The sequence below is a fragment of the Podarcis pityusensis genome (genome assembly GCF_964106645.2).
Source record: "Podarcis pityusensis genome assembly, chromosome: 1".
In the NCBI taxonomy this organism is placed as follows: Eukaryota; Metazoa; Chordata; class Lepidosauria; order Squamata; family Lacertidae; genus Podarcis; species Podarcis pityusensis.
The window spans coordinates 3,183,826-3,325,818 of record NC_138028.1 but is presented as its reverse complement, the minus strand read 5'-3'; the positions used below and the strand labels follow the sequence as shown (position 1 = coordinate 3,325,818).

The 141,993-nt window shown below is 44.8% G+C and overlaps 5 protein-coding genes across 12 annotated transcripts; 2 read left to right on the top strand and 3 right to left on the bottom strand.

Annotated features, from left to right (window-relative positions):
• Positions 1–14,787: 14,787 nt before the first annotated feature.
• On the bottom strand, positions 14,788–19,453 carry ARF6 (ARF GTPase 6). 2 transcript variants are annotated; one of them, XM_081003155.1, is made up of 2 exons: positions 19,434–19,453; positions 14,788–18,718 (listed from the first exon to the last, which is right to left on the bottom strand). In XM_081003155.1, the coding sequence occupies exon 2, from the start codon at positions 18,286–18,288 to the stop codon at positions 17,761–17,763; it is 528 nt and encodes a 175-aa protein (XP_080859281.1). In that variant the 5' UTR covers positions 18,289–18,718; positions 19,434–19,453; the 3' UTR covers positions 14,788–17,760. The 2 variants fall into 2 exon arrangements, with proteins under 2 accessions (XP_080859281.1, XP_080859280.1); XM_081003154.1 differs by lacking the exon at positions 19,434–19,453 and adding an exon at positions 18,838–19,047.
• A 4,851-nt stretch (positions 19,454–24,304) lies between these two features.
• Positions 24,305–62,704, top strand: NEMF (nuclear export mediator factor). 2 transcript variants are annotated; one of them, XM_081015750.1, is made up of 33 exons: positions 24,305–24,471; positions 26,979–27,047; positions 27,874–27,976; positions 29,220–29,345; positions 29,910–30,058; positions 32,384–32,451; positions 33,026–33,109; positions 34,604–34,677; positions 35,216–35,286; positions 36,194–36,269; positions 36,715–36,777; positions 37,241–37,318; positions 37,436–37,644; positions 39,711–39,884; positions 40,307–40,370; positions 41,632–41,720; positions 42,006–42,109; positions 42,683–42,745; positions 43,144–43,256; positions 44,632–44,689; positions 44,926–44,984; positions 46,639–46,759; positions 47,951–48,212; positions 49,455–49,497; positions 49,597–49,646; positions 51,288–51,438; positions 52,242–52,319; positions 54,658–54,837; positions 59,942–59,974; positions 61,092–61,198; positions 61,295–61,338; positions 62,017–62,096; positions 62,268–62,704. In XM_081015750.1, exons 1-33 carry the CDS (start codon positions 24,413–24,415, stop codon positions 62,343–62,345), a joined length of 3,180 nt encoding a protein of 1,059 aa, XP_080871876.1. In that variant the 5' UTR covers positions 24,305–24,412; the 3' UTR covers positions 62,346–62,704. The 2 variants fall into 2 exon arrangements, with proteins under 2 accessions (XP_080871876.1, XP_080871877.1); XM_081015751.1 differs by lacking the exon at positions 59,942–59,974.
• Positions 62,705–63,771: 1,067 nt separating this feature from the next.
• Positions 63,772–83,511, bottom strand: KLHDC2 (kelch domain containing 2). 4 transcript variants are annotated; one of them, XM_080990289.1, is made up of 14 exons: positions 83,429–83,511; positions 80,175–80,386; positions 77,061–77,140; positions 75,624–75,741; positions 74,887–75,002; positions 73,734–73,815; positions 72,561–72,644; positions 71,732–71,812; positions 71,583–71,641; positions 70,463–70,572; positions 69,138–69,210; positions 66,940–67,027; positions 65,531–65,583; positions 63,772–64,156 (listed from the first exon to the last, which is right to left on the bottom strand). In XM_080990289.1, exons 2-14 carry the CDS (start codon positions 80,364–80,366, stop codon positions 64,033–64,035), a joined length of 1,260 nt encoding a protein of 419 aa, XP_080846415.1. In that variant the 5' UTR covers positions 80,367–80,386; positions 83,429–83,511; the 3' UTR covers positions 63,772–64,032. The 4 variants fall into 4 exon arrangements, with proteins under 4 accessions (XP_080846415.1, XP_080846417.1, XP_080846416.1 ...); XM_080990291.1 differs by having other exon boundaries at positions 80,175–80,368; positions 83,429–83,490; XM_080990290.1 differs by having other exon boundaries at positions 83,309–83,440.
• A 3,016-nt stretch (positions 83,512–86,527) lies between these two features.
• On the bottom strand, positions 86,528–106,865 carry KLHDC1 (kelch domain containing 1). 3 transcript variants are annotated; one of them, XM_080991072.1, is made up of 13 exons: positions 106,716–106,865; positions 103,755–103,825; positions 102,054–102,171; positions 101,049–101,167; positions 100,354–100,432; positions 100,149–100,232; positions 99,351–99,434; positions 98,175–98,233; positions 96,810–96,922; positions 95,549–95,621; positions 90,891–90,975; positions 90,313–90,365; positions 86,528–89,102 (listed from the first exon to the last, which is right to left on the bottom strand). In XM_080991072.1, the coding sequence occupies exons 3-13, from the start codon at positions 102,165–102,167 to the stop codon at positions 88,928–88,930; spliced, it is 1,038 nt and encodes a 345-aa protein (XP_080847198.1). In that variant the 5' UTR covers positions 102,168–102,171; positions 103,755–103,825; positions 106,716–106,865; the 3' UTR covers positions 86,528–88,927. The 3 variants fall into 3 exon arrangements, with proteins under 3 accessions (XP_080847198.1, XP_080847197.1, XP_080847199.1); XM_080991071.1 differs by lacking the exon at positions 106,716–106,865 and adding an exon at positions 106,284–106,680; XM_080991073.1 differs by lacking the exons at positions 90,313–90,365; positions 106,716–106,865 and adding an exon at positions 106,284–106,682 and having other exon boundaries at positions 88,959–89,102.
• A 4,908-nt stretch (positions 106,866–111,773) lies between these two features.
• Positions 111,774–135,887, top strand: POLE2 (DNA polymerase epsilon 2, accessory subunit). The gene is made up of 19 exons (XM_080980152.1): positions 111,774–112,010; positions 116,226–116,326; positions 118,415–118,490; positions 120,738–120,815; positions 122,158–122,251; positions 123,361–123,435; positions 124,100–124,183; positions 124,401–124,457; positions 125,318–125,366; positions 126,711–126,783; positions 127,525–127,697; positions 127,827–127,916; positions 129,239–129,293; positions 130,179–130,238; positions 130,337–130,414; positions 130,623–130,731; positions 132,294–132,470; positions 133,365–133,432; positions 135,735–135,887. The coding sequence occupies exons 1-19, from the start codon at positions 111,796–111,798 to the stop codon at positions 135,751–135,753; spliced, it is 1,731 nt and encodes a 576-aa protein (XP_080836278.1). The 5' UTR covers positions 111,774–111,795; the 3' UTR covers positions 135,754–135,887.
• The last annotated feature ends 6,106 nt before the right edge of the window (positions 135,888–141,993 follow it).

Genomic DNA, 141,993 nt, shown 5'->3' with positions numbered 1-141,993 from the left:
TTGGACCACAGAGCACGGTCTGCTTTGACAGCCTGGTCCCTGCAGGGAGACACACTGGCTGGCAAAGAAGGGCTGAGCAAAGAATAAAGTATTTGATGGACTTTTCAGAGCTAGCTGACCTGACTGGAAGAATCCGCAACCAGAAAGAGGAGGAGTTTCAAGAGGACTGGAGGAAATTCAAGGACTATTTGAATAAATATTGTAATATAAAAAATTAGAAATTACTTGAAAGAAACAAATAGGCCTAGGATTAAATTAAGTCATAATTAAATAAATGGGATTTAAAATGTTAAGAAAAGTGAATAAGATGGACTATAATTGGAAATTGTTTTAGTTTAATGATGATATTGGTAAGCTGTTACTTTTAATTACAAGGAAACTCAGAAGGGAGGGATTTGAGGCAGTTAACCAAGATGTTTAAAAGGTTGGATTTGTGAAGAATTAAATTTGTTGTTATTGTTTATCTGTTTATTGTTCCCCCTTTCCCCCCTCTCTTTCTTCTTTTTCCTTTTTCTATTTTTGTGTATCATCTTGCTTTGTGGTTTGTGTTATCACGGTGGAAAATCTAACAATTTTTTTAAAAAAAGAATAAAGTCTTTGCTCACCAGTTGATGAGCAGAGACTTCCGTCCTGCGCTTCCTCAAGATCCTGCTGGTGCCCACTAGCGAAAAAAGGTTGGCAATCCTGACACCAGCCCATCTTTGCTGCTACTCCCTGCCCACCCCTAAGTCTGCACTAGAGGGAGCAGAAATTCAGTGCTGTTCACACTGAAAGCCAAACAGGTGGGAAGTACTTTTATTTTTACCTATTTTATTATTTGTAAAGGCAATCTTTGTATGACCCAGTACCTTATTGTGCCTTTTGAACTGCCCCGTGTCTTTGTACCGCTGTCCTTCCAAGCTGTGATGCTTTATGGTTCTACCACAATTAAGAATAAAGGTTCCATAAAATATTAGTGGTGCCTGGCATTTGCAGAGATTGGTGACGCTAAGTGACCATGTGCCTCAATATTCGTGTATGAAATAAAATCATGCCATATTGGGGAAGGGAGTCATTTGAGCTCTGCCCTTTAGATACGTTGGGAACTAAATTATCTTCTCAATAAGGGCAGTCTGCCAGGACCACCAGTCCAAATTATTAAGAATTAGACTTCCAGGTTTGGCAATACTGTATAAGCCCTGGACTGCTGTTAAGAGATGAGCAATAAGAGCAAATATTACTAGTCCCTAGTTACCATGTTCCACTATGGGCAAAATGAAGGCTCTGCTTTTCTTTGGGGGGTGGGACAGGGCAACATCCATTTCCACTTGGTGTTTTAAAATTTTAATACACAAGTCTCGTGCAAGGCTGAAAAGGGTTCTTGCAATGCTGTTTGACATAAGGCCCAATGACCCAATAGTACTACAGATGCCAGTCTGTATTAATGATGAGAGTGTGAGTTATGCGCAATCATGTATGGGGTGTGTGTGTCAGAGAGAAGCAAAATGGATAAAAAGAAGTCTGTCCTCGCAACTCCAAGAGCTTAGGAGAAAAGCCGTAATGACTGGTTCATGGGAATTTAACATGCAACATGGAACAGGATCCCAGCCCTTGGGAAGAAAGACCCTTTGTCTTGGGCAGGAAATTCAGCCTCATTACTCCATCTTCCAGCTCATTAAACGGAGAGGAAAAGCGATTGTTGAAGAGTGGATGCACCAAGAGCACATAACCATCTATTCTTGCCATGCTTGGCTCCAAAAGTTGGTTGATTTTCTGTTTCTAGAGGGGTGGCTGGATCAGCCTGTTGTCACAAAAACAGCAAAGTGGTAGCCAATTTTTTAATTTGCATTTCCAAAGAAGCTCAATATTTAAAAAACTTATCTAAAGATTGTAAGAAGAGCCTGCTGGATCAGACCAACGGCCCACCTAGTCCAGCATCGTCTTCTGTGGTGCACAGAAGCATTGCTGCCTTCGACTGTGGAGGCACAGCATAGCCATATTGACAGCCCTGTCCTCCATAAGGGACGCGGGTGGCGCTGTGGTCTAAACCACTGAGCCTCTTGGGCTTGCCGATCGGAAGGTCGGCGGTTCGAATCCCCATTGCTTTGTCCCAGCTCCTGCCAACCTAGCAGTTTGAAAGCACACCAGTGCAAGTAGATCAATAGGTACCACTGTGGCAGGAAGGTAAACGGCGTTTCCATGCACTCTGGTTTCCGTCACGATGTCCTGTTGCGCTAGTAGCGGTTTAGTCCTGCTGGCCACATGTCACGGAAAGCTGTCTGTGGACAAACACCGGCTCCCTCGGCCTGAAAGCAAGATGAGCGCCGCAACCCCATAGTCGCCTTTGACTGGACTTAACCGTCCAGGGGTCCTTTACCTTACCTGTCCTCCATGAATTTATCTAATCCTCTCATAAAGACATCCAAGTTGATGTTGAATGATCTTCTGCCAACTGCATTTGATAAGGGTAATGTTAAAAATTGGGGGGTAGAATAATTGTCTCTACAGTGGTACCTCGGGTTAAGAACTTAATTCGTTTCGGAGGTCTGTTCTTAACCTGAAACTGTTCTTAATCTCAGGTACCACTTTAGCTAAAGGGGCCTCCCGCTGCCGCCGCACGATTTCTGTCCTCATCCTTAAGCAAAGTTCTTAACTCGAAGTACTATTTCTCGGTTAGCGGAGTCTGTAACCTGAAGCGCCTGTAACCCGAGGTACCACTGTACATTTGGATATGTGACACTCATACCACCAATAAGGAGCTTGCACTCCAAATCAGCTTTAACTGCAGAACCTGAATTTGCTGGTATGTGACTGAATCTCTTTGACAAGTGATTGTCCAACAGTGCCTGCAGTTTGCTAATGAGAAGGATCCCGCGAGCTCACTCACAGGAGGCAGCTGCCTACTGCTTCTCTGCATGATCCAGTGTTCTGGCCTTGCTTTCTCCCAATCAGCCTTCCCTGCATGGAAACAATTCTGCCACATTTTTTAGCAACCAGTTCTGGTGCAGCAGTATCAGCTCCACTCAGGAGGAGTTTCCCCATTGCAACCCTGGATGAGATTCAGAACACAAGAACAGACTCCTTCAAGGGCAGATGAATAAGACCATTACTGACTATAGAAGCCTTTTTTTTTGGGGGGGGGGGGGATAAAATGGTGCCCTGCAACTTTAATCCAGAAAATGAGAGTGCCTCTGCTATCAGAAGTCGGAAATGCAGATTGCTCAGGGAAACGTTTGAGAGATGTCCAGAACCCTATTTGTTAACTCAGGTGTAATAGTAAGCAAGAACAAATTGCTCAGTCTAGGAAAGGGCGATCCACAGCCAAGACCAGCAGGAAAGGGGAAACCACTACCAAGAGGCGACAGACTATTCCAAACTAATCCAACCCCTTGTTGAGGAAAGGGCATCATGGCAGATGTTTAGCTAATACAGTAATTAGATTAACATGTTTTGCCAGCAAAGAGAAGTGGTAATTGAAAAGCTGGAAGTACTTGTTTTGCATTAGCAACATGGCAATAACACTGCCTGCTTTCATAGCGAATGTTTGCTTAAGGCAGGGCTGAACAGCTTAACGCCTAGTACTACAATGGAGTGGAACAGTCTTTGGTCACAGGAGGGCTATATCTAGCACCCAGTGTCTGGAAACCCTGAATGTGAATTGCATCGTTAAATTAAATTCACAGATGAACAAGGCTTTGAAGTTTGTTTCATGTCCAACAGTGACTCTTGCACACCAAGTAGCACCACAAGGATAAACAGGATCGTAGGAGTGGATCATTGTATAGTTGGAAGGGACCCAAAGGGTCATTTAGTCCAACCCACTGCAATTTCAGAAACACACCAGAAACCAGAAAGCTGTCCCTGCTAATGTTGGTGTACAGAGGTGGGATCACATCTCAGATCAAGTTTCAAAGCCATACGTAGTCCTAAGGCTCACTGGGTAACCTTGGGCTTGTCAGATTTCACAGCTTATCCTACCGCTAAGGGTTGCTGTTAGAATAATATGGAATAACTGGAATACTGGAAGCAGTATACATGAGAAAGATGGGATACAAAGAGGAATTCAACACTTCTGTCAACTCTTGCCTAGGCTGGTTGCTCCGATTTTGAGAACCAGCTTCTCCTCACTAGCGCACTTGGAATGTAAGTCCAGCAGTTTAAATGACAAGGAGCATTTTGAGATCTATTATTCCACATATAGCCTGTCTTTCTTATAAAGTCAACAGAGGATTCCTGGGTGGTTTCGCCATCCTGACTGATCAGACCCAAATCCATTTCGTTTCACTGAGTTTACTGTTTGTACCGCCAGATCATAAAATAGGACTTTTTGAGAGGCACAAGACACAGATGGGCTGAGAGTGTTGGAGCAGAACCTTGGAGACCAGGGTACAAGCCCACACTTAGCCATGAAGGTCACTGGGGGACCCTGGGCTGGGCACCATCACTCAGCTTACCCTACCTCACAGGGCTGTGATAAAATGGAGAAGGGAGGAAAGATGGGAGCAGTGTTACAAACTGGGATAGAAAAGCTAGGAGGCAAATAGCTTCTGGGACCTGGGTTGTGGGCACCAAAATAAATAATAATAATAATAATAATAATAAATTTTATTTATATCCCACCCTCCCCAGCCAAAGCCAGGCTCAGGGCGGCTAACAACAAACAAATAATCAAACAATCAAATAAACCAACATTCTAAAACATTTCATTATAAAAATTAATTAAAATCAATTTAATGGCAACCGTTAAGCAAAGTTCTGTGCAGGTTGCCAGAGGAGGGAGTCAGGCTGGGCCCTGACCAAAGGCCTGGTGGAACAACTCTGTCTTGCAGGCCTTGCGGAAAGATGTCAGGTCCCGCAGGGCCCTAGTCTCTTGTGACAGAGCGTTCCACCAGATTGGAGCCGCAGCCGAGAAAGCCCTGGCTCTAGTTGAGGCCAGCCTAACCTCTCTGTGGCCTGGGACCTTCAGGATGTTTTTATTTGCAGACCGTAGGTTCCTCTGTGGGGCATACCAGGAGAGGCGGTCCCGTAGGTACGAGGGTCCTAGGCCGTATAGGGCTTTAAAGGTTAAAACCAGCACCTTAAACCTGATCCTGTACTCCACCGGGAGCCAGTGCAGCTGGTATAGTACCAGATGAATGTGATCTCGCAGCGAAGACCCCATAAGGAGTCTCGCCGCGGCATTCTGCACCCGCTGGAGTTTCTGGGTCAGTCTCAAGGGCAGCCCCACGTAGAGCGAGTTACAATAATCCAGTCTGGAGGTGACCGTCGCGTGGATCACAGTGGCTAGGTCAGGGCAAGAGAGATAAGGGGCCAACTGCTTAGCTTGGCGGAGATGAAAAAATGCCGCCTTTGTTATAGCTGTAATCTGCGCCTCCATAGAGAGGGAGGTATCGAAGATTACACCCAAACTCTTAACGGACGGTGCTGGCACTAATTGCACCCCCGCAAGAGATGGGAGTTGCCCCCCCAATCCCATATCGTCCCGTCCCAGCCAGAGGACCTCTGTCTTCGAAGGATTTAACTTCAACCGGCTTCCACGTAACCATCCAGCCACAGCTTCCAAACATCTGGTCAGTGTGTCTGGGGCCGAGTCAGGATGGCCATCCATCAACAGATAGAGTTGGGTGTCATCGGCATACTGATGGCAACCCAGCCCAAAACTCCGGACAAGCTGGGCGAGGGGGCGCATAAAGATGTTAAAAAGCATCGGGGAGAGTATCGCACCCTGAGGCACTCCACACACCAAGGAGTGGCGGGATGACAATTCCCCCCCAAGCGCCACCCTCTGTCCCCGACCGGAGAGAAACGAGCGCAGCCATTGAAGGACTGTGCCCTGGATCCCCACGTCGGCAAGGCGGTGGTCCAGGAGTTCGTGATCAACCATGTCGAAGGCTGCTGACAGGTCTAGAAGAATCAGCAGCCCCGACCCGCCTCGATCCAGCTGCCTGCGGAGATCATCTGTTAGGGCGACCAGAGCCGTCTCGGTCCCATGACCAGCGCGGAAGCCAGACTGGAATGGATCCAGAGCTGATGTTTCATCCAGAAACCTACCAAGCTGTTCAGCAACCGCTCTCTCAATCACCTTACCCAGGAATGGAAGATTCGAAACCGGGCGGTAATTGGATAGATCTAAGGGATCTAATGATGTTTTCTTTAAGAGCGGGCGCACCACTGCCTCCTTCAATTCCCCTGGAAATATCCCGGTGCCAAGGGACAAATTGATGATATCCCCCAGGGGGGCCCGCACCTCGTCTGGACACGCTCTAATCAGCCAAGACGGGCACGGGTCAAGAGGACAGGTGGTGGGCTTTCCAGCTCGGAGGAGTCTGTCCACATCGGCTGGGGATATCCAATCAAAGTGGTCCAATACTGGACCCGAGGACAGTCGAGGGGCCTCCAGTTCCTTTACTGTATCCAAATTGGCAGGGAGGTCATGGCGGAGCAACAGGACCTTCTCCGCAAAAAAGCTCGCAAATGCCTCACAGCTGTGTGTCAGATTGTTATTTAAATTTGGCTGTCCTTCAAGGGACGTTAAAGACCTAATTATACTAAATAATTGCGCCGGGCGAGAGCTAGCGGATGCAATGGAGGCCGAGAAGTAAGACTTCTTAGCGGCCTTCACCGCCATCTCATAGGTTTTCATAAAAACCCTATAAGATGTTCTTGAGGCTCTGTCACGGGCACCCCGCCATACTCGCTCTAGCCGTCTGAGGTCCCGCTTCATTTTCCGAAGCTCCTCAGTAAACCAGGGAGCCCGGTTTCTGCGGAGTCGCAGAGGGCGCTTAGGTGCGATCTCATCTATGGCTGCCAGGAGCTGGGTATTCCAGCCCTCAACAAGCTCAGTCAATGAGTCGCCAGGGGGAGCAAGGTCCCGCAAGGCTTGACGGAATCTATCAGGGTCCATCAGCCTCTGCGGGCGAGCCCAAATCGGCTCGCCACCTAAGCAGGGTGGGGGTGGAAAGTCAATCCTGGCTTTCAGAGCGTAGTGATCAGACCATGGCACCTTAATTGAAGGAGACATGATCACATCTATACCTACGCCAAAGATCAAATCCAGTGTGTGGCCTGCTTGATGTGTGGGGCCTGAAACAAACTGGGAGAGCCCTAGTGTTGCCATGGAAGACACCAGGTCCAGAGCCTGTGAGGAGGGAGTGGCATCAGCATGGATGTTGAAGTCCCCCAATACCAATAGGTTAGGGAACTCCAAGGCCCAGCCGGCCACCGCCTCCAGCAGGCCTGACAGGGTGGCTGCTGGTGCGCTAGGTGGCCGGTACACCAGCCAGACAGCCAAGCTCACCTCAGAGCCCCACACTAGGCCAACACATTCAATGCCGGGGATCGATGGCGATGGTAGAGCCCTGAAAGGACAATCTTCCCGGATTAATAATGCCACCCCTCCCCCCCGGCCCACAGTCCGTGACTGGTGGAGGACGGAGAAACCCGGGGGCGCCATCTCTCGTAAGGTAACTGTTGCCCCTTCGCGTACCCAGGTCTCCGTCACACAAGCCAGGTCGACCCCCTGCGAGGTAAAGAAATCTCGCAGAGTGGCGGTTTTGTTGCCTATAGACCTGGCATTGCACAACACCAGTGACGGAGGTGAGTAATCCTTGCTCACCCTACCCTCGTCCCTCGGGATGGGGCGCAGATTGGAAGGGGTACGAGCATATCCGTATCTCGATCCCCTTCGCCTATAACATCTGCCCCCACCACCATACCTCCCTCGCCCCTCCACGGTAGCAATGTCTAGTTGCCACTGGGGGAGGCAGGTTGGCAACACTTTTATTTATTATTTTGATAAGCATGAATTAATTCACATAAGTGGCACATTGTTAATATCATTTGTTCATAATTGTATTAACAACTGTTAATACAAGGAGGTTCAATTTCCACTCTTAGTGAGTGTCTGTTCCAAGATTCACAAAGGAGTTAATCTAGAATTACTTCATTCTGACCGCATCATCACATCTACTTCATTGGCATGCGAGTCTCAGCCCTGGTCTGCGCCACCCCACCCCTCCAAGTCATAAACAACACTGTCAACAATTCACTTTAGTCATTGCTGGCCCACAAATTATGGCTCCACATAATCTCTCAATGGGACAAACAGGATGACGTAATGCAAATTTTGCTAGGGTGATCTCTGCTTTCACAGTACAAAAGTGGATACCCCTACCCTGTAAGGCAAGAGGGGGAGAGGAAATGGTGTGGTTTCATGTAAAATGTTTCAATAAAATATGCTTAGGGAAAGCAGAGAATTGAGAATGTGTGCTAGCTGTTTTGAGCTTAACCTGTGGGACTGGGCAAGCAACATCATTTTCTTTTTAAGTCTGTTTTGACACATTTTATTACCACTCTTTTATACATAGGGACGCGGGTGGCGCTGTGGGTTAAACCACAGAGCCTAGGGCTTGCCAATCAGAAGGTCGGTGGTTCGAATCCCCACGACGGGGTGAGCTCCCGTTGCTCGGTCCCTGCTCCTGCCAACCTAGCAGTTCGAAAGCACGTCAAAGTGCAAGTAGATAAATAGGTACTGCTCCGGCAGGAAGGTAAACGGAGTTTCCGTGCGCTGCTCTGGTTCGCCAGAAGCGGCTTCGTCATACTGGCCACATGACCCGGAAGCTGTACCCCGGCTCCCTCGGCCAATAAAGCGAGATGAGCGCCGCAACCCCAGAGTCGGTCACAACTAGACCTAATGGCCAGGGGTCCCTTTACCTTTTATACAAGCTGTGCATCAAGGTTCAGTTTTATCCTCTTAAACACAATTTTTAATATATGCTGTAAGAAACCCAAGGTGGCTGGGGAATAAATAGTTGTTGTTGTTGTTGTTGTTGTTGTTGTTGTTGTTAAGTGCTCTGGGCAAATCTTGCTTCTGTGTCATTCCATCCAGCTAACATGAGGGCAAAGAACAGCTCACACTTTACATTTCTAATTCGTATAAAAGAATCCACGGAGGCATTAGTATGGAAAGGAACAGGGATACAGTGGAATAAAGATTTCAATCAATATTACAGGAGGAATGTATGGTGCAGTCCAGGTGCTGGTCTTACAAGAAACCCACTACAGCTGCAATCCTACACACACTTACCTGTGAGTTAATCCCATTTTAATTCAATGGGATTTACTTCTGAGTAGGTATTTGTACTTTAAGAGGGAGCATGCCTGTAGGAATGGCAAAATACACGTTTTATGGAAGACTGAGGAACCTGGCATTAGTTGTGGAAGCAGCTAGCCTTACAACTCATTTGGACTCTCTCTCATCGTCAACATAGATTCCATAGTCACCCAGTTCAAAGGGTGAGTTTTTGGTTAAGTAAACCATGATTTATTAGACCAAAAACACAAGTCAGGCTCCCAGGTTCCAGCATCCCCTTTCCCTTTGTGCACAATAATACAAGGTGACTTCTAGGAGCTGTTAAACCACTGCTTCCCTATAACATTCATATCAGAAAACTGCTTTAATACCCAAATACAGAGCAGGATATCTCTGTTGATAAGAGATTAAAACAAGAGTTTCCCAGTTCAATTGTAGCAGGAAACAGTGGTGTAGCAATCCTGGACTTATTGGAGCCATACAGTATTGTGTGCTTTTAGGACACAGGACAACAGCTATTCTTATAAGCGACCAGAACAAGGCCACAGACTCCCTTGAGACGACCAGCCATTATTTGAACTGTTTGAATGACAAGCAACAGAACAAGAAAATTCTTCTTCATATGTACCATATAAGCCTGTTTTATAGACACAGAATTGACTTCAACTAAGTAACACTCAGAGCAGACCTGTTGAAATCAATGGAGCTGTTTAATTTCAGTCCATTGATTTCAGTCAGTCTATTCTGAGCATGACTTAGTTGGATACAGCCCAAAGTGGCCCAATATATATTTGCAGGGCCGAGGGGTAAATCCCATGCCATTTGTTAAATTATTTCTGGTGGGACTTACCCTACACTTGCTGGCACACAGTTTGCATTTCTGTCTTTCTAAAGGCTGACACACACACACACACACACACACACACACACACACACAAAATTGGAATCAACAAATGCATTGTGGCACCTCAAAGGCTAACCATCTTATGGTGTCAAGCACATTTGTGGGAGTCTGATGGCTGTGAAAGCTCATGTGAGAATTGATCTGCTAAGCTTTGGGGTACCACAAGACACATGTGTTTCCCACAAGGGCTTTCAGCAGCAGCTCGGAATTCTAGCACCCATTTGTGCCCTAACACAGCCACTGTTCTAAAATTTATACACAAGTCAGTATTTCTGAACAATATGAAATCATGCAGATAGGGGAAGAAAATATAACCATCTCGGGGGGGGGGGGTGTTTAAGAGAGGATTTGGTGTCCTGCAGAACAGAGGTTTTTGATTTGCAGTACGGAGCGCGTCCCCTGAGGATGATAAACATGGCTTGAAGGCAGAATGTAGCCAGTTCCTTCCAGCCTTTGCCTGTATGCTTAGCACAGAAAGAAGGCTAAGTGCGGCGGAGATTTACATGGCAGAAACCCATAGATTATGCAATGAAAGACGTTAAAGGGATAAAAGGAAAAGTTAGGCTGCATTCAGACAGCAGATGACAGGACAACTGCAAATCCAAGTCAAACATTAGAAAAAAGGGGGAAAAACTTGGCAAAAGCCAGCTCAGCAGCTCAACGGAACAGTTTGATTTTGGGAGGTTGTGGATTTGTTCTACCAGACTGCAAGGCTGGACTAGCCGTTTATCTGGGATGCTTTGCGCATCTTCATAGCTTTGTTACCTAGGCAAGACTAAACACAAAAATCTGGTTCAGCTGGTATTATCTACTCTGGGAATCAGCAAGTTGAGGAAAGGCTGTGTGGCACCACCGTCTCACTGATCCACATGCTAAGTGGCACACCCTAGTCCTGACAATCCGAGAGCTTTCCAGTTGGTAAACCAAGTCTAGCTGTAGCTCTGCCTTGCACAGCATAGCTAGTCAGTTGTTTGTACTTCCCACTTCCTGGTACTTAACCAATTCCTGATCCACAAGAGGACCCTTCCTCTTATTCCATGAGCACTCAGCTCTTTGGCAAAATCCAAGTACCCTCTGTGAGCTGAGTCAGCTTTATCTATATACTTGTGGACACTCTCAAATAACTCCAATAGGTTTGTGATACACTTGCCCTGGCAGAAACCATGCTGGTTCTGCTCCAGCAAGTCTTGTTCTTCTATATCTTCGGTTATTTTATCTTTAACAATACTTTCTACCAGTTTTCCTGGGACAGGTGTTAAACTAACTGGTCCGTAATTTTCAGGATTCCACACCACCCCCAATCCCTTTTTGAAAACTGGTGTTACATTGCCTACTTTCAAGTCCTCTGGTATGGCGACTGAACTGAGCAACTTACATATTTTTGTTAAGGACCCTGACCATTAGGTCCAGTCGTGGCCGACTGGGGTTGCGGCGCTCATCTTGCTTTACTGGCCGAGGGAGCCGGCGTACAGCTTTCGGGTCATGTGGCCAGCAGGACTAAGCCGCTTCTGGTGAACCAGAGCAGCGCACGGAAACGCCGTTTACCTTCCCGCTGGAGCGGTACCTATTTATCTACTTGACTTTGAGATGCTTTCAAACTGCTAGGTTGGCAGGAGCAGGGACCAAGCAACAGGAGCTCACCCCATTGCGGGGATTTGAACCGCCGACCTTCTGATCGGCAAGTCCTAGGCTCTGTGGTTTAACCCACAGCACCACCCGCGTCCCTATTTTTGTTATTTTTGTTAGAAGACCACAAATTTCACATCTGATATCTTTTAGAATTCTTGGGTGGGTGCATCTGGGCCTGGGAATCTGTCCCTTTTTATTTTGTCTATAATTAGGCTATTGGCCTATGTGAAGTCGCCTTGGGAGGCTGACAGTTTTAAGATTAATTTTAAGTTACTGTCACATGTCATGAAGCCACTGTAATTTTGAATCCTATTCTCTCACGTATACATAGGTCATGTAAATGTCATAATAAAGCCATAAACACGAGTTAAAAGCCAAAACTGTTTGGAGCAGCAATTTAAACAGATTTCAAAAGCTTCCATGCAAAAGCAATTCCCGCATTTAAAAACAATAAGGCACCTAGACTACCAACAACATTACTTTAAGTCTTCTGACATAAGCTTTACCGCATCTGGGTCATTCCACGCCAAATCACCTGGTGCTATGTGCTCTCACGTCTCAGATTTTGTTCAAAATTTGTGTGTGTGTACATACCTATGAGATAACCTCAAATTAATTTTTAAAGATTTTTTTGGTCCAAAAACATCAGATAACATTGTAACATGAGGGTACAATTTTAACTATTCTCATGAATATGTGAGTTATTTCCGGCCCAATATTTGAGTTATTTCAGACCGAAATGGTCGAGTATTAAAATCAGGTGATTTGGTGTAGAATGACCCACCTGTTATTTAACTTTGGCCTGTCACAAAATAAAACTTAAATTACACGCAAAGCACCGTAATTCAGTAATGACAGTAATCTCTCCATTTTAATAGATTTATCCCTGGCACCACCACCATTAACTTTGAAAAGACAACACAACAGAAGTCATTCACTCTTGAAGTAGGTTTTTGAACACCAAATTTAGATGTTGTGCATATCCTTCAAACTCGAATTCCATGCACCGGGGGGGGGGGGGGGGACCCAGTACTTTAAACTTAGTAAGTGAATCAGAGTCCCCTATTGAAAGTCAGATAATTTAGTTACGTATATATGCAACTGATTTAGACTATTTTAACTAACAAGTGTTGATGGAGAGAGAAAAATATGATACAGCTGAATACTATACAGTGGTACCTCGGGTTAAGTACGTAATTCGTTCCGGAGGTCCGTACTTAACCTGAAACTGTTCTTAACCTGAAGCACCACTTTAGCTAATGGGGCCTCCTGCTACCGCCGCGCCACCGGAGCCCAATTTCTGTTCTTATCCTGAAGCAAAGTTCTTAACCTGAAGCACTATTTCTAGCTTAGTGGAGTGTGTAACCTGGAGCGTATGTAACCTGAAGTACCACTGTATTTACAATGGGGCCCCGCATTTTGAGAGCTGCAAAGAACTTTCAAATCGCTCTGTGTTGCTCTTTGAGCCTCCATAAACCTGCCCACTAGCAAAAGCCTTTCACACAGATCATGCTGAACTTTGACATTCTGACAACCAGGGCTTCAAAGTGCAGCATCACCCAATGTCATTATGTCAGGTGATTGACAGGTGGGTGGCCTGCCTGCCTATCTATCAAATTTGGCCCAACAGGGGTGGGGAGATAATGAAAAGATTCCCCACCTTAGGGTTAAAGCATACCTGTCAGACCTGAATTAGATCTGATTACAACTCTCCAATCTTACCTAAAACCTCAATCCATGTATCTGGCTCTCCCACTCTCTTCTCTCAATTCACAGCTGTCACAGAACTAATGTATTCATCTTTCTGAACTCCACCTATCATAGGAACATTAACTTATGAAACCAACTGAACACAGCAGTTTAGTTTGCACGTCATGGTAAACCACGAATCCATGATTTGCTCCAACAAACCACAATCTCCAGTTTAGTCTAAACCAAGGATCATCAGTCTCAACAGACTGATCTGTAGCCAAAGTTTGTTCTCGGCTTATTGATCACTGTTTGTAGGAGCAAAAACAAAACCATGATCCCTGGTTATTACTGACTGTATTTATTAGTCGCCTCATGTGATAAGCTGCTAGGCAACATACCGCAAAATAAGAAACACACACACCAAAATACAAACAGCTCATAATAGAACACGTAAACTGTAGTTTTCAAAAAATCAAACCAGAACAATAATATAAAACTAGGGGCATCTAAAACCAACCATGCCATCTAAAAACTACATCACTAATCAGATTAAACAAACTAAAATTAGATGATAAAACACCACTTAAACATATTAATAGATGTTTAAAAGGCCTGGGAGGAAAGGAAGGTCTTCAGTCACACTCTGCACTGCTAAACCAGAGATTGTGATTTGTTTTCTCCCAAAGCCAGATGGAACAAACTGGGTGCAATTCATTTGTGCGTGGTATAGCTTACTATCATGTATGAATATAGCTAGCAAGGCTTGCTTACAAGTTAGTATGCACAGAGCATAGCTGCACCTGTCAACTTCCACAGACTTCTTTAATCAGTGTCGTCTTCACTCCAGCCTTGGAGACAACTGCTGTACTAATGTTGGAGCCATAGTACAGGGTCAGCCAGCATGTCCAATGGTCAGGGCGGCCAGGTGTTGTAGTCCAGAAGCATCTAGAAGGCCATAGGTCCCCCAACCCTGTTTTACATCCTCCTCTCATAGTTACTGCACTCTCCATCCTGAAATCCTCTTGTGCTTTTCACTTATTTGAGATTTGTCACACGTTTTAAACCACTCTCTCATCTCTAACTTTTCTTTCTAAAGCACTCATTGATTTTCTAAAGCTTCTCTTCCTTCCATGCAGTATCTTCCAGTACTGATCTCTTTGGGACTGCTCTTATCCCTTCTTGACAATCAGACCTTTTCCTGTTGGCTGCGCGCTTCCTTAAAGCAGCACCATGGCACAAATGTCCTACATAGCTGTCTTTGTTTAATACATCATCATCCTTGAGGAAAACATGTGGATCAGATATTCTTTTGACTTTTCAACACCAGATAAAGTTACATTTCACTTAGTTAAAAAGCCCACCCCCAAAAAAACTCTCCTCACCCCTAAGAATCCACCTTGCAGGCAAGCTTTTTAACACCTGCCGAAGACTATGACACACACAAGTATTCAAATAGACTTATTTCTCCCACATTCAAACATAACAGGAGAACTGCACTTTATAATTGCTTTATTTTCTGCTTATTAGTTCTTTTACCAACACTACAACCATATTGCGAACACAAAAAATCCTGTTTACTTTATTCAGGGAGATCACAGTCTACAGACTCATTCACTTATCAGACAAAGTTAACGCCATTCAAAAACGGATTCAGTTGCACTTTATAGAGTCACATGAACACAGAAGTTGGATGTACTGAACCTTTTCCCCCCAAAGAAGTTGAATTCTAAGATTGCATTTTATCTTGCAAGCTGCAGATAAATCTCTAAAGTCATCAATTTTCATGGCTACCTTTGAGCCAGAGAGAACACAAAACGTTGTTTCTTTGAAAGAGACACTTAAAATGAAACTTTACTAATTTTTGTTCAGTATCAAAAGTTATTTGATGCATTTGTCACACATTTTTCAACTTCATGTTTCCCACCAAAGACTGGCAATTTAAAGGGGAAAACAAAACCAGAATTAATATTTTATCGTTTTTTACCTACAAAACTGGCAGACTTGGAGGAAGAAAACTGACATACCAAGTAACGATTTCAAATTAATGTATAAGTTATATGACAATTTGATTCTGTCTTGGTGAGAGAAAAGATACAATAAACCCTTCACCAAAGGTAAAACCACCCATGTTTTTACTGCAGTTAAGATTTATATGAAAGTTTGAGAACTAGTAACAGATCTTCAAGTTTTCCAGTTTAGGCAACTACTTTGTGCTTGGCTTTAGTTATTCCAGAAGACTACACTTAGCTGTTTTGTGGACTTTTTGTTTGCATTACCACTCTTGCCAATGCTGCCAGGAAGAAAGATTCTAAATTTATTTTTATCGCAACCAGAATGTAGCATTTTTGTTCGATTCTCTCACAAATTTGTTGCTTTAGTAGAACTTTTTGTGAACCGCTGCTGTTTTTCCAATGAAAATTAATTTTTGTTCTGATCCTAAATTATTTTATGTGAATAATCCACATCCAATTTGGAGGAAGTAAAAAATCCAGATAACTATGATATAAGTTTATTCAGGATCAGAGCTCAAGTTTTTTTCTGTTAATGATGCTAAGCATTCAGTTCTAAGAAATTAATTTCTCATTACTTTATCCCCCTCAAACATCTTTGGTACAAGCTCTAGAGTCCACAATTTAAGTAGCAAAATCAAAACTGAAGAAGTGTAGTGTAATGCCCCAATTTTATTTCAAACTCATACCCTTTAACAAAAGCAATTTTCTTCTGGTTTTGTAGCAATACATTCCTAAAATTCCTCAGATGAGTTTTACTCCTTGAGGAAATCTGAAATTAATCCTTAAGGCTGAATAGGAACCAGCTGCTTTACATTTTTTGCACCTAGTATTAATACTTGATTGAAACCATTTTTATGCTAACCTGAATTCACAATCATTTTCCCCCATACAGCTAATCAGACATTTGAAAGCTGCGATATGACAAATGAGATGCTTGCCCTTGAAGAACGGAACGTGGAAGTTTACATTCATAGTCGTTTGCTCACTCTCCACCTGAATCATTGCTGCCCTTCCAAAGGGCTTTATACATCCAAAGCAGATCAAATAAAGGTACTACCAGAACAGAAGTCTAGAATTTGTCTGTCACTGCCTGCGTGAATTCAGTATGGTTTTGTAACAGATGAAAGGGAAGCAACTTCCAAAGACACTCATTTGTTCCATTTAATTAGCAGTATCTGCAAAACCAAGTTGCCACATCCTTCCTTCATATTAGTACATCTGAATAAATTCTTAAGAGTGACTTATTCAAATCATAGTATAGATGCAGATGCAGGCTACCCCCCACCCCCTCAAGTTAATAAAGATGCATCTTAGAAGCCAAGCTAAAAGGTCTACAAATAATCTACTTAAGTTTTTAGAAGCTTTTAGACAAATTGTGATACTGCCATCTTTGTCTCAATTATTAAGACAGGAAGAGTTTTTAACATTCAAGTTTTGACTACAAGTTTATGATTTTTTTTAAAGTAATGTGTACATCACACATTATTCTTACGAATTATTGCTGCACTTTATGGAATGAAAGCATATTTGCACTGAAACTGGAAAGTAATGCAACTACTTAATATTGCAGCAGAAAAATTAACTTTACAATGCAAAGTACAGGAACTGTGGTTTGACACTAGTCTCATTTCATCCTGCATACGGTTGCTATTTAGAATGGAAACTTATTTGCATCCTTAATCATGCATTATATTTGGTTCATAACCTCCTGCAGCTAACATTTTGAAGCGGTTCTTGAATTACCCGGCCATCATTGGGCCCAGTAAGCAACCATACATTTATTCTAAATGCTACCCTTCTGATTTGTCAAAAGACCAGATAAAGGAGATGAAAATTTTAGTTTCTAGTTACAGGTAAGCTCTCACCATAAAGAGGACAGACTGCAGTTTGTTCATAAGCAATGGTTTTCAGTTTACTAGATAACAAGAGACCTATCAACATATTCTGCATGGTTGCAAAAGGAAGCAAATCTACAGCAGATGATAATGGAGAGGGGGGGGTCAGGGGGAACTAAATCAGAAAGCATACATTTAAAAAGGTGATGCCTTAGCCCCAAGACTCAAACAAATGAAATCAAATCATCATAACCAAGGGCTCTCATAGTATGAGAAAAGTTGCTTTGCAAAGCTATGTGTCTCCTTCCCCCCTCCCCCCCCCCATGTTGCTGGAAGCTTGCCATATAAACTAGTGCTTGTGTTCATTCACAGTTGAAGATTAGAGCATCTTAACACCAAGCAAGAATTGTATTAAACTGGGGATCCAGTCAAGTATGTGGAAGAAAAGGGTGGTAACTGGCAAAGAAGTGAGCAATCATTGTAATCCTATGGATGCTTAATTTCAGAACATTTTAGTATGGAGGATCATTCTTTCTCGGGAAGCAAGTATTTCTTTCCCCACTAAACTCTCTTGAAGACTAGTAATAGTTTGTCTTTTTTTTTAATTTTTAATGATCATTAGGATTTATAGTTAGATGTTAACCATGTCAGCCCTTCGTAGAGTCCGTCTCCCGAGGTGGCACAGGACGGCTGAACATACCAATTCCTATCCCTGATTCGGGTCAGGCCTAGTTTCTCTTGGATCTCGTGCGGCTTCATGGCGTCAGGAAGGTCCTGCTTGTTGGCAAAGATAAGGATGATGGCATCCCGCATCTCTCGGTCGTTGATGATGCGGTGCAGCTCCTGCCGGGCCTCGTCTATGCGGTCCCGGTCAGCGCAGTCCACCACAAAGATCAGCCCCTGGGTGCCCGTGTAGTAGTGCCGCCACAGCGGCCGGATCTTATCCTGGCCCCCGACGTCCCACACGTTAAACTTGACATTTTTGTAAGTCACGGTCTCCACGTTGAAGCCCACGGTGGGGATCGTGGTGACCGCCTGGCCCAGCTTCAGTTTGTAGAGGATGGTGGTCTTGCCCGCCGCGTCCAGGCCCAGCATCAGGATCCGCATCTCCTTGTTGCCAAAGATCTTGGAGAGCACCTTGCCCATGATGGCGGCTGGGGGGAGGCAGGCATCCACGGGGGGAGAGGGGGGCAGAGAGTTGGGGTGGGTGGGTGGGTGGGAGGGAAGGGCTGCTGCCGCACCCGCCAAGTGATCCACACGGGGGGCGGTGGTTGGGGGGGGGGCCACACCTGGACAGGGGAAAGACCAGAGGTTTACTGGTCTATATGGGGCCCAAGAACTTGAGGAAGGGGCTTTGGGGGAGGGGGGAGGAGGGAAGAAGAGGAATAACGCAGCCCCCACTTATATGCACCAAGAGAAGGAACAAGGGGGGGGGAGATGCTTGACTTGAGACGAAGGGGGCGTGGCTTGGCGCGCGAGGGGGCGGGGCTCGCGAGGTCTCCTCGCCCGTCAGTCAGAGCAGGCCCGGGAGCCTCCCCGCGCTCTGCTGGGCTCCCCCGGGCGTCGCTTCGGAGCTCTGAGGAGAAAAGAGAAGGGGGAGAGGAGGAGGAGGAGGAGAGTCAGGCGGAGGCTCCGTCAGAGGCGGCGTGAGCGGGAGGGAGAAGGGAAGCCGCCGCCGCCGCCGCCCGCACTTACCTCAGGGGGCGCCGGCTCTCCCTCAGCGCCAGCGAGCTGGGCCGTCCGCCGGCCGGCCGGCCTTTCCGGGTGGGAGAAGGGGCCCTCCTGCCCAGCCGGCCCGCCTCGCCTCTTCCCTCACAAACTCCCTTGCCTGGCTTCGCTGGCTCGAGGCGGCCGGCGGCGACGCGCATGCGCGCAGCTCGCTCGCTCCCTCGCCCGACCGACTTGCGAAAGGGAAGCGGCGCCGCCTATAAGACGGGGGGGAGGGGCGAGAGCGCGGGGAAGCGCGCGCAGTTTAAACCCGGAGTGCGCACGCGCAAAGGCAGGGCGGGAAAAGGGAGGTGGGGGAAACCTTTGCGCATGCCCAGTGAGTCGCCCGCTCCCTTCACAGGGAGCCTCGACGGCTGCTTCTGTTCTTTCCACCATTAAGCTTGGCGTTTGATTGCCGCGCCTTTTCCCTTCCCCGAGTGCCGAGGCAGAAAGAGAGGGGGAAATGCACCTCGGGTTCTCTCCTCTCGAACGGGCATGTGCGCATGCGCGGTTCCACTTCGCGCAGCCGCATTTCCAGCCGCCAATCCCGGAAGAATAGAGAAAGCCCCACGGGAAGAATTTACCTCAAGTGCCCGACCGAAGACCGCGCAAGCGTGGTGGCCTTCTCACCTAACGTGGCCTCTCTCTACTGCGCATGATCCGGAGAAACGGTCTAAGAGACGGAACTGCGCACGCGCAGCGTGTCATCCGCATGAGCCGAGAACGCGCGATCTACGTCAGTTGCTGCGCGACTCGGCCTCGCGTCTCCTTAAAGGGCCATGCACGTGGATGGGAGCCGAGATAAAATAGGAATATTTGACATGTTTGCGGCCTCTTGTTAAGCGCTCCCTTGCCTGAAGGGAAGATATGTAAGAGAGGGAGAAGAGGAATGCAGACCACGCCCCCTCCTGAATTGCAGCTGATCTCATGCAAAGCTTACCTGTCCTGTCCAATTTCTTAAAAGACCTCAGGTGACTTTTTCACCTCCTTCTCGCCCCAAGTCTCAGCTCTTGTAAGGCCCATCATAATAAAGGTAAAGGAACCCCTGACCATTAGGTCCACTTGTGGCCAACTCTGGGGTTACAGCGCTCATCTTGCTCTATTGGCCAAGGGAGCCAACATACAGCTTCCGGGTCATGTGGCCAGCATGACTAAGCCGCTTCTGGCGAACCAGAGCAGCGCACGGAAACGCCGTTTACCTTCCCGCCAGAGTGGTACCTATTTATCTACTTGGATTTTGACGTGCTTTCAAACTGCTAGGTTGGCAGGAGCAGGGACCGAGCAACGGGAGCTCACCCCGTAGCTGGGATTCGAACCACCAACCTTCTGATTGGCAAGCCCCAGGCTTTGTGGTTTAACCCACAGCACCACCCCATCATAATATAATATGATAAAAAGGACTTGATATTTATTGCATTCATTGCTTGCTACATAAAACGTCTCAGAGCAACTCCAAATTGTAAGAACGTACAGAACCATAGCTGTCAACCTTCCCTTTTTTTTTGCGGGAAATTCCCTTATTCCAGCGCCGTTTCCCGCTGCTATCCCGGATTGTTAGATATCCCGTAGACTGTCCTCAGAACAGGTGAGGCTGCTGCTCCCTCATTTTCGAGGCTGCTGCTCCCTTATTTTCAAATCTGAAAGTTGACAGCTCTGTGCAGAACACAAAATATAAAATAACAAAAAGCAGAGAACATTTTTTATATATATATATATTTATAGATATTTATTAAAAGTTTAACAATTACAGAAAAAGAGAAAAAAGAAAACAGTAAAAAATTACAATACATTACATCAAAAGAAAATAAGAACCAGATTAGAAAGGAAACAATGCAGCACAACAATAAAAACAAAAAAAGCAAAAACATTTAAAAACAAAAAACATTTAAAAACACATCCAATATTCCTTATCTTTACCTTTCATTTACCTGTTTCATCGACCTCCTCACACCTCCCTTTTTGTATTCTAGTTCAATTAACTATTTCAGCAAATTCTTTCCATCTTTCTCAATTTTTGTTCTGTAATTTATCTTAACAGTCTAACCTTTAATTTTTCCATTTTTACCCATTATCAATCAACTTTTACTTAAATCTTTATTACATTTCTGTTAAAACCATATAGCTTCATTCCAACATCCTTCTAACACTCATTAATTTTGCAGTGTTTTTGTAAATATACTTTAAATTTTTTCCAGTCTTCTTCCACCAACTCTTCTCCCTGGTCTCGGATTCTGCAGAGAACATTGTTAACCCAAAGTGCTCATCCTGCGATATTATGATACCTAGATGAAGGTATCTTGTGCTGTGTGCTGAGCAAGCTGCTTTATGGCAGTGAGCTGTGGGCAACGTACAACTATCAGGAGCAATGCACAGCAGGACGGTGTATCAAAGATATGTTCTCCCAAGCCCACATTCCCAGCAATGTCTACACTGGCTTGGTCATGTCCACAAAAGGGAAGATGGCAGGATCCCCAAGGATGTGCTGTATGGGGAGCTGGCTTCAGGGACCAGATCCAACTCTGAATTATAAGACATTATGGCTGACAATATCAACCCCGCTGTGTGGGAATCCCTTGCAGATGACCGCAATACCTGTAGATGGATAGCCAGGTCCTGTATCCACAGTAAAGACCAGAGGAGAAAGGACTGCTTGGAGGAACGCAGAGACAAGAAATGCCATGATGCATCTGTAGCAGCACAACCAGACACCTTCATCTGCCTCAGCTGCAACAAAGCATGTCTCTCCTATATCGGTCTCTACAGCCACATCAGACGCTGCAACCTTCCAACAGTTTGACTTCACCCCCAAAGGCGCACTCCTCCATTGTCTCCCAACAATGGCCTCACTTTGGCCTGATCCTGCCAGGCTTTTTCTTATGCTCTGCCTATTCTCGCAGCAGGTCATTTACACACAGGCTCTAACCATCATGATATAGGCAGGACTGTGGTGGTGTCCTGGGGATCAGCTGTAGGCATCTAAGCAGTTTGGGGAGACACAGCCCATGTAGGTGGGATTTCTGAACAGAAAAAATAGTATTTCTCATTATTTTAAGAATGTGAGAGGAGCCTGCTGAATCAGGCCAATGGCCCATCTAGTCCCGCATCCTGTTCTCACAGTGGCCAGCCTGATGCTTGTGGGAAACCAGCAATCAGGATTCGACCACAAGAGCCCTCTTCCCACCTGTGGTTTCATAGAATCATAGAGTAGAGCTGCAAGGGACCCATGGGTCTTCTGGTCCAATCCCCTGTGATGCAGGAAACTCAACTAAAGCATCTATGACAGATGGCTATCCGACCTCTGCTTAAAAGCCTCCAATGAAAGACAGTCCACAACCTCCTGAGGAAGCCCGTTCCACTGTCAAACAGCTCCTACTGTCAGAAAGTTATTTATTCATTTGAGAATACAGTATTGGTTCAGTGTTTTGATCTTTGCTGCCATCTTCTGGATGATGGACACACAGGAAGCAAACAAGGAGCCCTGGTGTGGTGGCTCTTGCCTGTAATCCCAGCTCCTTGGGAGACCTGAGCCTGGAAGGCTGCTCTAGCTCCAGAGTTCTAGGCTGCTGCTATGGACTACGTTGCAGAATGAGTGCATTGCTAAGGTTAGGGTCAATACAATGGTCCTCAGTGTGTCAAGATCCAACAGGATGCTGAATTCGCCCAGATCAAAGCCACCATCCTGAGCATCCTCTCTTCTCAATTCTGAAAATAAAATTAAAATGCACATGTCTCTGAACTTGTGCAAAGTGTCTATTATCCCTGGAAACCATACTCCTCCTTGCTATCAGGCTGGCTGAAGCCTATCTAAGCACATTTTGAAAATTAATCTCTAGTGTTACGCTCACCCCACTTCCAAGCAGTAAGAAGTTCCAGGGCACATTGTATACCCAGGATTAGTTTAGTTTCCATTAGAAGGAGGTCTCTGGAGACTTACTGGTATTTTGTAATGTTTGCATTTATTTGCAAAATTACGGGCTGAGCATAGCTGGAGACACCGTTGGGATTATATCATTATTTATCAATTAATGAGTTGCCTTTTACATGCACGTGAAGGTGATTACGGTCATATAATAAAAAACAGCTAAAAAGTCTACTGTTTTAAAAGCAGTACAAAAAAAATAACTGGAAGGCTGAAAAACAACAGAATAGTGGATGAAATGCACTATAGTAATTAATTAATTAATTAATTAATTGTGCTATTAATTAATTAATTAATAGCACAAAACACCCAAGGCAGAGGTGGCTTCATCCAGGTGCAAAAACTTGTCAAAACAAAAATATTCCATATCCACCTGTCCTATAGGCACCACTAACCAGCATTTTCAGAGCCCTGGGACTTTGCTAACACCATCTGATTTCTAATCTTGGGCTCAGGAAAGCAGGTCACCTGATGCCATGCGATTGGCAGGTGGGCACCACAGCCCACTTGCCAAATTTGGCGTCTCTCTTTGTGTGTAGCTTCAGGTAGGTTGCCGTGTTGGTCTGACACAGTCAAAATAAATTAAAAAATTGTCCAGTAGCACCTTATAGAGACCAACTAAGTTTGTTCCGGGTATAAGCTTTCGTGTGCATGTGTGTGTGTGAGGAAGGCATGTAGCCAACCCACTGAGGGATCCAGTTCCCCATCCCAGATTTAAACACTCAAGGCCCAAATCTGCTTTTCTCAAGAGTATCCTTTCAAACAGAGCTTACAGAGGCTTAGCTTGGCTCTCTCTCAGTCTGGCCTAACTGCAGTTTTTAATTCTCCCTTTTTAGATTACATCACTCTCAGCTGCTGGGTGGGAGGCCTCTTTCTGCTCCATTCAGAAGCCTTGAGAGAGATCGCCTAACAATCAGTAGCCATGGAAACGCATCACCTGTACTTTCCTTAACAAAAGCTGTGCCTGGCAACTTTGTCAGGAGTATTAAATAAGCCTTGCTCCATTAACCCTGTCCTGGCCAAGCTCCCCATGTCACAGCAACATGCTCCCCTAAATAAAACATTTCAGAATTCTCCTCCTAGGTGCCAGCCAAACTCCAAACCCCAAGATCTGAATTCAAATCTGCATATCGGGCTTCTGCCAACAGCTGAGCATGGTGGCACCTTGGGAGGCTGAGGATTGCTCGAGCTCCGGAGTCCTGGGCTGTTATGGGCTATTATATGCTGAGAAGGTGCCCTTGCTAAGATCAGCATCAATAAGGGCACCCTCTGGATGCCTCGCAGGAGACCTAGGAACACCACCCTCCGCTTCAGGGAGGAAAGGTGGGGTAGAAATGCAATGCATGAACAAGGTGAAGAAATGGGGACCTCTGAGCATACGAAAAATGCCTTTCCATCACCATTAAACTCCTGCACCGCCAAGCGTTGCCATTTCCACGCTGTCCGGCAGAAGGCGGCAGGGAGCTCTTCTCCTTCCCTAACGCTGCGCTGGAACAGTTTTGGCCTAGTGGGCTCGCCGTAGGTCACGTGGCGCAACGCGCATGCGCGCGGGCGATTCGGCGCCTGACAGGAGGAAAAGCGTCCCGGAGCGCGGCGGCGAGGGAAGGCCGGGCAGAGTCCGCCGCGGAGAGGAGAGGCCCGGCCATGAAGTCCCGCTTCAGCACGGTCGATATCCGGGCGGTGATAGCCGAGCTGCGCCAGAGGTAGGAGGGAGCCTCGAGACAGGCGGGCGGCGGCCCCGCCCCCGCGACGACGGAGGCCCCGCCCACCGGGGCATTGGCTCCGCCCGCAGCACCGCCCCTTTACCTCGCCCCGCCCACTCCTCGCCCTCCCCCAATCAGGTGCCTCCCAGGAGCTTTGGACTACAGTTCCCATGAGTTAGCAGGGCCTGGTGGGAGTTGTAGTCCAAATCACGTGGGAGCTGGCTGGGGGTCGATGGGAGTTGTAGTCCGAAACCTGTGTAAGGCACCAGAGGAGGGAGGAAGGCTGGTTTGTACTTGATGTTTCTCCGAATTGTTAGACCAGGCATAGGCAAACTCGGCCCTCCAGATGTTTTGGGACTACAGTACCCATCATCCGTGACCACTGGTCCCGTTAGCTAGGAATCATGGGAGTTGTAGTCCTAAAACAGCTGGGGGGACTGAGTTTGCCTATGCCTGTGTTAGACTCCTAGCAGTGTTTCCCAAACTTGGGTCTCCAGCTGTTTTTTGGACTCCAGTTCCCATCATCCCTGACCACTGGTCCTGCTAGCTAGGGATCATGGGAGTTGTTGTAGTCCTAAAACAGCTGGGGGGCTGAGTTTGCCTATGCCTGTGTTAGACTCCTAGCAGTGTTTCCTAATAATAATAATAATAATAATAATAATAATTTATTTATACCCCGCCCATCTGGTTGGGCTTCCCCAGCCACTCTGGGCAGCTTCCAACAAAATATTAAAATACAGTGGTGCCCCGCAAGACGAATGCCTCGCAAGACGGAAAACTCGCTAGACGAAAGCGTTTTCCGTTTTGGAGGTGCTTCGCAAAACGAATCTCCTATGGGCTTGCTTCGCAAGACGAAAATGTCTTGCGAGTTCCTGCAGTTTTTTTTTTCCTTCCCCCCCCTTTTTCTAAGCCGCTAAGCCGCTTATCTGCTTATCCGATAAGCTGATAAGCCGCTAAAAGCCGCTAATAGCGCTGATAGCGCTAATCCGCTAATCCGTCAATGGGCTTGCTTCGCAAGACGAAAAAACCGCTAGACGAAGAGACTCACAGAACGGATTCTTTTCGTCTTGCGAGGCACCACTGTACAGTAATGCATCAAACATTAAAAGCTTCCCTAAACAGGGCTGCTGTGAGTTGGCAGACTCAGGGTTTCCCAAACTTGAGCTTCCAGCTGTTTTTGGACTCCCAATTCCCATCATCCCTGACCACTGGTCCTGCTAGCTAGGGATGATGGGAGTTGTAGTCCAAAAGCAGCTGGAAGCTCAAGTTTGGGAAACCCTGAGTCTGCCAACTCACAGCAGCCTGTATAGCCAGTGGTCAGGAGTGCTGGGAGTCAGAGTCCAGCAACATCTTAAGGGTCCTCTCCTGATCCTGAGCTACATTCTTTCACCTGCCGATTGAAGGCCGTTGGCATGGGAGCACTACTATACGGGCAACTAACAATTTACACACATTTAACTTGCATGCACTGGGCTTTATGCACTTAGCAAAAAAAGAAAAGGAAAAGGAAAGTGGGTGGGATTCATCTGGGCTACAGATCCCAGTCTTCTTTCTTTCTCTCCTTGTTTCTGATGTAGAGCTTCCCTGGTGGGGAGAGGGTGTGTGCTATTTTGGGGTCTGCCTCAGGTGCCAACATATCTTGGGCTGGCCCTGTGTAGGACCAGCCACATATTTTACAGTGGTACCTCTGGATGCGAACGGGATCCGTTCCAGAGCCCTGTTTGCATCCTGAAGCGAACGCAACCCACGTCTGCGCGTGCACGGGTCGCGATTCGCCATTTCTGCGCATGCGCCTGACATCATTTTGAGCGTCTGCACGTGCGCGAGTGGCGAAACCCGGAAGTAACGCGCTCCGTTACTTCCGGGTCGCCGTGGAGCGTAACCTGAAAACGCTTAACCTGAAGCACATTTAACCCAAGGTATGACTGTATTTGTCTGATTTTTAGACCCATGAATACGTGTCACATTGATTCTATCTCACTACAGTCATACCTCGGGTTAAATATGCTTCAGGCTGAGCATTTTCAGGTTACTCTACGCGACGACCCGGAATGAACGGAACCCGTTACTTCCAGGTTTTGCCACTCGTGCATGCGGAGACACTCAAAATGACGTCACGCGCATGTGCGGAAGCGGCAAAACACGACCCGCACATGTTCAGTCATGCAGTCGCGTGTTACGTTCTACTCTGGATGCGAATGGGGCTCCGGAACGGATCCCATTCACATCCAGAGGTACTACTGTAGTCCTGTTCCAAGATAATCAGCATAGAAGACTACTCCAGATTGGACTTAGCCCAGAAAGATGTTTGTGTTATAATTAATTCGTTGTCCTTTTGATTTAAGAAGCAGTTCTTTCACTGCCTCCTCCAGCCTTAACCACAATAAGATTAACAGTTGCTCTTTGTTATTGAGTCAGTATTTGCAACAAGAACAGTCTTCTATAAATTTCCTTACACTGGTAAAAATATAAATATATATGTCTTTTTTCCTCTCTCTTTTTTTTAGCTTGTTGGGAATGAGAGTAAACAATGTTTACGATGTGGACAATAAGACATACCTTATTCGCCTTCAGAAGTAAGAGCTGAAACTTCCTTGTTTTCTTTAATTCAGGAAGCCTTTGGCTCTCCAGATTTTGCTGGATTCCAGCTCCCATCAGTCCCAGCCAGCATGGCCAGTGGTCAGGGAGCTCTAGTCCAGTAACATCTGGAGACTCACAGGTTAGTCATCCCAGCTCTCTTCAGAGTATTTCTAACTTTTGAATCTGTATGTGTGTCTTACATGTATCTCAATCTTCAGTGAGATAAAATAGCCAACCAAAACTAGAACACTATGTATGAAAAGGAAGTTGGAACACGGACCTGTTTCCTATGAATGTAGTCTTTTGAATGTAGTACATGAAATCAAGATGCATTAAAATTAATGGGACTTTTCTTCAAAGATACAGGTGTATGTTGTCCCCTCTGCTTTCTGTGAATGATTACAATCTCTCTCTCTCCCCTTCCTCCCCTGCATAGCATGCCCATATTATGTATTTTCCTGGTGCTGTTGTTAAACGTAGGGAGAAGGTTCACCTGTCCTTGCTTTTCCAAGCATCTTCACACACTACTTTCCCTGAGTTTCTAAACATTGTTTAGTTCATAAAACTTATATACTGCTTGATTGTTAAAAAGATCCTTCAAGTGATTACTCGTGGGAAACCTCAGTTCTAGGGTTCTTTATGATTACCAACTGCATAAATTTATTACGAGCGAGTGGATGCCAGCATGCAAATTCAGTGTTTGATTTTGAAAAAATTAAAAATGCAAGCTTGCACTTCCCAGAGGAGGAAGAGCATGTGTTGCGCCCACATCTACGCCAGATCTGTGCCTATATGCTCCCTGATGCCTTCTGTTGTCATTAGGCCAGACCTCAAGGCTACGCTTCTCCTGGAATCTGGCATAAGAATTCACACAACAGAGTTTGAGTGGCCCAAGAACATGATGCCATCTGGATTTGCAATGAAGGTAAATGCATCTTTCTCTGCATGCTGCAGATTTCTGGGGTGGAGAGAGAAAACATGCCAAGCCGCTAACGTTGTCGTTTCATCTTTGAGGCTAGCCATACAAGCATTTTGCATTTTCACGTATGAACCTTGCAGTATGAGACTACAGGCCCAAATAAGAGCAAGGCTTGTGCCTTGGTTTTCTCTTGTTGAGTGGAGAGCTCTCACCTGTCCTTCTCTTGGCAGGAGTAGGTGAATAATTCCACTCCATGCTCTAAGGCTTTGGAGTGTTTTACATAGATATGTGTGTTCATGTGGCGGAGTGAGTTCTGGAAGCAGGCAGGCTAGCAATATATGCTGAAGACTCAGCAGCCAAACAAGTGATGGGGAGGTCTTCGGGTAGCCAAAATCACATCTTCTCCACCCTTTGCTTCCGCCAGACCTTCCCCATAGGTTTTTCTTTTTTTTAATACAGTTATACTTCATGTTGGGACGCGGGTGGCGCTGTTGGTTAAACCACAGAGCCTAGGGCTTGCCGATCAGAAGGTTGGCGGTTCGAATCCCCGCGATGGGGTGAGCTCCCGTTGCTCGGTCCCTGCTCCTGCCAACCTAGCAGTTCAAAAGCACGTCAAAGTGCAAGTAGATAAATAGGTACTGCTCTGGCGAGAAGGTAAACGGTGTTTCCGTGCGCTGCTCTGGTTCTCCAGAAGCAGCTTAGTCATGCTGGCCACATGACCCGGAAGCTGTATGCCAGCTCCCTCGGCCAATAAAGTGAGATGAGTGCCGCAACCCCAGAGTCGGTCACGACTGGACCTAATGGTCAGGAATCCCTTTACCTTCCATTTCAGGTTGCGTGTTTTCGTCTTGTGTCCCGTGGCAACCCGGAAGTACTGGAATGGGTTACTTCCGGGTTTTGCCTCTTGTGCATGCACAGAAGCGCTAAATCGCACCGCACACCTGCGCAGACGCAGCACTTTGAGTTGCGGGTTTTTCACGTTATGGATGGGCCTCCGGAACGGATCTCATCCGTAACATGACTACCACTGTAGACTCTCCCCAACACCTTGATTCTCCTGCTTTTATCAGGCCATTGTTCAACTATATCAAATGATCCAAAAGTTTATGAGAGACTATGATATCTACATTTTTATTTATGGGGTGTGGGAGTCCTCAGCTACCCTGGCTTTTTGCGGGGGGGGGGGGGAGCAAACGACTCTGCCTCATTGTCCCTTTGTGAGACCTGTTTGTGCTCTCCCCGCTGACAGTGTCGCAAGCATCTGAAGACCAGAAGGCTTGTGAGTGTGACGCAGCTTGGCATCGACAGGATAGTCGATTTCCAGTTTGGGAGCGACGAAGCCGCCTATCATCTGATTATAGAGTTGTACGACAGGGTAAGTGGAGGGTGAAAGAGCTGCGGGTCTTGGAGGCGAAAAGGGTGGTCTCTCCCCCTCGTGCCGCTGCTTTGTTACTTGGTAGGAAGGTTCTTCGTTTTTGTTTCGAATTTCCTTTACTGCCATTACTAACAACCCAAAAGGGCAGTAGCAGGGTATTGCGTCATACCACATGCAAAGCAGACAAGCAACAAATAAATAGTAATTAAAGACATCCAAATTTCCCTAGGTAGCATGGATGGTGAATGTTGAACATCTAAGTCCACAGCATAGGAACTAAAATTGCAGCCTTGTCTTATGACTATTTTATTACTTTCCACAATAAAGTGTCTTGAAGCTGCTTACAAATCCGTAAAACAGCCTGACACTTGAGGTGTGTCCTTTATTTTTGTGATCGTAATTTGATTTCAGCTGTTTTAAATACAGCGTTTTAATGCTACAACCTGCCCAGGGATTTTAGGGAAGTAATTAATAATAATAATCATAATAATGCTGACACAGGGAGAGGCTCCATTAAGACTTTATAGGTTGAAACCTGCATTTTGCTTGGAAACTCTTTTGCAGGGCAACATTGTTCTTACTGACCATGAATACCTGATACTGAACATCCTGAGGTTTCGCACAGATGAAGCAGATGATGTAAAGTTTGCAGTTCGGGAACACTACCCGGTCGACAACGCCAAAGCAGCAGCGCCGTTGCCCAGTTTGGAAAGGTACCTCTGTTCTTTGTGCAGCATTTAGTTTGGGGGAGAAAGCAATATCTGCACCTGCCCCATCCCTCTCCAAGAACTGAGTAGAGCTGCTTTTCAGAGACCCGCTTGCTGGGCTGTAAAGTGCTCTGGTTTGGGTTTGACACCTAAAATGATCAAGGGGAATGGAATGACTCCCCTGTGAAGAAAGGTTGTGTCGTTTGGGACTTTGTAGTTTAGAGAAAAAGTAAGTAAGAGGCAACATGATAGGAGTTTTTTAAAAATTTGCATGGCACAGAAAAAGTAGATCGAGAAATGCTTTTCTCCTCTCATAATGCTGGAACCGGTGGGCCTCCATTGAAGCTGAGTGTTGGAAGATTCAGGACAGAAAAAAGAAAGGACTTTTTCACACAGCACAAAGTCAAACTGTGGAACTCCCTGCCACAGGGGGCAGGGATGGCACCAGCCTGGGATTAGACTTTTTTTTTAATTTATCATTTTTATTAAATTTTATTAGATGTTACAGAAAAATGAAAAAAAAAAAAAAAGAAATACCATATTTTTCGCCCCATAGGACGCACCGCCCTATAGGACGCACCAAGCTTCCCCCGACCCCAGCCTCCAGAACAGCCTGCTATCCGCAAGCCTAGGGAGCCACGCCGGTCTCCCCAGGCTTGCAGACAGCTCTTCAGCGCGCCCGAGGCTTCGGAATGCAGGCAGCTCTGCGCAACCCTCCGGAGCTTGGCGCCAGGCTCCGGAGGGTTGCGCAGAGCTGCGCGGAGCCCGAGAGCGCAGGCAGCTCTGCGTAACCCTCCGGAGGCTGGCGCGGCTTGGCGCCGGGCTCCGGAGGGTTGCACAGATCTGTGCGGACCCCGGGAGGGCAGGCAGCTCTGCGCGACCCTCCGGAGCCCGGCACGAAGCCTGTATTCGCCCCATAGGACGCACACACATTTCCCCTTTATTTTTGGAGGGGGAAAAGTGCGTCCTATAGGGCGAAAAATACGGTAGTAACAATACATAACCATACAAAAAACATTTATCTACACAGTTTTCCAGAATGCAGACTAGAAAAGAAGATGAAAGATAAAAGATAGAAAGAAGGAAAAGAATGAAGAGAAAAAATACTTTCCATAATCAATAATTCCAAATTCATACTTCAAACAGTACAATATTTAAATCCTAGTTAAAATATTATAAAAGACTTCCACTGCATTCACCACACGTCTCTTGGTTATCTATTTCACCTTTACATCTGTTCTTCAGTCACTTCCTTTCCTTAATTTCTTTCATAGTCCATCTAATCTTTGTATTCTGTGTATTCTGCACAAGGTTAGTCTAAGCACAACCAAACTTTCGTGTTTGATCCCTGTTTGTGTAAATATTCATTTAAGCATTCCCATTGTTTCTGTAGCATCGTTTTAGATTTATGCCTTATTATGTCCGTCAATTTTGCTAACTCCAGATACTCACATCGTTTACTTAGCCATTCCCTTTTTATTGGGATGTTATTTCCTTTCCAGTAACTGGCCACCAACGTTCTCGCTGCTGTTGTTGCGTATAGAAATATGTTAATTTTATCTTTGGGGATATGGGATTAGACAAATTCATGGAGGTGGAGAGGGCTGTCAGTGGCTACTGGCCACCATGGCTATGCTCTGTCTTCGCAGTTAGAAGCAATACAGTCATACCTTCATAGAATCATAGAATCATAGAATTATAGAGTTGGAAGAGACCACAAGGGCCATCAAGTCCAACCCCCTGCCAAGCAGGAAACACCATCAGAGCTCTCCTGACATATGGTTGTCAAGCCTCTGCTTAAAGACCTCCAAAGAAGGAGACTCCACCACACTCCTTGGCAGCAAATTCCACTGTCGATTGCGTCTTTTCACGTTACGTCCATTGCGTCCATTGCGTCTTTTCACGTTATGTCCCGCGGCAACCTGGAAGTACCGGAACGGGCTACTTCTGGGTTTCACCGCATGCACAGAAGCGCCAAATTGCACCGCACACCTGCGCAGACGCAGCGCTTCAAGTTGTGGGCGTTTCACGTTACAGATAGGCCTCCAGAACGGATCCTGTCTGTAACACGAGGTACCACTGTATTGCTTCTCAATGCGAGTTGCTGGAAACCAGAGAAGGGGAGAAGGCTCTTGCGCTCAGATCTTGTTTGCAGGTTTCCCATGGTCATCTGGCTGGTCATTGTGAGACAAGGAGGCTGGACTAGATGGGCTCCTGGCCTGATCTGGCAGACCCTTCTTATGTTCACAATGTGCTTTCCTCTTCAATATCATTCTATAGCAAAGTAATCCTTTGGGGGGGTGACCTTCCTCCCCATCTCCCACTTAACAGGTTGACAGAAATAATAGCCAGTGCACCGAAAGGGGACCAGCTAAAGAGAGTCCTAAATCCTCACCTTCGTAAGTACCATTTATGTTAAGATTGAAATCAGCAATAAGCTATGTTTTGTTTTTCAAAGTTTGTAAGCAACTTTGAGCCCTAGGGAAGAAAGCAGGATTACAAATATATCTAAGAGAACCTGTTGGAACCTCAAATAACAGGTATATTTCTTCCAGTAATAGCCAATTGCTTTTGAGAGCTGTAATGTTTTTGAGATGTGCAAGGTCTTTGCCGCGATACTTAAAATGACATACATTTGTTTGGGGCTGGGAAGGGACAGACTAAACAAATTGCTGATTCAGGTAGGTAGCTGTGTTGGTCTGAGACAGTCGAAATAAAAAAATATAAAAATTGTCCAGTAGCACCTTAGAGACCAACCAGGACAAACTTAGTTGACCTCTAAAGTGCCACTGGACATTTTTTTTATTTATTTAAACAAATTGTTTTTGAAGATGGAGGCCTCTTTATCCCCTGTGTATAAAATGTCCCATATTCTGCCTTGTTTGAAACAAATTCCTTGGGGGGGGGGTTCTTTTAAATCCATGTCTCTGGCTAATTGTTAAATGGTTCTCTCCCTTCCTCCACTTTTTATAGCTTATGGAGCCACACTTATCGAGCACTGCCTTATGGAAGCGGGAATTTCCAGTAACGCCAAAGCAGAACAGATAGAAGGGAAAGGCAAGTGGCCAGACATTTCATCGCGAAATTCACCGCACGCCCATTTGCATGTCACATGACAGAGTTGCATAATGCCTGGTATTTCAAGATCTTTGTGTTATGCAGTGTGGTGTATCATTTTAATTTCATCTATTAGGCCTGGTTAATTCCCTGTTTCTTGTGAGTGGTTCCCTGACATACGAGTGGTGTTAAGTCGATCATCTCAGCAGTTATCACCAATATGCTACTCAAAAGGTTAAAGGTGTTTGTATAGGGTATATATTTCAGCTCTGATCATTACGGTCTGTCATTTTTGCACCTCATTCACCTCCCAACCTACACTTTCTTTCTTTGCATACCTGCCAGCTAATATTGTGTGCATGAGTTCTTGAAAGCTTAAACCATAATAAATTAGTTAGCCTATAATGCACTGGTTTTCAAACTTTTTTTTTCCTGGGCCACACTTTCAGAATAACAATTTGCTCTTAGCAATTTTTTTATTGCTAAGAAATACATGGGGAAACAAAAAGAAACAACAACTAGCAACTGATTTATAACACAGAACACAATTGCTTTATAATACAATAATGGGACACCCAGAAAGTATAAAACAATGCAGCTTACATAAGAACATGAATCATTCTCAGACTATAATTAGAAATGAGCATCTTATGTATGTACCTTAAATATGTGTACAAACTCCATGAGAGGTGTGAGCTTTTGCCAGATAACCTCATTTATAAAGAATGTTTTTATACTATACTACACCGAAATGTTTAAATGTTTCCTTGATTGTCTTTGAATCTTCCACCACACTTGCTATCCTCTCCTGCCACGCCAATCTTTGAGAACCACTGCTTTAAGGTGTCACTGTACGGGGCTAACACAGCTGATGCTTTGGAAATGCTTAATTCTTATTCTCCTAAACCAGCCTTGGGGCAGTCTGTAGCTCTGGGCTTGATCATATCCCCAGCATCTCTAGGCAAGGCTGAAAAAATACAGTGGTACCTCGTGTCGCATAACCTCCAGGTTACAGAATCTTCGGGTTACTACCTCAGCAAACCCAGAAGTGGGTTTGCCACTCGCGCGTCTGCAGAAGAACTCTGCGGCGCTGCGTGCGTGTGCAGAAGCAGTCCTCTGGTTACGAAATTTTTGGGATACGGCCGGGCCTCCAGAACGGATCCTGTTCGTAACCAGAGGTACCACTGTTATCCTGTCTGAAACCCTGGAGAGTTTGCTGACAACATTGAGCTTAGATCAGGGATGAGGTACCTGTTCCCCTCTAACTTTTCCTGGAGTGCATCAACACCAGCCACCAGTCAGCATCATCAGTGGTCAGAGATTATGGGAGTTGCAGTCTAGTAGTGTTTGGAGGCTCCAGGTTCCCATCCTGGGATTAGGTGGACAGATTATCTGATTTGGCCCAAGGCTGCCTCCAGTATGCAGAGAATATGCTGTAGCACGGCAGGAAGCCACAGAATCAAAAATCTTGGATTCCATTTTTTCTCTTTTTAGATGTCGAAAAGGTACTTGCTGCGCTACAGAAAGCAGAAGAATATATGGCAATCACAGACAACTTTAACGGCAAGGTAGCTCATGGTTGAAGTGCTCTGGTTTTTGCACACCCCACGGGTTCCAGAGGAGCAGTGTTCAAACATTGCCATTGTAGATCTTCCAGGGAGGGGTGGGTTTAGTAAATATTCTCAAGCTCCCTAGCCCAGAAGTGGAGGAAGTCTGGGACCGTGATGCAAAAGGCAGACTTATTGGACCAAGGAGGAGGGGAGCCCAGAGAACCTCATGCAAAAATAGCTGTGGTTTCACCCTTCTCATATCAAATGATGTATTCTGGAGAAGGTGTACAAATTTGGATTTTGTGGTCGTCTTGTTGTGATCCTTACTTTTTTCTCCCAATGTGTTCTGGCCTAGTGCTTACCTTCCACTTTTTGTGACCCAAGCTTCTAGTCTTTCCTGTCCCCTCACCCCAGGCAGTCTTGTAGGCTCTGGTCTTACTCGCTGTTATTGATGGCTAGCTAAAAATAAAAACCATAATAATCACAATAATTCCAAGAAAAAGAAAACCGAAAAGAAATTCTGCTCAGGGTTTCTCTACTTCTCTTTTTTTGGCAGGGTTATATCATTCAGAAGAGGGAGAAAAAGCCAAGTCTGGAACCCAGCAAGCCTCCAGAAGAAATCCTCACGTATGTATTTTGAAGGGAGACTCCTTTTTGGTCCCTCATTTTCCTGCTGGTCATAGAATTGCAGAGTTGGAAAGGAACCTTAAGGGTCATCTAGTCCAACCCCTGCAATGCAGGAATCTCAGAGAACAACTATGTTTACAAAAAATTGTTGACAAAATGTATGACATTTCAACAGTTTCTAATTCATGAAATCTTAATTGATGTATACAATGCCAAAATAATAATGGCACACGCAACTCAACATCTCAAAGCCAAATACAGTGGTGCCCCGCAAGACGAATGCCTCGAAAGACGGAAAACCCGCTAGACGAAAGGGTATTCCGTTTTTGAGTTGCTTCGCAGGACGAATTTCCCTATGGGCTTGCTTCGCAAGACGAAAATGTCTTGCGAGTCTTGAGATTTTTTTTTCGCTTTTCCCCCCCTTTATCTAAGCCGCTAAGCCTTTAATAGCCTTTTAGCAGCTAATCCGCTAAGCCGATAAGCCTTTAATAGCCGCTAAACCGCTAATAGCGCTATTCCGTTAAGCCTCTAATAGGGTTGCTTCGCAAGACGAAAAAACCGCTAGACGAAGACACTCGCAGAACGGATTAATTTCGTCTTGCGAGGCACCACTGTAGTCGAAATATTCCTGAAATACGTCCGTGAGAACAACTCTCTCTGTGTGTACTTGTGCTGGTGCTGTCCCAACGGAACTCCGACAATGAGATACGCAGATTTCAATCTCTGTTTCGTCAATCTTCTTATGATTGGCCCAAAAAGGAGCTATACAATGGCAATTCCATGCTCCACTAAATAAGTCAGCTACAACCTTAGAATGGCCCTCTGCTCATTTTTGATGCAGCCTAGAATAGCATTAGCTGCTTTTGGTTTGCTGCTGCTGCTACATTATCCAATGTGTGTCTTGCAGATATGAGGAATTTCACCCTTTCTTGTTTTCGCAACACGCAAGATGTCCGTACGTGGAGTTTGACTCTTTCAACAAGGTACGGTCCTGTGTTTGATATGTATTGTATTTTATAAGTGGAGTGTAATTTTTTAATTGTGTCATCAGGCGGTACTGGGAAGCCCCAGTGGCCACTGAGTTAGAATCCTGCCAACTGTTTGTGGTTGCAGCAAGATGGATCTGAATGTAGCATAGCGGTTTAAGAGCCAAGTTTAGGATTTTGAGTTACAGATTTTTGAAGCAGCGGGTGGTGGCATCTGTACTTTTGGACGTCACCAGAATGTGGAAGCTGCGACACAGAAAGTTGCTTTGCTCAAGTGAATTCTGAACTCAAACTTCGGAGTTTGAGATTGAAGGAAATCTAACTCAAGGGCCTTTTTGGATGTAATTGGTTTTGTTCTGAACTTTCATTTTTTATGAGAAATGAAAAGCAACTTCCTGACACACACATATATATATTAAAAAGTTTTAATCTCTTTTGGAAGGCAGTGGATGAATTTTATTCCAAGCTGGAAGGACAGAAGATAGACCTGAAGGCATTGCAGCAGGTACTGATCCTGTTAAAGAATTAGCATTTGAAACAACACCTTGTGGCTTCCTTAAGGAGCCAGTTGCCAGCTGTGGATTGTCGTTCAGATGGGGAGAATTTTACTTTTGCCCCTGCTGAGAACCCTAATAGCTTCAGCATTAGAGGGGAAAGTTTTGCTGCTGTCAAACACACATGGAGCTCTCTGTGAGATAGCTTCCCTGCTTTTGCTAATACAGAGTAAGGCACAGCCTTGGCTCCTGCATCTTGTCAACTTGGGGTGATTCAGGAGATGAACTGCCTGCCAGCTGCCTCCAGACCTGCCAGGTCTACTCCTTTCCCCAGTAGACCAGAGTGGCTCCTTCTAGCTACCTACTTGCAGCCTTCCCTCCCCTCCTGCTTTGCCTTCAGCTCACAATGCTTGAGTTGGCATGAGCATCAAATCACCACCAGTCTTTCTTTCCTCCTTCATTTTGTCCTGAAAGGAGAAACAAGCACTAAAGAAGCTGGAAAATGTTCGGAAGGACCATGAGCACCGGCTCGAAGCTCTCCATCAAGCTCAGGTAAAGGGTTGTTATCGTACCACCATGATGACTCCATAAACTGTTGGCTTCAGTCCATTTGTCATACTCCAGAGAATCTCAGCTGCTGCTTTTTTGGTCTCCTTCACTTTCCCAAAGGAAATTGACAAGGTGAAAGGGGAGCTTGTGGAAATGAACCTGGAGATAGTTGACCGAGCCATCCAGGTGGTCCGGAGCGCCTTAGCCAACCAGATTGACTGGACAGAGATTGGCGCTATTGTCAAAGAAGCCCAGGCCCAGGGGGACCCCGTGGCAAGCGCCATCAAAGAGCTGAAGCTGCAGACCAACCACATCACGATGCTCCTGAAGTAAGCGCCGGGCAGGTGGGAGAAACGCGCTGGAAAGGGGTGGTTGGGGTGGGTGTGTATTGAAACTCATTTGTTAGGAGGTTCAGGGTTAGGCAGAATTGGGGGAGTGGGACTGAGAATAGCTGAAAATGGGACCTCACTGCCTGGAGACAAACTAACCCTCCGAGGACCAAGTGCTGGAGCAATGGGAGTGGGGTCCTTGTTCCAGCAAAGACAGCATTGGGTTCTTATCTGCAATTTAATTGGATGAATAAGCCCCAGCCCCAGCCTAGGTTGGCTTGAGGCCTGTAATCTGGAGAATATTGGGAGTGCTACTTGGGTACCGCTGAAATCAGCAGTGCTGAGGCTTTTCCAACAAGGAGCTGTTTTTGTAAATTGGTATGTTGTTGTGTTATATTTATATCCCACCCACCTGGCTGGGCGGCTTACAGCATATATAGAAACACAGCAAAACATCAAACATTAAAAAACAGAATATCCTATATAGGCAGCAAACAAACCAATAAATCAGTAGAAATCAATAATAACAATAGTAACAATAATGACAATAATGAACACTTTATGTTTATACCAGGGGTCTGCAACCCGCGGCTCCGGAGCCGCGGCAAAGGTGTAAAAGAGCCACATGCGGCTCTCGGGGCGGATACTAGCGAGGGGAGGAGGCGCATCGTGCGCCCCGACACTCCCCACTGTGACGGGCGCTGTACTGGCTGTGACGTCGCATGGGAGCGGCGCGTGCGTTAGTCACGCACCGTCCCGACGTCACCTTCCTGCCCGCCCGCCCGCTACATTGTAAGGGGCATGTACGCTGGTCACTGCATTGAAAGGGGGCATGTACGCTGGTCACTGTTTTGAAGGGGAGTGAAGAACACACACACACAAAAAGGTAACTTGTTAATTTAATGTTTATTTCTATGAGGAGGAGTAATTCTGAGGGGTCAAACAAAGAAATAAAAAAAAAAGTGACAAAAAAGTTATTTTTATAATGACGAGTTTTGCGGCTCCCAGTTTTTTTTTCTTCAGAAACGGGTCCAAGTGGCTCTTTTTGTCTTAAAGGTTACAGACCCCTGGTTTATACCCAAATTAAAATAACCGCCAAACCCAACTAACATTTAACCAACCTCAACCCGACAAAAACAAAACAGAGGAGCCGAAATTAGAACTGTTTAAAACATGGAAAAACATTTTAGCCAGTTGTCCCAACCCAAGAGTTTTCCCAGCAATGTCCCTCCAGCCTCCCAGGAGCCTATACATGCTTATACATGAGCCCAATAGGGACGTGGGTGGCACTGTGGTCTAAACCACTGAGCCTCTTGGGCTTGCCAGTCGGAAGGTCGGCGGCTCGAATCCCCACAACAGGGTGAGCTCCTGTTGCTCGGTCCCTGCTCCTGCCAACCTAGCAGTTCAAAAGCATGCCAGTGCAAGTAGATAAATAGGTACCACTTTGGCGGGAAGGTAAACGGTGTTTCTGTGCGCTCTGGTTTCCATCACGGTGTTCCGTTGCGCCAGAAGCGGTCTAGTTCTGCTGGCCACATGACCCGGAAAGCTGTCTGTGGACAAACGCCGGCTCCCTTGGCCTGAAAGCGAGATGAGTTCCACAACCCCAGAGTCACCTTTGACTGGACTTAACAATTCAGGGGTCCTTTACCTTTTTATACATGTGCCCAGGAGCATATAGAGGGTGTCAGATGGGCTACCCCTGCACTAAGTAGTTATACCTCAGCTCTTGCCCACCCCTGCCAGCGTGGGATGACTTCCTTTCCCCTCCCTATGACTGACAGAAGCAGAATAAACCACACAGAACAGACAACGGAAAACACACATGACGTGTGTAATAACTCTGCTGAATTCAGCTTTCTAGGCACAGAAAACAATGCAGAATTTTACTGTATTATTAGGCCACAGATCATGTGCACAATCAACAGAATGAATGGGAAATCCTGGTCAGAACTTTTCAGTTGGTCTTCCTGCAGCTAGCAGTGCACATACTTTAAAATAATAATAATAAAAGGATAGACATTTTTGGCCCCGGACTTTTGCAATGCCTGTCTTTTCTGCTTGGCTAGGAACCCTTACATGCTCTCAGAAGAGGAGGAGGAAGCTGAAGGGGAGGTGGCGGAAGAGCCGGAGAGCGGGAGGAAGCAGAAGAAGAAAGCCAAACCGCTTCCCAAGCCCCAGAAGAACAAGCCCCTGCTGGTGGACTTGGATCTCAGCTTGTCTGCTTATGCCAATGCCAAAAAGTAAGGGGCTCAAGTGTTTGGCTGGGGTTGCCCCCTGAAAGCGGCCCTGGGATATAGGACCAGTTTAGTGCCAGTGAATCAAGGGGTTCCTCTCGCCTCCTTAATTGCATTTCTTTTGGTCCTGCCCAAGGCAACAAGATCTTTCTGAGATCCATTACTTCAGATCTCTCTGCAGAGCATTAGGCCAGCTTTCCATTCCCACCCCCACCACTGACTTATTCCAGGGAGTCATTAAGTGTGGACGAAGCGCTATGATTAGCACTCCTTCCGAACAAATTGACAATTCGCATCTTCCAAATCATGTGATTCTGCGCTATTTATGTGGGCGTACAAGGCATCCTGCATGGAAAGGCAAACGGGCCGTAATCCTAACGGAAGAAGGGAATGGGATGGAGACATTGACACGGCTGCTTCTCTCCCAGGTATTACGATCACAAGAGGCACGCAGCCAGAAAAACCCAGAAAACGGTGGAAGCTGCAGAGAAGGTGCGTTGATGATTTCTTTGCCTTTCTTCCTTCAAGACACTTTATGGCAGCAGCCATAAGCAACTCTTTCCAGTCTGCTTGGAGCTTTTCACAATTTTCACGGTTCATATACATCGACCGAAAATAAGCTCCAGTACAGTGGTGCCTTGGTTTAAGAACAGCTTAGTTTATGAGCAACTTGGATGAAGAACGCTGCAAACCCGGAAGTAGGTGTTTTGGTTTGTGAATTTTGCCTTGGAAGCAGAACATGTTTCACTTCCTGTTGAGTGAGTTCCATTTGTAAATTGAGTCCCCTGCTGCTATGGGAAAGCACACCTTGGTTGAAGAATGCTTTGGTTTAAGAACAGACTTCCGGAACGGATTAAGTTCGTAAACCAAGGTACCACTGTACTTGAAACCTCCATCCCATGGGCGCAGCCAAGCCTGCCAGGCCTGTGAATTTGACCTCCGAATCTTATGCAAACCAAGCGCACTTGTCAGTCACCTGAAGTCAGATTATGTCCTGCACAGAGATCTGTTATCTCTTATCTAAGTGCTAAGTACTAAGATTGAAGACAAGGGATCTCTTCTCTTTCATCTTAGGGCTAAGTGCTAAGATCAGAGATAAGCCTCTGTTTGCTCTTTCGTAGTAAAAGCTGGCAGTGCACATTTTTGCACTCTCATCCCATGGTGCTAAGATTGGAGGTAAGTCTGAAAATGGCCAATGAAGGGGTATGGATCTGGCCCTTGAGCTGAAAAAGGTCTCTTCCTGCCTGCAAAAGGGTCTCTTCCTCCGCCCCTGATATAATGGTTTAGTAGCAAGTGAGCCGAATTCAAGAGAATAGCCTTGTGGCGTCTGGGGGCAAACCCTCCAAGCCTGCTGTTGGTGAATCCAGAGTGTCTGCTTCTCATCTGGCAGCAGTTAAGAGCAAGATGGTCAAAGGCAAACATGTCGTAAGCCGACCGCAGGTATAGGCAGCACATAGGCAGGTCCAGGAACAGAATACTGATCGTTTTGAGCATCTGCCATTTGCATTGCTTACACTACTTCATTGTAACTTGGGAGATCTCTTTAAATTCCAAATTCTAGTTGCTGGAAATCACAGGAGGGGAGAACTGCTCTTGTGCCCAAATCCTACTTGTTGTTTTCCCACGGGCAACTGTTCAGTCACCGTGAGAACCAGATGCTGGACTAGGTGGGCCATTGGCTTGATCTAGCAGGACTTTTCTCACATCCTTAACTCTTTCCTTGCTTGCTTTGTTTATTTGTTTGCCTAAACAGGCCTTCAAATCAGCGGAAAAGAAGACTAAGCAAACACTGAAAGAAGTTCAAACAGTTTCCACTATTCAGAAGGCGAGGAAGGTGTTCTGGTGAGTGTCTGTGCATGGATATAAGCAAGTGAATTATCTGAACATCTTTTGCACGTTCTTGTCTGTGTGATGTGAGTTAAGTACTTAATGCTTAAGATCCAGATGTTTTAAGCTTTGGGTTGGGAGGAACTTGCCATTCCTCTTTCAGTTGAGTGGGGTTGGCAAGGGACGGGCTTAAATGTTCCTAAGATGTGGGGCTGTTCCCTGAAAACATCACGAGCTGTCTTTTCTTTTTGGTTATTCCAATGCCTTGCTCTGTCTTGATGGCTTGATGTAATCTGGCAGGTTTGAGAAATTCCTGTGGTTCATTAGCTCTGAAAATTACCTTGTTATAGCTGGAAGAGACCAGCAGCAAAATGAAATGATCGTCAAGAGATACCTGCGGCCAGGTGAGTCTGCCTCGCTCCTCACTTGGGGTGCAGTCCAGATTTGGGACAGGCTAAATAAAGTTCAGGGACGCGGGTGGCGATGTGGGTTAAACCACAGAGCCTAGGACTTGCTGATCAGAATGTCGGTGGTTCAAATCCCCGCGATGGGGTGAGCTCCCATTGCTCAGTCCCTGCTCCTGCCAACCTAGCAGTTCGAAAGCATGTCAGGTGCAAGTAGATAAATAGGTACCACTCCAGTGGGAAGGTAAACGGCGTTTCCATGCACTGCTCTGGTTCGCCAGAAGCAGCTTAGTCATGCTGGCCACATGACCCAGAAGCTGTTCGCCGGCTCCCTTGGCCAATAAAGCGAGATGAGCGCCGCAACCCCAGAGTCGGCCACGACTGGACCTAATGGCCCTTTACCCTTTACCAAAATAAAGTTCAGCCGCGCTCTGTGTGAAGGAGTCCTGTGCAGTTTGCTCCTACAACATGTAGTGATGGCCACCAATTTGGTGAGCTTTAAAAAGAGGTTTAGACTAAAGTTGCACAAATATTCACCACTGGCCTCTCTCTGTCTCCCTTCCTCTGTGTAAGGCGACATCTACGTGCACGCCGACCTCCACGGAGCGACCAGTTGTGTCATAAAGAATCCAACAGGTAAATGCTTTCAGGAAAGTGAATTTTGAGAGGGCAAAATTCTGTCTGTCATTATTATGGTGATTGGTTTTAGGGCTTTTTTTCCTACCTTAAATTTTATTGATTTTTGAAAATGCTGTGAACCGCTCAGAGGACTTTGGTGGTGATGAGGCAGTATACAAATTGTTAAAAATAAAAAGTCATCCTGCTTTTTGTTGAGCAAGCAGAGGTATGTTGGCTGAAGTCGCGTGATTTTGCCTCTGCTGTGCTATGGAGCAAGTCTCTTAAATAATGTGCCCAAACTGCATTGAGAAGACTACAAAGTTTATTTTTAGCAATGCTAAACTTGGAGAGCTCTGTTTTCTTTGGTGTTGGGGTTCCCTGATACTAACCTGCTTCTGGCGCTGCTTCTGTTCCAGGGGAGCCCATCCCTCCACGGACGCTCACCGAGGCCGGCACAATGGCCCTGTGCTACAGCGCTGCCTGGGATGCCCGGGTCATCACTAGCGCCTGGTGGGTGTATCATCATCAGGTAATGAGGCCTGGAGTGGCTGCTGTTGTTGCTATGATGATGATGATGATGATGATGATGATGATGCATTGAGTTTATATACAGCCCTAGGGACACGGGTGGCGCTGTGGTCTAAACCACTGAGCCTCTTGGGCTGGCTGATCAGAAGGTTGGCAGTTCAGATCCCTATGACGGGGTGAGCTTCCGTTGCTCGGTCCCAGCTCCTGCCAACCTAGCAGTTCGGAAGCATGCCAGTGCAAGTAGATAAATAGGTACCGCTCTGGCAGGAAGGTAAACGGCGTTTCCGTGTGCTCTGGTTTCTGTCACGGTGTCCCATTGCACTAGAAGAGTTTAGTCCTGCTGGCCACATGACCCGGAAAGCTGTTTATGGACTAACACCAGCTCCCTCGGCCTGAAAGCAAGATGAGTGCTGCAACGCCATAGTTGCCTTTGACTGGACTTAACTGTCCAGGGGTCCTTGACCTTTACCTACTTATACAGCCCTATACCTGGAGGTCTCAGGGTGGTTCACAGAAAAACTGAGAGGGGTGTGGCTTGGCTTAACTTTGCATTTTAAAAAGAATATTTTTCCAAACTTGATGAAGCATAGCCAATGAAATTGATAACAGATAACAGGGAGAAAGGGGGTAGAAATGGATTCAATTTATAAGAAAGGAGACTCCCATTCAATGTTAGGAAGAATTTTCTGACCATAAGAAGTGCTCAAGAGTGGAAAAGACTCCCTTGGAAGGTGGAAGACTCTCCTTCTTTGGAGGTTTTTAAGGAGAGGTTGCAGAGGACCCTTGGTGGTCCCTTCCAACTCTACTGTTTTATAATTCTGTGATATTGGTGATGAGTCACCGCGGCTGTGCTGGGAGGCACTAAGATTGTGGAAGGCTGTTTTGGAACTTCTCTATGCTTCTCAACGGCCTCTTTCTGGTACTTATAATGGTAATTTATTTATTTTATAAGAAATTATGCACTGGTTGGTTGTAAAAACCCTCAAAGCAGTTAACAAAGAGAGTAAAACAATAAAATTATCAGTAAGAAACAACTCCTTCTTTAAGACATCCAAAAGGTAAAACCAGCAATAAACTAAAAACAGATTAAAACATAATATTAATAATAATATTTTATTTATATCCTGCCCTCCCCAGCCGAAGCCGGGCTCAGAGCGGCTGACAACAATAAAAATAACACAGTTTACATAAAATCACAATCAGTTAATTGAAATGCATTCTAAAATCAATTCAGAGTCAAAATACATACATCAAGGTTCTACATTTTTGGATAGGCTAAAATGTTTTTAGCAGGCGCCGAAAAGGGTACAGCCAAGGAGACTGCCTGATGTCAAAAATCAGTGTGTGATTAACATCTCTGGATAAATTCCACGCAGGTGTCTAAAACAGCCCCCACTGGAGAATACCTGACAACTGGAAGCTTCATGGTCAGAGGTAAGACCCACCAGGTGAGACACAGAGAGGGTTCCTGGAATCCATACCTGGCTGGGCAGGCCCAGGTCCAGCTGGGGGTGGAAGGGGAAGAGTTTTGGCTGTTCCCTTTGGGCATCTTCACATCAAGATCCCCAAACGGCTGAACTTTGCAGAATTCCTCCCCTCTTGCAGGACGGAACAGTGGAATGTTCACAAAACCCTGAATAGGTTTCCTTCTTTTGTTTCCTCCTATACAGGGAAAAAGAATTTCCTCCCTCCTTCCTATCTGATGATGGGGTTCAGCTTCTTATTTAAGGTACAGTGCCTTCAATTTCTGGTCTCCAATTATTTGGAGATCCTTCTTAAAAGAAACCAATCCTGTGTTGATTCTTCTGTATCAACTGCAGTGATGGGAAAGGAGCCCTGTGCACATTCAGCCCTCCCCCAATCCTGATTGGCCCAGATTTTTTGGGGGGGATTGTATCTATTTATATTTATTAATTAAATTTCTATACTGTCCTTCCCCTGAGGATCACATGGTGGTTTACATTATAAAAACACAAAAATACACAACACAGTAACAAACAAAACAATACTCCGGTCCCACACACAGTTTAAAAGGGCATCGATTTTGGCTATTCGCCGTTTGGCTAATTAAACAACTGCTTTGTTCTCCTCCCACTCTCGGAGGCAGTAAGTGCCTTTAAATGCCAGATGCTGGGGATTCCAGGTGGCAAGGAGAGATGCTGTTTTCCTCTTGCCCTGTTTGTGGTCCTCCCTTCGGGGCACCCAATGTCAGGCTTCAGGGAACCAGCTTCCTCCCCCTGTGGCAGTAGATACGATACGATATGATAATCGATACGATAATTGAAAAAATCTACATCAGACATTCAAAAACCAACCAGCCTGCTATCCCAGCTATCCAAGCCTGGTTAACCCCCTAAAAACTCTGATACCCCATAATTAAATACAATATACTCCCTCAGAGACTACCTTACACTGCGTTTAAAACCAAAATCGCATTTGGATAGAAACGGTTTCTCAGGCGGCTAGTCCTGGTCCTTATAACCCTATGCCTTCTTCCAGAAGGCAGAAGCTGAAAGAGATCATTTCCGGGGTGTGCACTATCCAGCGCTATCTCTGCAGCTTTCTTATGGCACCTGGAAGCATAGATTTGATCCAAAGTGATAAGCAGGACAAAGGAAAAGGAGTCTTCTTACCAGTTATAAACTTTAATAATTGCAGCGGGAGAACAAAGAACCCATCTCCTCGTCACTTCTACACCTTGTAATCTGAGCCTGTCCCCTCTGTGCTTTGTGTGCTTTCTGTTCTGCCACTTTCTCAGCTCTCCTTGACCTTGGGGAGAGCGGAGGAATGCTTTCCGGAGACGGTGAATCTGTTAACCCTCTCTCCCCCAGTGTATCTTCTCCTAGATGTTTCCCCTCCAGTATGTCCCAGCTTTTGTCTTCTGAACTACCGTATTTTTCCGTGTATAACACGCCCCCTGTTTTTTGGGACTCCAAATTAAGAAAATAGGGAGAGATTGCCCAGAGTTGTTAAGCCCCTGCCCCCTGCACTACCCGTGTATAAGACGATCCCCAATTTTTCACATTTTCACATTTAAAAAAATAAAAAACCCCTCGTCTTATACACGGGAAAATGCAGCGTGTCCCTCTGCAAACCACTATTCCAAATCTATACTGTCCTCCTGCTCCTGGGAAGATTCAGGATCCTAATCCGGATCAGCGGGAGGGGGAGTCTCCCACCATTCCTCCTCAGTGCAGCCTTCCTCAGCACCATCCCTGACACCTGGTTGGCCACGGTGAGAGCAGGTTGCTGGATTAGTTGGGCCATTTGGGGCCCCTTTTTGTGTGAGTGGCTTCTGCCTGTGCAGCCCGCCTGCTTCAGCTTTGATGGGTGCCTAGGAGGGCTTCCTGCGTCCCATGGTCACACGGCCTTCTCTCTCCCAGGTGGACGAATCCTGCGTGTGGCGACACAAAGGGGAGCGGAAGGTCAAGGTGCAAGACGAGGACATGGAGACAGTGACCAGCAGCACCAGTGAACTGGCGGCGGAAGAGATGGAGCCCTTAGGTAGGAGGGCAAAGGGGTGGGTTTAAGGGGGTGATCGGGGGCTCCACACACTGCCAGGGAGAGCTTGGGGTGGCCCTGAGATATGGGACAAAGTCCGTTGACACAGTGAACTTCATGGAAAATATTCATTTTGAGGTTCATTATTATTATTAGTATTATTAGAATTTATAGACCGCTCTATACCCGGGGGTCTCAGGATGGTTCACAGAATAAAATCAGGATGTGGTTGTTTAGTTGTTTAGTCATGTCTGACTCTTCGTGACCCCATGGACCAGAGCACGCCAGGCCCTCCTGTCTTCCACTGCCTCCCGCAGTTTGGTCAAACTCATGCTGGTAGCTTCTAGAACACTATCCAACCATCTCGTCCTCTGTCGTCCCCTTCTCCTTGTGCCCTCCATCTTTCCCAACATCAGGGTCTTTTCCAGGGAGTCTTCTCTTCTCATGAGGTGGCCAAAGTATTGGAGCCTCAGCTTCACGATCTGTCCTTCCAGTGAGCACTCAGGGCTGATTTCCTTCAGAATGGACATGTTTGATCTTCTTGCAGTCCATGGGACTCTCAAGAATCTCCTCCAGCACCATAATTCAAAAGCATCAATTCTTCGGCGATCAGCCTTCTTTATGGTCCAGCTCTCGCTTCGCTTCCATACATCACAAAAAATCAGAATATAAAACCACAAAATGCCTAATAAAAATAAAAACAACAACCCAATAGCCCCCCCCCCAAAAAAACATATTTTAAAAGGGCACAGGTTGTAAATCGGATCAACCAAAGGCCTGGTTAAAAGATTTAGAGAGGAGAGGGCAGCCTTCACCAACCTAGTGCCCTCGAGTTGTTTTGGAGGAAGACTCCCATCCCCCTAGCCAACATGGAAGCAATCCAAAATACCTGCAGGGCACCAGGTTGGTGAATCCTTAGAGAGGGAGAGAAGGCCCCATGCAAGCTTTCTGGTGGGGAGAGTTTTTGGGTCCAGGGAGCACTATAGGAAGAAGGGGCAGAATCTTTTCAGGCAGCAGGAGATTTCCCAGTCCTGTCCTATCCAGGTTGGAATACAGTTCCCACCGGCCCCAGTTGGAATGGCCAAAGGTCAGGGACGGTGGGAATTGTGGTCCAAAGTATCTGGAGGACATCTGCTTGCAGATGGCTGTTAGACTCTAAGCCCTGGAGAATGCAGCTGCACTTTCTTTTCCAAGACGCACCGGAAGGAGACGACAGCAGCAGCAGCGATGGCGAAAAGGAGGAACCTCAGGAGAAGGCTGGGGATGAGGAAGACCCGGCCGAGACCCCCCACCAGGAGGGGGATGGGGATGGGGCAGGGCATGCCCTGGCTCCAGAAGGATCGTCCGACGAGGAGTATGCAGACTCAGAGGAGGAGGAGGGCAAAGGAACTCAGGCCTCGGAAGAGATACGTTTTCCCGACACGACCATTGACCTCTCGCACCTGCAGTCCCAAAGGTAACCGAGACAGGCTGAGCCACACCTTGGCTTTGTGTGTGTTGCTTTCAGGAGGACGAAGCAACGTTTGGATTGTGAGCTGGGCTGGGTGTGAGCTGCGATTGGCGTAGTGAAATCTGGGAACTGGTTTCTTGGAGCCAGTTTAAGGAGGGTGTTGTCAAGCTGGAAGGTGCGCCGAGGAGGGCGGCCAGGAGAATGAAGGGTCCAGAAACCAGGCCTTACAATGAAGGGTTGAGTTACGTGGCGAGTTCCCGCCTCCCCCACGGAAATAAAGACACAGGACGCCAGTATTTTAGGTTAATGGGCAAAATTAGGCCACAACTTTATTGATTACAGGAATTGAGCGGTATTGGCTTAGGCATTGGTCCTATTGACTAACCAGCTTCAGCCTGATTGCTAGAAGACTGGCAAGGGTTAACCGCCAGTAGGGGGAGTCCTGCTGATGTACATCAACTAGGAGCTCCCCTGGGGTCACCGCTCGGGGTCATTCCTTGGCCCACACCTCCGTAGGCTTCGGACAGGGCAACGCCCCCCAGAATCCTTTATCGGACTACCCTTTGGTATGGGGGAAGGTGATGGCGCTTCCTCCCCCCCCTCATCTGCATAACAATACCCTTACCAATGCCTAACCGCCAATGTCGAGGAAGTTGTGACTATTTGCTACGAGGTAGGGGGAAAAGCAACTGGCTGGTGCCAATTTGCCAAGTGGAAAAAATTCCTACCAGGCCCCTTGACGGCGACCAACCGAAGTCCATAGCAATGTCAAAGAGCCAAACCTAAAGGGTGGGAGGGTGGGAAACCGGAGCAGCTGGTGCGCTGGAGTGGAGAAAGAGGGAAATCCTCAGGCGCACCGGCCCTAAATAGCGCGGGCCACGCCTCCCAGGCCAGCCGATTGGCTGGCAAGGGAGATGACGCACCCAAGGATTCCCTGCTCTCGCGGGGGCAGGGCATGAAGCCCGCAACCCTACCTCCTCTCCAGCTCGGAAGTGGCTTTGGCCCGATGTTTAGCCCAGATAAGAGGAGATCTGAAAGCCATCCTCAGATATCTGAAGGAGATGGAGCAAGATTGTTTTCTGCTATTCCAGAGGGTAGGACTTGAACCAGTCAGTTCAAATGACAAGAAGGGGGAGTCTGAGTAAACATCAGGAAGAACTTTCTCTCCCATAATCAACATCCACTTCCCAACATCTCACACCAGATTGGCAGCTACTGTTAACAAAGGACTTATTCGTTTCCTTCCAGATCCCAGCTGAAACCTGCTCCAAAGGAGGACGTCTCGAGCTTGGTAAGCTCCTGCCTGATACCAGCCGCTGATCGTAACGCTTGCCTGCTGCCCCAGAGGAAACAGACGGAGTCTTAATTCCCTTTTCTCTCTCCCTTGCAGAGCGACAGCAAGTCTCAGGGCCGGAGGCATCTCTCAGCCAAAGAGAGGAGGTGAGGATCCTTGGGCGGCAGTTTCGGGGCTGCTTGAGAGATTTGATTCATTGTGATCCAGCAGACGTCTTCAGCCTGGGCTCTTGTGGCTGGCTTGCTGGTCTGACTTTCTCCTTCCCCGAGGAGATTTCTGCAGGGCCACGTGCAACACAAACTGAGCCAGGCTGAGGTTTGCTGGCTGCTGGTGCCAGCGTGGAGGGAGTCCCTTTTTCCCTCCCTCTCCTAAAAGTAGCCTCCAAACAGAGGCCGTCCGTCCGTGTGTGTGTGTGAATGGGGGCTGTGCTTTGGAGGGCCCCCCTGCCCCACTGGCCCTCCCTCCCACCCCCTTCCAAAGCTGCCTGCCTCCTCCTTCCTTTGAGCAAAGCAGCTCAGGTGAAGGGTTTGGGTGCCCCTGCTAAAGGTAAAGGGACCCCTGACCATTAGGTCCAGTCGTGACCGACTCTGGGGTTGTGGCGCTCATCTCTCTTTACTGGCCGAGGGAGCCGGCGTACAGCTTCCGGGTCGTGTGGCAGCATGACTAAGCCGCTTCTGGCGAACCAGAGCAGCGCACGGAAACACCGTTTACCTTCCTGCCAGAGCGGTACCTATTGATCTACTTGCACTTTGAGATGCTTTCGAACTGCTAGGTTGGCAGGAGCAGGGACCGAACAACGGGAGCTCACCCCGTCACAGGGATTCGAACCGCCGACCTTCTGATTGGCAAGTCCTAGGCTCTGTGGTTTAACCCACAGCGCCACCCGCGTCCCGCCCCTGCTAAAGCAGCAGCAAAAAATGTAAACGGGTGGGGAAGAATTGGGAAGAGAAGGCAGTGGCCATTCACAAGTGCAAAAATTAGGCTTGTCCAGGCAGTGGGTGGGTAGGGGGGACCACTGACACCATCACCATGTAGAGGAGGAAGGGGGTGGCAGAGGCACGGAGGAGATGAAGGCAACCAGGGGGAGCGGTTTGACTTGCCCCCCTGACAGTGGCTCTTCTCTCAGCTGCTGGTTGGTGCCTTCTGGCTGAGTTTGAAGCCAAGCAGCTGGTCGGACTCTGAGCCCTTGGATGGTCTTTTTTCTTTTTTTAAAATATATTTTTATTAAGTTTTACATTGCAAATTTCAATTCAAACACATCATTCACCTCCTCATTTAGGATTCTCTGGATCCCTTGACTTCCCTCCATCCTTCCCTGGTTTCCATTATCTATCTTTCTTTTTTCATCTGCTTACCTTATTTTCTCTAATTTGTTAAAAAAAGGAATAGTCTATTTTTCTATATTTTTTCGTACATTACAAGCATTACTCAAATCCTGCCAAAGTTTTCAGTTGTTTACAGTGTTCTCTTAAGTACATTATAATTTTTTCCCATTGTCCTTGAAATTCTTCTCTTCCTGGTTTCTGATTTTCCCAGTCAATCTCACCATTTCGGCATTGTCCATCATCTTCATCAGCCATTATTCTCTGTCTGAACCCTTGAATGGTCTAAGGAGCCGCTTCCAAGCTTGTGGGGGTCCCTGCCCTCTTGTTCCCCCATGTCCCCTGCCCTACCTTATAAAAAGCTTTATTTGGAATAGTCGCAATCTGCTAAGGAAGACGCCACTAAGGGGGCGCTGTTGCCCTGTTTGGGGACCACGGGTCTCAGGCCTCCTGCCTTTTCCCCAGGGAAATGAAGAAGAGGAAGCCAAGTGACCCAGAGGATCCAGACCCGCCCAAGGGGAAGGAAGAGGACGACAGCCCTCAGCACCCAGCGCCTCCTCCCAGCGCCGGCAAGAATGCAGCAGGGGCCCAGCAGCCCATGAAAAGGGGACAGAAGGTGGGAATTGCAGAGCTGTAGAGTTAGCCTATTTTGCCTGCCGCCTATGCTTTGGAACTCCCTGCCTCTTGAGGTCAAGCAGGTGCCTTCACTTTCCCCTTCTTGGCACCTGCTAAAAACATTCTTGTTTAGACAAGCATGCCCAGGTGTTTAGAAAATAGCGTTTTAGCTTTGGCCTGGTTTAAAGTGTTGCTGCAAATTTGTCTTGATCTTATTGTTTTGTCTTTCTACAAACCGCTCTCAGGGTTACTCTTGCAGTCAAGCGGTGTTTAAACATTGACAAATGCAGCAGTACCTTGGTTCTCAAACTTAATCCGTTCCGGAAGTCCGTTCCAAAACCAAACCGTTCCAAAACCAAGGCGCACTTTCCCATATAAAGTAATGCAAAATGGATTAATCAGTTCCAGACTTTAAAAACAACCCCTAAAACAGCAATTTAACATGCATTTTCCTATCTAACGAGACCATTGATCCATAAAATGAAAGCAATAAACAATGTAGTGCAGTCACACAATCAATCAGTAGCTGAACTGGGTTCCACGCAGTCACCAAAACAAAACAAGAAAGCCGCAAAAACAAAAATGCAAAATAAATAGCAGAAACAGACAGACTTCCAGGTTTGCAGTGTTTGGGTTCCAAGTTGTTTGAGTACTAAGACGTTTGAGAACCAGGTTACCACTGCAAAACGAATGAAATGGCTCGGATCCAGACCGAGTTGGGTGCCGCATTTGGAGCAGGAGCCTAGAGCGCCCTGTCTGTTGGAAAAGCTGCTCCACTCTGCTCCTTCCCTCTCTCCTCTGCAGAGTAAACTGAAGAAGATCAAGGAGAAGTACAAGGACCAGGACGAGGAAGAGCGGGAGCTGATCATGAAGCTGCTGGGGGTGAGTCAGGCAGAAATGGGATGGGTCTCTCTTTACCTGGGGAAGAAGGGCCATTGCAGCTGCTCAGAGGCTAGAGCATCTTTCTTGCATGCAGAAGGTCTCTGGTTCAACCCCCAGCGGCTCTCCGGGTTGGGCTGGGAGAGATCATAGAATTGTAAGGCTGGAATGGACCCCCAGGGGTCATCTAGTCCAGCCCCCTGCAATGCAGGAATCCCAGCTAAAGCATCCATTTCCTGCCAAAACCGCCGGAGAGTTAGTCCTGAGCTGGGTGGACCCGGTGGCCTGGCACAGGGTAAGGCAGCTCTTCTGTGTCCACGGCTGGATTAATCATTAAGCAGAATAAGCACATGCTTAGGGCGTCAATGGAAAACTGGAATTTTCCATTGCTGGATTTACCATGGATCATACGGTGTAGCTCAGGGGTCAGCAACCCGCGGCTCCGGAGCCACATGTGGCTCTTTTGCACCTTTGCCGCGGCTCCGGGGCGGATACTAGCGAGGGGAGGAGGCGCATTGTGCGCCCCGACACTCCCCACTGTGGCGGGCGCTGTACTGGCTGTGACGTCGCATGGGGGCGGGGCGTGCGTTAGTCACGCACCGTCCCAACGTCACCTTCCCGCCTGCCCGCCCGCTACATTGTAAGGGGCATGTACGCTGGTCACTGTTTTGAAGGGGAGTGAAGAACACACACACACACAAAAGGTAACTTGTTAATTTAACGTTTATTTCTATGAGGAGGAGTAATTCTGAGGGGTCAAACAAAGAAATAATTTTAAAAAGTGACAAAAAAGTTATTTTTATAATGACGAGTTTTGCGGCTCCCAGTTTTTTTTCCTTCAGAAACGGGTCCAAGTGGCTCTTTTTGTCTTAAAGGTTACAGACCCCTGGTGTAGCTGAACCAGCTTCCACAAAAAAAGAAATAGCAGAGGGGTTTTCTTTGAAACTGAAAACTATTCTCAGTGTTGTCAAAAGCGGATTGATACTTGTATGATACCCGATTGATTGATACCCGAGAACTTGGACGCAAATTTCTCAGCTCAGCTTCAGCAGTTTCACTCGTATGTGCGTCATACGTTCAGTGTAATAAAAAAAGTGAAAACAAGATTCGGACAATATTGAATGTGGTTTTCCAAACGCTGACATTTTCTTTCGTATATTTTTAACATTAATGGTCACAAATTGCCCAGCTGAGCATTCATTTTCTCAGCTGAAGTACAGTGGTGCCTCGCAAGACGAAATTAATCCGTTCCGCAAGTCTCTTCGTCTTGCAGTTTTTTCGTCTTGCGAACCATGGCTATTAGCAGCTATTAGCGGCTTAGCAGCTATTAACGGCTTAGCGGCTTTAAGAAAAACGAAACAAACTCGCAAGAACTCGCAAGATGTTTTGTCTTGCGAAGCAAGCCCATAGGGAAATTCGTCTTGCGGAACGACTCAAAAAACGGAAAACTCTTTCGTCTTGTGCGTTTTTCGTCTTGCGAGGCATTCGTCTTGCGAGGCACCACTGTATATTAAAAAATCCCAACAGAATAATTGTTCAACAAGGCAGGCTGGATGCCTTATTCCCATGCAACACCCTCTTCAGATGTCAAGGAGATAAAGAACTATACAACTTTTAGAAGCCATCTGAAGGCAGCCCTGTATCGGGAAGCTTTTAATGTTTGATGCTTTATTATGCTTTATATATTTTGTAAGCTGCCCGGAGTGGCTGGGGAAACCCAGCCAGATGGGCGGGGTATAAATAATAACATTATTATCATTATAATAATCTCTACTAAGCATAGAAGCGGACATGTTATGTAAGATTAGTTCTAAGGATCTGATCAAAAACCTTGCAATTATAAAAAGTAGGAGAAAACGTTTCAAATACAAGTAAAGTGGAAGCATACCAAAATAAACATTATTTTCCATCTTACTGTAGGTTTTGTTTCATTTTGAAAAAGAAAATTTCATTTTGCTGTTTATTATTGTTTATTTTTTGAATTGGACACGTATGGGAGAACCAAAAACTTTTTAACTGCTTACGGCCTCTGAAGGTATTACCGTATTTTTCGCTCTATAACATGCACCAGACCATAACACGCACGTAGTTTTTAGAGGAGGAAAATCCGTAGGCATGCCACCCGTAGGCATTCCCTCCATAACACGCACAGACATTTCCCTTTACTTTCTAGGAGGAAAAAAGTGAGTGTTATGGTGCAAAAAATACGGTAATCTGGCCTTGTCTGTGGCCTACGTTCTGGGGTGGGGGGGGGTGGGAGAAAGAGAAAATAAATGTATTTCCCCTTTGCTTTCTGTGTCGGGTCTCGAATTCTAACGCCGCTTGTTTGCGCCCAACCCAGTCTGCGGGGTCGAGCAAAGAAGAGAAGCCGAGGAAAGCCAAGAAAGGGAAGGGGGGTCCGGACTCTGCGAAGAAGCAGCCCCAGAAGCCGCGAGGGGGCCGGAGGGGAGAGGGGGTCACGATAGAGCACGTGGCCGTCGAGTTGCAGGACGTGGCTTTGGAGGATCACCTGGACGAGAAGGTAAGCCGTCGAGAGAGAACCTGTCCCTGTTAGCGCACAAAGCCCCTAACAACTTGGGACCGGTTTTCCTGCGAGATCGCCTGATCCCATGGGCTCCCACTCGATCCTTTCAGTCTGCGTAAGGGGCACCACTGCAGGTGCCACGTCTGTAAGAAACCAGTATTTTAGTTTGGTGGTACCGTATTTTTTGCTCTATAAGACTCACTTTTTCCCTCCTAAAAAGTAAGGGGAAATGTGTGTGCATCTTATGGAGCGAATGCAGGCTGCGCAGCTATCCCAGAAGCCAGAACAGCAAGAGGGATTGCTGTTTTCACTGCACAGCGATCCCTCTTGCTGTTCTGGCTCCTGAGATTCAGAATATTTTTTTTCTTGTTTTCCTCCTCCAAAAACTAGGTGCGTCTTGTGGTCTGGTGCGTCTTAGAGAGCGAAAAATACGGTACCTGCACTTTGGAACTCCCTTACTAGTGATTGTTATAAGGAAAAAAATGCTCCTTTTCCCTTATGGGGTACTCAAGAGCCCAAACATAGTCCTTATGTAGGTTCTCTATCAGTAGGAGACAAATAACAGAGGCCAACCAGAGAATATTGAGAAGCAAAGCAGCTAGTAAGCCTGATCTTTATTAAACTGTTGCAACAGGGTGCTCACTCACCACATGAAAGAGGGAGGAGGAACCCAGAAAAATGGTGTGCAAGCCCTTATATAGACATTTGAAAATTGCCTCCCCTGTAGCTGAAGACCACCCTCAAAAAACTTCCTACATATATCACTGAAGGGGTGGTCTACAGCAGAAATCCTGTCTGCCAGGATACCTGATAATGGTCACTGATTGCTTTTACCTGGGCATCCCGGCCATTCTTTGGTGATGGTAAATATTCAGTTCCTGAATCCAGGTCACAGGCGCACCCTATTCAGACATAGATACGCCCTTAAGACAGGATTTGTGAGCAAAGAGACAAAAGGGAGAAAATTTTCCCATTGCCACCCTCCTTGCAGAGAAATATTTGAGGTCAATTTGGGAGAGTCAAAATGGTTTCAGGATTGCTCTCCTGTACTATTTCAGACACGTGGTTTATATACTTACGTATGTGTTTGCCTCGTACATTTATGAACATTTATTTTATATACCGTATTTTTTGCTCTATAACACGCACCAGACCATAACACGCACGTAGTTTTTAGAGGAGGAAAACAAGAAAAAAAATATTCTAAACGAAATAGTGGATATATGATTTTTGTGGTTCATGCTGTGGCCACATACATGTGATCTGACAGTGAGTTTGGAGTAGCCCAATGCAAAAATCCTGAGGATCCATGTGGATCCATGCTTTGTAACCACGGAGGAGGGAAGGAAGGGGAACCATGGATCCTTTGCTCACGACTGCAGCAGATCCCCCCCGCCACCCGCAGGCATTCGCTCCATAACATGCACAGACATTTCCCCTTACTTTCTAGGAGGAAAAAAGTGAGTGTTGTGGTGCAAAAAATAAGGTATATGTAAGACCTCAGAATTCCTGTAACATGATGTTAGGCAGGGGCCTTTGCTGTGTTCTTTTCGGTACCTGCTAGAAACAATTTTCTTTTCGACAAACCTGCCCGCACTTGTAGAACGTTGATATGCATTTTAGCTCATTGCTGGTTCTGTCTTTTGAATACTTTAATGTGTTCTTTTTAACTGATAGTTTTCTTGCTTCTTTTTTTACAATCAAGTGGTATATAAATTTTAATAAATAAATAAGAGGCGGCTGCTATAGAAAGCAGAGACTCCTCCTGCCTTCATTCTAAGTACTGCAGGCTTTCCTCCCTTGGAACCAGCCCTCCTCCAGGTACTCCCCCCTTTGCCAACCTGGTGCCCTCCAGGCTGATGGGAGTAGCAGCCCCACAACATCTTGCAGACACCAGGTTGGCGAAGGGTGAGTTGCTGTCGTTTCAGGGGTCAAGGTGAGAAATCTCCCCTCCCCACTCCCTGTTTTCCTGTTTCTTCTAACTGGTGCTTCCTAATCTCTTGCTGCTCAGCATGTTGAGTCCTCTTTGGGGTTTGCACATTCTCTTCTCCCCGCCCCCTTCGCCTCATTATTTCTTTGGTCCTGAAATATTTGTCGCGCTTCTGAAAATCTTGGGGTTCCCCCGAGCAGGCCAGGATTCCCCTCTTGTTTCTCAGAAGGCCCATTTTGGATCTGTTCATGTTTCGTTGCTGGTGGAGGGAACGGTGACTGACGGATCCTGATGCTTATCTAAAGATAGACAGGAAGTGTCTTACAAGAACTCATTTTTCTCTCCTTTGTTCTTTGCATTGCACTGCTTGTTTTTTTGGAACATATTATGCAAATGCCTAAATAAATTAATAATTAATTAATCAATTTATTATTATTATTATTATTATTATTATTATTATTATTATTTGTACCCCAAAATGCTCAAGGAGACCTTGAGATGATGAATGAAATCAAGGAAGCCTCTGAAAAAAGGAGTAGTAAAGGGTGATTTCAAGCACCCTCACGTAGACTGGCTAGATATGTGTTCCACTCGTAACAAAGGGGCAAAATTTCTACATACCCCAAATAATAATAACAATAATAACAGTAATAATAATTGACTGTGCACTAACAGTTGGTGTTAGAACCGCGACCCTCGACTTAATTTTGAGTGGCGCCCAGGACCTGGTGCGAGATATAAGCGTTGTTGAGCCAAATATACAGTGGTACCTCGGGTTACATATGCTTCAGGTTACATACGCTTCAGGTTACAGACTCCGCTAACCCAGAAATAGTGCTTCAGGTTAAGAACTTTGTTTCAGGATAAGAACAGAAATTGGGCTCCGGCGGCGCGGCAGCAGCAGGAGGCCCCATTCGCTAAAGTGGTCCTGCTTCAGGTTAAGAACAGTTTCAGGTTAAGTACGGACCTCCGGAACGAATTAAGTACTTAACCTGAGGTACCACTGTAGATGCAAATGGCCAAGGAAATCCAGCACGGTCACATTTGATTTCAAAAGAGGAAATTTGATAAAGAGGAGGTTAAAAGACAGAGGGTCAAATCGCCAAAACGCTTGGGAGTTGTTTAAGACCATAATATTAGAAACTCTAGTGTGTCCAGCAGATCAGGAAAAGGTGCCGTGAGAGTCAAGAGACCCCACCAGCTTGGACCTCAGGCAGAGTCAGAGAAGCTATTGGAGGGTGTTGTCCAAATGAAAAGAACGCAAAGGAACACAAATCTGGCAAAGGAAGTGCAGAGAGAAAGGGATGCTTAAAAAAAAGCTTTGAAGAACCAACAATAGGGAGTTTTTTAAATATGTTAGAATCAGAAAACCATCTAGGGAGGCAGTTGGTTCCTCAGATGACTAGGGAGTCAAAGGAGTTGTAAAGGAGGATCAAGAGATTGCGGAGAAGCTAAATGATTTCTGTGCATCTCTCTTCACAGCAGAGGATATGGGGCAAATATCAGAGGGTTAACCTTTGCAGGAGGCAAGTCTAAAGAACTGAGACAGCAGTGGCAAGAGATGAAGTTCCAGGCCTAATAGACGAAATAAAAATTGACAGATCGTCACACCTGGATGGCATCCACCCCAGAGTTCTCAAGGAACTCAAATGTGAAATTTCTGATCTTTGCACAAAAATATGTTAACTTATATGTAACAGATCAGTCCCCACACCTGACAACGGGTAAGCCGGCAATGTAATGCAATTTTTAAAAAAGGGATTCAGGAGGCCGTTCTGGAAATTATAGGCCTGTTGCCTTAATGTTTGGAAAACAAGTGGAGAGTGTTGTTAAAGATAAAAGAACCCAGCACATAGAAGAACAAGCCCCACTAAAGCAGAGCCAGCATGGCTTCTGCGAAGGAAAGTCCTGTCTCACAAACCTAGAGAGTGTCAGCAAGCATATCAGCAGAGGTGATCCGGCTTACATTGTTTACTTGGACTTTCAAAACGCTTTCGACAAAGTACCTCACCAAAGGCTCTTGAGTAAGCTTAGCAGTCAAGGAATAAGAGGAGAAGTCATCTTGTGGATAAGGAATTGGCTAAGTTGCAGGAAGCAAACAGCAGGAATAAATGGACAGTTTTCTGAATGGAAATAAGTAGGAAGTGGAGTCCCCCAGGGATCAGGGCTGGGACCTGTGCATTTTAACATGTTCATAAACGATTTAGAGTTAGGAGTCACTTGTTAAGATGAGATTGCAAGGAGCTCCAAAAGGACCTCTTCAAGCTGAGTGAATGGGAAGTAAAATGGTAAGTGCAATTCAGTGTAAACAAGGTTGAATTGATGCATGTTGGGGCAAAAAACATAAATTTAACATAAACGTTCATGGTGACTGACCAGGAATGAATGAGACCTTGGGGTCATAGTGAAGATGTCAGCCAAGTGTGCAGCAGCCGTGAAAAAGGCAAATTCCACGCGAGGGATCATTAGGAAAGGAATTGCAAATAAAACTGCCAGTATCATAATGCCATTATATACAAATCTTCTCGAGCAACCACATTTAGAAGACTATGTACAGTTCTGGTCGCCTCAACTCAGAGAGGATATGGTAGAGTTGGAAAACGTTGAGAAAAGGGCCACCAAGATGACTGATAATTTTGAGTGAAGGAAGGTTGCCGCGTTCAGAACTTTTAAGTTTAGAGAAAAGGCAAGCAAGAGGCAATACGATAGAAGTTTATGAAATAGCACAGAGAAAGAGGGCAGTTTTTCTCCCTCTAATAACAATAGAACTCATCGATATCCAATTCAGATGAGTGTTGGAAGATTCAGGATAGATAAAAAGACAGGACTTCTTCATGCAGCGTATAGTTAAACTGTGGAACTCATTGCCACAGGAGGCAGTCATGGCCACTAACCGGGATGGCTTGAAAAGAGGATTAGACGATTTCATGGAGGAGGAGGAGGCTGCCTATGGCTCCTAGCCACAATGTCTACGCTCTACAATCAGAGGCAGAAATGTATCTGGACGCCAGTTACTGGAAACCACAGGAGGGGAGAGTTGCTCTTGTGCTCAAATCCTGCTTGCTGGCTTTCCGGTTGGCCATTGTGAGAGCAGGACGCTGGAGTATGTGGTCCATTGGCCTCATCCAGCAGGACTCTTACGTTCTTACATTCTTATGTTGACTTTTGCAGGACGATCAGGACCAGGATCAGCTGGGGAACGAGGTAAATACAAAATGCCCAGTTTCTGGGGGAATGTTGGAAGTGCTTTGACTCGGTCAGATCCGTCGTACCTGAACCTAAGAGAGCTGTGGCTTGGGGAGGGAACATGAAGATACCTCCTCAGAATGTGTTCTCCCTGCCCCCCCCCCCCACATTGATGCGAGGAATCATCAGCGCGGTGTATTCTCCAAACCCTTTTCTCTTATTTCTGTTGAGTTTCACCTGGTGACGAGCCACTCACAGATATCCTGTTGCCAAAAAGACTGAAGGAGGTTCCTTCCTTTGTTTTATGAAATAAATGCCACATGTTCTTCATCCAGTGGGCTCTGGAAATAGCTTGGTGTCAGTTTAAGATTTGTAAAGGTAAAGGGACCCCTACCATTAGGTCCAGTCGCGACCGACTCTGAGGTTGCGGCGCTCATCTCGCTTTATTGGCTGAGGGAGCTGGGCATACAGCTTCTGGGTCATGTGGCCAGCATGACTAAGCCGCTTCTGGCGAGCCAGGGCAGCGCACGGAAACGCCATTTACCTTCCCGCTGGAGTGGTACCTATTTATCTACTTGCACTTTGACGTGTTTTTGAACTGCTAGGTTGGCAGGAGCAGGAACCGAGCAACGGGAGCTCACCCTGTCATGGGGATACGAACCGCTGACCTTCTGATCGGCAAGCCCTAGGCTCTGTGCTTTAGACCACAGCGCCACCTGCGTCCCTGGAAATAGCTTAGTGTCAGTTTAAAAATAAGATTCTTACATGGGAGCATTTGAGTGAAATATGGAATGGCCGCAAAAGACCATAAAGAAAACTTGTGTACATACATCCATACGGCCAATGGGGAGTCTTTAAAGACTGTATAAACCACCACCACCCCATTTGAATATACTGTGCAGCACATACAAAAAGAAATGAATTACAAAGTTAAAACTGTGCAGAGTCCATTAAATCTCTGTCAAGCCAGCATGAGTGGTATGCGTGTTTCTACCCCCAGAAAGCTGGCTTGAATGCGTGTGTGTCTAAAGGATTTGCCGGAAAGGATAAAGCACAGGAAAAAAACCCCAGAACCAGGCATGCCCACCCCTCTCCCTTCACAGCCTCTGCTTCCATCGCCTCTGTTCTCTTTCAGGAAGGAGAGACGCTATATGATTCTCTGACTGGGCAGCCCCACCTGGAAGACATTCTCCTCTTCGCCATCCCATTCTGCGCCCCTTACACCACCATGACCAACCACAAGTGAGTGGCAGCAACTCTTGGCCCCTTTGGCATTGCCCCCGTTTGGCATTGCCCCTCCCATTAAACCTTGCGTTTGTTCTTGTTCTTTTTTTAAAGATACAAAGTCAAGCTGACCCCTGGGACACAGAAGAAGGGCAAAGGTATTGTATGCTTTCCCTTGCGTTTCTTTCCAGCTCCTTTTTGGTCTTCTAGCCAGTGGATCAATTGCACACACAAAGATTCCGCAGGGCAGCATTACTCGGGAAACTTGAGCGTTACGAGGCAGCTTGACCTCTTAAATTTGTGGGGCCAAATTTCATGCTTACACTCCAATCTCTCAATGTCATTATCACATCGTATGATTGACTGGTCGGTTTTCCTGTCCGCCTGTCAAAATCCCTTCTGCGGTGTCCCCAGGCACCCAGCAGCCAGTCATGTCTGGCATCAGGTGGGCTTGACTTGCCCCAAACGGCCTTGTGGGCCAAATGGGGAGGCCTGGTGGGTCCCATTTGGCCGCAAATCTGGAGGTTCCCTTTCACTGCTTTAGAAAGATGGGTAGCCCAGAAATCTGTCCGGCTTGCAAACAAGCACTCACCTGTCCTTTGTAGTGATTGGAGAATCATCTCCAGGTAAGCAAGCTTGGGGTGCTTTCCCCCCTTTGGCCTGCAGTGTGCCCACTGACTTCCACTGTGGGCAGAAAGGCTCGTAATCCGTCAGTTGGGTGGTGGCCGTGGTGAACCTGCTTGCAAGGATGTTTTAAGTGAACAAACTGCAGTGCATTTCTGCCTCTGCTGATGGCCCCCTGCCCCATAAATCTGTGCCTTCTGTCTTTCCAACAGCTGCAAAAACGGCTCTGCACAATTTCATGCAGTCCAAGGAGGCGACCCCGAGAGAGAAGGATCTCTTTCGCAGCGTCAAGGTAAGAAGCCCCTTCTCTGGGCAGGCCTGCAGCTTTGGCCGAAAGCAAGTGGCGTCTGCTTCCAGAGCCAATTTGTGTGGTTTTTTCCTAACCAAGTTTCCTGCTAACTGAACAAAGGTTTTGCTCTATGTACAGCTGATCAAGATGTAATCATGTGATTCTCTTCTACAGGATACAGACCTATCCAGAAATATTCCGGGCAAAGTGAAGGTGTCGGCCCCCAATCTCCTGAACCTGAAAAAGAGGTGAGGGGCCATTGCTCACAGCACCGCCGGCCTGCAGCCCTGGACTGCCTTCACCCACTGCCAGGAGTGACAACTGACCTCCCTGTCTGGGTCTCCTTCCAGTTTTGCAAATACAAGTGTGACTGATACTGATGACTTCTGTTACTTATTTGACCAAAGTGAGAGCAGAACATCCTGTTAACTTAGCTCCAGCTTTCAGATCACAGCTATGTGTGCAAGCGGGTTATGGTCTACCGTATTACCTAACTGCCCGAGTCCTTCTTGTGTCTTAGACTCCAGATTTGAGCGTTCATATTGCTACAATGTCCCGAAAGCTGCTTATGGGAAATCTTGCTGAGATGCTTATTAAAGGCCCCAGTCCCCTGCTTGTCTCCTCCCAAATGGATTGAGTTAGGTTTGAAATAAGAGGGTGTGTTTAGCAACACCGAGAGGACCTTGCATTTCATTGGTTTAGTTTTCCTGTATGGGTTGATGTCGGGAAATGAAGTCAAAAAACCCTTAGGGAGAGGGAAATCCCCTTCTAAAATACAAATTAGCTCTAGTTACACCTGTTTAAAGGTAAAGGGTAAAGGGACCCCTGACCATTAGGTCCAGTTGTGATCAACTCTGGGGTTGCGGCGTTCATCTCGCTTTACTGGCCGAGGGAGCCGGCGTACAGTTTCCGGGTCATGTGGCCAGCATGACTAAGCTGCTTCTGGCGAACCAGAGCAGCGCACAGAAACGCCGTTTACCTTCCCGCCGTAGCGGTACCTATTTATCTACTTGCACTTTGATGTGCTTTTGAACTGCTAGGTTGGCAGGAGCAGGGACTGAGCAACAGGAGCTCACCCCGTCGCGGGGATTCGAACCGCCGACCTTCTGATCAGCAAGCCCTAGGCTCTGTGGTTTAACCCACAGCGCCACCCGCATCCCTTGGGGAGAGGGAAATCCCCTTCTAAAATACAAATTAGCTGTTACACCTGTTTACACACCAACATATTCATTCCACTGTTGAACAGCTCTAACTGCCAGAAAGTTCTTCCTAATGTTTTGCCGGAATCTCCCTTGTCATTTGAATCCATTGGTTTGGTTCCTGCCCTCCAGAGAAGCAGAAAACAAGCTTGCTCTTCCTCCCATGGGACATCCCTTCGGATACTTGAGGCTGGCTATCAGATCTTTTGTGATATAGTGCCTGACAGAAGTAGCTGAGCAGGTTCAAGGAGCTACAGACTATGGAACTCCTTTCCCTGAAGGAAATAACAGCTGCAACTGTCCCAAAGTCCACCGCTGCTTTTTCTTCCGTCTTAAAGGCAGCGCTAACCATAGAGGGTTCAGTTCCTCTGCTGATCCGGTTTCTTTCAAGGGCTGCAGCCCCACTGCTTTTCAGCCAGCGGGAAGCCCTTCCCAGGAATCGTTCTGGAGGGCAGGTGAAGCAGTGACGTCCTCTCGCCTTGCATTAAATACATTTATTGCAAACAAATTTTTACACAAAAATAGGTTCTCTCTCTAAGCCATTCACATGCAAACAGAAAAGAAAGGTCAAAGCAGAGAAGCCGTTACCTACAACGCAGAGTTTCGGTGGGGTGGGGAATTAACCTATACAAATGTCACACACACTTTGCCAAACCGGGATGGTTCAAATTATTACATCTCTTTATATAAGAAGGGCTCGTTCATGCGCAGCGTGGCCAGACGTCTTCGCTGCCATCCTCCTAGGAGCCAGACGTGTTGTTACTCCCAAAGCGCTGGTTGAGGCTGTGGAGGAGGTGTTTGGGGAGGCAGTGCCAGGAGCTGGCCAGGATCTCCTTGAAGCACATGATGGCTTCCAGGCACAGCCTGTGGGATGGGAAAAAGAGAGGGGAGAAAAAAGGGGCTGAGAATTTGCACCAGACTCCTCTCCTGCCCTCCACCAAGTCCCAATGGCCAACAGAACATGGGGCACATCTCCACTGGGCTTTCTAGGGTTCTCCTAGAGCAGTGGTTCCCAAATTTGGGGGGCTGTCGTCCCCTCGGTTGCCATTCATGCATCCCCAGCGCCCCTTACTCTACAAAAAGCACTGTTTGCACAACCCACCAAGGGAGGTTAACACGGCACAATGCTAAACTAACAAGCAATTGCACATTTATTGACAATTCAATTAAAACTATTGAATCTGATCCAATGAAACCGACAAATTTGATTTAATGATACTAGCTGTTCAAAGTCTGATAGTCGTTAACACCTCCAGCACCCTCCTACTTCGTAGTGCCCACCTTGGGACCCACTGTTATCCAACAATCAGTGTGGGTCTGCCCTCCCTTGCTTTTCTCTTGGTTAATCCTCTTGGCTAAACCCTTCCCATCACTCGCTGGGTGTGACCTTTATACAAAAGGGACCAGCCCCTGACCTTGCGATGAGTCTCAGCTGGCCTTCTGGGAATCTCTGCTTAGGGCTCTATGTGGGGAGATGGAGAAGGGGCTGTGTTCTAAAAGCAGAACCCTCCCCAGCAACAGATTTGCTTCCCAGCTTTTCCGAGTAATAATTCAGGCTGTGCAACTACCTGTTAAGAAAGCAGAGCCAGGCTGGATGGGCCTTGCACCGTTGGGGGTGGGGGGAGACTTTTCCTTCCTTTCTCGGGTGACCTACTTTTTAGGCAGGCAGAAATTCAACAGGTGCAGCTATCCTTATCCCAACTGACAAGTTGAAATGCACCTGCCAAATGCTGACTGACTTCCCAGAGCTTACAAACGGGGCGAAATCTTGTTGACATATGGTCACCCATTCCTAGACAGGAAACCTCAACAGAAGTTGTTTTTCTGACTCCGAGAATACCGTATTTTTTGCTCTATAAGACTCACTTTTCCCCTCCCAAAAAGTAAGGGGAAATGTGTGTGCGTCTTATGGAGCGAATGCAGGCTGCGCAGCTATCCCAGAAGCCAGAACAGCAAGAGGGATCGCTTTCACTGCGCAGCGATCCCTCTTGCTGTTCTGGCTTCTGAGATTCAGAATATATTTTTTCTTGTTTTCCTCCTCTAAAAACTAGGTGCGTCTTGTGGTCTGGTGCATCTTATAGAACGAAAAATACAGTAATTCTGTTCCTATTTTTCTCAGGAAGAGACTTGAGCCCGTCATATACCATATGAAAGTCCCCAGTTTCTCATGTTGCATATCCAACCGTAACTGCAAGAATGCACAAGCAATTGGTGGGTTTCCCCCACTTTAATATATACCTTACGAGGGATTTTGGTTGAAGAGAAAAGACAAGAATCTCATTACTATGTGCCTGAAAGAAAAAGAAAGAGCAGCTTGTATAAATCTCATGATTGAAAAAGCACCTTTGACTTCAGCCCGATTCAAAAGGGTCCATGTGGAGCTGTAGAGACTACATTGCTGGCCCTGGACCAGAGAGAGCCGGGTTCGAATCCCTGCCCAGCCCTGAAGTCTCTCAGCCCAACCTAATTCCCCAGGTGGTTCTGAGGATAAAATGGCAGGTGGGGTGGAAGACCCCCAAGCGGGTGAGTAACGTCTGCCCTCTTGTGAGATGTACCACTTCCACTTCAGGATATTTGAAATCCATCACCAGGGAGAACCACAAGGGCAGAATTCGCAAGGAATGGGGAAGCTCAGGAGTCGAATCCTGCCCTCCAAGCTTCCTTAACTGGTGCCTTCGTTGCATATCTTTAGGTGCCGGGCAAACACATTCCTCTTTGCTCAGGCCTTGGGTTAATTAAACAGCTTAATGGCCTTTTAAACTGAGTGTGTAAGGGGGATGCTGTTTTTATTCGTTATGATGGCTTGTAATGTTGTGCTTTTATATTGTAAACCGCCCTGTGATCGTCAGATGAAGGGACATAAAGAAATTTAATTAACGGCAACGGGCCCTCGGGACTGTACAGGGGCTGTGCACTCAGACGTACCTCGTCTGCTCCTTCCTCTAGTGGTTTCACCTGGCTAGAGCGTTCCTTTGACCCATGGCAATGCCTTTTGCTAGCCCAGATGGAGAGTTGTGTGCCAGGCCCCGGCCCCCGAAAGACTTGCCCCAAAGGAATGTGGCCCCTGGGCTGAAAAATGCTCTCCCCCCGCCCTCACTTCTGCACAGATTTGGACTGGGGTCAGAGGAACTGCCCAGGAGATGGCAGCCATGTGAGAGCGAGTCGAGACCCATCATCATAGATTCATAGAATTGGAAGGGACCCCGAGGGTCATCTAGTCCAACCCCCTGCAATGCAGGAATCTCAGCTAAAGGATCCATGACAGATGGCCACCCAACCTCTGCTTAAAAGCCTCCAAGGAAGGAAAGTCCACAACCTCGCAAGGGAAACTGTCCCACTGTCAAACAGCTTATCCGGTGGGTCTTGCTGGAAAATCCGAATGCCAATGTTTTGTCATGACCAAAACCAGAAATAATGGTCATGCGCACCGCTTCTTCTGCCCCACTGGCTGGTAATCACAGCACTGAAAGGTGTATGAGAGGGTGTGCCTCTACCCAGGCGGAACTGCTTTGCTATGGGCCGGGGGGGGGGGTGAAGCCAGGAATTCTGCCCCCAAACGATGACGCAGCAGGCAGCCTTTGGGCTTTACAAAGGGAGCTGTGACTTGGTGCCCAGCTGCCCTGGGAAGAACAACAACAAGGACTTACGGCTTTGTGGTGGGCAAGCAGATTGTTGGCACAGCCCCCAAAGACAATCACTTCTCCCTCGTCGCTCGCACACGCCGTGTGCCAGAGCCTGTAAGATCACACAAATTAATAATAATAATGATGATGATGATGATGATGATGATTTATTTGTACCCCGCCCATCTGGCCAGGTTTCTCCAGCCACTCTGGGCGGCTTCCAATAAAGATGAAAAATACATCAAAATGTCACACATTAAAAACTTCCCTGAACAGGGCTGCCTTCAGATGTCTTCTAAATGTCTGGTAGTTGTTTATCAATCAATCCTTTATTAGGCATAGCAAACCACCCATCATAAAACAAACACCGTATACAGATTGTGGAAAATACGAATTTGACATAACAATTTGCATAAATAATACAGTCTAACACTACCACATCACCGACCAATCAAGAACCATGAAATCTCTCTATAATGGGCCAGTCTTTCCACATGGACAGCACTCAAAAATTTAGCCTGTCCGAGAGCAGGTCCTGAACCGCTGTTTATCTCTTTGACATCTGGTGGGAGGGCGTTCCACAGGGCGGGTGCCACCACCGAGAAGGCCCTCTGCCTGGTTCCCTGTAGCTTTGCTTCTCGCAGTGAGGGAACTGCCAAAAGGCCCTCGGTGCTGGACCTCAGTGTCTGGGTAGAACGATGGGGGTGGAGACGCTCCTTCAGGTCTACTGGGCCAAGGTGGGGTCAAGCAGTGGGGAGATTCAGCAGAAAGCTTTGACTGCAACTCAAGGGAATCCTGCTGCTGTATACGGCTTTCATCTGCCCTGTTTTTGTTGTTGTGATTATGCATTTCTGTGAGTTTTTGAACATTTTGTGTTGCTTTTAAACTGTCTTGTCTGTGGCCCAGAGAAGTCAGCGATTGGACAGGAGGGTTTATCCGCCCTCCACTCCTTTAAGGAAGGGCCTGTTGCAAGACACTCCTTTGTTTCTTACCCTGAGGTGGAAAGGCTGCCAGACGAGCCATTTGGGCCCCTTTGCCCAAACGTGCGGCAATGTTCAAGAATGGCAAATTGCTTTTTAAAAACAGAATAAAAGCACAGACCTAAGTGGCTACGCTTGGCTTCTCTGGGATGCTAACAAGAGAACGACTGACATTTGAAGCCCCTTGCAGGCCGGCCAAATGGAGACTGGCCTGAGTTTACTGGAACTGAAGAGTCTGGCCTAGACACACTGCCCATTATGCAAAGGGGAAATCAGAGAATTGTAGAGTTCGAAGAGGCCCCAGAGGGTCACCAAATCCAATCTCCCGCAGCGCAGGAATCGCAGCTAAAGAATCCCTGACCAACGGCTATCCAGCTTCTCAATCTCCTCCTCTTCAGGCTAAACATCCCAAACTCCCTCTACTGTTCCTCACAAGGCTTGATTTCCAGGCCCTTTTATCTTCTCCAGGCTGCACACACTGCAGCTTGTCAATATCCTTTTTAAACTGTGGCGCCCAGAACTGGACACAGGATTCCAGGAATAGAGGGGCACTATGACTTCCCTTGATTTGGACGCTACACTTCTGCTGCAGACAGCATTGCTGCAGCTGTCTGACAATATTCTCATCCAGAATTTGTCCCTCTCAAATGCAAGACGGTGGAGTGGTTTCTCTGCCCTCCACCCCCTAAAGCCAATTTTAAGGTAAAGGTAAAGGTAAAGGGACCCCTGACCATTAGGTCCAGTCGTGGACGACTCTGGGGTTGCGGCGCTCATCTCGCTTTACTGGCCGAGGGAGCCGGCGTACAGCTTCCGGGTCATGTGGCCAGCAGGACTAAGCCGCTTCTGGCAAACCAGAGCAGCGCACAGAAACGCCGTTTACCTTCCCGCCGTAGCGGTACCTATTTATCTACTTGCACTTTGATGTGCTTTCGAACTGCTAGGTTGGCAGGAGCAGGGACGGAGCAACAGGAGCTCACCCTGTCGCGGGGATTCGAACCGCCGACCTTCTGATCGGCAAGTCCTAGGCTCTGTGGTTTAACCCACAGCGCCATCTGCGTCCCTTGTAAAGCCAATCTTACTTGAGCTCAAAAAAGGCAAGAGCTGAAAGACTGTGCAAAATCTAAAGAGCCACAAAGGTAGAAGGCAAAGAGGGCCATCAGTGCAAGCAAAGCAACGACCAGGAGAGGTGAGTTCTGTGGAAGGTTCAGAGTAGTGTCTGTTACTGCACGTGGGACTGCTTACCGGGGTTTCTCTGAATAATTGTGCTCAAATTGTATCCACTCGTTTTTACTAATGCAATAGATCCAGGCATCACCTGCAAGGAACAGAAGGGAGGTTTTTGTTGGGAGCGAGTTCTGAGTGTTAGCAAAAGAAGCTGTCCTTGGCCACAACTTGATCCAGAATTTGAACTCACAAGGTGGTCACTTGAAGCCGTCATTTCCCACAACTACCGCGAGTGGCTCAAGAGGCAAATAGGAAACACGAGGATCAGGACACACCCCAACCCCTAAACTGTGGTTAAATTAATTGTTTTTGCATGCAATCATTTAACTCCAATAATTCATTGTACTTTTTTTTGGTGCAATGAAACACGTCCACGTGGAACATTGGTGGTGATGGTGGGAAGGGACAGAGATGTTTCCAATTTTTCTTTACAAACATGAGGTCTAGAAACTTGGGTTTGTTTTTTAAAAAAATGAAGTGATAGCCAAGATTCTTAGGATGCCAAATTTAAACCAGATGTACTAGGTGGGGGTGGGAGGGCGAGAGGGGAGGAGGAAAGACTTCAGAGTTATCGGATCTACTTTGGTTTTCTTGCTAGAAGTTCAAGGCTCACCAGCTGAAGCCAGAGCGCGGCTCAGGAGGTGGAGGTTGTTGCCAACTGAAGGCCACAAGCCAATATACATCATATCCAAGTGCCACCCCAAGTCCTTGTGGTCAAGGGCAGGTAAGAAATCTGATAAAATAAAATATGTTAAGAAAGAAGTGTGGATTCCAACACAGACCTCTGAAGCTGGCCAGGACTTAACAAAAGGTAAAGGGCCCCTGACCAATAGGTCCAGTCGTGGCCGACTCTGGGGTTGCAGCGCTCATCTCGCTTTATTGGCCGAGGGAGCAGGCGTACAGCTTCCAGGTCATGTGGCCAGCATGACTAAGCCGCTCCTGGCGAACCAGAGCAGCGCACAGAAACGCCATTTACCTTCCCGCCAGAGCGGTACCTATTTATCTACTTGCACTTTGACAGTCCCATCCTACAATGTGCCCACCCCTGATATGTATTATTTGAGATCTGTATCAATCAGCCCACCAGCCTGTTGTGTTTTGTGACCCTTTTAGCCGCTTTAAATCTAGCCAGTGTTTTTGAGAGGGGTGGGGAACAAACAGCAGCAGCGCCAGTCCCCAGGTGCCACTGACGCGCTGGCAGGGTCCTGAACTGCAGCCATTGCAAGGACCTTCTGGGATCATCACAGGAAGGCTAAAATAAACCCAGCGCCAACCAATTCTGCGTAAAAGGCTCTTCTGTCTAAACCAAAGGCTACTTTTTAGCTCTCCTGGGATTTACTTACTGAGAGGCTGCTTGTCGGTGGTGAACCCGCCAAAGAGGAAGAGATGGTCAGACGAAACGGGGGTTAGAGAATGCCAAGACCGGCCGACGGGGCAGATGCCTTGCGTGATTCTGTGTTGGGGAAACACAAGGGATTGACAAGAGATTGTCAAAACAGCAGCCAGGAATGGAGTGTCTGATCTTACTATAAGCAACCTGTTCCTGACCGGGGTGGGAGATTGTGGAAACTCTGGAGACATCGATGCAGGTGATTCGCTGCTCCGGCCATGAAGTCAGGCTTTGGGAGAAGATTTGGCCGGCTGCTCAAACCACACAGGGTGGTCTTCCAACCCATGCTTCAAGTTTTCCTGGCCAACCAAAAATGGGAATAGGGGAGTGCTGCAAACCACTTAGGTACAGGTGAAACTCGAAAAATTAGAATATCATGGAAAAGTTCCTTTATTTCAGTAATTCAACTTAAAAGGTGAAACTAATATATGAGATCAACTCATGACATGCAAAGCGAGATCGGCTTCTACTTCTCAGAGGTCCAATCTTGCTCCATTTGCAATCCTTGTTTTGCTGATTTCCTTGAATATTCTAATTTTCTGAGATTGTTCATTTGGGGTTTTTATCAGCTGTACGCCATGATCTTAGCAATGATAACAAATCAAGGCTTGACATATCTTGCTTTGAATGTCACGAGTCAATCTCATATATTAGTTTCACCTTTTAAGTTGAATTAGTGAAAGAAAGGAACTTTTCCACGATATTCTAATTTTTCGAGTTTCACCTGTATATTTTTGATGACATAGCGGGATAGAAATCCTTCTCTAAACAAATCAATAATAAGCAATTTTAGGCCCCACCTTATTTCAGTCATTTTAAATTGTACAGAACTGTTTTAGAACTGTGTGAGTTGTTGTAACCTGCCCTGGGACCTTAGGGTGAAGGGCAGGGGATAAATCGCAATAAATGAAGTAAGAATAGCAAACGAGACCCGGTGCTCTCCAGATGCAATTCCCACCGGCTCCCAAAAGTGCTCGCTGGGACTGATGGGAGTTGTAGTCCAAAAGATTTGGAGAGCACCTACTCGGGATCAGCTTCCCTGCGCCGACAAGGGGAGACAGAAGCCTACGTACATTTCATGCCACTCCCACTTGTCCAGATTGAGGGAATAGAGATCGTTCATCCTGGACTCCTGAGGGAAAGAGGGAGAGAGGGACGGGTTTAGTGAAACCTGCACCCCAGAAAGGCAGCAGCAGCGTCCCCACTCTGCTCTCGCACTCACTCGGTATCTTCCTCCAAAGACGTAGCCTCTGTTTCCAACCGTGGCACAAGCGTGGGCTGCTCGGGGCGACGGCGATTTACCCTGCGGGGGGAAGAAGAGGGGACAGGTGAGAGACTACCTGCTTTGGGCTCTACGAAATCTCCTTCCCGTCACCTGCCACTGACCACTTTTCAGGAACTTGCTGCTGCTGGTTATATTTGTGTCCGCTGGCAGTAGGAGTACAATATGGGCATGTCTTTAAGTTAACATCTTACATCAAAAACCTGACAGTACCAAACTATCGAAGGCTTTTCACCAAAGCCAGACTAAATGTCTTTCCCTCTGCAGTGTTGGCTGGCAGGTTGAGAGGAGTTCCCTACCAGGACAGACTTTGCTCATGTGCTCAAGACATCAATTCCATAAAACATATTTTGTTGCACTGTGCAAAATAAGAGCAAGCCAGGGCTGAACTGATACTACCCTTGCTGGTACCTTTCCCAGGAAAATCAGAGGCTCACTATGTCAGGTTCCTATTGGAAGACCGGACAAACGCTAGAACATTAGCAGTGGCAAAGTTTTTATCGGTGGTTGCAAGAACAAATAATCCCTATATTCTGAACAAAATGCTTGTTTAACCTGGAGGTAGGCTGTATGAATTGTGTATTGCTTTGTAATGATTTGTTGGGTCTCTGGACCGTAATAAAGATTGATGATGATGATGATGATATTTGTTAGGATCTGACGGGCAGTGGAAATGAATCAGCTGATATTAATCAATATGGGTGGTCCTACCGGATCATAATTTTTTATAAACGTACAATTGCCGTATTTTGGAAGTCCACTACTTTACCTTGGTTACAGGCTGGCTCCACGTAAAGGTGTCTGTGTCCAGGACGTGAACGTGATCGTTCCACCCACGGGGAACACCTGAATTCTTTTAGACAAGAACAGGGACAATGGATAAAATCTCATTCCGTGCAGCAGTTTCGACATTTGCAAACTAGGACAGAAAAATTTGTGGAACGGAGCGCTGACTACCTGCGGCCACTGTTCCTCCTGTGATGTGTGCAAGAGGCTTCTAGAACAGGTTTGAGTTTCAGCATCTACCACCCAAGAGGAGCAGGACCACAGAGCAGGTAAATACGGGCAGGTATTCAAGGCGGTGGAGCTGAAAGCCACAGTTGTTCTGGGGGCCTCATGTGCCGTCTCCCTGCATTTTTGGTATTATTTATTTAACGCTTCCTCACCCTTCCTCAATCAGGAAGCATAGTGCAGCTCACAACAAGAAACAAGATAAAAACAGCAACAACAGAATGATAAACCCAATAAAATAAAAACCCCACAATCAGAATCAAAAAAGCAGTGGCAAATATCTAGAATAAATTCCACTTATGGATATAAAAGCCTGGGCATGCCTTTAGCTTTTGCTTGAATGTTTGTACCGAGGGGGCCAAGCGGATGTCACCTGGGAGGGGGTTCCATAGAAATCACAGGTGAGATGCCACCACCGAGAAGGCCCTGTCTTGTGTCACTGTCCAACAGATGTGACTATAAGCAGGGCATTCTCTGTGGATCATAATGCAAAGGTTGGATGGCAGGGGGCGGGGAGAGAGAGTGTTTCTTTGGGTCCTAATTCACTTAGGGGTTTTGATTACATGCAGCCACTGCAGAGATTTCAGGATGGGGCCGATACAACCCCTCCTTGCTGCTCCAGCCAACAGCCAAGCAGCAGCAGCATCCTGAGCAATCTGCAGCTTCCAGAATGTCTTTAGGGCAGGCATAGGCAAACTCAACCCTCCAGATCTTTTGGGACTACAACTCCCATGATCCCTAGCTAACAGGGCCAGTGGTCAGGGATGATGGAAATTGTAGTTCCAAAACATCTGGAGGGCCGAGTTTGCCTATGCCTGCTTTAGGCCCCCAAAGAGTAGATTGCTGTAATCTATTTGGGAGGCTACAAGAGCATAAAACAGTAAATGAGCCACTAGAGGAGGTTCCAGTGCACAAAAAGCAGAAGACTTACCCAAAAAGAGGTTTCATCAAACTCAAACCTTCCAATCTGCTCCCCTTCAGGGTAATACCCGTAGCCACCAAAAAATATAAGCCTGTTCAAAAAGAAGGAAGGGAAGGCAGAAAAACAAAAGAATAAACTATCATCAGAGTGACCAGGTAATATGCGGTAATGGATTTCCACTTACGAGAAAGCACCACTTAAAGAGTAGAAGCCAGAATATCTGAGAAAAGATTCCATTATTTATTTTAGCCTTTCATAAGCTGAGCCAGCATGTCTGAAGGGCACCAGGTGGGCAAAGGTTGATTTATTTAAATGAAACTGAGCGCCCATGACCTGCTTCTCCTCCCTTTACATACTGCAGCTAAAATTCGCAAAGAATCATTCGCAAAGGCAGTTAGAAGTGCCAAAGGACAAGAGCAGGACGTCGGCAGCATTAGCTCTGAGGTGCTTTGCTCCTCAGCCAACAAAACATTATTTTTCAGGGGGTGGGAAGAGGCATCCAGTTGTGTTGCTATTTTAGCCGGAAAAGTTTCTTAGCTTGTTTCCTCGCCCCCTCTTGCTGTTGCTAACTCTACTCTGAAAATTACCATTAACTCTGCGTAGTCACAAACCTGTATGCTATTTGGCTGCAAGTTTCTTCTAATATTTAGGATGTCATGGAACATCAAAACAAAAAAATTCCTTCCAGTAGCACCTTAAAGACCAACTATATAGAAGGATCTGGCAACTTCTGTTTCAGTGTATCTGAAGAAGTGTGCTTGCACACGAAAGCTCATACCAAGAACTAACTTAGTTGGTCTTTAAGGTGCTACTGGAAGGAATTTTTTTGTTTTGACTATGGCAGACCAACACGGCTACCTATCTGTAAATGGAACATCAAGTAAGTGCACTTATTACATTCATATGCTGCCTATTTTTATATAAAAGCTTTAGGTTGCTTACACGAAACCAACATAATCCAATTAGGCCAAATTACATTACAAATTAATTACAAAGAGTGCTATTACAGTAATGAATGGGTAACAGAGACACTTTGGAGAACAGGCAACATGGAAACCCACTATTTTTTTGAGTCAAATGAGGCTGCAGAGCACACAATCATTTCCAGGAAAGAGACGGGACCCCGGAACAGCCAGGCTCTGGTTCACGCTGACAAACTTACTTGTTTGTATAAACCCAAACGCCGAGTTTGTCTTTTGATGACGGAGGGGTGCCTTGGCACTCCACCCTGACCCACTGCAACACTTTGTCGCTCGACCTGGAATTAAGCATGTAGAACTGCAAGAAAATGAAGGAATAGATTATAAACGTGCAGCTCATTGGCCCAAAGGAGTCCTGATTATTTGGATTGCTCTGTGTCGATTTAAAGATCTTAGGGACGCGGGTGGCGCTGTGGGTTAAACCACAGAGCCTAGGACTTGCCGATCAGAAGGTCAGCAGTTCAAATCCCCACGACGGCATGATCTCCCGTTGCTCTGTCCCAGCTCCTGCCAACCTAGCAGTTCGAAAGCACACAAGTGCAAGTAGATAAATAGGTACTGCTGCGGCGGGAAGGTAAATGGTGTTTCCGTACGCTCTGGCTTCTGTCACGGTGTCCCGTTGCACCAGAAGCGGTTTAGTCCTGCTGGCCACATGACCTGGAAAACTGTCTGTGGACAAATGCCGGCTCCCCTGGCCTGAAAGCGAGATGAGTGCCACAACCCCATAGTCGCCTTTGACTGGACTTCACTATCCAGTGGTCCTTTACCTTTAAGATCTTAATTTGGCCTGTCAGGCAACATGGGATGGATCTGATGTTAGATAGTGTTGGGGTTTTGGATACTGTAGTTTTCTGGCTCCAAAACGAAGGCAAAAAAAGGGGGCGAGCCCCACCCCACCCTGGGAAATTCGAGGACTGACCTTGTTTGTGTTGCCGCGTGCGTGGTGCCCTCCAAACAGGTACAAGACTCTGTCCATACAGACGGCGCAGCTCCCTGACATGGAAGGGGGAACATCTCCAGCCGTTCTGTGCTTTGTCCTGGCAAGGCAGGGGCAGAAAGACCTTTGGGTTTAACAAGGAAGCGTTCCTTTCTCATGCTTATCTGTCGTTTATAGCTTTTGTTATCACTTAGTGTGGTACTTACAAGCCAATTCAGAGCTCCCATCACCTCCCCAAACTGATGGCACTTCAATCCAAAGCACCATGTGAACGTTCTCAATGGATTCATGCACGTGTTATAAAACAGTGGGATCCCCAAGCATAAAACCCAGTGGAAAAACATTGGCACCACCTTCTGGAATCAGGCATCTGGGAAGGAGAGGAACCATCTCTAGGCAGTACCTCCAGCACTCAACTAAAGACAACCTGACTAGGAGGATCCATATGGGATGATGGTACTGAAAACTTCTGTGAATTCCAAGAAATCCAACAGAGGAAGGCAACTCTCCCCGTCTTGCTTTCCGCAAAGTGGATCAGAAGACTCACTAACCAAAGGGCCTCTGATTTTCTTCTTTCAATGCACATTTTGTCTTACCTGCCTTGAGCCATCTAGAAAGGGTGGGTTGAAAAATAAAACAAACGAACAAAAAACTGGAGGACATGGAAGTACAGTCGCAAGTCGAACGTTTTGGCTCCCAAACCGGAAGTGAGTGTTCCGGTTTGTGAACGTTCTTTGGAACCCGAATGTCCGACAGAGCTTCCACAACTTCCGATTGGCTGCAGGAAATCAGAAGCCAGGAAATCAGAAGCTGCGCTTTGGTTTCTGAACCTTTTGGAAGTTGAACAGACTTCCAGAATGGATTCTCTTTGACTTCCAAGGTACGACTGTATGTTTCTGAGCACAACTTGAAGTGTTGGTGCTGACCTTTAAAGCCCTAAACGGCCTCGGCCCAGGATACCTGAAGGAGCGTCTCCACCCCCATCGTTCAGCCCGGACGCTGAGGTCCAGCTCCGAGGGCCTTCTGGCAGTTCCCTCGCTGCAAGAAGCCAAGTTACAGGGAACCAGGCAGAGGGCCTTCTCGGTGGTGGCGCCCTCCCTGTGGAACACCCTCCCATCAGATGTCAAGGAAATAAACAACTACCAGACTTTTAGAAGACATCTGAAGGCAGCCCTGCTTAGGGAAGCTTTTAATGTTTAATAGACTATTGTATTTTAATATTCTGTTGGAAGCTACCCAGAGTGGTTGGGGAAACCCAGCCAGATGGGCGGGGTATAAATAATAAATAAATTATTTTTTTATTTTATTATGATGATTATTCTTATTCTTATTTTCTACTGCTCTAACAAAACGTTATCACGGTTGGAGGTATTTTTTGGTGTTGGTGGGGAGATAGGAGGCAGTCAAGATATAATTTACCATCTTCCAGTTTCCATGTTGTATATCCAGATTTCATCTCGGGGCAGGTAAAAGTCGTAGAATCCTCTCACTTGAGCATTCTGAAAGCAGGAAAGAAGGAAAGAGGGGAAGCACCCCCATTATTAAACGGAACGATGAATTAAAAAGCACCATCTGCTCCTCTCTTTATGCCAATAGTCTAAAGAACACCCCACCCTCCATTTCCACCCAAATATCTATATTCTGAGAATCATGGCCAACTTGGGTATAAAAATGTGGGATATTCCAGGGCAAGACTGTGAGCCCCATTTATTTATTTCATTTATAGTCTGTTTTTTCGATCTGACATTCTGATGAATCCACAGGGAGCATTTTTCTAGAGACAGAGGATCCTGACTAAGCCAGGACCACCCCCAGCCCCATGTCATAGAATCATAGAGTTGGTGGCAGATGAAATTGATGGACTATATGGAACTGGCGGAAATGACTGGCAGAATCCGTGACCAGGGAGAAGAGTCGGTGGAGGAAGATTGGAAGAAATTCAAAGATTATCTACAGAAACACTGCAAAATTAAAGAATGTTAGAGTGATGTTGGATTGAAAATAAGTGGTTTCCAGCTGTACAGGATAAAGTTATAGATAGACTAAGATTAAAGATTAGGATTAAAGAAGTTTAAGGAAATGGAAATTTGGTACTTAAGAGGTAAAATTTTAATGCTATAATACATTAAGATTAAAGATTGGGATTAAAAAAGTGGAAAAGAAATTGCTGGACAAACAATTTGGACTGGAATACAAAAGAGGGAGGTATGAGGAAGTCCAGAAAATAAGTAAATTTAAAAACGGAAATGAAAAGGTGATATTGTTTTTAATTGTTCTGTTTCTTTTTTTTTGTTTTCTGTTCTCTGTGTTTTTCTTCTTTTTTTGGGTTATGTACTGTGTATTTGTGTATTTTTTTTTAAATGTTTTTCTGTTTAACTTTTTACTGAAACCTTAATAAAAATCATTAAAAAAAAAAAAAGAATCATAGAGTTGGAAGGGACCCCGAGGGTCATCTAGTCCAACCCCCTGCAATGCAGGAATCTCAGCTAAAGCATCCAGGACAGATGGCCACCCAACCGCTGCTTGAAAGCCTCCAAGGAAGGTAAACAGCAGAAGAGGTCAGATGGGTGGGGTACAAATAAATTATCACTATTCAGGGTGGATAAAAATCAATGTTCTAAAAAATATATATTAAAAAAAATATCGATTTTTTAAAATTTAAATCAGATTTTTTTTATTTAAATTGGATTTTTAAAATAAAATGCTTTTGGAGGAAAAATCTTTCTAAACAGAGTTTTCTATTTAAATTATAGTACAGAGACTATTCATCAGGAAATAAGGATTTGATTTAAGTTTTTCATGTATGCTAAAACTCAAAGGTGTTTTTAAAATCGTTTAGCCACATCAGTTAACAAACATGGATACATATGCTATAATGTTATTGTTCTAATTAAATGAATTGTTTAAATTGTTATTAAGGAAATAATTATTTTTCTCCTTCCAAGTACAGCAGAAAAGTTGTCCAAATATAAAGTTAACATTAAATCTCACAATATTTTCATAATTATCTGTCAATGTATTTCTAATAGTATAATCAAATCAGTATTTTTTGATATAACTGTAAAAACTACTCTGAAAATTTATTATTCCAAAAATGAAACCTTTGGTTGTAAATATTAAGATTATACCAGCAAGAATGAGCCTTTCTGTAAAAATAATAATGTAAATCAAGTCTTACTGACTATTGATTTAAATCAAGTCTTACTGACTAGTGATTTAAATCAATTTGATTTAAATCAAGTCCACCATGTCACTATCATCCGCAGCATCCTCATCCTGTACAGTGATACCTCTGGTTGCGAATGCGATCCGTTCTGGAGGCCCGTTCGCAACCTGAAAGGAACGCAACCCGTGTCTGCGGGTCGCGATTCGCCACTTCTGCGCATAACATCCTTTTGCGCGTCTGCGCATGCGCGAGCAGCGAAACCCAGAAGTAACCCTTTCCGGTACTTTTGGGTCGCTGCAGGACGCAACCCAAAAACGCTCAACCTAAAGCAAACGTAACATGAGGTTTGACTGTACTTAATACATCCCTTGAGAGCTTTGGGGCATAAGACAATGCACAAATAAAGTAATAATAATGGCAGCACATCCCACAATGTCCCTTGAGACCTTCAAATATAAGGCAACACATCAATTAAATTATTATGATCCACGCGACGGTCACCTCCAGACTGGATTATTGTAATTCGCTCTACGTGGGGCTGCCCTTGAGACTGACCCAGAAACTCCAGCGGGTGCAGAATGCTGCAGCGAGACTCCTTACGGGGTCTTCACTGCGAGATCACATTCACCCGGTGCTATTCCAGCTGCACTGGCTCCCGGGGGAGTACAGGATCAGGTTCAAAGTGCTGGTTTTAACCTTTAAAGCCCTATGCAGCCTAGGACCCTCGTACTTATGGGACCGCCTCTCCTGGTATGTCCCACGGAGGAACTTACAGTCTTCAAATAAAAACATCTTGAAGGTCCCAGGCCACAGAATGGTTAGACTGGCCTCAACCAGAGCCAGGGCTTTTTTGGCTGTGGCTCCAATCTGGTGGAACACTCTGTCACAAGAGACTAGGGCCCTGCGGGACCTGATATCTTTCCGCAGGGCCTGCAAGACAGAGCTGTTCCACCAGGCCTTTGGTCAGGGCACAGCCTGACTCCCTCCTTTGGCAATCTTCACAGAACTTTAGCCTAATGGTTGCCATCAATTTGAGTTGAATTAATTTTATAATGAAATGATTTTAGAATGTTGTACTATTTTATTGTTGTTAGCCGCCCTTAGCCCGGCTTCAGCTGGGGAGGGTGGGATATAAATAAAATTTATTATTATTATTATTATTATTATTATTATTATTATTATTATTACAACATGGTTAGCAGCAACCTGTTGCGCGCGCTCTCTCTCTCTCTCTCTCTCTCTCTCACAAACACACACACATTTTAAACTGGGTGCATCTTCTCCAGCCCTCTGTGATGGAGGGAGCAAGGGCTCCACCACTTCTTGTCCTGCCTTTGCCAAATAAAGAGTCTTTTTTTGCTGCTCACCTTATACCCGCCCCAAACGAACATGCACTGCCCGTCGCTGACAGCCACGTGGCCGCTCCGTTCGGCAGGACTGCCATTCTCTAGATGCTCCAAGCTGTCCTCTGCTGGCCCGGGGATCTCTTCATCTGCCGGCAAATCTTCATCCTCCGGCAGATCCTCATCCACCGGCAACTCTTCATTGTCATCTGCCATGCCTGTAACAGGATAGTCTCCTTCAAGAAGGGCACAAAGAGGAAGAAAAGCTTTCAAAATTGTGCGTAGCCAAAACAGGATGGACAAAAAGCCACGCTCAGAGCTGTTTCCTTTGCCCGGGGGCAAGAGGAGTCAGCGAGGGGCAAGAGACACTTCTGCCAGTCTCTGAAAATGGCTGGCTCCTAGGGTTAAATAAGTTGGAGTTCTTGTTCTTAAATATACCAAGAGAAAAGAGCACACCAAGAACTTTGGCCAATATAAGTTTCAAAAGAGGGAGTGGTCCCTTCTCGCAAATCAATAGTCAATTGTAACAAAAACTAATCCATTCAAAAGTATGTATTCTGACAAGGAGTACAAACTCAAACAGAGATTAGAAACTCAAACTCATAAGGATATGTATAACACAATAATTTGTTACAGTATTAAAAATAAGAGTTTATGAGTTTATGCTCGATGACTGAAACTAAGATTTTCACGTCAAATCTTACTATGGACTAACATGAACTTATCTCTACTCATAAACTCTTATTTTTAATACTGTAACGAATTATTATGTTATACATATCCTTATGAGTTTGAGTATGTAATCTCTGTTTGAGTTTGTAATCCTTGTCAGAATACATACTTTTGAATGGATTAGTTTTTGTTACTATTGACTATTGATTTGCAAGTAGGGACCACTCCCTCTTTTGAAACTTATATTGGCCAAAGTTCTTGGTGTGCTCTTTTCTCTTGGCTCCTAGGTTTGGCAGGGGTCACTTATTGTGAGAAACGCCTCTTAGCTATTGTCCACAGATGAACCTTGGTCTCTGGCGTGTCCATTTTTAGCTCGGTGAGTTCTTTCGTCACTTCCTAGCCACGCTGTGGGCTTTTAAGGCACGGTGCTTCCAAATCATGCAAACCTTTCCATCAGCCACAGTGGAAAAGCAGCTAGGCACATACTTAGCACTCCAGGATTAGGCCATTTGCTTTTCACGTGGAAGGTGCCAGTATAAAGCATCTTCTCACGGTCCTATAAGAGCCTGGCTGCTGGATGAGGTCCAAGGGCCCCACCTTGTCCAGCATCCTGTTCTCAAAGTGAGAAACCAGATACCTCAAAGGGAAGCCCCCAAGGGAGAGATGCCTTTTCACAAACTAAGATCTCCTTCAAATAACTCATTTCTTGAGCATTCATCCCAATTTGCTTGTGGAGTGTGTACACATCTTTCCATTAACCATTCACTCATTCCTCACTTTTCGGTGCATTCCTCTGTCATTTTCCTCCGCACAAAAAAACCAACTTGATTTGTTGCTCTAGACTGGCAACAGAGTGCTTTAATCCAATTTAATTGCACAAATCCAAACTTCCTGGTATGCACTCAAATCTGTCCCGTAACATACTGACAATCTGGAAGCGTCCTGAAAAACTGCAAGAGAGCCACCCGTTCCTCTCCAAGCTCACTCTGTGAAGATGACCTCAATGTTGAGTGCAAATAAAGGTCTTAGCCAACCAGAGCAGGAAAAACAAGCTCCATGGCCTTGTAGTCTTACCCACAGCCAAGCTCAACATCTCAAGGATGTCTTTAAAAGCTCTCTGGGAAAAGCCAGCCCTGAAGGTCTTGGCCAGGGAAGCAGGAGGAGGAGCAGGCAGCCGGAAAAGAAGAATTGGCTCTTGGCTACTTTTCCTAGTCATTTGGACATCCCAAGGCTTAGCTGCTAGATGACAGTACCTGGAGCCTGAAATGCTGAAGGCTGTTTAAAGGCAGTTTAAAAGGATTTCTTGCTAGACAAAACAGAAGATGATCAAAATCACAGCTTAAGCGGCTGCAAAGCGTTTGACATTTAAAGGCACAGGTAGACAGGAAGGCTCCCCAGCCCAGTCTTCAAATTGCTCAGAGCTTTTTAAAGCTCCTCTGCACCTGGTCAGGGATCTGGGCTGGACACATGGCCCTACCTCATGACCACTTTGCATCTGTACTCAATGGTCCAGTCATAACAACATGGACACATAGGAATTTGCCTTATATAAGTGCCAGACCAGTAGAATGACTCATTATAATCTCCAGCACTGGCTTGTGGGATCTTTCTGGGCTTTTCAGACAGGAATCTGGAGGTATCTGGAGATGCTAGGGACTGAATCTAGGCCCTTCTGCCAAAGCAGGTGCTGGACCACTGAGCTCAGACCCCTTTGCAGCAACATAAGGAGGTAGATTTCTTCAAGGGGTGGGATGGGTTGTGCTGCAGCCAGTGAAGGGAAATCACAGTTTTGAAGGCTGCCCTGTGGAATGCCTTCCCACCAGATGTCAAAGAGAACAACTACCAGACTTTAAGAAGACATCTGAAGGCAGCCCTGCTTAGGGAAGCTTTTAATGTTTAATAGGTTATTATATTTTAGTGTTTTGTTGGAAGCCGCCCAGAGCGGCTGGGAAACCCAGCCAGATGGGCGGGGTATAAATCATAAATTATTATTATTATAAATTATTATGCAGTAAATGAAATGACGGTTTCTCCCTGATGGGCTAGCCCAGGCATAGGCAAACTCGGCCCGTCAGCTGCTTTGGGACTACAACCCCCATCATCCCTAGCTAACAGGACCAGTGGTCAGGGATGATGGGAATTGTAGTCTCAAAATATCTGGAGGGCCGAGTTTGCCTATGCCTGCTTTAGGCCCCCAAAGAGTAGATTGCTGTAATCTATTTGGGAGGCTACAAGAGCAGAGTACTACTACTAATAATATTATTATAACCCTTGCAAGATAATGATAATAATAATTATTATTATTATTATCCTTGCAGGGTAATAATAATAATAATAATACTTTATTATTTATACCCCGCCCATCTGGCTGGGTTTCCCCAGCCGCTTTCCTTTTTAACTGGGGGGGGGGGAGCTTCCTAAAAGGTGACAACCCCCCCAAAAAAGAGACCCTCCCCAGCCTGCAGTGGTGCAGCCCATTCAGTCACCTTATTCTGCAGGAGGAGGAAGGAGCCACTGAAGAAGGCCGGGGGGGGGGTCAGGAAACCTTCGCCCGCCTCCCCTGCCGGGCTCAACGGAAGGCGCCCCCTTCTCCCCTCTCGACTTACCTTAGCGGGGTCCGCTCACAATGTCAACATCCGCCGGTGCCGACGGATATCCGGCCCGCCTTCCTGCCCCAGCGGAAGCTCCGCCCCCTCTGCCGTCGACGGAGGAGGCGAGAGAGCTGGACAGAGCGTCCGCCGCGGTCTTGCTCCCCCTGCAGGGAAGGAGGGGAACGGCACCCGAGAGAGCGTCAGATTGCTACTGGCCTACCTTGCAGGGGTGGCCGAGAGTGGCCGCTGTGGTCGTTGGAATGACATATTCATTTCTACCCAGGGACTTAATAATAATAATAATAATAATAATAATAATAATAATAATAATAATAATATTCAGAATTTTAACAAGACATATTATCCAAAAACATATCATCCTTGTTTCCCCCCCCATTTTTCATCCCACCCCCACAGAACCCAGCCACCCCCCACCCCGATTTCCCTCAGTTCCAGTCTTTGGTTTCTCTGAGACTGCTATTTTCTGCATGTTACAAAGCTGTATAGATCCTCAAACTATTTAGCTGATTATTATCAGTAAAAAGTTTGTGAATGTTTATTCAAAACCTGCCAAGGAGTCCAGTTCGCTTTGTCGCGTCTTCAGATACTTTGTAAAGGGTTCCCACTCATCCTTAAAGTCACAGTTATCCTTGTCCCGTAGCTTATATGTCAGTTTTGCCAGTTCTGCATAGTCCGTCGATTTTTCTTGCCACGATTCTTTAGTTGGGGTTTCTTCAGTCTTCCATCCTTGTGCTACCAGAACTCTCGCGGCCGTTGTCGCATACATGAAGATGTTTTTCAAGTTTTTTGGCAGGTCTTTCCCTACAATCCCCAACAAAAATGCCTCGGGTTTTTTAACAAATGTTAAATGGAACATTTTCTTCAGTTCATTGTAAATCATTTCCCAAATTTTTTTAATTACCTTACAGTCCCACCACATACGATACCCAGGGACTTCAAGGCGGCTTCCAGATGAGAGTGGTGTGTTCTCCCTGCTCAGAGGGAGGCAGGGAAGGGAGGGGGGGAAGAATGGTAGAATCATAGAATGGTAAGGGAACCCAATCTTAGCAGAAAAGCAATGACAAACCTGGACAGCATCTTAAAAAGCAGAGACATCACCTTGCCAACAAAGGTCCGTATAGTTAAAGCTATGGTTTTCCCAGTAGTGATGTATGGAAGTGAGAGCTGGACCATCAAGAAGGCTGATCGCCAAAGAATTGATGCTTTTGAATTCTGGTGCTGGAGGAGACTCTTGAGAGTCCCATGGACTGCAAGAAGATCAAAACTATCCATTCTGAAGGAAATCAGCCCTGAGTGCTCACTGGAAGGACAGATCCTGAAGCTGAGGCTCCAATACTTTGGCCACCTCATGAGAAGAGAAGACCCTCTGGAAAAGACCCTGATGTTGGGAAAGATGGAGGGCACAAGGAGAAGGGGACGACAGAGGACGAGATGGTGGGACAGTGTTCTTGAAGCTACCAGCATGAGTTTGACCAAACTGCGGGAGGCAGTGGAAGACAGGAGTGCCTGGCATGCTCTGGTCCAGGGGGTCACGAAGAGTCGGACATGACTAAACAACAGGGGAACCCAAAGGTCATCTAGTCCAACCCCCTGCAATGCAGGAGTCCCAACGAAAGCATCCATCACTTATGTGTTGCTCATGCAGGGAATCATAGAATTGTAAAGTTGAAAGGGGTCCCCAAGGGTCATCTAGTCTACCCCCCCCTGCAATGCAGGAATCGCAGGTGAAGATTCCCTAACTGGGGGCCATCCGGCTGTTTTTTTAAACCTCCAATGAAAAATGGTGATGAGAGAGAAGCCAAGCCATTTTTGCTTCTCCCCCCCCCCATGCTGTCCTCCCAACAACCCTGTGAGGTAGGTTACTCCTGAGAGCCAGTGGCTTGCCCAAGCAGGTCTCCCAGGATTTGAACCCGCATCCTAACCCCAACAGTGTTTCACACTGATTCTCGTCTGCCTGCGTACGCAGAGGATTGAGATGCAAGCTGTTTTGCAGAAGAGGAGTTTGGATTTGATATCCCGCTTTATCACTACCCGAAGCGGCTGACATTCTCCTTTCCCTTCCTCCCCCACAACAAACCCTCTGTGAGGTGAGTGAGGCTGAGAGACTTCAGAGAAGTGTGACTGGCCCAAGGGCAGCCAGCAGCTGCATGTGGAGGAGCAGGGAAGCGAACCCGGTTCACCAGATTACGAGTCCACCGTTCTTAACCACTACACCACTTGCTTGGGTTTCTTGTGCAGCCACTCTGGAAAGTGAAAAGGCTGTGTCGGTTAATGAGGGGTTATGACGACTCACAGGCACCAAGAAGGGAGCCTGGATTCTAAACCTTCTGCTCGAGTATTCAAGTGACTAAAATTGTGCAGCCTAGTATCCTCTTCCCTCCATTTTCCTTGGGGTGTGTGGATTTAGTTTTTAGTGGACACACAGAACCTTTCTTTTGCTCTCAACCATCCACTTCATCTGCTAGATTCACTGTCTACCTGACTTACCTGCACCCCTAACCCCCATTCAATTGCCATTCTGTAAACTCACAGGCAACGATGTTGTTTTTAAGTGTGATTTCCTTTCCTTCTATAAACTATGTGCTTCTGAATTCTTTGACTACCCCTGCCACAGTGTGCAGCTCATTTTATGGGAGGGTTATTTGTTTTTGTACTGTATTGCTGTTTTGTACTTTGTGTTCTTATTTTGTATTTTTCTGTTGTGAACCACCTTGGGATCTTTGAATGAAGGGCCGTATACAAATTTAATAAATAAGAAGCCTCTTTCATTTGTTTCAAAACTAATAAAATGTTGTTGCAGTGTGGAATGCTCCATTCCTTTCCCTTCTCTCCCTTGGTTTTCCATTTCTCTGTCCCCTAACAGTCTTCTATGGCCACTGAACATGCCCGATGCTCACTGGTGTGTTTGTGCGACGGTCTTCCCTAAAGCTTCTTGAGAGTGGTGGTGTGGGTACTTCTGCAAACTGTAGGGTGACCGTATACCTGCTGACAACTTGCTTGTGTGCATGGTGTGGTTCCAGCCCCATAATAATCGTAAGTTTGCTATCGGTAAACAGGATTACTGTATATAATTGTATAACAGAAACAAGATCGTCAGAATTCCATGTTTTTATTGCGAGAGAGAAAATTTCAGTCTTCTGCAGATATTGTAAAACACACATGAAAACATAATAAGGCAATAAAGGCACTTTTCTTTGGAACTGATTCTGAACACAATTTCAATATGAAAAACTTGTGGATACATCCCTGTCAAAGTTTTCTAGCTCAGGTATGGTATAATCATCAATGCTGCTACTGAAGTTCAGAGTCAAGTTCCCCTGACTTTGACCTCATCAGGATTTGACCTTTTAAGTAGCACCATTGCTATTTGCAAGGTTATCTGGAAGTCCATAGAATTCTCACACCAATCCTAAACACATTATGTAGAGGTTCCATTAAAATAAACGACCATCACTTCAAAATACTGTCACAATCCACTGAAGTTTTCCTGCTCATGTATGGGAGATGCTCCCATTCGTTCTGCAGAGGCCTTGTGCAGAATATTCCAGGGGATTGCATTTTAATGCTTGACATGTATGGCACTCTTGAGTATCCTGCATGTGCTGGGGACCAGAAGGCAAGAACTGAAAGCTCCTGTGCAGCATTCTCCAATGCCGTAATTTCCATATCTGGTCAGATCAGTTCTAATAATGCAGTAAAGGGTTCTTATCCTACTAGGCTAGGTTTGCCAACTTTTCTTTAGGATGGAACCCTTTTGTGTTTTAACAGCTGTGCAACAAGCAGAGATTCAGAGGAAACTAACTCGTTACTTCACCTGCACATCAGAAAAGCTTCGTCTCCTGAATTTCAGCTTGACACAGAACTTCCAAACACAAGTTTTCAGCCTTAACCCAAACATCTGCCAGGATGATCATTAAAAATACTTCAAGAGAAATATTTGTGACATCTTGATTTGCTCCAAGACTGCGTCATCCGTCAATGTCAAGTGCAACATTTTACCTAGAAGGGAGCAGAACTGGAGTGAATCTCAGGACGAAAGGTAGATAAAAAGTCACTTGCTACCTACAGTACGTTCAAAGTACGTTATGCCATTGTTCCACGACAAAGGTTGGCATTAATGACTTCACTAAACTGCTGCATCTATTCAGGTGCTTGAACCACCCGATTCCTCTGATTTTCAGTCATTCATATATTAGGTCCAAAGTCAAAATATCTGAAACATAGCTCTATATTTGATAAGTCACATACTCGGTTTTGGGAGTAAAAGCCCACATTCCTTATTTTAGCTTGTAGGTTCTGCACTAAGAACAAGGAAGCAAAGATCAGTTATATAAAACCTGCATCACCCCTTCCCCAACAGAAGCAAAACTGCCATGGTGGGATTCGGCTAACAAGTCCCATTAGCACAAAGATTTCCACTTGCACAATGGGCTTCCCACACCCCAGGTTTGAGGGAGAGAGTAGGCAAGGGATTGTTCCCTCTGGGGAACTGAAATGCATGTGCTGGTGGAATGATCAGAAGAGTGTGATGTTGAATTCCTCCCCTAGTATCAAAAATATCCCTAAAGAGATATATGGCTTAAATGTGATACTGAGTTATTAAGCGGCATATCATGGCATGACTCCACCTCCTCCTAATCTCCTAATACCACATGTGCTTAGTTATTACTGCAACCAGCCTGAAGGCAACTCAAAGTAGATGTATAAACAAAAATATTTTCCCCCAAGATTTTTGCTCAAAATGGCGAGTAAAAGTATTCAGAGTAAGATTCTATTCAAAACATAACAGCAAAATGGTAACAACAGGGTCCCTATTAGCTAAATACCTAAAACTGACAGGAAATTTGTATTTTATAAATACTTTACAATAAATAACAAAAAAACAGCTAAGTTGAATACAAACCTTACACATTGTGGTCTGTGTAACATTTTTAAAATTGTGATTATTTACAGTCCGTCAATGTTTATTGCAACAGTAAAACTTTGCCCAGTAAAAAACATTTAACACAAAAGTGCAACTTTAAAGTGTTTCTATAAAATAGTGTCAAAACCCGCCCCATGCAACTTTCAACCAAGTTTTTTATAGTGCTGTCGAAAGAAGAGAGTTTTGCGGCTTCAGAGGTATTAAAGAAATCCCCCTCTTCAGACAATGGCTAAAGTGTAGCAATACGCAGGAATATGACCAAATAAAGCTTTAACTGTCTGAAGTCTCATTAACATATTTAGCTTTAATAATAATAAATGGCTCAACTAGCTTTATGAACTGGCTCAGTAAACCCAAGAAAGTTGGTATTAACCTCCAGAGCCCCTACGTGGAGCTGTTATTACATCAGTAGACTCTGTTCCCATTCCTTATGCACCAGCAAATCAGAGTGCCTTTCACCCGATCTGACCCAACCTTGGAAATTCAGCCCAAACAGTCAACAGTAACATTTCAAACTCATCTCCAAGAAGGGTCTGTACTGTGCGCTGTATATTCATGAAGAATGGTTGCTAAGAGACATTAATTTGCTCCTCTGCTGCTGCTTTGGCTTTTCTTTCTCGACGATGGCTAACAGCAGCCCAAAAAGTTATTTTATCCATAGCTTCCTCCAAAAGTCTAGATGGTAACCAGGATAGTTGGTTCTCCAAGAGGGCAGCATTTTTACCAATGCAGTCAAGGCTCAGTCTGAAAGAGATAATGCCAGATTACAAAGTTTTGCAGGTTAAACATTATATAGAAGAAAACAGTTTCATCCATGTGAGTACCTAGGTATTCTCATCTCAACTATGAATTTACCAGGCGGCTTTAGGCAAGTTAATATGGCTTAGTTGAAACATCACGCCAAACTGGTTTGTGCTAACTGCAGTTAAGACTCCACACTGTGATTTGGACGTCCAACATTAAACCATGGCTTAGAGCAGCTTTTGTCTTCCATCTGCTCAGCTTTGCAAGTTTGCTCCCATCCACATGGTGCATTAGCCTTCTGAAGTAGGTCTGTGTTTTCAAGGGTTTGATAAATGAAAACCACAAGCCCACATCAACTGTGGTTTGCAAACCAGCTTCAAATAGAGGCTTGATATCATAGTTTGACAGTGTTTCACACACCATGGTTCGTAAACAGACATTGGTCCAGATACAAAGATAGACAGGCCATGGTTTGGAGCCGCCGACTGAATCTAGTCGCAACCTCAGCCCTGGCCCCTTACCTGCAATATGGAGACTAAAGTGATTAATTCAACTCTGTACTAAGGTGATCCTTCTGTCAGCTCGTCTGATGGAATGATCCCCCTTCCCACTGTTCCTGACACCCACCCACACTAAGCCAATTTGGAGTGTGGGAGAGGGAGTGAAGGGGTGCTGGAAGCAGCCCTATTGCACAAGGCTTCTGCTGACGGGACTCCTCAGCTGCGTCTCACCCATAACGTTGACCTATTTAAAGTGATGTTGCAAGGATTATCAAGTGAATGGAAAAGGCTTTGGACTCTTCAAAGTCGCACACTGTTTTGTATGTGTTTTCAAGTTTGAGGTTAACAGATGAGCAACTGAAATAACACTTGGGTTTCAGAGCCTCTGAAATCCACAGAATGTAACTGTCGTTTCTCACGAACCAAAATTCTGCAGGACTTTGAGGTGCAGGGGATACCCCCTCTTCCCTTCCTTGTCAGGGAATGCTTGAAATCCTTACACTGTGTGTGGAGCATTCCCTGACTTCCTGAGCAGCCACTGCATGGGTACAGCTTAGTGTGTGTCAGTGGCCCTGCATGTGCTCTGAAGCTGCTATGTCGGGATAGTTACCGCTTAACATTTTGGAATATACAGTTGCTTTTAAAAAGTGTTGAACTCAACTAGGCTCATGGCTTTATAATATTGTTATCCGAGTAATTTCTCAGCTCACCTGAGAAGTGAGTAGGGTTGTGTCTGGAAAATCAATAAATCGCTGCAGTGTCCCTAAGCAAGAACAACAAAAAATTCAAATATTTATGAGTTACTTTGCAACAAAGGTACTTATAGCATTGCAGAACAATAAAACATTGCATTAAAATATATGCAATTAAAAATAACATAAAATCAACACTACCAACGTGCAGCAGAAACAGTTAAAAAAACTCAGTAGAACTGGGTAAGGAAGAACAACTAAATATTTTAATGAGGTATTTAAAAACATTGGGCTAAGCCAATAAAGCAGTTCTGATAATGCAAGGATTTCAATTTGTGAAATGGAATATCCTCACTCTCTCTCCTCAAGCACCCCCAGGCGCCCCCCCCCCCCCAAATCTGCTCTGGAGGGTTGTGGGAGCCCCAGAAGAGATTTAGGGGTGCACAGGGAAAGGAGAGGGACGAGGAGTTCAGGAAGGATCAAAACTCCTCTCATATGATCTGATTCTGTTTACCTAAATTCTCTCCATAAAAACATTTCAATTAAAAGATTTATCAGCACAATGGTGACATTTAACAAGTGTTCTATTTACTAACCGTGTCCATGAAATGCAAGTCATCTTTACTTCCTCCAAAGACCATCACTTCACCTTCTTTACCAAGACAAGCTGTATGCCACAATCTAAAAGTATATTATAGTGAGAATAAATACTCAAATAAATGTGCATTTTTAAAAAGTTTTCAGTTAGCTATCATAGGGTTTTAGTGCATTTTGTAGGGCAGCTTACACCAACCTGGTGCTGTCCAGATGTTTTGAATTACAACTCCCATCAGCCTCAGCTGTCATCTGGAAGGTATCAGGATGGCAAAAGCTATTGTAGCATTCTCCCCTTTTAATCTCTACTGCATAGTAAATAGATTTATTTGAATGGAGCTGTCTCTCAGCTCTTGAACTAACTAACTAGTCCACTCAAATGGATTCTAAAAACATCTGAATTCATTAGACACAAATCAAGAACTTAATACCCTTTTACTACTTACCATGAGTGGGCTTACTTTTTTTGTCAAACACAACTGTTTAATAAACGTTTAACAATGTATGCATTCCAATTCTTAAAATGATGCTATCATAAAACCCAGCAGGATAGATTTAAATAGGAGGAACACAACCAAAATAGTTCTCTTGTGAGTGCAGATTTTAAAAGTACCTTTAGCAAACACAATTAAAAATGGCTGCTGTGATATAGAGGGACTTGATTTGAGAGTAGGAATGGCCATGGCAATGATTTAAAAACTGGGCCATCGGAAAGAAATCTTTCTTTCTTACAGATCTTGGCCTTCACTCAAAATCATAGGGTGAAACCCAGGCACTGATTCTTGAACTTGCTTATTCTGAAGTGCATAATTTGAGAGTTGGAGAAACATCTCTGGGACAAAGAAGGCACCTTTCCTCCCTCACCTGTCTCAATTAAAAGGAATCTGACAAGCACGGAGATGGAATTTGTTACCTTAAAAACACACTTATGAAAAAAGGTACAAGAAGAACTTGGTAATTTAGTTTAGATACCAGCTTTCCACAGCTAGAGTGAGCTGCTAAGTTCAGTTTCTCCTCCCCCCACCCCTGATATGTCACTGAGGTCAAAGGAACGAAGGGTCTTTAATCTCTCATCCCTCCTTTTCATCTTCCAAGATTTGGAACTTTCTGAATGTTAATGGTTTACAAAATTATGCTAAAGGGAGTAAATTTTCTTTTTGCACATGCTAGTGCAAAATAAACAAATGGGTATGCATGGATACACAGCAGTTCAAAATAGGACCAATTCATATAGGTTTGTAGAGAGAGCTTCACTGCACTGAGCTGAATTTTCTTTCAAGAATTAACAGACTGAGTATAACTCACTGAGGTCAACAGGATTGCAGAATTTGTCCTCTTTTGTTTATTTAACTATTGCAAAAATATGTGCAAGATGACTCGGTGCTAAATAGCACTTCTTACTTCATTAATTTCAGCAATTATGCACTGTTCTCCTTACACTAAACTGTATCCCACCTGTTCTCTTCCTCATACCTGTTGATAGGTCTGCCTCTGTCTTATCTGCATTAGGAAAACTCTGGCCTGGACTGGATCATCGCAGAACACTGGAAAGCCTTTCCTGCCTTGACTCTGTGCCTTGACTCCTAGCTTGAAACCTGAAGCTTTTTTCTACAGACTGATAGGTTTATGTCCTCTCACAGCTGCTCTAACTTAGTACCTAGACATTCTAATAAAGCATGTTATTTGCATCACATATCAGCTAGATTAACATCACCTTTTAAAATAAACCCTCCACCTAGAATTATAGTACTGAGTTATAACTGAATTCTACAAAGTATTCTGTGCAACTGTCAGGGAGGGTATCTTTTATTCAGAAAAAAGTACTTATCAGCAAGGGCCAATATCACAACAGGAGTGGCAGCTGAGTCCACACTATGAAAAAAAGAATGAAGTCTAGCCCAGCAGATGTGCTAAAGCACAACCAAGAGAAGGCCAGGCTGTTTTAAGTCTTAATGAAATCACTCTGATCCTTAGCATACTTACCTTTACAGAAGGGTGAGATCAAACACAGATGTTTATCAGCTTATAGGCTGTTAGGTAAGGTGATTACTTGGAACAGGCATCACAGAGTAACACCACAGACAGAGACATGGACATCCATCCCAACACAGTATTTTTTAAATGGATGCATTCATGTATTTGTCTTCATATATTCACAAAGTGTTAAAAAGTGATAGTTTGGGTGTTTATCTATTTAGCAAAATAAATTTTACACCACTCTTCAACTATATTCCCTCCCCACCCCCCCAAAAATCAATTAAAATGTAAATAAAGGAAGGAAGGAAGGAAGGTCGGTCAAAGCCCACAAAATCATAAAAGCAGCATAAAGCAGTCAGCAGGTTTTGGGAAGCCCTTCACCTTGCCCCAGATATCACATACTCACATGTAAATTTCCTGATCGCCTAAACCATGGTTGGGAGAATGAGACTGCCCCACAGACACAAGCACTCCTTCCTCCCTTCTGGGCCTAGCCATGATGCATCAGTATGTCTGCACCACTGCTAATGCTACTATTGCAATCATGGTTAACAGCAGGGTAGCAAACTCTATGTTGAGCTAACCACAGTTAACAATAGTATCAGCTCACTCAGACCCTGCAGCATGGTTCATTCCAAAAAAGGAAGAGCATGTGTGTTATGGGAGAAGAGAGAAAGGAAGGAGAGCACAAGGCTGCGGAGTTCTCTGAATACTGATTCTTAGGAGATCAAGAATGTTATGTCTACACTGAGACACAGAGTGAGTTCAAACTACCAAAATAACAAGTTGTTTACAAGCGTGTGTGAATCAGCACTTTGTCCCAGTGATTGCAGTGGAACGTCTTTCAAAGCAAGCATGTTTAGGAAATTGCAGTCTTAGTTCCTGTTGGCTTCAAACTATTGTTCTGAGGCCAACTTTCTCTGGATTAAAACCTTTACTTAAAAATCTTAGCAGAAATGCAAATGCACTTTGTTTAACGTTTGATTCCCTGGAGAGGACCACTACCTGCTGGTAGTTTCCAGTTAGCAGCTAGTTTTACAAGAGGCTGAGAGGCCCACCTCTCCAAAGGGGTCTGACAGACCTTCCACACAGCTCTCTTGCCTCCAAAGTATTCCTCAAGAGAACAGATTTGGCCATGGGGCCAACAGTGGCTGATCCCTGCCCAATACTGCATGGTGATGAAAGGGCACAGAAGAATGAGTTTCTTAGAAGGGTCTGTGTATATTTTTCATATTCCTAGTGGCTTGACTGCAGTTCAACCTAAGGAGAAACCCCCTACGTCTGCATTTCTAAAGCAAACATGGTGGAGGAGAAGAAAAATCTCACTCTGATTTCAACCTAATTTTATATAAAATTGCTTTAATGCGAGAAGATCTAAGTATCAAAATGTGTTATGGTTAGTGTGTGCTGCTGTGCAGTCTACCTAAAACATTGGGGATGGAGACTTCGTTAGAATGGAGGGGAAGATGATAGTTTGGCTCAGTTTGAATCAGCTTCTATCTACTGTAGAGACAAGCTGTGGTGTGGGAGTGTAATTGCATCCCTTTTGGCGGCACCTATTCAATCTTCAGTCTGCAGTGATATATTTGCACAGGGCCTGCACAGCTAAAGTCAACATGCAGGCCCTCTGAAAACATGCATATTAAGAATGTTTTGTTATAGTGCAGCCTACACCCACACACCCACACAAATAAATAGAAGGTGTGGATGCAATCTCACTCCCTGACCCATGTAGATATATTCATTTGAATTAGGGCTTTAAGGCCGCCATCCCGATCGCATGAACCAAGCAAGCAGTTTCTCCTGAAGTCAATGTGACTTTCTTCCAAATAAGTGTGTTAGGGTGGAAGTCAAATAAAGTTCAAATAAATGTCCATTAGGTGAATGATTATGTGAAATTAATCAAATATTATTTCTTCACAATCGTATGTATCTATACTGATACCTTTTTAGTATCACCTGGAAAATTATATGTCTGGTTCAGACAGAGATATAGGATAAAGTTAACTGAAAATGTGCACAATTCATTTTGGGGTTTTTTTTTAAGATACCTGGTTGGATTCTATGACCTATGATGAGATTTCCACTTGTCTAACAGGGCTTTCCTGCCTCCACCCTCCCATTCCAGAAGCTCAGGGGACTCTATAGGACAACATCTGATGTGAACAGAACTTCTGCCTGAACAGAAGTTTATACTAGCACTTGGCATCACTGGATCCAAGCCTATGCTCCCATGTTGAACATAACGATTTATTCATACTTTCTTCAATTCCAGAAAAAGTTGACTAGTTTATTATACCCAGAGGCATGCCTAGGAGCCCTTAAACCATTGGAAAAGAATTGTATTGGCCCCCTGCCCCCCCCAAAAAAACAATACTTTACTGCAATAGCCACATTAGAAATGACTACACTTTATGTGACCCAACTACTCAAAGCATCCGCAGTGAAGGCAAGGCAAGGAGGAAGAGCAAAAGAATTAGCATGCATTTGTGCCATGATGCAAAAAGGACAGGAAGCTTCTCCTATGTTTGATTTCACCATGACAGTGGAGGCAAGTCACCCCACACACCTACATCATACACTCCACAGTCTGATAGGTGTTTTTTGCACGCCCCTCCCCCCAGGCCTGCACCCCTGGTTGGGGGCTGGTTTCACCAACCCCCAGGCACGCCTCTGATTGTACCTCGGTATGCTCTTTGGTAAGTATTTAAGTTGTTGCCATTTGTTTGTTGCGACATCATAAATCCAACCATCACCTGAAAATAAAGAAAGAGGAATAATTACTGCTATTTATTTTCTTTAAACACACACAACTTGACAATAAGAGACCATTTAAGTTATGCAATATATTATGTTTCATGTTTAAACATGAAATAAATGATACTGAATATGAAAAACTAGGGCAACTGTGGACAGGACCCAAGGAGCAGCTTGTACTAACCCTATGGGCTTTTGACACCCTCCTCCTACAGAACACTGGACTTTAGTGCCATATCAGCACTACCTGCTTTTAAAATTCCCTTCTGTTACAAAAGTGGTGGCAAGGAGGGATGTTGTAACTTGAAGCCTCCTTGAGCACAGACTTGACTAGTTACATGGTTCTATGGACTGGGACCACTCTATGTTTCACAAGCATTCAGCATCTCTGCTTGGGCGAGTCCTCTTCTTTTCCCTTCTGTTGTGACAGGCCGCAGACTAGGCTGCACATTTCAGACTTCTGCTGCAGAGGCAGACAATAAACTAGTCTTGGGAGGCAGGGGTACCATTTTAAAGCCCAGATATCTTCACAAGGCCTATTGGCTGGAGATGGAAAGTACCCAGAACTAAAGCAGCTTTGTTAGAAGGAAAGGTGCTCTGAGAGTCTCTTTTGTGTGAAGACCTGGATAAAACTGCTTTCAATAAATAATAATAATAAATTATCCTATGTCTGTTTAGTTAGAAGTAAGCTCTACAGATAAATAGATTTACCCCTAAGTAACTGCAGCTGAAGCGTTATAGTACTGTTTTTTAAAATGCCAAGTCTGAAACTAAAAACTAAAGGAACATTTTTTTAAAACATTCTGACACTGATTTTATCTTCAGCTGGCTGCAGTTCTTTGACTTATAAAGAAAGCCACAGCAGTTTCCTTCTGAAACATGAAATCTTCTAGACTTTGATAAAAGATGGATTGAAATATTATCTTTAAGTTTGCTTGTAGTCAGATTTGGAGCAGGGGGACAGGAGCCAGGATGGTGGCAAGTCCTTCAAGCATCATGTATGCAGAATTTTTCTGTTGGTATTGTGCCAGCAATTCATTGACAAACAAGTGTTTAATTTATCTTAGCATTATAGTTTGTTAATCACACAAATCATTCAGCTTGAACTTGCTTCCCTCTTAGCACAGTGTACTCAATAATTTTGAATAAATAAAGTGATAACAATCAATTAATATCAAACTACTTACTTAAGGGTACATTGTCTGAACTCAGCCCACCAAACAGGAAAAGTTTACTATCTGTTACAGATGTCAAAGTATGCCATGATCTGTCTCCTGGTTTTTCTCCATTTGTACAGATTCTAGGAAAAGCAAGCAAAAAACAAAAGGCCTACATATTTCAAGAAACAAACAAAATAATTATTGGGTGGGCAGTTTAGCATCTTTCAGGTGGGGGGGGGGAACAACTATTTTGCGAAGTCAGCATTCACATCAAGTGATTTGCTTACAGAGCACTTGCTTACTGCACCACTGCCAATGAGAGTCCTTCCCATGGGTAATGCTCTATTTTTCAAGTCTTTTTGCTCTTCGGAACCTCCTGTTGGGACATTCTTAAAGGTAAAGGTAAAGGGACCCCTGACCATTAGGTCCAGTCGTGGCCGACTCTGGGGTCCCGGCGCTCATCTCGCTTTATTGGCCGAGGGAGCCGGCGTACAGCTTCTTGGTCATGTGGCCAGCATGACTAAGCCGCTTCTGGCAAACCAGAGCAGCGCACAGAAACGCCATTTACCTTCCCGCCAGAGCGGTACCTATTTATCTACTTGCACTTTGACGTGCTTTTGAACTGCTAGGTTGGCAGGAGCAGGGACTGAGCAACGGGAGCTCACCCCGTCGCGGGGATTCGAACCACCGACCTTCTGAACGGCAAGTCCTAGGCTCTGTGGTTTGACCCACAGCGCCACCCGTGTCCCATTGGGACATTCTTAGGATCCATGAAAATCCCAAGGTCTGTCTGGGGACTCTCCTTGTCTTTCAAAACCAGGAATCCATAGCTACCAAGGAGGCAGGCTCCTAACAGAAGCACTATCTGATACTGGTGAGAAGGGGGCTACAGACCCTGTTCTCCCTAAAGGCTTTGCATGTGTAATAAATGTGTAATATGGTAATAAATTCATTGGGTCTGAGGCCCAGAACAATAAATACTACTAATTTAACATCAAACAAAATTTAAACAAAAAAATTAAAGGAGGGAATCTGTCCTTATAGAATTCCTTCCTTCCTTCCTTCCTTTACAAAATACTGTTTTCCCAGTCTGAGAACACTCATAAGAATGGATAAACGTACTTCAAAGATATGTCAAACTGAAATTTCCACACAATCCAAATAAATGTTCCCCCAAACCATATTGCTGTTCACCACCCTAAAACAATTATCTAAAAAGGGCATCATTGTTATTTTAAGCATAACAAACAGCAGTTTTTAGCTCAAGCTCCCCCCAAAAAGAAAACCAAAGGGGGGGGGAAGTAATGATGGGAGTATTCAGGACAAAATATACAAATACATTGAACATGAATTGTTACATACAACAGAGCTATGACATGAGGAAAAACTTACTTTCCTGACCAAACCCAGGTATCCAAATTCAAATAATGTAAATCATTCATTCTTTTTTGCTGTTAAAATAAAAAAGTTTAATTAGGAAAATATGACAATACAGAATGATTTTCAAAGGACAGCCAAGTAATAGATTCTGTCTGAGAACACCTCAAATGGGCAAATTGCAGCTGTTTCAAGACAGATTGTGATCTTTATGGATTAAGACAATATTCCCTAACCTGGTAACCTCCAGATGTTCTGAACTACAACTCCCATGAGCTCCACCCAGCTAACATGATCACTTTTCTGATTTCCTACCTAGCCCCCTCTCTCTAACTTAAGGCACAGTTCCGATATATTTCATTTGGTCAAGAGGAAAAGGAGGATGGTGAATAGGAAGAACTTTGGCTTCTTGTATTGAATACTGCTGGATGGAGAAAGGGAGCTCCACAGAGGAAATCCCTTTATGTCTGCTGGCTGCACTCTCATTAGCAGGAATCATATATTTACATTATTATTCTTGATCACAGCAACTTCAAATGCAATCTGCATTTTCATAAAAAGAAGTAAGGACAGCCCTGCTGGATCTAGACCAGCATTCAGCTCCACTAACAGCCCACCAGATACATGGATGGGAAGGCCTCAAAGAGGACCTGGGTGCAACAGTGCCCTCCCCACTTAATGGGAATTGCTCCTCTGTATCCTGTCCACATAGAGATGCCTTTGGGAAATCCACAAATGGCCCCAAGGGCAAGAGTTCTCTCCTGCTGATACTCGGAGGCAGACTGTCTCTGGTCCTGCAGATAGCAGAAGTATAAACACACTTGTAGCCTAATCTTGCTAAACATTACATGCATACATTAGTACCAACTACAATCCAAAGTATTTTCCTTAGAAGATATATTTTGGGGAGCAGTATCTGTTGATTGCATTCAAGATGTCACTGGCAATACAACCTGCCTTTGTAGTTTTGGAACTCTGTTACTTTGGTAAAGGCTGGCTCACTTTTTAAAAACACTGCAGCTCTTTTTAAAAAGGTAAATAGGCTCCCTTTCCCTCACAGCAGGCCTCACCATTTCAAGACTTTTCTCTTACAGTATTTTTATTTCAAAGCTGAGTGCTTTTCCCTTTCCAGCACTGACATGCTCCTTTCCCCCCGTTTTTTCATAGTGTAAACATAAAATCAGTACAAACCAAAACACGGCCTCCAAACACGTAACCTTTGTTTCCTAGGACTGTGCATGAATGTGCTGCTCGAGGCTGAGGTGGAACTCCATTCTGCAAGCAAATACAAAAGAAGTACTGCTGTGATTCTTAGGACTGCTGTATTGCGTTTGAGCCAGGACTGCCTTTGAAGATGGTTTAGAAACTTCAGTTGCTGCAGAACGAATTGACTGTCTACATTCTGGTATGGACTGGAAAGTCAGAACATTAAATCAATCCTGTCTGTGAGTTTCTGGGGTCAATTTAAAAATTGTTGTGGTAACCTAAATCCCTAAAAGTTTGGGATCAGGTTATCAGCTTCGCCCATATGATTTTTGCCTGCACATTAAGATCTGCATTGAAGGTCCTACGTGGATATGGATATCTTACCACTGGTAAGATCAACAAAGTTGCCTAGCACAAGAAGACAGGATGGGCACCCTTGTCTAGGTTCACCTATGATGTCTCTTCTGTGTGGATTGCATTGGCCTCTTCAGTTCAGGCATTCAAACTGGCCTCAAAACCAGTTTGGTTCACTGCTGTCTTCTCCTAAGACTGCAATAGGTTTTTATTTCTTAGAAATACTTTAAAATGTCTGTGTTTGCAGATTTGTTTTTTTACTATGGTAGGGCATTACCCTTAAAAGCAGCCTAGAAATACTTCGATAAATAAATGATTCAGAATATTCATATCAATCCAAAAGGAAAGATATGTGAGATTGTGTTTGGAAAGCCTCTGGAGGACAACGAAACATGACAACAACAAATCCAGAGTTCAAGTAACACTTACTTTAATTTTTGGCTGATACCAAGTTTGCGTAGTTGTATCAAAAACATGAACGTCATTGTGCCATCCCCAGAATATCCGTTCTCCCTGAAAGAAAAAAAAAAGAAGTGAAACAGTAGGTGAGAAGGAACAAAAGACAATAAATCCACTGCTAATATTCCTTCCAACACAGGGTCCTCTTTATTTGAAACTGTAACAGATCTCTTACCCAATATGCATCATGAACATCAAAACAGTCACTCAGCTCACTCTGCTTTCTACAGCCATAGCCACCAAAATAGATGAGCCTTTAAAAAAAATCAGAATTAAAATTTACAAATTAATTCCTGCCATTAGATCTAAGAGATCAGATGCCCTAATTTAATTCCTCTAGAGCAGCCTTCCCTAACCTGTTGCCTTCTACACCTTTTTGACTACAACTCACACACCTAGAAGGCAACAGGTTAGAGAAGGCAGCTCTATAGTTCTTTGACACCTGCAATCATCTTGTTTCAATTCTCCTTGTGTGTGAAACCTTCCCACCCTCCAGTGTGCAAGGAACTACTGGAGCAAGGCATTTAAGAGTAAAAGGACTTATCTGTGCTACCAAAATGCAGATCAATCAGCAGAGAAAAACTCAAATATGCATTCATATTTTAATCATCTAATATTTCTAAGTCAGTGAACCACTGTCATTTAACAAGGTTTTAATATTGCCTTGGGCTCTAATCCTATCCAGTATCATGCCTCACACATAATTTGCAGGCTGTCGACATCAGCGCAATTCTCATTTTACAAGTGAAGGAACAGAAGCACAAGTGAATTAAGGGAAGACAAAGGTCATCAAGCCACACAGAATTACAGCCTGGTCTCTTCACCAGCTAATGCCACCTCCCCATTTGTGAAATCACCCATGACAATTACCTGTCTTTATACACCCAGCAGGCAAGTTTGTCACGTGGTGTAGGAGGCTGACCTTTAAAGTCTGTGATTTTTTTCCACAAATAGGTTCCATTTCTTGTTCGCAAATTAACATAATAGAGCTTAAAAGGAAATTAAGACACTTTCAACACACAGCAATATTCTGGAAAAAATGAAGTGCTAACTGGCAAAAGTGGTGTCTGGAGAGAACAACCAGTAATATTTAGTCCTTTATAGTTTTAATAGAAAAGGCTTAAATTCTTCTTCCTCCACTTCCTCACTGCTAATAATGAGCAGCACTTTTCATTGCAGGGGGGGCTTCCGTATTCTAATTTTAACTGTTGAAAGTCAGATTGTCCTTAACCTTTTCCACAACAGCAACATAAATTCCAAAGAAATAAAATGAAGCAGAAAGGCTTAACCTCTCAACTGATGTTTGGTCACAACTTCTACTAAAATTAATTACTGTGATGCCCCGTCATAAAGAGTTATAGAATCTAGTTACTCCACAGAATCTAGTCAAGATCAGTTCCTAAACATCGGTGTCAAGCAGAGTCCCTCTGACATCAAAGGGCAGCTCTGCAGGCTTATATAAATTTTGAATGGCAGCATAACAAACAGGTCATCAAATTTACACTGACATGAATGAGTTGCTGCCCTTCTTTTGGTAGCAGCATGAAATGCACAAAACTGCAAAACAAATTACACACACCCAATCAGGCTGCTTCTCAAACATAAGCGCCCGCATCACATGGCAAATCATTATGGAAATAAGGAGGAGGGTTAAAAGATTGTGTGTGTGTGTGATAGGTTCTGCGGTTCAAATACTTGGGCATACCCTAAAGTTGTTCTTCTGGTTCTAGCCTGTTACATCCGTGTGAAAATAAAATCAAAACATAATGTTAAGATTTCTTGAACAGTTTAATAATTCTCACTACTATACTATTTCATCCTTAACAAGCCTGGTAATTCTATCCGAAAGTTTTTAAAAATAAAGGAACCCTTTACCCGATTGCTGTATCCTTTGTCATCATATCCTCCAAAGATGTACAGCTTTCCATTAACAGACGCTCCGCAACTTCCAGACATGGATGGAGGCAATTCACCTTCCATCAGATGCATCGACCTGTAAATCAGCGAGCATAAGAAATCCCATAATTTGGCCCACAGATACAGGAGTAAATTCCTTCAGGAGCCCTCATGGGAAGCGATTCATGAATGAAATATGTAATGAAATACAGGTAGTAGTTAGCGAAGGGTAGACTGAGGCTGGTTGGGCAGTGCCCCATTTGCCCTAATGGACCAGACTCCACTGGTGCCATCCCTAGACACAACCTACTATTGGCATGTATCTCTGTCTCAAGAGACAATGGAGTGTGCCTCTGGGGATGAAGTCAAACTGCTGTGTTAGGAGCATCAAAGTGACTTCCCTGGGGTGCAAGCCTGGGCAGTGTGTATGGAGGTCCTGGGATGGCCAGATGACAATAATAATAATAATAATAATAATAATAATAATAATAATAATTTTTATTTATACCCCACCCACCCCAGCCAAGGCCGGGCTCAGGGCAGCTAACAAGCAATAATAAAAACAAGTTGAATGAATACAACTTAAAAACAAGATTAAAATACAACATTAAAATATTGAAACATTAAACAACTCTGTCTTACAGGCCCTGCGGAAAGGAATCAGATCCTGCAGGGCCCTGGTCTCATGAGACAGAGCGTTCCACCAGGCCGGGGCCAGTGTGGAAAAGGCCCTGGCTCTGGTTGAAGCCTTCTCTTCGCCTTGCTACGGTCCAAAGAAAAGCAGAGCAATACGTTCAGGCCAACTGTCTTATGGACTCCTCTCCAGATATGTGTAAGGTTTACTCCTTAACCTTTTCTTCTCCTGAAGATATCCCACAAGGCAGCAGAGGTTTAGGGTCAGTTTTCCTTCTCTTGGATGGGCTACATTCCCATGCTGCTCCTCACTTCCCTCTACAGCCGGTCCACTGTCCCTCAGACCATGTGGGAGGCTGGACTATATTTGGGGGGGGGGGGAATGATGCAAGAGCCCCGGTGACTGCTTACCTGTGTCTAGCGAGCGGCAGGGGCTGGCGGCGACACGATGAGCAGTGTGTGAACAAACCCCAGCCCCCTTCCTCCTCTAGGCAGGGTGGGGAGAAGCCAGGAGGAGGGAGGGAGGAGGCATCGCCACCGCCATGAGAGTGGGAGGGAAAGAATGTGCGCGCTGGTGATCCACGCAGTGGTTCCCGGACTGTCCGTGGGCCGGATCCAGATGGCAATTGGGCCTGATTGGGCCCGCAGACCTTAGTTTGCCGACCCATGCTCTACACTACAGCATATGCAGAAACCGCCTTCTTGACTATTGGACCCACTGTTGGTCTCGTCTGCTCAATCCGCCAGAGCCTGCCTTTCCCTCACCCATCAGCTACCCTCACCCGTTTTGGCTGGCCTGTCAAAGCCACTCCTGGGGTGTGTCCACTGTCACATGCTGAAAGCCTCCAGGACTAGTCGCAGCAATACAATAAAAAGGAATGAGAAACACTGACACCTATTTTCCAGCACATATTATGCAGAAAGTCCATGAAAATCCATGGGATTTACTTTTACCCAGGGAATTTAGGATCGTGCCTTTTGAAACAGTAATGAAGGCTTGTGATATAAAGGCCTTGTTAAAAATTGTCAGTAAATAATATGACTTACCATAATCCACTGTCAATTTCATAGATCCACAGCTCATCGTTAGGTAAGTAAACTTCATTTTCTTCAATTGACTAACCAAAATAAGAAAGAAAATCATAGGCATACAAATGTTTCATCAGGGTCACTGGAAATCTTCCTTTTTACTAACAAGCTACTTTTCATTTCAAATTATAGCTTCTCATCAAGTGATTTGGATTGTGGAAGCAGTGCTGTAATAATGCACACTCATGGAATTATCTTCCTGTATATAGGAGTTTTGCTAGCTACCTAAGATACACTCTGCTCAGAGTTCCACCAAGGTCTCTTGGGAAATTAAATTAAGTCTGGTTCAGCAGCAAATGGGAAGCAGGGAAATCGAGGCACTCCAAAGTATTGTTAAAAGCAATGTAATAAAGAAATTCCTATTTTGAAGAGTTGCCCATCGTGAAGTCTTAGTGGTGATCAAGACTTTCGGGAAGCATTAGGCATTAAAACCAGCCACCATAAACTGGGATATTTGATGCCTAATCTCATGGCGCAAGGCAATCAGGATTCTGGAGCTAGAGAGGTGGAGACTATGCCACTCATGTGGAATTATTATTTTGTACTAAAATCAGTGTAAGATCTTTGTGCCTGAAGAAAGGCAGGGAAAGGCAGACTAGCCATAGCAAGGCACAACCTTCTCCAGTAGATCTCAGCAAAAGGTCAGCCACTGCTCTTTCTGCACTGCTGTTCTGTGATCATTTAGCTGCACACAAATGGTGTATTTGGGAGGATGTGCACGTGTGATATCCATGCAGAACCAAGAACTGGATTTGTGAAACTGAAATGGCATCCCTCCAGTTTGCTAGCAAAGCCAGAGGAGAGAAATCACACCCAGAATCATCCAGCTAATGGCACTATAAATAATTATTTGAACGATGAAGTTTTGCATATGAGAAGTGGTGGTTGCTGCCAGAGGTCCCTGGCTAATGCTCCTGTGATTTCCTGCAACTGGTATTCAGAAGCATGGAGGCAGGGCACAGCTATCAGGGCTATTATTCTCCAGGAATATGTCCAATCCTCTTCTAAAGCCACTCAGGACCATCTTGGCTGTGAGTCATGGAAGGCTTGCACCATGCCATGCAGGCATGTTTGTGCTGGCTGGGGCTGACAAGGTAGGACAGTGGTACCTTGGTTCTCAAACTTAATCCATTCCAGAAGCCTGTTCCAAAACCAAAGCGTTCCAAAACCAAGGTGCGCTTTCCCATAGAAAGTAATGCAAAATGGATTCATCCTTTCCAGACTTTTAAAAACAACCCCTTTAAACAGCAATTTAACATGAATTTTACTATCTAACGAGACCATGGATCCATAAAATTAAAGCAATTAATTAAAGTTAATTAAATTAAAGTTTACTGCAGTCACACAATCAATCAATCAGTAGCTGAACTGGGTTCCACAGTCACAAAAAGAGAGAGCTGCAAAAACAAAAATGCAAAATAAATAGCAAAAACAGATAGACCTCAACATTACACTCAAAACAGAAGCTTAAAACTCAAATCCATCAGCGTAACACTCAAAACAGAGCACGTTTGGCTTCCAAAAAAAGTTTGCAAACCCAAACACTTCTGGGTTTGCAGTATTTGGGTTCCAAGGCGTTTGAGAACCAAGGTACCAATGTAGCCCAAAACATCTGGAGGGCGTCAGGTTGGGGAAGGCCACCCAATGCTATGGCTCCAACAAGGCTGGGACAATTTACCTGCAAGGTCGCCTCACCCCATAATTGCCCACCCAGCAGCTTCAGCTGACAGAACTGGCACTGTTACAGGTGTCCCATGAGATCTGTTCCACATTTGTAATAATTTCATTTTTTCATGTGGCGGCACCTACACATTGGAACGCCATACCTATTGACATCACCACACTGCACTTTCCCATGCCTGCTAAAATCATTCATTTACACAAGCCTGCCCAGATGTCGTATTCGAGTTTCCATGTTTTAAGACGACTGCCATTTCAGCTTTCCGAAAGTTTTTAACCAGTCTTAACTTTTCTTGCTGACAATTTTACTGTTTCATTATTATATTTTGTAAACCGCTTTGAGGTTTTGTGCCCCCGTCCCCCCCACAACCAAGCGGTGTTTGAATCTTATGAAATGAAATGTTATTGGCGAAAGAGTGCAAGTGGCAGGGAACCAAGTCGCCCTTTTATTTATTGAATTTATACACCGCTTTATAACAGAAGGTCTCCTCAGGGCAGGGGGCGGGAAAATAGGCCGGCCGCCGCGCCTCGAAAAACCAGCGACCAATAGGCGACGTCGCTTAGGTAATCGACGGCCCCTCTCTCCAATCCCGCTTCAAGGCTACCTCCAAACCCCCACCCTTCCGGGGCCTCTCGCCCTGTTATGCTTTCCCGCCCATTTTGCTCTCCTCAGCGAGCGCCCGAGTGGTGGGCGGAGCCAGCGCCCCTTCCCCGTCTCCTCACGGGATGTTTTGTCGTCGGCCGCCCGGAGCCTCCCTCCTCCGCCGCCGCCCCGCTTCTCCGCCGCCTCCCTCGCCCCTTCCTTACCACGTATCCCCCCCACACGTAGAGGCAGCCGCCGTCCACCACGGCGCAGTGCCCGCTCCGCTCCTCGGCCACGGAGAACTCCTGAAGCGGTGGGGAAGCGGCGGCAGCAGCAGGAGGAGCCGCCGCCGCCGCCGCCATCTTGACGCGGGGTGAAAAGGCAGGCTGCCGTCGCCCCGCGTCGTCCCCTCAGCAACCGCGCGACGCCCGACCGCTCGGAACGCGGGCCTGGCTCGGGAGCGCGGCGCCGTTGGCCTTGGGGAGGGGAGCCGTCGCGGAGCCGCTTCTTCCGCCGCCGCCGCCTCCTCTCTCCCTTGGCGCGGATGCGCAGGACTCGCCTCGCGCCAACCGCCCCGAGCGCCGTTTGAGGGGGAAAGGCGGAATAGGCCGGGGAGGGCGGGGGAAGAGAAGAAGAATCAACATCAATAAACTGACGGGCTGGTGTCTTCGTTATTGTCTATTCGTAAAACGGCACTTTGAGAAGGCAAATCCCACGTCCTTGGAAAGGAATGGAAAACGAAATGGCCTGTGGCGCGACCGCACTGGAAATCCCGGCGCCATGGGGTCGCCTCATCTGAAAAAGGGCATCGCGGGGTTGGGAATAATAATAATAATAATAATAAATTTATACCCCGCCCATCTGGCTGGGCTTCCCCAGCCACTCTGGGCGGCTTCCAACAAAATATTAAAATACTGTAATACATCAAACATTAAAAGCTTCCCTAAGCAGGGCTGCCTTCAGATGTCTTCTAAAGTTTGGTAGTTGTTGTTCTCTTTGACATCTGGTGGAAATTAACACATGCCATTAAGGTAAGACGGGGAATATGTAGGAAAAATATGTAGGGAAAAGGGAAACCCCAAAGAACCTCCAGGGGCTGGAGCGGCTTCCCTATGAAGAAAGGGGGCGACGTTTGAAGCTTTTTCGTTCAGATTGAAAATAGCGAGTAAGAGGCAACATGATAGAAGTTAGTTAACACATGGAAAGGGCGTTATTTTATGAAAACCAAGTAACTTAATTTTTTTTTTTAAGTGAGCAGTACATCATCATCATCAAACCTTTATTGGCATCACATACAAACATTCAGAATAAATAGGCCAGTGCGATCTTGTCGCCATTTCAACAGTACAGTCATTTGCCAAAGGGAAGAAGAGGCGAGCAATCTATTTCAAAGCAGTGTATAAATCTTGTTAAATAGCTAAAATTGTTAAATAAATAAAAAGTGGAAGGCTTCTGTCCTGGACAGGTGGTTCAATGTATTTATAAATGACTTGGATGAAGGAGTTGGGATGCTCATGCTCCTTTGGTGATCACTTGAAGCGGAGTAAAATTGTCTTCCATGAGTCCGTCAGTGACCATGGAGGCCAATTCTGGATCCACAGTGGGGGCACTGGTTTCCAGGCGGGAGTGGATCACGGTGAGGGTTTGCCAAATGTGCCTTCCTCTTAGCACATTTCGTCCTGAGGATGCTCATCCAATTTGCAGATGACACTGAACTGGGAGAGGTAGCTAATGCCGCAAAAGACAATCAGAATTCAAAATGAGAACTGATCAGAGAACCTGGCGCAAGCTAACAAAATGAATTTCAATAGGGACAAATGTCAGGTTCTGCACTTAGGCAGGAAAAACCTGGTGCACAAATATAGGATGGGGGACACCTGTCTTACTAGCAGTACAGTGGTACCTCTGGTTGTGAATGGGATCCGTTCCGGAGCCCCGTTCGCAACTTGAGTATGCAACCTATATCTGCGCGGGTCGCGATTCGTCACTTTTGCACGTGTGCGTGCCATCATTTTGAGCATCTGCGTATGTGCGAGTGGCGAAATCCAGAAGTAACCCTTTCCGGTACTTCCAAGCCGCCGCGGGACACAACCTGAAAAGATTTAACCTGAAGCAAAGGTAACGAGGTATGACTGTACGTGTGAAAAGGATCTAGGGGTCTTGGTGGACCACAAGCTGAACAGTGTGATGCAGCAGCAAAAAAATAGCTAACGCTATTCTAGGCTGCATCAACAGCCTAGAGGCGATCAATGACGGGTATCTAGTGGAAGAATTCCACAGCCTGTTCCCAGATAAACCAAAACCACTAGCGAGATTCTGGGAGGAAGAATTTGGAACCACAGACGACGAAGAGGACTTTGTGGGTTTTCCTGCCTCCGAAGAGGAGGTAGGGGAGGTGTCTGAGGGAGAAGAATCAGACTGGGAGGCCCAACCCGCGGGAAGAGTTCGGAGCGGGTGGGAAGTGGGTTTTGAATCCTCAGAGGATGGCGACAGCTCCTTCAGGGGATTCCCCGCATTGTCGGCCGAGGAAAGGGAGGAGGTTGGATCAGAAGGTCGGGCCGGGGGTGGAGGGGGTCCTGGGGGGGAGGTGGATGTCAGGGAACTGCATCGGAGCTAGAGGCGGAGAGAAGGCTCCAGAGGGATGCCAGAGAGGATCCCAGTAGGGAGAGAGGCAGCCCATCTGCTGGGGAAGGAAATCAGCGTAACACCAGTAGAGAAGGGGGGCAGATGGGGGGATCGGAGAGGAGGCTCCAAGACTCCTCGCTGGAGACCAGTGGAGAGAGTACGGGTACTCCACTGCCCACACCCTCCCTGCGCAGAAGACTTCCGCGCAGGGAGAGTAGGAGGAGACTTGGCGTCAAAGAACTTCTATGCTGGAAGAGGTTCAAGAAACGCCCACTGATGGATTCTGCCAGCGACTGAGACAGTCACGATGCTAGAGGCTGTTCAGTCAGAAAGGGTTTACCAGGTAACCTAGCCAGCAATAGCGGCAACTTACGCACGAGCAACCCCTAAATCCATTACATTAGCCCAGCCTGAAGATGCTATTATGGGTTGTTTGCCCCTGAGCTCTGGCCCTTCCCCATACTCTTTTCCATGCAATCACATTCTCTTTTCAATATAGTCCTGGCATCCCCAAACTCGTCCCTCCAGCTGTTTTCGGACTACAACTCCCATCATCCCTAGCTAACAGGACCAGTGGTCAGGGATGATGGGAATTGTAGTCCCAAAACATCTGGAGGGCCGAGTTTGGGGATGCCTGAACAGTCATATTTACTTGAAGCAATTCTAAATCATTAAAAAACACACCTCTATAATAGATGCAGATCTTGGAAATGCATATGCTTTATTTCTGCACCTGACAATGCTCACTTCCCTTTTATTTTTATTATTTACATTTAATTATTTCAGATGATGACGATGCGTCTGCCACGTCCAGCCCAGCAAGCATCCGCAGACAAATTAAGATCCCGACATGAACTTTGGACATGCCTGGTCATTAAAAAAAACCCCTCTCTATAATATATGTATTTCAATGAACTTGTTTTTATAATTGGTTGTTAGTCGCCCTGAGCCCAGTCTTGCCTGGGGAGGGCGGGGTATAAATAACATTTATTTTTATTTTTATTTTTATTTTAGAAAGCCACAGGGGCCAGGTAAAAACGGGTTTTGGGGGCCGAATTAATGGACTTTGGACATGCCTTTTCAATATAGTCATATTTACTTGAAGCGATTCTAAATCATTAAAAAAAAAACCCTCTATAATACATGGAGATCTTGGCGATTTCAGATGATGACGATGCGTCTGCCACGTCCAGCCCAGCAAGCTTTTTTTAGGGTTTAAGTTGTTGAGGTTTTTTTTACAATTCTACCCCAAAATTGTTAAATTGTTTGATTCCCTCCCTCTCCCCCCTTTCTTTTTTCCTTTCTCCTCCTGTGATGAGGCTGCGTTTTAATGTTGTATTTTAATCTTGTTTTTTAAGTTGTATTTCAATCAACATGTTTTTTAGTTGCCCGGTCTTGCCTGGGGAGGGCAGGGTATAAATACAAATTATTATTATTATTATTATTATTATTATTGAAAGCCACAGGGGCCGGGTAAAAATGGGTTTTGGGGGCCGAATTAATGGACTTTGGACATGCCTGGTCTACACTGATTGACAGCTGCTCTCCAGAGTTTGTGGCAGGGGGGATTCTTAGCCCAGCCTGAAGGTGCTATTATGGTTTGTTCTGCCCCTTCCCCTGTACTCTTTCCATGCAATCACATTCAATGTAGTCATATTTACTTGAAGCAATTCTAAGTCCTTTAAAAAAACCCTCTATAATAGATGCAGATCTTGGAAATGCATATGCTTTTTTTCTGCACCGGACGATGCTCACTTCCCTTTTATTTTTATTATTTCTATTTAATTATTTTGGACGATGACGATGCGTCTGCCACGTCCAGCCCAGCAAGCATCTGCAGACGAATTACGACCCTGAAATGGACTTTGGACATGCCTGGTCTACACTGATTGATAGCAGCTCTCCAGAGTTTGGGGCAGGGGGCATCCCTAGCCCAGCCTGAAAATGCTATTATTCTATTATGCTATTGATTTAAATTAAACAAGAGCAAGACCAAAGCCCTCCAGCTGTTTTTGGACTACAACTCCCATCATCCCTAGCTAACAGGACCAGTGGTCAGGGATGATGGGAATTGTAGTCCCAAAACATCTGGAGGGCCGAGTTTGGGGATGCCTGAACAGTCATATTTACTTGAAGCAATTCTAAATCATTGAAAAAAAACAACCCTCTATAATAGATGCAGATATTGGAGATGGATATGCTTTTCTGCACCGGACGATGCTCACTTCCCTTTTATTTTTATTATTTATATTTTATTTCATTTTTATTACTTATATTTTATTTATTTATATTTTATTTATTTATATTTTATTTTATTTTATTTTGATTACTTATATTTTATTTTATTTTTATTACTTATATTGTATTTATTTATATTTTTTATTTATATTTTATTTTATTTTTATTACTTATATTTTATTTTATTTTTATTACTTATATTTTATTTTATTTTCATTACTTATATTGTATTTATTTATATTTTTTATTTATATTTTATTTTATTTTTATTACTTATATTTTATTTTATTTTTATTACTTATATTTTATTTTATTTTCATTACTTATATTGTATTTATTTATATTTTTTATTTATATTTTATTTTATTTTTATTACTTATATTTTATTTTATTTTCATTACTTATATTGTATTTTATTTTTATTACCTATATTGTATTTATTTCTATTTATTTATTTATTTCTATTTTATTTTATTTTGATTATTTCCATTTTATTTTTATTACTTATATTTTATTTTGATTACTTATACTGTATTTTATTTTTATTACTTTTATTGTATTTATTTATATTTATTTATTTCCATTTTATTTTATTTTGATTATTTCTATTTTATTTTGATTACTTATATTTTATTTTTATTACTTATATTGTATTTTATTTTGATTACTTATATTGTATTTATTTATATTTATTTATTTATATTTTATTTTATTTTGATTATTTCTATTTTATTTTCTATTTTATTACTTATATTTTATTTTTATTACTTATATTGTATTTATTTATACTTATTTATTTCTATTTTATTTTATTTTGACTATTTCTATTTTATTTTCTATTTCATTTTTTATTATTTATAATTATTTCGGACGATGACGAGACTTCTGCCCCGCCCCGCCCTGCTCGGGGAAGGGAGCGGAGGCGGCGGCGGCGCCGCGGCGGGCCTTCCCTCCTCGCGAAGGGGCCGGACGAGGGGCGAGGAGGCGGCGGCCTCGCCGTTGGCGGGAAAAGCGCCCAAGATGGCCGCCGAGAAGCTGAGGGGCAAAGCGGGCGCCGCCTTCAAGATGCACGGCTTGCTGCTCCGCGCGTGAGTAGCGGGCAAAGAAGGGGGACCCTCTCTGGCAGAAACACCCCGGGGTGGGAAGCCAGGCTCTGCCCCCCCCAACCCACGCCCCTTGCATGAAGGGCTGCGTGTACACGTGTACGTGTGAACGCAGCCCCAGGCGCGCGCGGGCGCCGCCTCCCCCCTGGGGCTCCTCAGGTGGCTGACAAAGAGATGAGAAAGGGGGTGTGCAAAGAATGGGTCGTCTTTTTTCGCCATATGTGGTGACTTGGGGTCGTCTCCTCGTGTGAAATGGACAGGCAACGTCGAAAGCTGGGGCGGCTCACACGGAGCCAAACTCGGCCCTCCATATGTTTTTTTGGGACTACAACTCCCATCATCCCTAGCTAACAGGAGGAATGGTCAGGGGTGATGGGAATTGTAGTCTCAGAACATCTGGAGGGCTGAGTTTGCCTATGCTTGCCCTTGGCCATGCTGGCTGATGGGGTGGAGTCCCACAACATCTGGAAGAAATAAAAAAAATGGTCCAGTAGCACCTTATAGACCAACTATACAACAACAACAACAATTTATTATTTATACCCACAACAACAACAACAATAATAATTTATTATTTATACCGCACCCATCTGGCTGGGCTTCCCCATCCACTCTGGGCGGCTTCCAACAAAATATTAAAATACAGTAATGCATCAAACATTAAAAGCAAAAAAACATTAAAATCCTGCATGCACACGAAAGCCTATACCAGAACAAACTTATATGGTCTATAAGGTGCCACTGGACAATTTTTTAATTATTATTTTTATTTCAACTGCATCAGACCAGCACGGCTAACTACCTGAATCTAACATCTGGAAGGGCCACCATCAGCCACAGGTTGCAAGGACCGTGGGGAATTCGGTGCTGCAAGATGTGAGAAAGGTTTCTACATACTAGGTTAGAAAGCTTTTAGAAAAAAAGAGTTAAGCCAGGGATCCCCAAACTTGGCCCTCCAGATGTTTTGGGACTACAATTCCCACCATCCCTGACCACTGGTCCTGTTAGCTCGGGATTATGGGAGTTGTAGTCCCAAAACAGCTGGAGGGCCAAGTTTGGGGATGCCTGGTCTATAAGGTGCTACTGGACAATTTTTTTTTTTTATTTTTATTTCTTCCAGATGTTGTGGGACTCCACCCCATGGCCAAGGGCAAGCATAGGCAAACTCAGCCCTCCAGATGTTTTTTGAGACTACAATTCCCATCATCCCTGACTACTGGTCCTGTTAGCTAGGAGTTGGGAGTTGTAGTCCCAAAACATCTGGAGGGCCGAGTTTGCCTATGCCTGCTCCAAAGGAATAGCTGCAGTGGTTTTCCTGCAAGGACGGCTTCCACAGTTCTGGGGTGGATGAAAACGGAATCACTTACAAATCTCCCCATGTGTTTTCTGGGCAATTAGTCTGAAAACTGCAGGCATGAGAGTGGTGCCCCAGAGCAGAAACATGCAGTCACAGAAAATTAGTTCCGTACTTAGTTTAAACCCAGCCGTGCACATCCAGGTCTTTATTTTAGCCCTTGGCTTCAATAGTTCTTTCCTTGCGTCCCTGATCATTTTTGCTCTAGACACCCATTTGTGAACCCATGTTTACTATGGGTATATATTCATACGAATCTTGAGAATGTGTAGGGGGTATTTGGTGCTTGTTAGAGGTAAAGACACAGGTCCTCTGGCAGGGTCGGGATGGCATGGGGATGAGGGACCAACTCCCTTCTCTTGCGGGGCCCCAATTAGTGCCATTTCCTTCCGTTAAGAGCTTGGGTGTAATCCTTGACGCCTCCCTTTCCATGGAGGCGCAGGTTACAGCAACAGCCAAGGCGACATTTTTCCACCTTTGCCACATCAAGCAGTTGGTCCCTTACCTTTCCCGCCCCGACCTGGCCACAGTGATCCATGCGACGGTCATCTCCAGGCTTGACTACTGTAATTCGCTCTACGCGGGGCTGCCCTTGAAGCTGTCCCAGAAACTCCAGCGGGTGCAGAATGCTGCAGCGAGGCTCCTCACGGGGTCCCTGCCATGGGAGCTGCACTGGCTCCCGGTGGAGGACAGGGTCAGGTTCAAGGTGCTGGTTTTGACCTTTAAAGCTCTTCACGGCCTAGGACCTTCGTACCTACGGGAGCGCCTCTTCCCGGTTTGCCCCGCGGAGGACCTTAAGGTCCATAAATACCAACACCCTAGAGGTCCCAAGCCCTAAAGAAGTTAGATTAGCTTCAACCAGAGCCAGGGCCTTTTCAACACTGGCCCCGGCCTGGTGGAACGCTCTGTCTCATGAGACCAGGGCCCTGCAGGATCTGATTTCTTTCCCCAGGACCTGTAAGACAGAATTGTTCCGCCTGGCCTTTGGCTTGGAGCCAATTTGATTCCCTCCCTCTCTTTCTTTTTTCTTTTCCTTTCTCCTCCTGCAATGAGGTTACATTTTAATATTTTAACGTTTCAATATTTTAATGTTGTATTTTAATTTTGTTTTTAAGTTGTAATCATTCAACTTGTTTTTATTATTGCTTGTTAGCCGCCCTGAGCCCGGCCTTGGCGGGGTATAAATAAAATAAAATAAATAAAAATTATTATTATTATTATTATTATTATTATTATTAAAGCAGGATCTCTACAAGGCAGCACCTTTAAAGTTGATTTTGTGGTGGGAAGCATTAAAAGGGATTCATGACAATCATTCCTTCTGATGACAAGCTAGACTTGTCAGTTGTGAAGGAGCCCCCGCCCGCTGCCACCAATCCTGGCATCTTCCTTAGACATAAATGCCACTCTTGCAAAACTGCTCCCTCCCAGAAAGCATTGGGTTTGGAGAGGGCTGGTAAAATTGTTTCCCCTGATAACAAGCTAGATATGTCAGTGACAACAGAACAGAGTTTGGAGATGCCTGAGCTAGGTAAATTCCGGAAGGAGGAGAGACTTTCACCTGATGACTACTTGGCAAAGCAGCTGAATGAAGTCTCTGGAAGAAGTCTCGCTCCAAACCAGGTGGCCAGGGCACACGCTCCCACAAAGCCCTTCCTTGGGCACCCACAGGCAGTGCCAGATTTACATATAAGCTAAACAAGCTATAGCTTAGGGCCCCACTCTCTTGGGGGCCCCCCCAAAAAATTAAAGGAAAAAACCAAACCCAGATGTACATTTCCAAAATATAAGATAAAAAAAAAATAAAACCTACAATTATTATTTCGTGGTATAGCAAGTTTCTAGAGACTAGATTATGAGTCTTTGTAAATCGTGTTTCTAAAGGAAATTTTGTTATTGCCAAATGCCAAAGTGTTTGCATTACAGTCATACCTCGGGTTACAGACGCTTCAGGTTGCGTTTTTTCGGGTTACGGACCCGCCGAAACCCAGAAATACCAGAACGAGTTACTTCCGGGTTTCAGGGGTCGCGCATGCGCAGAAGCGCTAAATCGCGCTTTGCACATGCGCAGAAGCGCCAAATCGCAACCCACGCATGCGCAGATGGATCACGTTTGCAATCCGAGCGTCCACTGTATTAATTTTGTTATGAATAAAAAATCATTTTAACTTAGAACTTAATTGTTTCACTATTAATATACTTAATTGTATTTCACTGTTAATATACTTCTAAATTGTATTTCAGTTCAACGATTCCTTTGATATAATACAGATTTTGTTATGTGCAAATGGCTTGAGATACCTGTCAGGTCCATAAATGACCATATAGCATATATTCAACACAAAAAACAGCGACAATTTGTTGTTGACAAAGGACAGCAGGACCTTCAGTAGCTTAGGACCTTATTAAACCTAAATCTGGCCCTGCCTGCAGGTCCCCTCCCTCTGCTGAAATTAGCAATATACAGTCGTACCTTGGTTCCTGAACGCCTTGGTACTCGTACATTTTGGTTCCAGAATGCTGCAAACCCGGAATTGAGTGTTCTGGTTTACGAACATTTTTGGAAGCCGAACGTCCAATGCGACTTCCACAGCTTCCAGTTGAGTGCAGGAAGCTCCCGCAGCCAATCGGAAGCTGCGCCTTGGTTTTTGAATGTTTTCAAAAGTTGAACGGACTTTCAGAACGGATTACATTTGAGAGCCAAGGTATGACTGTATTTTAGTCGACAAACTAATGATTCAATTGGGGGCAGTTCTTGTGTTCACATCTGTATGCCATCGTCATGTGCATTATTACGATCGTTTCAATCACATCTCGACTAATTTCGTTCTTTATTCTTTAATCAGAGAAGCTACCAAGTATCTCACAGAAGTTCTTCAGACAGTTAATGAAGCGGAGCTTGAAGATATGATAGAAAATATAATTGATGCTGTTGAAAAGCAACCTTGTAAGTAGAGTTTTGGTTATCTTAAATGCTTTGAAGAGAAAAGAAAGTTGGATTCTTATGAGTTTTGTGGCGTCCTTGTGTGGCTGTGATGCTCATGATAATTAAGTGTGTTAAAGTTCTATGGATCTAATAATTGGCACAATAGATGGCAGGGGCAGAACTTTGGGTCACAAGGCTGCATGTGCAACCAGCGAATAGAGCATTATGTTCCAGTTAGCTTCTCATTGCTAATAAGATTGTACTGTAATTCTATTATGATTTCTCTTGAAGCAAAGGTATTTTAAAATGCTTTGTGAAATACTTCTGTAGCCTGCAGATATATAATAATAATAATAATAATAATAATTTATTATTTATACCCCGCCCATCTGGCTGGGTTTCCCCAGCCACTCTGGGCGGCTTCCAAAAGAATATTAAAATACTATGATACATCAAACATTAAAAGCTTCCCTAAACAGGGCTGCCTTCAGATGTCTTCTAAAAGTCTGGTAGTTGTTGTTCTCTTTGACATCTGGTGGGAGGGCGTTCCACAGGGAGGGCGCCACTACCGAGAAGGCCCTCTGCCTGGTTCCCTGTAACTTGGCTTCTCGCAGTGAGGGAACCGCCAGAAGGCCCTCAGTGCTGGACCTCAGTGTCCGGGTAGAACGATGGAGGTGGAGACGCTCCTTCAGGTATACTGGACCGAGGCCGTTTAGGGCTTTAAAGGTCAGCACCAACACTTTGAATTGTGCTCGGAAACGTACTGGGAGCCAATGTAGGTCTTTCAAGACCGGTGTTATATGGTCTCGGCGGCTGTTCCCAGTCACCAGTCTGGCTGCTGCATTCTGGATTAGTTGTAGTTTCCGGGTCACCTTCAAAGGTAGCCCCACGTAGAGCGCATTGCAGTAGTCCAAGCGGGAGATAACCAGAGCATGCACCACTCTGGCGAGGCAGTCCGCGGGCAGATAGGGTCTCAACCTACGTACCAGATGGAGCTGGTACACAGCTGCCCTGGACACGGATTTAACCTGTGCCTCCATGGACAGCTGTGAGTCCAAAATGACTCCCAGGCTGCGCACCTGGTCCTTCAGGGGCACGGTTACCCCATTCAGGACCAGGGAATCCCCCACACCTGCCCGCCTCCTGTCCCCCAGAAACAGTACTTCTGTCTTGTCAGGATTCAACCTCAATCTGTTTGCCGCCATCCATCCTCCAACCGCCTCCAGACACTCACACAGGACCTTCACCGCCTTCACTGGTTCTGATTTAAAGGAGAGGTAGAGCTGGGTGTCAGATGCGTAGGTTACCATTTTAATCTTTTTTTTTAAAAAAATTATTAGGAATTTAAACAAAACATATTATCTTAAAACATATCATCCTTAATTTCCCCCCTCCCTCCCATAAAACATCCCCCCCTCCCCACCCCACCCTGACTTCCCTCAGTTCCAATCTCTGGTTTCTCTATAAATGCTATTCTCTGCATGTTACAAAATTGTATAAATCCTTAATTTATCCTACTGGTTATTAGCAATAAAAAGTTTGTGAGTGTTTATTCAAAGGCTGCCAAGGTGTCCAATTCACTTTGTTGTATCCTTAGATACTTTGTAAAAGGTTCCCATTCATCTTTAAAGTCATAGTTATCCTTGTCTTGTAGTTTATGTGTCAATTTTGCCAATTCTGTATAGTCCATCAGTTTCTCTTGCCATAATTCTTTAGTCGGGATTTCCTCAGTCTTCCATCCTTGTGCTATTAAGACTCTGGCCGCCATTGTCACAGACATGACGATATTTTTCAACTTCTTTGGCAGGTCTTATCCTACAATCCCTCACAAAAATGCTTTGGGTTTTTTAGCAAATGTTAGATGGAACATTTTCTTCAATTCATTGTACATCATTTCCCAAATTTTTAAAAATTTCATTACAATCCCACCACATATGGTAAAATGTCCCCTCCTTTTCGTTACACTTCCAACACATATTTGAGCTAATTTTATTCATTTTTCCTAACTGCACTGGTGTCATATACCATCTATACATCATCTTCATATAATTTTCTTTCAACAAAGAACAATCTGTAAACCATTTTAATCTTTTGAATTGTTCTCTTCAGTGACATGTAATATGATTGAAAGAGCTATGGTGGAAGCAGCAGTCCTGGAATGCAGCCAGTCCCTTGATGAGACCATGTAAGTTGGCATCAATTCACTTAGAGGAGTAAACAAACCACTGGGAACATTTCTGCCATCAAATTCAGTTAATTGCCATTTGTAGCCCTCCCTGCTGATATTTCAGATTTAAAACTCATTAACGCTAGCCCCTTCTTTAGACTCTGAGCGATTGTAATCTTGTTCTTACATTAAAATGGCATGTCTAGGGCACTGCGTGGCTTTTACCAGAGATCATTAGCTGATAGCATTGGGAAGAAAATGTTTAAAAGAACGTTTCCTAAAAACCCAGAAGCTTTCCTTCTGGGAATAATAACAACATAAATCCCAAAAAATCAAACTACATTATAGAGGTATGTGACTACAGCGGCCCGAACTCTGGTAGCACAAACGTGGAGAACAGATGCGGTATCATCACAGAAAGAATGGCACCTTAAAATATTAGATTATTTGGAACTCGCCAGCATGACAAACAGATTAGGAAATAAGGATGATAAGAAACTAAAAGAAGATTTGACAATATATATATAGGTTATATGGAAAAATACTATAACAATAAAATAGTGTAACAGGTTGTATAAATACTCAGCAGTAGATGTGACAAAGTGGGATAGTGTATGGCAATGAAAACAGTTTAGTAGGGTAAGAAAATGCAGTTTGAAAAGATACCAGATAGAAAACCAGGGAAAGAGTGAAAGGGGAGTTAATGTCAGTGTATATAAGAGTGGAGGAATAAGTTATGTTGCGATTATTGCTCATATACATACGTGTTATATTTAAGTTATTTTTCTTTTCTTATTACCTTGTGCTTGACTGTAACACAGTATACATTGATGGTATGATTATACAGAAAAGCAAATAATAATAAAAAAGAATATATATATATTTAAAAATCCATGAACTTGACTGTCAGTTATTTAAATGAGATAGAGGACTCAGCTATACAGCCACAAATAAAAAAGTTTTAAGTGTGTTTTAAGTGCAGTATACAAGCGATGACACTAGATGGCGATGATGAGCTTTAAGGAAAATTCAATGTATTTTTAAAAATGCTTTTTTAAAAAAGCATTTTCAGGACAGTTTTTATATGTGTGTCGATTCTACCTCTGACTTAGATACAGCCCAGTAAGTTTGGAATGCTCTTTGGCTTAAGTCCTATTCAGATGTTCTACTTGCGTGTAAAATCAATACAAGGGCAGGTAGGAGAGCACTAAGCTTATAATCTGAACCATAAACTATGGCTCATTTAGCTGTGGTTAGTCATAAACCGTGGCTTAGTTTCACTAACCATCAGTAAGAGACATCACAGTTTGTCCAGGAGTGGGCAACAAACATCCCCTCTGTCATCACACTGCAGCCTGGGGGATATCCAATGAAGGTGAATGTTTGGAAATTTAGGAAGGAGAAAAAGAAGTCCTTCTTCATACATTGCACACTTAAACTATGGAACTTGCTGCCAAAGGAGACAGTAATGGTAATCCACCTGAATGGCATTAAAGGAGTCTTAGACAAATTCATGGAGGATACTGCTATCAGTGGCTACTAGTCAGGGTGGCTGTGTTGCCCTGGAGGTGGCGTGCTCCCAGTCACTTGCTGGAAATCAGAGAGTGCTATTGTGCTAATACTCGGTTTGTGTGCTTCGTATACAGTGGTACCTCAGGTTAAGCACTTAATTCGTTCCGGAGGTCCGTACTTAACCTGAAACTGTTCTTAACCTGAAGCACTACTTTAGCTAATGGGGCCTCCCGCTGCTGCCACGCCGCCGGAGCATGAATTCTGTTCTCATCCTGAAGCAAAGTTCTTAACCCGAGGTACTATTTCTGGGTTAGTGGAGTCTGTAACCTGAAGCGTATGTAACCTGAAGTGTATGTAACCTGAGGTACCACTGTATAGGCAAATTGTTTGCTACTGTGAGAAAATAGGCCTTTGCTCTCATCCAACAGGGCTATTTTGATGTTCTTAGGACGCAACAAACTGCTTAATCAAAAGCATAAGGGAAAGCTTCTGAACTCCTTGAGCTGTGCCAGGGCAGTGTTTGAACCCCGAGGGAAGCCGTTTTATTTGCGTCTGCTAGAATAAATTGAAAATCAAAGTAACTGTATTCTCGCTGTTCAAGCAAATGTAAAGTGATTTTCTAGTAAATGTGAAAACACAGGAATAAGTTACAGTAGGATAATGAATCAAATTGTTTTTAAAGTGATTTCCCCCCCTTTAAAATGCATTCATATGTATGTGCCTTACTGTGCATTTCTTTGTTTTAACCCCCAGGGAACATATTTTCAACATTATTGGAGCATTTGATATCCCCAGATACGTTTACAATTCTGAAAGAAAGAAGTTTCTCCCGTAAGTTTTTGTTTTGCAGTTTCTGAAGAGCTTGCATCCCAACAATCGTTTGCCCATTTCTTCAGACCAGGTTTGACTTACAATATGCAAAGGTTTCCTAGTTCCCTATTTTAGCACGGAGGTGCAGGTCAATTCTATGTCCAGGGCAGCTGTCTACCAGCTCCACCTGGTACACCTGCTGAGACCCTCCCTGCCCACAGACTGTCTCGCCAGAGTGGTGCATGCTCTGGTTATCTCCTGCTTGGACTACTGCAATGCGCTCTACGTGGGGCTACCTTTGAAGGTGACCCGGAAACTGCAACTAATCCAGAATGTGGCAGCTAAACTGGTGACTGGGAGCGGCCGCTGAGACCATATATTTCCGGTCCTAAGGGATCTTCATTGGCTCCCAGTACGTTTCCGAGCACAATTCAAAGTGTTGCTGCTGATCTTTAAAGCCCTAAATGGCCTCGGTCCAGTATACCTGAAGAAGCCTCTCCACCCCCATCATTCTGCCCGGACACTGAGGTCCAGCTCCGAGGTCTTCTGCTGGTTCCCTCACTGCGAGAAGCGAAGTTACAGGGAACCAGGCAGAAGGCCTTCTCGGTAGTGGCGCCCGCCCTGTGGAACACCCTTCAGATGTTAAGGAGATAAAGAACTATACAACTTTTAGAAGACATCTGAAGGCAGCCCTGTATCGGGAAGTTTTTAATGTTTGGTGCTTTATTATGTTTTATACATTGTGTAAGCTGCTCAGAGCAGCTGGGGAAGCCAGATGGGCAAGGTATTATTATTACTATTATTATTATTATTATTGCTAGTAATAAATAATAAATTTTTATTTATACCCTGCTCTCCCCGGCTAGAGCCAGGCTCAGGGCAGCTGACACCAGTAAAATTACAATAAAAACATAATGGGGGGGGGGGGAGAAAAGAAAAGAATAAAACCCAATTTAAAATATGGGTTAAAATACAATTTAAAATGCAGCCTCATTTTAAAAGTAGCCGATAAATCAAGACCATAAGGGGAGGGAAACATAAGGGTCAGACTGAGTCCAAACCAAAGGCCAGGCGGAACAGCTCCGTCTTGCAGGCCCTGCGGAAAGATGTCAAGTCCCTCAGGGCCCTGGTCTCTTGTGACAGAGCGTTCCACCAAGTCGGGGCCAGTACTGAAAAGGCCCTGGCCCTAGTTGAGACCAACCTAACCACCTTGCGACTTGGGACCTCCAAAATGTTGTCATTTGTGGACGTTAAGGTCCTCCGCGGGGCAGACCAGGAGAGGCAGTCCTGTATTATTAGCACACACTTTTTTTGCTCACTTAAAATCCACCTTTACACAAGTCTCTGTAAAAATTGATTTCAGCCTCTCAATGACCGGCCATTCGGCTCCAAATTTATTTGGCTCTGCCAGGGATAAAGCAGAACTGTTTCGTGAGCGCTACATCATCTTGCAGCAGGTAAGGTAAAGGGAGGAAATACTCCATCAGATACATATTAATGCCATAAGTACATGACAAGAGTGCTGCTGAATCGGACCCAAGGACCCATGTAGCCTAGCATCCTATGCCCACAGTGGCCGCTCAGATGCTCCCAATGCCCACAGAAGGACTTGAGAGCAGTAGCCTTTCTGTGCTGTTTGCCCTCCAGCAACTGATTTTGCAAGGTATGCTTCCCCGTGGACAAGGAGGTTTCACTTAGCTGCTATGGCTGACAGCTGCTGATAGTGTCCTCTTCCTTCACGAATTTGGCTTATTCCCATCTTAAAACTACAGTCATACCTCTGGATAATTACGATTCAGGACAAGTATTTTTGGGTTGCGCTCCGCGGCGACCTGGAAGTTACAGAGCACATTACTTCCGGGTTTCGCTGCTCGCGCATGCGCAGACGGTAAAAATGACATCATGCGCGGAAGCGGCGAAACGCGACCCGTGCACACACAGATGCGCAGTCATGTCTTACGTTCTGTTCAGGATGCGAACAGTGCTCCGGAATGGATCCCGTTCGCATCCCGAGGTACCACTGTATCTGTAATAGTGGCTGCCACCACATGCTGTGGCAGCAAATTCCATGAGTTGATTACCGTATTTTTCGCTCTATAAGACGCACCAGACCACAAGACGCACCTAGTTTTTGGAGGAGGAAAACAAGAAAAAAATATTCTGAATCCCAGAAGCCAGAACACCAAGAGGGATCGCTGCTCAGCAAAAGCAGCGATCCCTCTTGCTGTTCTGGCTTCTGGGATAGCTGCGCAGCCTGCATTCGCTCCATAAGACACACACACATTTCCCCTTACTTTTTGGGAGGGGAAAAGTGAGTCTTATAGAGCAAAAAATACGGTATATGCTAAGTAAGCAGCTGCAGTTTCCTTCCAAATAATTAACTCTGTAGCTGTGGAACATCGTTTCACCGCCAAGCTTGTAAAGCACATATCTCAACCATAGTAGGCTAGGACCATGGTTAATGTGGGATAACAGCTTGAGGGCATCATTGCACGGGGGGAAATGTTTTAACCATAACTGCATGGTGCTTTCCCTTGCTACCGGGCTTGTATTTCCCACTGTGCAGAGAACGCATAGGCACGAACTCTTCACACCATCTGCTATTGGCGCGCCTGCAGAGGAAAGCAGAAGTAAATTCCAGGTAAAATTTAAAATGTTTTCATTTACTTACTTAAATATTTACAGAATTTATATCCTGCACCTTGCAACACAAAGGCCTTTTGGAGACTTTGGGCATGTGTTTCTCAAAACAGCAGCTCCCATTTTTCCTAAAAGAAAGGTAAAGGGGCCCCTGACCATTAGGTCCAGTTGTGGCCAACTCTGGGGTTGCGGCGCTCATCTCGCTTTATTGGCCGAGGGAGCCAGCGTACAGCTTCCAGGTCATGTGGTCAGCATGACTAAGCCGCTTCTGGCGAACCAGAGCAGCGCATGGAAATGCTGTCTACCTTCCCACCGGAGTGGTACCTATTTATCTACTTGCACTTTGACGTGCTTTTTAACTGCTAGGTTGGCAGGAGCTGGGACCGAGCAACGGGAGCTCACCCCGTCGCGGGGATTCGAACCGCCAACCTTCTGATCGGCAAGTCCTAGGCTCAGTGGTTTAGACCACAGCACCACCTGCGTCCCACGAGAGCAAACTAAGGACAAACTAAGGAGTCTTTAAAAACCACTGAAAGCCATTTGCAGTAGGGCACCAGGGACTGACATTCAAAGGGGGTAAAGTAGCTCTAAGGGCTGTGTAGCTAATTTTTGAATCTGGGAAACGCAGGCCTTAACTAATTTAATTTATTTGTCTCTGATTGTAGCTCAAAACTATAGAAACTCTCTTGGGGAACTCAGCTAAAGTTAAGGAAGTTATCGTTCTGGCGATGATAACCCAGCTGAAAGAGGTAAGCTGTGCTGTGTCAGCGGCTCTTTAGATGACTTTGCTGTTCAGTGTTCTGATGGCGATGCACATGATTTGTGTTAAAATGTGACCAGGGGAATGGTCCAAAATATTCCACTAATATAAGCAGAAGTGGAGTTTTTTTACAGTTGCATGACCTCAAGGGGAGTGTTTTGAAGCTGAATGGCTTGGCCCTAATTTATTTTATCCATATTTTTAAGGGGAAATTTTTCTTGGAAGATCCAACAGGAGTTGTCCAGCTGGACATTAGTAAAGCAATATCCTTTTACATGCATCCTAAGTAAGAAAAGAGACTGAACAGTGAGATAAACTCATATTTCCCCTTTTACATTTCTTTGTGGACTTTCTACTTGTTTTTTCCCCCAATTCTTTTTTTCCTACCTGTAGTTTAATCATTGTATAGGGTATAATAATAATAATAATAATAATAATAATAATAATAATAATTTGCTTTCTTTTTTCTCATCCAGCTGCTACAAAGTTTTCCTTTCTCCAACTCCCTTTTCGTTTTTTTGACATGTTGATTTTTAGTTGTTAACCCTGTGGACTGGGGCATTTCATTCCTGTACAGTACCTAGTCCTCACATGTCTCCTCTGTTTCAAATGGCCAGACACTGAGTGTTGCTGCTTTTGCAGCCAAACAGCTGGAACGGTTTAATTAAAAACATAATTCTTCCCACCCAACAGTGCTTACACAGCTGCCTTTTTGTCTTTCTAACTATCAACTTGCCATGATCGCACACAGCTGTAGTCATCATAACCGTCTTCCTGTTCCTGGAGATTCACCTAGAAATGGAAGTTTTCTGTTCCTGCACTTGCTACTCAGCTGACAAAAAACCCAATATTTTTGTATATGAGCTCTCTGCCGGCCCTTCCCAATTTGCATTTTTACAACAGTATGAAGACCTAAATGTTACTGTTCTGTTTTAACCAATACATGGAAAAATTTAGGCTGTTGGCTTCCATGTGGAGAAATGAAGGTGCAAAGAATATTCACAGCCTTGCCTAAAGTCTGTGTTTTGAGCCACTGCTGTTCATTTGCTCGGATTATAATAATTAGAATCATTTCTATAGTGCTGCCTACATAGCAAGAACATCTTCCTTAACTGTTCTGTACCAGTTCCACAGTGGCTTATACACAGAGTCCTGTTTTGTTTTAACAGAAGGTAAGCCAGATCATTTTTATTCTTCTCAAGCTTCACTCTTTTCAGTAAGGTCAGACTTGTTCAGCTGATAGAACTACTGGCTCTGTTTGCATGATAAATCCAGGGATCTGAACAGATAAGGGTGGGTGGAGAGGAGAGAATTGTACCAGAGGACACTGCCTAGATGTTGTTCTAAGGCTTTGAACAGAACCTATTCATATAGAAGTTGTGTACACAATCCATACACTTCAGCAGAGTACAGATTGCATCAACAACTTACGTGTTGTTATTATTATTAATTATTATATTGATGGGGATGCGGGTGGTGCTGTGGGTTAAATCACGGACCCTAGGACTTGCCGATCAGAAGGTCGGCGGTTTGAATCCCCACAACAGGGTGAGCTCCCGTTGCTCGGTCCCTGCTCCTGCCCACCTAGCAGTTCGAAAGCACGAAGTGCAAGTAGATAAATAGGTACCGCTCCGGCGGGAAGGTAAACGTCGTTTCCATGCGCTGCTCTGGTTCGCCAGAAGCGACTTAGTCATGCTGGCCACATGACCCGGAAGCTGTACGCCGGCTCCCTCGGCCAATAAAGCAAGATGAGCGCCGCAACCCCAGAGTCGGTCACGACTGCACCTAATGGTTAGCGGTCCCTTTACCTTTATTATATTATTATTATTAACCTGCCCTTCATCATGAGATCCCAGGGTGTGTTATAACAATTTAAAAATGCAATATTAAAAACAATTAAAATGGATTATAATCCAGAGAATAGGGTGGGTCCTTAAATATCTATCTTGGGCACCAAAGGCACCTAGACTGGTGACTGGGAGCTGCCTCCGGGACCATATAACACCAGTCTTAAAAGATCTACAAATTTCCCATTTAAATAGATGGTCAAATCAAAGAGCTCTAAATAAATAAAAAAATACACGAGCTTTTCTTAAACATCCAGGGAAACAGAAATATTTTTATCTGGTGCTGCAGTGATCGTAAGCAGACCTCTAGGTGGGCCTCTTTGAGTAAGACATTCCTCTAACCAGGTTATTCCTCCATGCTTCCGACTTGCTGCTTCTTGTGTGGGGATTTTCCTTCGTCCCATATGGAAAAAACCAAATTCACTTGCTAAAAGGTAGTTGGGGATCAGCTCCTTTATTGCATTTATGAATCAGTAGGCGATTAGCTTGTGGTTTTTCTGTTCGTGTATCATTTACACATTTGAGAACCTGGGAGAAAAATAATGTAAAATATGTTCAGAGAGCCTGGCGTCTTCGGTGGAGGATGTAGTATCAATGGGAGTGATAGGTTTAAAGCATACCATGGTTTTTTTGAATTTGGAAAAAAGCCATGCTAATCTTATTTCCTAGGCTGGTATGAAGATGAAATATTTCACGTCAATGCATTTGGCTTCCCCCCTACGGAGTCTTCTACAACAACTAGGTAAAAAACTATAAAACTATAAATTTTCATTTTGCTCCATTTTTATGAAGGAAAATCTTAGGTGTAAGAGTATACAGTTTATTTAATCTCTTGAGGAACTGATGTTTGTAATGTGGATTATTATCAGCAAAAATTTGCATTTCAGAAACTTTATGCAGGTGAGGGACAGAGTGAGCTGGGTTGGGGAGTCAGTGTTCAATGCTGGAAGCTACAGACCCTTATTTAAAGTCAAACTCTTTGAAACCAACAAGTGACAAACTGAGGATGTGATCTGGGAGAGGAATGAGCTTAACTTCCTTCCGCAGGGCCTGTAAGACAGAGCTATTCCGCCTGGCTTTCAATTTGAACTTAGCCTGATCTTTTATTCCCCTTCCTTCCCCCCTTCCCCCCTTTTTATGAAGATTCCCCGCTCTGGGATCCCACAGCTAATTCTCCCCTGGTCTCCTCGCTGGCCCAAACAGGACTAATTTAGCCAGCTAGCCCTGGTGATCATCTAATGTTTATTGGATGGATTTCCCCCCCAAATTGATTTTTGAATTCTGAATTTATTGTTATTCTCGTTTTACACTGTATTTTATGCTGTTTTTTGTTGCATTAATTAAGTGTTTTAAATATGTTATTTGCCGCCCTGAGCCTGGTTTTCTGAACCGGGAAGGGCAGGGTATAAATAAAAAAATATTATTATTATTATTATTATTATTATTAAATGGAGCCTTCTGGCGTTTGCTGTTCATGCTGTAGGGCGTATTATGGAAACACAAACTTCTTTGGAGGGCCTTCTTCGACCTCTGTAAAATCTTCTGCGAAATTGAAACAGCTGGAAGAAGAAAATGAGGACGCCATGTTTGTGTTCCTTTCGGACGTTTGGCTGGACCAAGCAGAAGTTTTGGAGAAGCTGCGTATTATGTTTTCAGGTAGCTCTGTTGACCCATATTTGTCAGCCGCTTAAAGGTTTCGGTTGAAATGTGAAGCAGTATGTAAAAATAAAAAAGATATGTGCTACCAAACCAAAAGTCAGTGATGTTCCTTGTTCCTCTAACCAGGTTACTCCTCCATGCCTCCAACTTGCTTCTTCTTCTGTGGGAACTTTTCCTCTGCCCCATACGGAAAAAACCAAATTCAGTCGCTAAAAGGTACTTTGGAGTCAGCTGCTGTATTGCATATTGTGAATAGTTTGTGGTTTTTTTCTGTTTGTGTGTTATTTAAACATTTGAGAGACAGTTCTGTAGAGAGATCCATGGTGGGAAATTTGTTGTGAATGGGAGGGGTAAGACTAGTAATAATAATAATAAATATTTTATTTATACCTGCCCTCCCCAGCCAAGACTGGGCTCAGGGTGGCTGACACCAAATATAAAATACAGTAAAAACATTTTAAAAACAACCAAACAGTTGATTAAAATATACAAAATCCCATATAAGGGGTTCCATCAAAAAATAAAAATAAAACAAACAAACAAACAAATAAATAAATAAGTGACTGGTGCAAACTTGACATGCTTTGAATGAAGCTGGTGTAATGTGGTGGCAACTGAGCTGCTTCCATTAGAAGAGTTTACCCATTTCAACAGTGATTGAAGTAAAGTGGGAGGGCGGTACCATGGCAGCAGGCTCATATCCTAGAGAATGCCATGTTTATTAGAATATGCACTGGCTCCCAGTCGGTTTCCAAGCACAATTCAAAGTGTTGGTGCTGACCTTTGAAGCCCTAAACTGCCTCAGCCCTGTATACCTGAAGGAGCGTCTCCACCTCCATTGTTCTACCCAGACACTGAGGTCCAGCTCCAAGGGCCTTCTGGCAGTTCCCTCATTGTGAGAAGTAAGGTTACAGGGAACCAGACACAGGGCCTTCTCAGTAGCGGCGCCCACCGTATGGAACGCCCTCCCACCAGATGTCAAAGAGATAAACAACTACCAGACTTTTAGATGACATCTGAAGGAAGCCCTGTTTAGGGAAGCTTTTAATGTTTAATAGACTATTGTATTTTAATATTCTGTTGGAAGCCGCCCAGAGTGGCTGGGGAAACCCAGCCAGATGGGCGGGGTATAAATAATAATAAATTATTATTATTACTATTATTATTATTATTATTATTATTATTATTATGCAGCGCCCCCCCAGGGTTCTCAGTGTGGCTTTTCACCCAGAAGTGGCTGAAATGGAGCTACGGTTTTGCCCAGCTATAATTGATATCTCAATTTAAACTTGCTTAGGTTCAGTAATAAAAATACTTGCCTTAGTGATCTTTGCATTGTGAGAAACAGCTTCCACAAAGCCATTTACAATATAACCAACTGGTTTAGTTACTTAAGGTGGGGGGAAATAATAGATGTTCTGCGTAACTGTTGTTCAACTGTCGATGTAAGATGCATATTAATTACCTGTGGATAAGATGAGAAAATATAGGAATAACTATGCAGTTTCATAGGAAAGCTTTTACGGTTGTACCTCTAGGTTCACTGAAAGCCCTTGCAAATATCATATGTGAATACCCCAGTATCCATAAGAGGTATGTGCTGTGTTTTTATTTGCTTGGTGAAAAATCTTACTGAATATGTGCTTCAGATTTGTCAGTTAGAGAAAACATTCCACCCTGCAGAATTTAGTCCCACTTAAAGAAAGAAAGAAAAATTGAGTCCATTCACACCAAGTATTGTATACAGAATTTTGATAACAGCTACTAAAAAGTTCATTCTCCTTTGTTCAGCCACACTTAAACATTTTGTTGTTGCTGGCATCCTGTCTATCTTGGGAGACTTATGGTCTCTGTGTGTGGTTTGGGAGCTGCACGGTCAGGGAAAAAACAATGTTGTCCAGGGTTGTAAAGACTGCGGAGAGAATAATTGGGTGCACTCTCCCCACCTTGGATCAAATCTATGCTTCCAGGTGCCATAAGAAAGCTGCAGAGATAGCGCAGGATAGTGCGCACCCCGGAAATGATCTCTTTCAGCTTCTGCCTTCTAGAAGAAGGTACAGGGTTATAAAGACTAGGACTAGCCGCCTGAGAAACAGTTTCTATTCAAATGCGATTTTGGTTTTAAATGCAGTGTAAGGTAGTCTCTATGGGAGTATATTGTATTTAATTATGGGGTATCAGAGTTTTTAGGGGGCTAACCAGGCTGGGATAGCAGGCTTGTTGGTTTCTGAATGTCTGATGTAGATTTTCAATTTCATTCTGTATGGGACAATGACAATAAAGATTATCATATCGTATCGTACAATGGAGGAGTGCACCTTTGTTCATTCACCTGTCATAACTGGAGGTTTATGTGGCCTGCCATCCACTTCTAAAACTCTAATTGTATATGAGTAATGTTGCCATTTACTTTACTTATGCTTTGATTTTTACCTATCAGTTATGTTAAATGTAGTATATGAATTCAACTATTTATAGCAGTCGATTTGTGTTTGTTCCTGGCTCTGAAGACCCTGGCCCAGGCTCAATTTTGCCAAGGTATGCTTGTGACTTGACAATTAAGGTGATTCATTCAAACATCCAACTTTGAGAATACACACATTTCTTTCTAATACATACCACACAATTTATTTCAGGCCACCACTTCCTGAAAACATTACTGAAGAGTTCAAACAGCAGGTGCCATTTTCAGTCTTCACTACAAATCCTTGCAGGTAAATGTCCCAATTTAAAAGAGATGTTTTAAATTGAGACCTTTAATATGTGTCAGATTAATAGTACACATAATACTACATGTTTGTGTAGGGTTAATACTCTGAGTATCCGGGGAGAAGTCTGTGTGTGTTTCTGCCTTGCTGATGGTCTCTCCTGGATGCCTGTTTAATCACCCTGAAAAAATAAAATTGTGCTTCTTCCTTCCAGAGTCCAGTATTGCACTCAGGAAATAATAATCTTTAGAGAAGACCTGGTAAATAAGATGTGCCGGAACTGTGTCCGTTTTCCTAACAGCAACTTGGATATTTCTAATCACGTAAGGCAAAAAAAAGCATGAAAGATTTGAGGATAAGCTTCTGCTGGTTAGGTCGTTACTATTATTCTAGCATGGTTATTTTTAGTAATAGAGTAAGAAATTGAGAAAGAGATCTAGTGTAATATGATCGGGCACCTGCTTCTCATTCCTTTCCTTACCTCTACATCTCCCCCGCCTCCACCTGCTCTGAAGCGTGGGGAGGAAGCAGATTTGGAGGATATGGGGAGGACTGGAGAGGGAAGAAGAGAAAACTGAACTCCTTACAGTATATGCAAGCAGATTTCTTCATTGCTTTTATTTTTTATTCAACTCCTATACTACCCTTCATCCAAGGATCACAGGGCCGTTTTAAATAAGTGGGCTGTGCAAGTGGACTGCCACATTTGGATCTCACCCAGAGAAAACCATCCAGTAATAATAATAATAATTAATAATAATAATTTATTATTTATACCCCGCCCATCTGGCTGGGTTTCCCCAGCCACTCTGGGTGGCTTCCAACAAAGATTAAAAATACATTAAAATGTCACACATTAAAAACTTCCCTGAACAGGGCTGCCTTCAGATGTCTTCTAAAGGTCTGGTAGTTGTTTATCTCTTTGACATCTGATGGGAGGGCGTTCCACGGGGTGGGTGCCACTACCGAGAAGGCCCTCTGCCTGGTTCCCTGTAGCTTTGCTTCTCACAATGAGGGAACCGCCAGAAGGCCCTCGGTGCTGGACCTCAGCGTCCGGGCAGAATGATGGGGGTGGAGACGCTCCTTCAGGTATACTGGGCCTTGGCCGTTTGTGTCTGATTACCAGCGGAGTGGACTCCCACTTGTACTCTGGATGATATTCAACACTCTGCAAGCAGATATCTGCTCAAACAGTGATACTTTCCCTTCTCTGCTGCCCCCCGCGTGCCCTCCCAAATCTGCCGGGGCAGGAGCAGAAGGGGAACTTTGGGTGTCCTGACGAATGCAGTATGTTTAAAGTGGCCACCTTATTTTAATCTTCACACACCCGAAGTTCTTTTCTGTTCCAGTGCATTTCTGTGCAAATAATATGGGACACATATACAAGAGTTCTATCGAGGGAGAAGTAGTCGTCATTGAAAAGAGAGAGAGGAGCTGAAATTCCATCTTCTTTCTTCTGCATATACTGTAGAAACTTTTTAATATAGTTAATGGAATGGATGGATGGATTCTGATGACTAAATTGGATTCCAAATGGTTCATCTTCCATACAAAAGGCCTTGCAGCTGCTCTGCTCTGGAAAAGTATAGTTTCCTGAAAGCATGGTCCTCAGAGATCACTTCAGATGCTGTTGGTAGCATGGGAATGTCATTGGGTCAAGTCACCGCACAACCCTGCAAGACTGCAGAGGTTTGAATGAGTCTCAATTCTGACTTCGTTTACCAGATTTAGAACTCGAAATGAAGCCTATAGTGCTCTTTTTAACATGTGCTAATCATCAGGAAAGGAAGATGGTTTTGTGATTTATATAGGAGTTTGGAAGACAGGTTTTTGCTTTCAAATGGAAACCAAAGTAATTTGTGTGCCTTTGTTCTTTGCCTTGCAGTTTGTAAAGACTATTTTATCACAAGGTCATCTGACTCCATTGCCCCTTAATGTTAGTCCTGTCTACTGGGCCTATGACTATACACTGAGAACCTACCCTCTGCCGGATCTCATTGTCTTTGCTGACAAATATGACCCGTTCACTGTGACCAACACTGATTGCCTCTGCATAAATCCCGTAAGATCCTGTCTCTCTATCCACCCTTTCCTTCCTTCTGTAAGCATGATGAAAAACCGTCTCTAGTAAGAAAAAAAAGATGTGTTTAATGTATTGTTAGTACACACTCTTAGTTGGGATTGTTCCTACTTAGCACCGCTCATTCTGATGGATATATAATAGAAACATTTATTTAGTTTTTCCAAAACAAAAAAATGGCAAGTTAACTGAAAGTTATTGTACCTGAGTTTCATTCCTTCCTTCCATTATTATTCTTAAATTAAATGCTGCCAGGTGGTGGTGACTGGTACTTACTCTTATGCAAGCAGCGCACTGTTTTGTTAATGTGGAGTTTCAGATTCTACTTTAGTCTGGTGCTAGAACAACGTGACTTTGAAAAGAGTGGCATGGATCAGCCTCTTAGAGGTGTCCCCGTAAAGCTGAACAAATTTGAGATGCCTTGTGTTATAGGGAAAGCTACTGATTTAGCCTTTCCAGAATCTAAATTAGGTCCTTTTAGAAAGATCCAGGCAGGTACGCAATTGGCGTTTCAAAACAAAAGGCAAGTGTAGAGAGTTCCTGGGACATCCTGCACAAGGTGAGGCGATAGCCCAGCCATGGGGCATTACCTGCTCATTAAATCTATTTTATCAAGGTTCTATTGCTGTGGCGACGAGAACAAAGGAAGCTGGTTTTACATTGAGTCAGATCTGGTCTCTGTTGTCTATGTTGACTATCAGTGGCTCTCTAGGGTTCAGATGGGCTATTCCCAAGCCTTTATAGTGATGCAGAAGACGGAACCTCCTGCATGCAAAGTAGATGATGTACCGCTGAGCTACAGCCCTTCAGATGTTCTTAAGAAATCCAAATGACGAGCTTTAAAAACTAAAATCCTTTCTTACCCTCTCATTCCAGGGATCTTTCCCAAGAAGTGGCTTTTCATTCAAAGTATTCTACCCATCTAACAAAACAGTGGAGGACAGGTAAGGTCTTGTTTTTTCATATCAAATAGTAAGTGTGAGAGATGTTTTGACCCCCTGCTTTTACAATACAAATTTCACCGTTATTTGGGCTGCCGTTGTAAACTCTTTGTTTGGTGGAACAAAGAGTTTGGTGTTTGACTGGGATAAAAACAAACTGTTCAATATATAAAGCACGACTACAGTAAGCCCGCACTTAGGCACATTTAATTTGTGCGTATTCAGCTTTATGTGCTTGGCAAAAAAAAGTAAGAAATTAAAAAGTGGACGGACGTTTGGGTAAGAAGGCTTTGGCAATCCCCCCCCCCTCCCCATTGAACCTAGTGTGTCTTAACTATATGAGATTTTGGCTTTTGGTGCATTCCACAGAATGTAACCCCTGCATGAGTTGCGGGGTTACTGTACTCGCAAGGAAAAATCCATACCCAAGAATTTCAGCCCCATAGCACCATAGTGGCTACAAGGTGTCTGAATATAAGGGTTTTTAATACTCTTCAGAGGAAGATTGAGATTCAGATAAACCTTTCTAGGGAGGGAATTATGAAGCTTGCCTTCCCTCTATATACCAAAAAGGAAATTACCCAAGAATGTGCCCCCCACTCTGCTATTTTGCTCTGTAGAACTTGTGCTTTTGCAAGCGCCATGTCATGCTTGTCCTGCTTTTGTAGGCAATGGGTCCATTAGTGTTGCACCACCCATTTTTGAGAACTTCCTGTCCATTAATATTTCGCAGGTGCCTTCAGTGAATTGTTCTCGGTGCCTACTAAGAACTTTTGTTTCGGCAAGGCCTGCCTAGGCATATAAGTCTAGCATTTCAGCTTAACAGGAGTACGTTAGCTGTTCACCAGTTTTAAGTTTGTTTTAAACTTTCACGTCACTTGCTTTTAATACTTGTTTTCTGTTGGTGTTTTTGGTATTTTAACTGTTTTGTTAAACTGCTTTGGAGGCTTTTTTGTTGTTGTTCTAGTAAGTGGTAAATACAGTCTTGTTAAATAGAAACGAACAAATCTCCGTTCCTGTTTTGGAACTCTTGCCCTTGGGTAACAACATGAATTTGGACCAGTCTGTCCTGTGAATACATCTGTGTAGAATTGGCAGTGAGCATTTTTAGTAAGAGGGTTTTTCATTCATATGTTTTTATTCACAGAATGTAGGCTATAAAAGAGGAATATAAAATATTGCCTATATAAAATGTAGATACAACATATAGGTAAAGGTAAAGGTACCCCTGCCCGTACGGGCGTCTTGACAGACTCTAGGGTTGTGCGCTCATCTCACTCTAGAGGCCGGGAGCCAGCGCTGTCCGCAGACACTTCCGGGTCACGTGGCCAGCGTGACGAAGCTGCTCTGGCGAGCCAGCACCAGCGCAGCACACGGAAACGCCGTTTACCTTCCCGCTATAAAGCGGTACCTATTTATCTACTTGCACTTAGGGGTGCTTTCGAACTGCTAGGTGGGCAGGAGCTGGGACCGAAAGACGGGAGCTCACCCCGCCGCGGGGATTCGAACCGCCAACCATGCGATCGGCAAGTCCTAGGCGCTGAGGTTTTACCCACAGCGCCACCCGCGTCCCCAAGATATATTAGAATATTAAAGACTGTATTTTTATTTTTTTTTGTATCCATACCACAAGGACAATGTTGAAAGGCAGCAGTGACACCCTAGCTAGTGCACTCGGTTAAGAGTGGGCATTACAAAATTTGTATTCCCCCCCCACCTTCCCACTTATTTGTAACACAACCCTGAAATCTTATTCTGCCTAACTGGCAGTAATTCTCTTAGGTACATTTGTGATTTTCAGACCAAGCTATGGCTTTTAAAACCTTTCCTTTATAACTAAGCTAGTAAACTTTCAGCGACCCCAGCCATCTGGAAGACAGCCAAGCTGAGTTTTAAGGGAATTAAATATGGAAGCATTAAGACTCAGCGATCAGAGGCAATCTTGGTAGCCTTCCGTGTGAAGTGTAAAGGGTTCCTTTTTTTGTTGTATTAAACAGAACTTAATCCTCAGGGCCTGGGACAAAGCATTACAAATCTGTGTGAAGTGGGCTCTTTGTGTCCCCATCAAGTGCACTAATCTTGGATCTAGAATATTCACGTAACTTTAATCAAATGCAAGGGTTTAATTCTATGTAACCATAGGAACAAAGATATCTTAGTATGGCAAACTCCTTTGAAGTTGCTAGTGCTTATTTTACAAACTTTTAAAAAGCAAGCATTAAGGCCGAAGAAAAAAAGGTAAGAAGTTAAGTTTCAAGAAGCACCAATGTAGTTATGGTAACTTGATTTTTTTCCCTTCCCCCAGCAAACTTCAAGATATTTGAATCTCTGGAAATAACAGTAGATCAAGTATTCTGACCTTAATACCATGGAAGCACCACTTCTGGAATCATGGATTTTATTATATGCTGCTGTTACAGATATTGAACGTCTTGTAAATAAACTTTCAAACAATGGATGGTATAGGCTTGTGGCGTACTTGCATAAGTCTTTCTCTAAGTGATTTTTATTCAGACAAAAAAAATTGTGGCTGGATCCTGACTTGAGAAATGTGTGTCCTTTTGCCTCCTGCTGCCATAACAGTTCAACTATTTGTGGATGGCTTTTCTGAATTTGGGGGGATGGGGGAACCTCTCTGTAATGGTTCTAGGGGTTGCTTGTGCATAAGCCGGTGCAAACACCTGGCTGGATTGCCTGAGTGAACCTTTTCTGTCCGGACAGCCACTCACCCGTGGCTGTCTCAATCGCTGGCAGAATCCGTCAGTGGGCGTTTCTTAAACTTCTTCCAGCAAAGAAGCTCTTTGACGCCTAGTCTCCGCCTACTCTCTCTGCGCGGAAGCCTTCTGCGCAAGGAGGGCGTAGGCAGCGGAGGACCTCTACTCTCCCCGCTGGTCCCCGGCAAGGAGTCATGGGACCGCCTCGCCGCTTCCCCCATCTGCCCCCCTTCTCCACTGGTGCTACGCTGATTCTCTTCCCCAGAAGATGGGCTGCCTCTCCCAATCCCGGGACGCTCTCCAGAATCCCTCTGGATTTTGCTCTCTCCCTCCGGCACTGATGGCAATTCCCTGACACTCTCCAAAGGGGCTTGAGAACCTTCCAATACGTGAAACATCAGTTCTAAGCAGACAAATGCTCATTTTACATTATCCAAAACTGGGGTCTCTTAACAACTGAAGGGGATTGGCATCATATCATGGCCCTACCTAACCACAAACTGGCTAAAATATTTAGCATAGCAGGTTTTGGAACTTTGCTGTGGATGGATGTGTGGAGCTCCCATTTATTAGGCAGTTGCTAAGACTAGCTCTCCTGTGCCTATTCTGCTAAAAGCTCTTCTATAATGTGGAACAATTACAGTTCTCCATACAGCTGCCAAAAGCCTCACACCAAACCCTAATCCTCTATGTTTATTGCATTAATATCCTGCCTGCCAGTCTTCCATTATACCAGACATATCCTTGAGGCAGTCTACCATCCAGACACCGATCACTTCCGCAAGTTGCTACTGTATGTATGTATCTTCAGCTCACATCCCAGTCCTGAGAATACACACTAGCAACAGCACTTCAGGCTAGTTTTCAGAATACGCAGTGACTGATAATGGGATTATAACTTCTGAATTTACACAGCCTCATCAAAACAAGGTAGCCAAGACTGATAGCATAAGAAACAAGATGTCCCATCAAGTTTCTAGGACCTATGCAGCTAATCTACTGGTTCATGTAGCATATCAAAAGGTATGTTCTAGCGTAAGAAAGATTTGGTGGGGAGTATTACTCAGGTTGTGCGCAACTGATGGATGGGACTTGATACTTTTTAAAGCTTAAGTCTGTGCCCTTTTAAAAAATAACTAAGTGGGGCTTCCTGTTCCCGGCGGTGGAAAATGGCAGATCCCACACAGTCGGACCTCAGCCGTTCCGATAATTCAGGGCTGATATGGGGGTAATTAGCCCTGGCAGCCTCCCCAGGGCAGGGGCGGACTGTCTCGATGACCCGTGGTTTGCCCCAGATTGCCAATGTGGCAGACGGCAGGCGCACTGGGTCACGGAGCAAGGGACGGATTGACACTCCTGCAACGCCACCCCATAGCCGGACGCATCTGTTTGGGAAAATATAAAGATTTGAAAAACAAACAGACACGCTCTGAACTGACGAAGCTGGGGAAAAAACCTGCGGTATGTACAGTCTCTGGTGCAAAAGATGAAACTTCAAAGAGATCCTCATCATGACGTTTGGAATTTGAAGGGGCTTGGTATGTTTTTTTCTACTTCCTTTAACATTAACAATCCGTATTGCATGCCAAGTCTCATTAAGAACCTAAATTGTTCTTCAAAAAGTGAGTACAGATGGACTTTCATATATAATTGGGACCTATTCGCAGCTGCTTTTCTTCTAAGATTTGAAATGCTTGATAAAGACGAAAACAAAAACAAAATGGCTTCTACCCACCACGCACTTACGGAATATCTGAAATACTTCCCTGATTAAGAGAAACAGGAGCTAACTGATGATTGGTCATAAAGACTGGAAACAATATTATATATACAACTGTTTGCAAAAAGGAAGTTTTTTTATTATGAGCGAGAGAGAGAGGGCTAAATGGATGTCTGGCGGCCCCCCTCTAGGGCCCGGAGGGGGGATTTGATTGGGTGGATTCCAAAGGCTAATTGTTAACTGTCTGATATATGGCTACATTGCAAACAGTCTGCTCAAGAATATATCAGCAAGGAATTTCAGAAGGAGGTTTCTCTCTGTTTCTTTGATAACACCTGGACGGGAAAGATTAACGATCTGGGAGCTGCCAAAATAACAACTCTCAAAGAGCTGGACAGAACTCTGGAATTGGATGCAATTAAAGAAGCGGTGCGATGAAAAAACAAAAACAGCTGAAAGAGTACAATATATGGACAAATCTGCACTGCATAGAAAAAAAAGTATCTGTTTTCTGACATGAATGAGGATCGCAGAACCAGAGTCAAAACGTGGAGGAAAAGATCGGATATGGAATTATGAAAAACATCAATGATGATGAGAGGCAGGACTATGATGTTGGAAGCACTTCGGAATTCAGACCGTGGGAAGCCAAAACCAAAATTATCACAATTTGGAAGACAATTGGACTTTTTTTTTATTTTAGTTTTTTATTGGATTTGATTTGATATGTTAATTAGATGTTCTTATTGGAAAATTAATAAACGCTTAAAAAAAAACTGTGAAGAGAGTTCAATGAAATGTATGGGCTTGTTCACCTTTTTTTGGATGATTTTATTTATTTTTCATGGTACAGAAGATACATTTTGAGAAAACAATTGCTACAACAGTAAACAACAGAGTTGTCCTGATAGAATTACAGACTTTTGTCATGCTGTGTGATAAAGTTTCATTCGATTCCTCTAAGAGATCACACCACATTTTCCCATGAGTGTTGGGTGGATTCCTGCCACAGTCTGAACAATTTATGTATTCACTAAACATTTGCCATATGTTATAAAAGGAACAGGGATTGTGTTTGCCCTTTGCTGCTCTGACCTGACGTGTTAGTTTCTCAGCCAATGCTATTGACCATACTATGGTATACCAGGAATCAGTGTTCAGCCCAACACCAGTTTTCCAACAGAGGTCAATAGAAAGGCTAAGATGTCATCACTGGGGTAATCTTGAGCAGGTGGCTCCCCAAGCCCAAGTAGTGTTAGTGCACAAGTACAGTTGTTTTGTACATCAAGTTTATTTCTTTGAATACAGCACTCCAGAAAGATTTGATGAGGTCACACCACCACAACATATGGAAATGTGTACCTATGGCTTGTTCACCATTTTTTATATATATATAATTTATATTTTCTGTTTTACAATTGAAAATAAACATTTTACAAAGTTTGAATGAACTTTATTACGGTCATAGACCAGGATTAAGAAAAGCATATACATAAAATAGCAGTTGGGATTTTTGACTGATAATTGTTAGGGCAAAAGAGGACAAGGAAACAGGCATAAAACATCCGAATAAAATACAAGATTAAACACAGATAATGGGCGGATAAAAACTAATAATTAAAACAGATAAGAGCTAAAAACCAACAAAGACACGCAGTTAAAACAACTAAGTTTATAATGTCCAGTTACTTCCCTTCTCTTTCCATGGTTCATTTTACATATCCTACCATTTTTAGCCATCTTGTTTCTTTATGGAACCAGCGTTGATGGCAGCTACCAATCCTACCCTCTGCATTTGTTACTCCAAATGCTTAAGTGTCTTTTTACTAAAATAGTGTCTTTATACTAAAAACCAGGCATGAGCAACATGCCATTGTGACCAGGTAAGGAAGTCTGTAGCCCTGAAGTTCATGCCCAGGAGCGGTTGCTCTTTTCATCTTACAAGGCAATTTCATTAGTCTCAAAGGATAGCGGGAGTAAAATTAAAATAATTGGTTTAGCTCTTGCTGCTACACTTCCACTTCTGAATTAAACTGCGTACTGCTGAAAGTTCAAACCCATTTGACTTTCCATTAATACCTTACACGTTCTTTAGCAATTCATGCCCTCTGTCATTCTCCGTGAAGCAACCTTGTGGGAAGTACTTTTGTTCACAGTGGAAGTCTGAATGACTTTAAAATGTTAATGACCAGGAAGGCGGCCCTTGATACATGAGCTTTGTAGGAGATGGGGGAATAACGGTGGTTGCATTTGAAACTTCCTTGCAAGCATTTTCCTCTGGAGAAGGGCCTCGCCACAGGATCACATTCACCCAGTGCTATACCAGCTGTACTGGCTCCCAGTGGAGTACAGGATTAGGTTTAAGGTGCGGGCTTTAACCTTCAAAGCCCTATATGGCCTAGGACCCTCGTACCTACAGGACTGCCTCTCCTGGTATGTCCCACGGAGGACCTTACAGTCTGCAAACAACACTCTGAAGATCTTGGGCCCCAGAGAAATTAGACTCGTCTCGACCAGAGCCAGGGCCTTTTTGGCTGTGGCCCCGGTCTGATGGAACGCTCCCCCACAAGAGACTAGGGCCCTGCGGGATTTGACATCTTTCCACAGGGCCTGCAAGACGGAGCTGTTCTGCCAGGCCTTTGGCCAGGGGCCAGTCTGACCTATTTTCCTTTGTATAAGAACAAGCATGTTCACAACCTGTTCACAGGTCCATATATGATCAGTGAAAACAATTGGTCCTGGCGAGTATTAACTGCTCTCAATCTTCACCTGATAACTGCCATTTGTCCAGGTTTTACCGGTAATTTGTCTGAATTGATTTAAAGACGTATTTTAACTGATGCCTGTTTTTATGTATACTGTGATATTTGTAGTAGGATAGCCGCTCTGTAACCCCCATAGTCGCCTTTGCCTGGACTTAAGCAGCAACCTCAGTACCATGGAGCCCAAACCTCCCCACTACGCCTCCCAGCAAGCAAACCCACCCTTCCCTCTGCACACGGCCAAAGTTTCCAAAGTACATTGTGGACTATGTCATTCTGGGCGCTGCAGGAGGAAAGGAAGTGGCAAGGTTTTGACTGCCAGCTAAGCAGATTTATGCTTAAGGATTCGCTATGGTTAGGTTTCTTTTTAAAGAAAAAACCCAACACACACTTGCTGTTTCAGAAATGGTTTTCAACTGAAGACAGAACCGTACCATTAGTTTTAGCAGGTTACTGAAGGGCTTCTGCGGTTTTTATTAAGCTGCTGGGGAAACTTGAGTGTTCATTCTGGTTTATTTGAACAGAGGAGCCTGCAGAATCAGGACAGAGGTTGCCATTAAGGACACTGACAAACTGGAACGTGTCCAGAGGAGGGCAACCAAAATGGTCAAAGGCCTGGAAACGATGCCTTATGAGGAACGGCTAAGGGAGCTGGGCATGTTTAGCCTGGAGAAGAGGAGGTTAAGGGGTGATATGATAGCCATGTTCAAATATATAAAAGGATGTCACATAGAGGGAGAAAGGTTGTTTTCTGCTGCTCCAGAGAAGCGGACACGGAGCAATGGATCCAAACTACAAGAAAGAAGATTCCACCTAAACATTAGGAAGAACTTCCTGACAGTGAGAGCTGTTTGACAGTGGAATTTGCTGCCAAGGAGTGTGGTGGAGTCTCCTTCTTTGGAGGTCTTTAAGCAGAGGCTTGACAACCATATGTCAGGAGTGCTCTGATGGTGTTTCCTGCTTGGCAGGGGGTTGGACTCGATGGCCCTTGTGGTCTCTTCCAACTCTAGGATTCTATGATTAATTTGATTTGAGCTAATTTTATAACGAACTGATTTTAAAATGTTGTATTATTTTACTGTTGTTAGCCGCTCTGAGCCCGGCTTCGGCTGGGGAGGGCGGGATATAAATAAATAAATTATTATTATTAGTATTATTAAATGCAAGAGAAAACATTTGTCCATTGCCTTTTAGCTGCTCAGGGTGGGGAGTCCCATTTGCAGCCCAGCACCCGCTCCGATTCTGCCTCTTGACCTGGCACACCCCATCTGAAAGGCAGCAACCATCAACTTGGGGGACGGCCCCCTCAAATATTTTATTGGGGAGACAGGAAGGGACGTTGGCCCTCAGGACTTGGCTCCTACGATC

Bases quoted from the DNA above. Each gene is read 5' to 3' on its own strand.
- KLHDC2 (XM_080990289.1), bottom strand. From the start codon at position 80,366: ATGGCAGATGACAATGAAGAGTTGCCGGTGGATGAGGATCTGCCGGAG. The intron at 73,816-74,886 runs GTAAGTTTGTCA...CTTTTTGAACAG, and splicing joins GTTTGGGTTTATACAAACAA to GCTTATATTTTTTGGTGGCT. The intron at 67,028-69,137 runs GTAAGCAGTCCC...GTGATCTTACAG, and splicing joins AATTATTCAGAGAAACCCCG to GCTCTGGCACACGGCGTGTG.
- KLHDC1 (XM_080991071.1), bottom strand. From the start codon at position 106,421: ATGGCGGCGGCGGCGGCGGCTCCTCCTGCTGCTGCCGCCGCTTCCCCA. The intron at 103,826-106,283 runs GTAAGGAAGGGG...TATTTTGGTTAG, and splicing joins ACGTGTGGGGGGGATACGTG to TCAATTGAAGAAAATGAAGT. The intron at 102,172-103,754 runs GTAAGTCATATT...GCTGATTTACAG, and splicing joins GAAATTGACAGTGGATTATG to GTCGATGCATCTGATGGAAG.
- POLE2 (XM_080980152.1), top strand. From the start codon at position 111,796: ATGACGAGACTTCTGCCCCGCCCCGCCCTGCTCGGGGAAGGGAGCGGA. The intron at 118,491-120,737 runs GTAAGTTGGCAT...TTTAACCCCCAG, and splicing joins CAGTCCCTTGATGAGACCAT to GGAACATATTTTCAACATTA. The intron at 122,252-123,360 runs GTAAGGTAAAGG...CCCACTGTGCAG, and splicing joins GCTACATCATCTTGCAGCAG to AGAACGCATAGGCACGAACT.
- NEMF (XM_081015750.1), top strand. From the start codon at position 24,413: ATGAAGTCCCGCTTCAGCACGGTCGATATCCGGGCGGTGATAGCCGAG. The intron at 48,213-49,454 runs GTAACCGAGACA...GTTTCCTTCCAG, and splicing joins TCGCACCTGCAGTCCCAAAG to ATCCCAGCTGAAACCTGCTC. The intron at 59,975-61,091 runs GTAAATACAAAA...GTTCTCTTTCAG, and splicing joins AGGATCAGCTGGGGAACGAG to GAAGGAGAGACGCTATATGA.
- ARF6 (XM_081003155.1), bottom strand. From the start codon at position 18,288: ATGGGCAAGGTGCTCTCCAAGATCTTTGGCAACAAGGAGATGCGGATC.